General features: G+C 37.5%; 4 protein-coding genes, 1 long non-coding RNA gene and 2 other non-coding genes across 8 annotated transcripts; 6 read left to right on the top strand and 1 right to left on the bottom strand.

The window, feature by feature from the left end:
- Positions 1–53077: 53077 nt before the first annotated feature.
- LOC133788221 (small ribosomal subunit protein eS26x-like) lies at positions 53078–55108 on the top strand. The gene is made up of 5 exons (XM_062225612.1): positions 53078–53215; positions 53322–53414; positions 53560–53644; positions 53762–53892; positions 54790–55108. The coding sequence occupies exons 1-5, from the start codon at positions 53213–53215 to the stop codon at positions 54871–54873; spliced, it is 396 nt and encodes a 131-aa protein (XP_062081596.1). The 5' UTR covers positions 53078–53212; the 3' UTR covers positions 54874–55108.
- Positions 55109–55274: 166 nt separating this feature from the next.
- On the top strand, positions 55275–58910 carry LOC133788220 (uncharacterized). Of its 2 annotated transcripts, none has more exons than XM_062225611.1 (8): positions 55275–55731; positions 55904–56190; positions 56389–56577; positions 57343–57435; positions 57573–57755; positions 57839–58121; positions 58208–58412; positions 58522–58910. In XM_062225611.1, the coding sequence occupies exons 2-8, from the start codon at positions 55921–55923 to the stop codon at positions 58586–58588; spliced, it is 1290 nt and encodes a 429-aa protein (XP_062081595.1). In that variant the 5' UTR covers positions 55275–55731; positions 55904–55920; the 3' UTR covers positions 58589–58910. The 2 variants fall into 2 exon arrangements, with proteins under 2 accessions (XP_062081595.1, XP_062081594.1); XM_062225610.1 differs by having other exon boundaries at positions 55842–56190.
- A 5444-nt stretch (positions 58911–64354) lies between these two features.
- LOC133791797 (uncharacterized) lies at positions 64355–68312 on the bottom strand. Its single transcript, XM_062229714.1, has 6 exons — positions 68167–68312; positions 67598–67607; positions 67031–67388; positions 66285–66918; positions 65037–65403; positions 64355–64936 (listed from the first exon to the last, which is right to left on the bottom strand). Exons 1-6 carry the CDS (start codon positions 68310–68312, stop codon positions 64355–64357), a joined length of 2097 nt encoding a protein of 698 aa, XP_062085698.1.
- TRNAG-GCC (transfer RNA glycine (anticodon GCC)) lies at positions 67800–67870 on the top strand. Its single transcript has one exon. It is a non-coding gene; the product is annotated as a tRNA-Gly (tRNA).
- On the top strand, positions 67874–67961 carry LOC133792923 (small nucleolar RNA snoR114). The gene has a single exon (XR_009874389.1). It is a non-coding gene; the product is annotated as a small nucleolar RNA snoR114 (small nucleolar RNA).
- A 6067-nt stretch (positions 68313–74379) lies between the features above and the next one.
- On the top strand, positions 74380–78649 carry LOC133788219 (probable serine/threonine-protein kinase WNK4). Its single transcript, XM_062225609.1, has 7 exons — positions 74380–75180; positions 75651–75916; positions 76029–76252; positions 76342–76499; positions 76609–76915; positions 77024–77350; positions 77774–78649. Exons 1-7 carry the CDS (start codon positions 75088–75090, stop codon positions 78277–78279), a joined length of 1881 nt encoding a protein of 626 aa, XP_062081593.1. The 5' UTR covers positions 74380–75087; the 3' UTR covers positions 78280–78649.
- A 38401-nt stretch (positions 78650–117050) lies between these two features.
- On the top strand, positions 117051–118829 carry LOC133789685 (uncharacterized). The gene is made up of 3 exons (XR_009873661.1): positions 117051–117227; positions 117309–117396; positions 118059–118829. It is a non-coding gene; the product is annotated as an uncharacterized LOC133789685 (long non-coding RNA).
- Positions 118830–144179: the final 25350 nt, after the last annotated feature.

Genomic DNA, 144179 nt, shown 5'->3' with positions numbered 1-144179 from the left:
GCAGACAAGTAGAACATCTAGCTAATGATGATGTGAGCAACTCGAGTTAGGACTTGGAAATACGACATTCAGGTAATTATTAGGCCGCCTCTTAAGATGACGGTCAAGTTTGAGACATACAGTGGCCAGATCCCATTTAAGGTGCTCTGAAGTTAATCTGAACTAAGGTTTGGATAATAATCGATCACCAGCTCGATGAAGATGTTCAGCCCGTGGAAACCTGGTCATGACGCATACTGAAGGATCCTGAGAGACTTGGAGGCTCTTTATACTCTCATTAATGCCCAGGCTGTATTGCACATTTATCATTTATTATCCGAGACAGCAAGAGTATATTCAGTTATGCAATCATATTCCAATATAAATGGGAATTATTTGTATTAAATGTATACCATATTTATGCACACGGTTACCCAAACCTGTCCAGGAAATTCCACTATAAATATCATGGATAATGGAGAGGAAAAGGGAGGGCCTTTTTGTATTACTGAAATTCTGCAGAAATTGTGAGAGAAAAGCAATAATATTGTCTCATGGACTAGGTGGATTTTAACCACTGAACCACGTAAAATTGTGTGTGTATGAAAGGGTTCTTATAAGTTCATTATGGTTTGCAAATAAGCATTGATACTCTTATTAGATTTCTAAATCTATTGTTGGCAAAAAACCACGTCAACAGTTTGGTGCTTTCATTGGGAGGAAATTAGTGCTTTACAAGTTTCATTCGACGTTCATCATGGTGGTTACTCGATCAATGCATGACAACGAAATGGAACTGCCTGGTGGGCAAGAGGCACATTATACAATCGTTCCCACTGAAAAGGGCCCAGATGTTCAGCATCGTCTTGGGAAGCAACCGGTGGGCCAAGGCGATGCGGAGTTCAACATCACTCCCACCAAATCCTAATCCAGGATATTTAACAGCCATCAAGATGGAGAATGCCCAATTAAGGAGCCATCTCGCTAGGGAAAACAGACAGATCGAGGAGGTCTTGGCTCGATTACCCCCTCTTGCAACTAACGCTAATGTCAGAAAGAGGAAAAATGGGTCCCATAAGTCCCACAAGAATAACCGGTCCAAACCTAGTCGTTCTATCATGACCGCCACTCTGAGCTTTGTACCTTCAAAGAAAAATCACTAAAGTGCTCAGCCCACTAGTCATCACAGGAACCATCATCTGCATGTCAGTCAGTCGGTCAGAACTGCAACCCCCAGCTCCGTGCCTTCCGTACAGATTCCCAGTAATGCCCACATAAACCCACCAGGGCGGGCTGGGACAAGTTTGCGAAGACAAAACACCCCAACGAATCCTCCTACACTGCAATCAGAACCCCAAGCACAGAGAACTCGGGACATTGGGGTAGAACCGAGGCAGGTTAATTTAGTTTGTCCTGATGGAATGAGGATAGCCTCACCAATAAGACATCTGCCATCGTCGGTTAGACATCCTACACCACTATGCCCATAAAAAGACGCTCCAGCTTGTGGAAATAGTAGGAGAAATTGTAACGTCCCAAAAATGCTATTAGGGTTTAGTGCCTTGATTAGCGGGTCGGGAGGGCATAATTGGATATATATGTGTGATTTATTGATTAAATGTATGGTTATGTGGCATGCATGGTTTATATGATAATATGAATATATTTATATGCATGTTTATGAGTATTAAATATGCATGTGGGCCCGTTCTTGTTCATAAGGACATATTTGTAATTTTGGCCCATTGAGGGCATAAATGCGATTATATGTGTTAAATGGTTGAGACCACATTATTATGTGGATATATTTGCAGTATTCGGCTCGAGACAATCCTAGTGAGCGGAATAGTCGCAGCGGGGTTTAATACCCGGCTCGGGCTGAGCCTAGGGGTATTTTGGGAAACATAACATATATTTGGGATTTATCGAGTAACGAGTAAGTATTTGGTAGTTATTTGGGCATGACGGGATTAATTGGGAATTTGTAGGATGACTCGAGGAATTAGCGGGATTTGGGGTTAATGACCATTTTGCCCTTAAGGGAAATTAGGAGATTGGGTTAGTATAAGGGGCATTTTGGACATTTTAATTAAAGAGATATAGTTAGGAAGAATCAAACTTAGGCTAGAACATATCATATTACTCCCCAGCTCTCTATCTCTCTCTTTCTCTCTCTCTCTCTCTCTCTCTCTCTCTCTCTCTCTCTCTCTCTCTCTCTCTCTCTCTTACACGTTCACTCTCTCTCCCTCTCTTGTGCCTTGAAGCTAAAGGGATTTATGAAGGGAAAAGCTGGGAATTGAGCTGGAAATCTGGGGGAAACTAAGCTAGGAACAATCAAGGAATTATTGAGGAGTTAAGCTATCAACTGAGGTAAGACTTTAGATTCTAATTGTTGAATTCTGGTTGGGTTTGGATTTGTTTAGGGGTGTTTGGGATGGTTTTTGAATTTGGGATTTAAGGGAGATTAAACTAGTGTTATAGGTTGTTTGTGTATTGTTTATGAGGTAATATTGGGAGTTTTGGACCTAGTTTGTCTTGAGCACATGTTTGGGGTCGAATTCTAGGGCTATGAGTTGGAGAAATATGCAGAAAACCCAAGGATTTATGGGTTCACGAGGGCGCACCGCGACCCAGTTCATGGGCGCCGCAACTTGCATGCCCCAGAAGGCCCTGGGTGGCTTGCTGACTTGTGGGCGCTTCGTGGCCCTAAAGGGCAAGTCGTGGCCCACCTCCCCCCTGGAGCAAGACGCTGGCACCTCTGACTTGAGGCGTGCCGCAACCATTAGGGCCAGGTTGAGGCCCGCCTAGGCAGCCATAGCCAAGGTTGGTTTTTAGGCTCGGGGATTTAAACCTAAGCGCTCGAGACGAATTCTACTACCCGGTTTATTAGATTTCGAGGTCCTGGAGGCTAGTATTTGTTTCCAAAGAATTTTATTGAATTAGATTTTGATAGTTATCCATTGTCGCTTGTGACTAGGGTTATCGTTAAGGCTCGGGATTGAGGATTGTGCTCGGGACCGCTTCACATCCTCCGCTCAGGACTCAAGGTAAGAAAACTGCACCCAAATTGTGGATGGGATTGAGATTCCCTGTAAATAAACATATGTGTTCTGTAACCTACATATATGTTATGTGTGATGTGAAAGTACGACCTAAGGGAGTCGGGGCTGATGTTAAGTGTATAGAACGCAGCTCGACCTAAGAAGGTCGGAATCAGCTAAATAACCAGAGGGCTCGGCCTAAGGGCGCCGACGCCTAAATATTTGTATTAAAGATTGAATTATATGTTTGGAAGTATATGTTTACTGTTGCCTAACTATTTGCTTGTACTTTGTTGTTGGTTGAACTAATTGGTCTAAAGTTTACCATGCACTTACTATTGTTATCTATGCTTGTTGATTAAAGTTTTCTTGTTGATCCCTGACTCACGGGTGCTACGTGGTGTAGGTAAAGGCAAGGGAAAGCTTGACCAACCATGAGTTGGAGAGCTTTAGGGGTAGAGTGTACATCAACAGCTGCTCGACCACCACGGCCGAGGAGATTACAGGGACTAGAACTTAAACTTGTATTTTGTTGTTTACATTGGCTACTGTTGTATTAACTTTTGAGGGTTGTATCTACCATGTAAACACTATTTTTGGGATCCCATATATCAAAATCTTATTTTAATAAAAGTCAACCATTTTACGATCAAAATCTTTTAACCCTAACCTGTCAGTTGATCCTAGAAACACATTTATGTTTAAACGACTTGATTAGCAAGTCTGGCACTATTTTAAACACATAGTATAACGATCTTGGTTGCTCAGGGTATTACAACTTTGTATCAAAGCGGTCTAGGTTTAAGGGTTCCTGAAGACTAGCTGGGCATGTACATTCGTCGCTAGAGACAAGCTCGACTCAGGGTTTGGTAACCATACATGTGATTATATGTTTGAGTGTTTAAATGAAGTATAAATGTTTTATCTACATGATTATTAGGAAGAATGAGATATACTGATAGGGCCTGGCCCTTGACTGCTATATGAATATCATAAGGCGTGCTTATTAGCATTGCTACTATATATGAATAATTGTTTAAATGCTTGTTTGCACTATGATTGTGTATTGTTGGTTGAGTTTTGGCGTTGCACCATGGGATGAGTATAAACCTGTTATCATTGCCTGACCAGCCGAGTCGTTGATTGCAGATAAACTTGGATAGTTATGCTTCCAAGGTGATGAATTTGACTAGCTGACATCGAGGTCAGGGCTAGAGATGATGAGCAGGGCTAGAACCCTCTACCAGTCCCTGAGAACTGCTAGCAGTTTCTTGCTATGCAAGCTAGAATTCAGAGTCAGGAGGAAGAGATTCGCCTTCTGAGGCAACAGGCTCCGCCAGGGAGTGTTGCACCTAACTTTCCACCTATTGTGGCACCAACTATACAGCCACCTGAGATTGGGAACATGTGGGAGCCACTTTATGAAAGATTTAGGAGACATCATCTTCCAATCTTTGAGGGAGGACCAGATCCACTTAAGGCTGAACAGTGGATGAGTATGATCACCTCCATCTTGGATTTTATGAGGGTGGAAGGTAATGAAAGGGTGGCCTATGCCACCTATATGCTTAGAGAGGATGCTCGCATTTGGTGGGAGGTGGCATCCCAGACTCGAGACGATTCTACTCTAAGTTGGAATGAGTTCAGAGATTTGTTCAACCAGAAATATTATAATGTTGACGTCAGGGCGGCAAAGGTGACGTAGTTCATTGGGTTAGTGCAAGGAAGCATAACAGTTACTGAGTATGCCCTGAAATTTAACAGGCTAGCGAAGTTTGCACCAGATCTAGTGCCTACAAATGTAGCTAGGCAGGACAGGTTTGTTCGAGGGCTTAATTTTATGATAGCCCGAGATGTGAGGATCACATCAATACCTGGGGAAATGACTTATGCCCAGGCGGTTGAGAAGGCCCTCACTGCTGAGGAGGCAAAGAACAAGATCTGGAGGGAGAACGCTGCGAAATGGGATGTTCGTAGGGTAGTGCCTCCATTTACAGGGTCTGGTAGGGGCAAAGGCCCTAATGATTAGAAAAGAAAGACCCCTGAAACCTTAACCACAGCTGATATTGGTAGGAGGGGCCGGGGTGCCTAGGGTGGCCGCCAGGGAGGCGGTGAGTCCTGGAGGAGCTATCCAAAGTATACTAGATGCAGGAAGCGCATCTGGGCGAATGCCAAGCAAAGGCATGTTACTTGTGCGGGGTGGTTGGGCACCTTAAGAAGGATTACTCGACATTGAAGAAAGAGGAACCAGGGAAGGCGGACAGCTTGACTCCAACTCTAGTGTTCCCCTTAACACAGACGGAGGCTGAGGCTAGTCCCTCGGTAGTGACAGATCAGCTTTCTAGTGCTGGCTCTTCATATACTGTATTGATTGACTCTGGTGCTACACATTCATTTTTTTCTAGTAAAGTGATTGATAGATTGTGTAGACCTAGTGAGTATTTTACTGCGAGGTTTGGGACTATACTGCCTACAAGGAAGCTGGTAGTTTCTAAGAGGTGGATTAAAGCACTGCCAGTAATGGTGGATAATAAGGAACTATCAGTAGATTTGATTGAGTTAGGTATGGATGATTTCGACATGATTTTGGGGATGGATTGGCTAGTCAGATATGGGGCCACTATAGATTGCAGGAAGAAGATGGTGACTTTTGAGCCAGAGGGTGAGGACCCATTCGTTTTTGTGGGTACTATGCACGAACCCCGCATTCCTATGATATCAGCGTTGAGGGCTAGGGACCTATTACAAGGAAGTTGTATATGTTTCCTAGCCAGTGTGGTGGATACCACTAGAGTTACGTTGGTGAGGCTAGGGGAGACTAGGCTGGAATGTGAGTTTTTGGATGTGTTTCCTAAGGACTTACCGGGACTCCCGCCACACAAGAACATTCAGTTTGTCATTGAGTTAGCACCAGGTACAGAGCCAGTGCCGAGGGCACCATATAGGATGGCTCTGGCAGAGCTAAAGGAGTTGAAGATACAGTTTCAGGAACTATTAGGCTTAGGATTTATCAGACCTAGCTTCTCACCATGGGGTGCTCCAGTTTTATTTGTGAAGAAGAAGGATGGGACTCTAAGAATTTGTATACACTATAGGGTGTTGAACAAGTTAACTATCAAGAACAAGTACCCATACCAAGGATAGATGACATGTTCAATCAGCTGCAGAGTAAGACGGTATTCTCAAAGATTGATCTTCGATCTGGTTATCACCAGCTAAGGATCAAGGACGAGGATATTCCGAAGATGGCCTTCTGCACGAGGTACGAGCATTATGAGATTTTGGTCATGTGTTTGGATTGACCAATGCCCCAACAACGTTTATGGATCTAATGAATAGGTTGTTCAAGGACTTCTTAGGATCATTTTGTGATTATGTTCATCGACAACATCCTGGTTTACTCTCGTTCAGAAGCAAAGCATGAGAAACATCTCCGACTAGTATTGCAGAGGTTGAGGGAGCATTGATTATATGATAAATTTAAGAAGAGTGAGTTATGGCTACCGGAAGTGACATTCCTTGGACACATTGTTAGCAGAGATGGGATTAAGGTGGATCCGGCAAAGGTAGAAGCAGTTAGGGATTGGCCGAGGCCAAGGAACGCCTCGGAGGTTAGGAGTTTCCTTGGATTAGCGGGATATTACAAACGATTCATGGAAGGGTTTTCAAAGATTGCCACACCATTGATTGAGTTGACACGGAAGAATATGAGGTTCACATGGTCAGACAAGTGTGAGGGTAGTTTCCAAGAGTGGAAGTGATGATTGATCACTGCTCTGATACTGAGTCTTCCTTCAGAGAGAGGGAAGTTTGTAGTGTACTGTGACACATCGAGACTAGATTTGGGATGCGTGTTGATGCAGAATGAGAAGGTTATTGCCTATGTGTCGCAGTAGCTAAAGGAATATGAACATCGGTACCCTACCCATGATTTGGAACTAGCAGCGGTGGTATTCGCACTGAAAGTGTGGCAACATTATTTGTATGGATAGAAGTGTGAGATATAAACTGATCATAGGAGTTTAAAGTATTTCTTCACCCAGGAGGACCTAAACATGAGACAGAGACGTAGGTTAGAATTGGTGAAGGACTATGAGTGTGGCATCATTTACCACCTTGGAAAATCCAATGTAGTGGCGGATGCTTTGAGCCGGAGGGGCCCAAGACAGCTATTTAGCTCGAAGCAGATATTGAAGGAATTAGCAGGGGAAATGTAACGTCCCAAAAATGCTAATAGGGTTTAGTGCCTTGATTAGCGTGCCAGGAGGGCATAATTGGATATATGTGTGATTAATTGATTAGATGTGTGACTATGTGGCATGCATGATCTGTATGATGATATGAATATATTTAGATGCATGTTTAAGAGTATTAAATATGCATGTGGGCCCATTTTTATAATAAGGGCATATTTGTAATATTGGCCTGTTGCAGGCATAAATGTGATTATATGTGAGTAAATGATTGAGACCACATTATTATGTGGATATATTTGCAGTATACAGCTCGAGGCAATTCATGTGGCTCGAGGCAATAGTCACGGTGGGGTTTAATACTCGGCTCCGGGCGAGCCTATGGGTATTTTGGGAAGTTTAATGTATATTTAGGGATTTTTTAGTAACAAATAAGTGTTTGGTGATTAGTTGGGGCATGTCAGGATTAATTGAAAATTATTAGGACTGTTGGAGAATTAGTGGGAAATGGGAAACAAAGACTAGTTTGCCCTTAAGGGGCTTTGATGGGAGATAGTTAAGTAGGGGTATAGTGGTCATTTGGTTAGAAGATAGGCTTAATAACTTAGAAACCTTCAAAAACTAGAACACTTTGTTTTCCTCACCACTCCCAACCAACCATCTCTTCTTCTCTCTTAATTTGGTGGAATTTTGAGGAAGCTAAGGGGAATTGGTGGTTGAAAGCTTTGGGAAGTGAAGACTTGAGGCCTAGAAGTTGGTTAGTTGCAGTTAGGGGAAGAAGTTCACATCCAACGTGAGTTTTGATTGTTGTTTCAATGGTGTTTTGTTTTGGTTTTATAGTTGTTCTTAATTTTAAGGTTTAAGATTGTGAATTTGAATTTGGATGGAAGTTTGAGTGTGTTGAGCTGGGGTTTTGCTGCTGGAATCATATTGGTGTTATGCTAGGGATTGAATTATAGTTTTAGGATTTGTTTTGGAAGTTTTGGTGGACTTTTGGCTGGGAAAAACGCTGGAAAGCCCAGGGGATTCTGGTTCACGGGGGCACGTCGTGACCCAGTTCATGGGAACCGCGGCCCGCGTGCCCCAGATGCCCTGGGAGGGTTTACTGATTTATAGGCACGCCGCAACCCTAGGGGACAAGTCGTGGCCCCCCTCCCCCAGATGCAGAGGCTGCACCTCTGACTTGAGGCGTGCCGTGACCCTCAGGGTCAGGTCGCGACCCGCCTAGACAGTTTTAGCCTAGGTTTGTCTTAAGGCTCAGGGAGGCTCGAGGATCTAAACTTAAGCACTCGGGATAATTTCTACTACTCGGTTTAGTAAAATCGAGGTCCTAGAGGCTAGTATTTTAATCCAAAGCTTTTAAATGGTTTAGAATCTTATGGTTATCCATTATCGCATTGTGACTAGGTTATACCACAAGGGCTCAAGGATTAGGGATCATGCTCAGGGTTGCCATATGCTAGTTGCTCAGGACCTGAGGTAAGAAAACTGCACCCAAGTTATGATTGGGGCTTGAACCCCTTGTATGAATATATTATGAACATGAACATATATGTAGCTTAGAATATTTGATTGGGCATGCTTGTATACGCTACCATTGATTACTTTATATGCATTGTGCATCTGTGATTATATTTGTTTACAGGCTAGCCTAAGGGTGCTGGGGGCCGATAGTGAGCGTGCGGAACACAGCCTGGCCTAAGGGTGTCGGTATCGGCCATAAAGCCAGTGGACTCGGCCTAAGGGCGTCGGGCGTGGACATTATACAATAAACAGAAGCGCGATTCGTTCTTGACTATTTGTATTAGTTGATGAGATTGATTTATACGCTTGATTAAGCTAAGTACTTTTATTGAGATTGTTACATATATTCTATTGTCATTTGAATCTGGTGAATTATATTTATTGCCTTTATACCGTTGCCTAGTTGTGCATGTTGTTTTAAGTTTTCTTGCTGAGCCTTAGCTCATGGGTGCTACGTGGTGCAGGTAAGGGAGTTGACAGCTAGATCAACCATGAGTTGGAGAGCTTCATGGGCGGTGTGTACATATGTAGCCTGCCTGTTCGCCACGGTTGGGATAGCTTGGGAGGAACTAGGGTTAAACCTTGTTTTGCCGCTTAAGACGGCTAAGTTGTATCTCTTTATCTTTTACAAGTCTGTAAACTAATTTTTGGGATCCCGTGTACAAACTTAATATTTTAATGAAAAATAACCATTTTGTTGACCAAATCTTTTATTACTTGACCTCGACTTAGTCTTTAGTTACACATTTAAGTTCAAATGACTTGCTTAGCAGGTTAAGCACTATTTTAAACACACAGTGTAACAGTCTTGGTTATCCAGGGCGTTACAACTTGGTATCAGAGCGATCTAGGTTTAAGGGTTCCTGGAGACTGGCTGGGCGTGTACACTCGCCGCTAAAGATAAGCTCGACTCATGGTTAGGTATTTAATGACATGATTATGTGGTTAATTGTTTAAATCAAACCTATGTATCTTATTTGCATGTTAGTATAGAAAACATGATGTGTATGAGTATATTTTGTAGTAATGGAATTTGATAATTGATGTATGAGCAGTGTAAATTTGTGTTTTGATATGTATATTATGTGTGTAAATATTGTGATTGTTTGGACTTGCCCGTGGGATGATTCTGGATATGAATATCAAGGCTGAGGGGTTAAGTTGGTGATTGGGGACTGATTCAGAATGTCTGTACTTAAGATAATTAATTGGAACTGGTATCGTTAGAATGGGGGTTGCAGATGATAGTTAGGGTCAAAACCCTCCATCTGCCCCTGGAATTCGCAATAGATGTTTGCTGGTATGCGAGTAAGGCTGCTAGATAAGGATGAGGAGATTACATGGCTGAGATAACGGGTTCCGTTGGGGAAATGTTGTTTCGTATGTCTTGACAGTAAGGGCACCAATGTTGGTTTAATTTGAGGATGGAAAAAAATAAAAGTTATCGTATGAAAGGCTTTAGAAGCATTATCCTCTAGTTTTCGAGGGAGGTTTGGATTTGCTCAAGAACTGATCAATAAATGGGTGTGATTAATTCCGTCCTTAATGATATGGGAATGGTAGGCCATGATAAAGTAGTTGCACCATGCGCATGCGGTAGGAGGATGCCCAGACGTGATGGGAAGTAGTACCCCAAACTCAGAATGTTGTCACGATGGGTTGGTTAATCTGCTTTGGATTTGATACAAGCAAATGTAGCCTAGAAAGAACGATTTATTTAAGGACTGGACTCTAGGATGGCCTAGAGCATCAAGGTCGCTCCAGTGCATGAGATTTTCATCTATGTTTGGACAGTAGGGAGGGCCATGTTATAGAAGACGCAAGAAATGTGATATGAAGCAAGAGTGTCGTGGGGCAGGAAAATCAGGCAATAGTACTCCCATTTGCGGGATTGGGTAGGAGCAAATGCCCAACAACTAGAAAAGAAGGACCCCTGATAATTCTACTACTCCTGGTTTTGACAGGAAGGTTTATAGTTTACAAGATAGCCGCCATGACGGCGATGAGGCCTGGTGAAGTTATTTAGTATGCGTCAGATGCGGGAGATGCCATCTGGGAAGACGCCAAGTGAAGGCATGTTTTCTACATGGAATAGTTGAGCACGTTAGGGCAGATTGCCCAAGATTAGAGAAGGGAGGACTGGTCTACCTTGTTACAGTCAGAGCTCGAGGATAGTCCCTTGGAGGCGACCGATTGACTAGCTAATCCTCGTTCTTTGTTATATAATGAGCTGGAAGAATTCAATGCTTCGCATCTCCCAGAAAAGATTCAGATATGAATTACATGCCTCAAGGTTACTATACAATGGGGCTTGAGATATTAGTGCCTGCTGGGGAAGAGTTGGTAGCTTTCAAGAGAAGAATTGGAATACAAGTGGTAAAAGGTTTATAGTAAAAGTGATTGAGCTCGTCATATGAGAGTTTTGATATGAGTTTGAGTAGGAGCTAATTTGTTAAATAAGGGACAACCATGGATTGCAGGAGATGGTAATGATGTCTGGATTTGGAAGGGAAGGACCCGGTTGCATCTACGAGATGCTTAGACATTGGGGTAGATATCAACTGGAATATATGAGTTAGACTGAATGGAAACTGGATTAGCCAGTAAGGTTTCAGATGGGTGCACAAAGAATTTTTGGGTACGCTACGGGCTTGGGATATGGATAGACTCGGTATCAGGGACATCATGAAGAATGATATTAGTTTAGCAGAAAGAATTAATGGTTCAATTGAAGAAGTATTTGATTTAAGGATGGATCAAATGGAACATCGCATCATGGAACACGTCGACATCGCCTGTTAAGGATGAAGGATTCAATTGCCTAGTTGAAAGATAGGACAATGTTCTCAAGAATTGATCTTCGATCTGGTTATTACCAACTGAGGATCAAGGAAGGAGACAATTTAGGAATTACTTCTTGCACCAAGTAGGATATGATGGATTATCAGTGAAGGTTCTTAAATGACCAATGCTTCAATGACACATGTAAGTTTGACAAGTAAGGAGTACAGAAATGACTTGGATGAGCCACATCCATATTGGTTAGGAATGTATTGGTCTACTCCCAGCTAGAAGTAGAATGTGAATGACTACTACTTTGACAATACTAAGACTGATGAAGTAGGGTTTCAGGTAAGGCTCCAAAAAGTGCAAGCTTCGATTTCTCCAAGGGTACTCAAGGTCGCATTATAGGAATTGATGGGATCATGTATGAAGGAATTAAATCATAAGCCACAAAGAAATTATTGAAGAACACCTGAGGGGTGAGAAGTACAGTGAGACCAGTAAGACATGTCAGTTACTACTTGAAGCATTTTCAAAGACAGCTACACCCAAGATTGGGATGACACAAGAACCTAAAGTTGAATCGAATGGATAGTTTTGTATCAGATTTTCAGAAGATAGAATTAGGATTCATTCGCACCCTATGGTATTAGAATCTGTATGCGAGGGATGGATACGGAAGGGAAATATGATGGATATTGTCTTTGCTTGAGACATGAAACTATAAGGCGGTGCATCAAAGACTAAGACCTGCCCAGGTATAGACTAAAAGGATGGTTGTTCGTGCTTCACGATAGATGAAAGAATAAGAACACGGATGTTATAAATGGAGCATTAAGTTGACGATAATGCTAGAAAGCCATGGTTAGGGGAAGTGTTGACACCCACGGAATAGAAGTGAATGCATTAGCACAAATGATTTGAGCGTTTGGTCATCTATAGAGGAATAACCTTAAGACCAAGACCTAGGGGATATTAATGGGTGATTCATATTGGAAACCCTTGATTGCGTAAGGGAAAATTAATATGGAAGTTGACCTCCTAAGTTGGAAAGATCTGTGCCAGTGGGATAAGACGCTATGGATTACAGTATAGTCAGACGAAGTAACGATCAAGATTGATATAGTATATGCAGATGATAGTGGACATATATATCTCTATGGACAATGAAATTCAGAGAGAAGATCTTGTAGGAATAGTTTAGGATCCTACTTTTGTAGTATGAATGGATTAAGATATGAAGGTCAAAAGAGTGATCCAATGGAACCTGGTGTTGAGGTGGAGATCCTAGACGAGTATTGTATTACCTCCTTATGAATATTGTAACCAGAAAGTTTAAATGGATGTTAAGATCTAAAATCCGTATGTTGGAAGGTAAAAAGGTATAGTAATGGACCGTAAGAGTAGACCACATTAGATGGCAAGTAAGAAGTTGGACATGAAAGGTTGTGACTCAACAGATTGAGTTAACACACTTCGGTTTGTGTGAACGGGTAACACATTAAGGCATTTGGGCGACAGGAGACTGTATGTCTCTGTGGAACACCGAAGTTGATGGTGTTGGGCTGAGACCCTTTATTTCCCAAGTTCTGGAAAAGGATATAGAAGACAAAGAATATAAGATTGAGACTTAGAATTATTGGTTACCTTTAGATAAACTGACAATCTGAAGAAGTGACTCATATTTGGAGAATTATACATCAAATGTGTAAGTGTTTGGAGCATCGAGACAAGTACAGTCCTTGATTGATTAGTCGCAGTAGTGAATGCCGGTCAATGGCTACGGTGACTCTGCATGAGATATAGTAAGGTAGAGAGCGAGAAGTACTTGTTCCAAGTGATGAAATAAAAGATAGAGAACATTGTGATTCAGTATTGGTTCGGAGAAACCAATGAAGTTATTAGGATTGTTAGGGTAAAAGTGTTTGCCTATTTGAAAGGACATAAGAGTTCACAATTCAAATATGGGAACACAAAGTTCTAGGACGGGAGACTTTGTTTTTCTCCGAATATTGTAGACAGGAAAGAATAAGATATTTTGGGAAAGAAAGAGGAGTTTTGACTCCCGGTTTAATAAGGTTTTTGAGATCTTACTAAGGACTAGGCCAGGGGCCTACAAATTAGCCTTACCCTAGTATGGGTAGTGGCTTTTAAATGTTGCTAGTGCCAATGTCAAGGAAGGAAATGTACGATAATCACCGCTGATGAGGTGAGGAGACCCTAGGATTTCAGCAGAATTATTGCGCAAGGAAAAGCTAATGGAGTTATAATAAGAGATAAGGTCTTATGGAACAAGACTGTCACTCTAATGAGAGTGTTACTGAAGAATAAAATGGTAAAGGACTAGACTCTGTGGTTACAGTCAGATTTACAGGATTTGTGTCCCGAAGTGTTTGAATAAATTTCGAGGATGAAATTTCAATAAGGAGGGGATAGTTGTAACGTCCCAAAAATGCTAATAGGGTTTAGTGCCTTGATTAGCGTGCCAAGAGGGCATAATTGGATATATGTGTGATTAATTGATTAGATGCGTGACAATGTGGCATGCATGATCTGTATGATGATATGAATATATTTAGATGCATGTTTAAGAGTATTAAATATGCATGTGGGCCCATTTTTTATAATAAGGGCATATTTGTAATATTGGCCCATTACGGGCATAAATGTGATTATATGTGAGTAAATGATTGAGACCATATTATTATGTGGATATATTTGCAGTACACAGCTCGAGGCGATCCTAGTGAGCGGATTAGCGGAATAGTCATGGCGGGTTTAATACCCAGCTCGGGGTGAGCCTATGGGTATTTTGGGAAGTTTAATGCATATTTGGGGATTGTTGAGTAACAAATAAGTGTTTGGTGATTAGTTGGGGCATGTCGGGATTAATTGAGAATTATTAGGATTGTTGGAGAATTAGTGGGAAATGGGAAACAAAGACTGTTTTTCCCTTGAGGGGCTTTGATGGGAGATAGTTAAGCAGGCGTATAGTGGTCATTTGGTTAGAGGATAGGCTTAATAACTTAGAAAGCTTTAGAAACCAGAACACTCTGTTTTCTTCACCACTCCCAACTGACCCATTCTTCTTCTATCTCAATTTGGTGGAACTTTGAGGAAGCTAAGGGGAATTGGTGGTTGAAAGCTTTGGGAAGTGAAGACTTGAGACCTAGAAGTTTGTTAGCTGCAACTAGGGGAAGAAGTTCACAGCCAAGGTGAGTTTTGATTGTTGTTTCAATGGTGTTTTGTTTTGGTTTTATAGTTTTTCTTAGTTTTAAGGTTTAAGATTGTGAATTTGAATTTGGATGGAAGTTTGAGTGTGTTGAGCTAGGGTTTTGCTGTTGGAATCATATTGGTGTTATGCTGAGGATTGAATTACAATTTAGGATTTGTTTTGGTGGAGTTTTGGCTGGGAAAAACGCTGGAAAACCCAGGGGATTCTAGGTTCACGGGGGCGCGCCGCGACTCAATTCATGGGCACCGCGACCCATGTGCCTCAGATGCCCTGGGAGGGTTTGCTAATTTATAAGCGTGTCGCGACCCTAGGGGCAAGTTGCAGCCTGCCTTCCCCCAGATGCAGAGGCTGCACCTCTGACTTGAGGCACGCCGCGACCCTCAAGTCCAGGTCGCAGCCCGCCTAGACAGTTTTAGCCTAGGTTTGTCTTAAGACTCAAGGAGGCTCGGGGAGCTAAACTTAAGCGCTCGGGACATTTCTACTACCCGGTTTAGTAGAAATCGAGGCCCCAGAGGCTAGTATTTTAATCCAAAGCTTTTAAATGGTTTAGAATCTTATGGTTATCCATTATCACATTGTGACTAGGTTATACCGCAAGGGCTCAAGGATTAGGGATCGTGCTTGGGGCTGCCATATGCTTGCTGCTCGGGACCTGAGGTAAGAAAACTGTGTTGGGAAACTTATACAAGATCTTTATTTATTTTCATGTAGATCTAATATTAAACAAGTTAATATGAGACAACCTTGAACATGTTTCTAAAATTGAATTCAAAGAGATATAATGATAAGAATACTTACATTATACACAGTGGAATGAATTTATCCTTCCTTCGGTTTTTCTAACCCTTGAATCCTTTCTATCGCAGAGTATTACCAAGAAACTGAACCGATCTTCAATTTTCTTCACAGTCTTCCAAAGTATCCTTGGAATCACCCAGACTAGAGTGGGCAATTTTCAACACACAAAATAGATTCAAAGAGAAGAAGAGAAAAGAACAATAAGGCTTAGAAAATAACTTATGTTTAGAGAGAATCTAAAACCTATCAGAAAAACAGTGTCTGACTTGTGATTTTAACTCTCACTTAACATTTCTTTTATAGACTCAATTAGGTCAAAAAAATCAATAAAATAATAGTCAATTAACAGCCCTAGGTCGAAATTATCATGGGATTTAGGCCCGTGAAATTTCTCATTTGATTATAAGCCCGTTGGATTTAAAATCAAGGCCTGTATTATTTTCTATTGATTTAATTAATTAAATAATTATTTAAATCCTTTATCAAATTAATTATTTTTAATTTGAACCTTGATTTAAACTTATTTATTAATTTAGATATCAATTTATCTTAATTAATAAATCTGCCTTAATTTCTCTTTTCTTCTCTAAATTATATAACTCTATGAAACTATCCAAAATTGACCTGGTCAACTTTAATAATTCTAATTGATAATTAAATCAATTAATTGAGACTATCTAGATGATTTTATCCAAGGTACAGTGGGGACCACGGGCTTATGAAATCAAGCTCCAATAAGTTATCATAAATCTAACAAATAAATTTACTAACTTATTAATTCCTTGTGACTCCACTAAAGACTCGGAATTACACTTTTGAATTCATAGAACGCTCTATAATAAATATAGATACATTATTAATTATCCATTGTTACAACCATAATTGTCACTCATTCCTCTATAGACGGTCTACAATGAGATGAGACTAAAATACCATTTTACCCCTCATTGTATTTTATCCCTAAAACACTTAGTTCCTTGTAAATGATCTTTCAGCAAACTAATATTAATTACTGAAATGAGATCTCTATCATTTAGCATCGTGAACCAAACTAAAAGGCAACCATCGTTTCACTTCTTCATCAGAAGCTATAGATGTTCATATCTATGATTAACACTCCCACTCAATTATACTACTGAGTTCCCAAGATGTAAGTATGGGCTAGTCCATAGGGTAAGCTGGTAGCAAACAAGTCAAAGAACTCAAATAATACAATCAGTTAGAATACTAACCACTCTGAATTGAGATTGAATTGACCTATGGTCAACTATATGATATGACTAGAATAGATAATAACAGTATGTTTACTTATCTTATCAACTGTCAATATCGGTCTTGTCCGATGTAACGAATACATCCGATCTTATCTACTTTCCTAATGTTATGGAAAGAACATAACACTACAATGTGTAAGTAGATCATATCGTAGATTGGCAAGTCAATGTAAATCCTGTGCACTGACTAATATTAGGACTAACTTATTTTAAACATATAATCATATTTATATTCCACTGTGATTACATCACAATAAATACGATTAGCTATATGCTTGGGATTTAATAGAAGGTTTATATTAAATAAATAATCATGAAAATAAAACATGTGAGCGAAGTGATTGACCAAGTCAAAAAATGATTTCTATTCTTTTATTGATAATAAATGAGATTACAAAGAAATTGGGTTTTAATTAGGGCATAAAACCCTAACAAACTACACTCGAGTTGTGATTGGGGCTTGAACCCCTTGTATGAATATATTATGAACATGAACATATCTGTAACTGAGAATATTTGATTGGGCATGCTTGTATACGCTTCCATTGATTACTTGCTATGCATTGTGCATCTGTGATTATATTTGTTTACAGGCCAGCCGAAGGGTGTCGGGGGCCGATAGTGAACGTGCAGAACGGAGCCCGGCCTAAGGGTGTTGGGGTCGGCCATAAAGCCAGTGGACTCGGCCTAAGGGCGCCGGGCTTGGACATTATACAATAAACAGAAGCGCAGTTCGCGCTTAACTATTTGTATTGGTTGATGAGATTGATTTATACGCTTGCTTAAGTTGAGTACTTTTATTGAGATTGTTGCATATATTCCATTGTCATTTGAATCTGGTGAATTACATTTACTGCCTTTATATCATTGCCTAGTTGTGCATGTTGTTTTAAGTTTTCTTGTTGGGCCTTGGCTCACAGGTGCTACATGGTGCAGGTAAGGGAGTTGACAGTTGGATCAACAATGAGTTGGAGAGCTTCAAGGGAAGTGTGTACATATGCAGCCTGCCCGATCGCCATGGTCGGGATAGCTTGGGAGGAACTAGGGTTAAACCCTATTTTGCCGCTTAGGACGGCTAAGATGTATCTGTTTATCTTTTACAAGTCTGTAAATTAATTTTTGCGATCCCGTGTATAAACTTAATATTTTAATGAAAAATAACCATTTTGTTAACCAAATATTTTATTACTTGACCTTGACTTAGTCTTTAGTTACACATTTAAGTTCAAAAGACTTGCTCAACAGGTTAAGCACTATTTTAAACACACAGTGTAAAGGTCTTGGTTATCCAGATTGTTACAGGAAATGACTAGAGCGCAGATAGAATTGGTTGTAGGCCAGTTGGCCAATATTACTTTACATTCTACCCTTCTGGAAAGGATAAGAGAGGGTCAGGTGGGTGACGCACAATTATAGGAGGTTAGAGGGAATGTCCAAGCTGGAGTGACTAAGGATTATTCCATTTCAGAGACGGGTTTACTGCAGTACAAGGATTAGATCCGTGTTCCGATGGATATGGGTATTAGACGAGAGATCCTTGATGAATCCCATACTACACCATACTCACTTCATCTAGGCACCACAAAGATGTACCAGGATCTATGAACTTTGTATTGGTGGTCTGGGATGAAGAAGGACGTGATTGAGTACGTAGCTTAGTGCTTAACCTATTAGTAGGTAAAGGCTAAATATCATCGACCAGTAGGGTTGTTATAGCCTTTGGGTATTCCCGAGTGGAAGTGGGAAGATATTACCATGGATTTTGTAGGAGGTTTGCCCAAGACGGCGGAGGCAACATGACTCGATGTTGGTGATAGTAGACAGGTACACCAAGTCAGCTCACTTTCTGCCAGTGAGGACGACCTATACTATGGATCAGTACACGGAGTTGTATGTGAGGGAGATTGTACATCTCCATGGAGTTCCTAAATCTATAGTATCGGACCAGGATCCCATATTTACCTCCAAATTTTTGGGTGGTTTACAGAAGGCTATTGGAACTCAGTTGAAGTTCAGCATAGCCTTTCATCCTTAGATAGACGGACAATCTGATAGGACGATTCAGATATTGGAGGGCATGCTTAGAGCATGTGTGTTAGACTTCGAGGGGTCTTGTAGTAAGTACCTCCCGTTGATTGAGTTTTTGTACAAAAAAAAAGTTATCAATCAACGATTGGAGTAGCTCCATACGTGATGTTATATGGAAGGAAATGTAGATCACCTGTTCATTGGGATGAGATGGGGGAGAGGAAGTATTTGGGACTGGAGATGGTTCAGAAGACTGATGAAGCTATTGAGAAGATCCGAGCTCGAATGCTCGCTTCGTAGAGCAGACAGAAAAGCTACGCTGATCCTAAGTGTAGGAGCATGGAGTTCCAGGTGGGGGACCACGTGTTTTTGCGAGTTTCACCATTGCGAGGGGTGAGGAGAGTTGGGAAAAATGGCAAGTTGAGCCCTAGATTCATAGGACCTTTTGAGATCCTGGAAAGGATTGGGCAACTAACCAACAGATTGGCTCTACCATCGTCATTATTAAGGGTTCATAACGTATTCCACATCTCAATGCTTCAGAAGTACGTCTCAGATACGACCCATGTATTAGGGTATGAGGATCTGGAGCTATAGTTAGATTTTTCATATGAGGAGCGACCAATTCAGATCCTAGACAGGAAGGATAAAGTTTTGAGGAACAAGACAATTCCTTAAGTCAAAGTGTTGTGGAGGAATAGCAAGGTCGAGGAAGCGACCTGGGAGCTAGAGTCAGCTATGTGGGATTCGTATCCCGAGTTATTCAAGTAAATTTCGAGGACAAAATTCTTAGTAGGAGGGATAGTTGTAACGTCCCAAAAATGTTATTAGGGTTTAGTTCCTTTATTAGCATGTCGGGATCGCATAATTGGATGTATGTGTGATTTATTGATTAAATACATGGCTATGTGACATGCATGATTTATATGATAATATGAATATATTGATATGCATGTTTATGAGTATTAAATATGCATGTAGGCCCGTTCTTGTTTATAAAGGCATATTTATAATTTTGGCCCGTTGAGGGCATAAATGCGATTATATGTGTTAAATGGTTGAGACCACATTATTATGTGGATATATTTTCAGTATTCGGCTCAAGACGATCCTAGTGAGTGGATTAGTGGAATAGTCACAGCGGGGTTTAATACCCGGCTCGGGGTGAGCCTAGGGGTACTTTGGGAAACTTAACATATATTTGGGATTTATCGTAACGAGTAAGTATTTGGTAGTTAGTTGGGCATGACGGGATTAATTGGGAAATTGTAGGATGACTCGAGGAATTAGCGGGAATTGGGGTTAATGACCATTTTGTCGGCAATTAAGAGGTTGGGTTAGTATAAGGGGCATTTTGGACATTTTAATTAAAAAGATATAGTTAGGAACAATTAGACTTAGGCTAGAACATATCAGAACACTCCCCAACTCTCTCTCTCTCTCTTTTACACGTTCACTCTCTCTCCCTCTCTTGTGCCTTGAAGCTGAAGGGATTTATGAAGGGAAGAGCTGGGAATTGATCTGGAAATCTGGGGGAAACTAAGCTAGGAACAATCAAGGAATTGCTGAGGAGTTAAGCTATCAACTAAGGTAGGACTTTAGATTCTAATTGCTGAATTCTGGTTGGGTTTTGATTTGTTTAGGGGTGCTTGGGTTGGTTTTTGAATTTGGGTTTGAATATGCAGAAAACTCAGGGATTTCTAGGTTCACGGGGGTGTACCACGGCCCAGTTCATGGGCTCTGCAGTCCGCGTGACCCAGAAGGCCCTGGGGGGCTTGCTAACTTGTGGGCACGTTGTGGCCCTAAAGGGCAAGTCGTGGCCACCTCCCCCCTGGAGCAAAAGGTTGGCGCCTTGAGGCGCGCCGCGACCCTTAGTGCCAGGTCGCGACCCGCCTAGGCAGCCATAGCAAAGGTTGGTTTTTAGAGGCTCAGGGAAGCTCGGGGATTTAAACCTACGCGCTCAGGACGAATTCTACTACCAGGTTTAGTAGAATTCGAGGTCTCGGAGGCTAGTATTTGTTTCCAAAGCATTTAATTGAATTAGATTTTGATAGTTATCCATTGTCGCTTGTGACTAGGGTTACCGTTAAGGCTCGGGATTGAGGATTGTGCTCGGGTTCGCTTCACATCCTCCGCTCAGGACTCAAGGTAAGAAAAATGCACCCAAATTGTGGATGGGACTGAGATTCCTTGTAAATAAACATATGTGTTATGTATCCTACATATATGTTATGTGTGCTGTGAAAGTACGGCCTAAGGGAGTCGGGGCTGATGTTAAGCGTACTGAACGCAGCTTGGCCTAAGCGAGCCGGGATCAGCTAAATAACCAAAGGGCTCGGCCTAAAGGCATCGAAACCTAAATAAGATTGAATTATACGTTTGGAAGTATATGTTTACTGTTGCCTAACTTACTGCTTGTACTTTGTTATTGGTTAAACTAATTGGTCTAAAGATTACTATACACTTACTGTTGTTATCTATGCTTGTTGATTAAAGTTTTCTTGTTGAGCCCTGGCTCATGGGTGCTATGTGGTGCAGGTAAAGGCAAAGGAAAGCTAGACCAGCCATGAGTTGGAGAGCTTTGAGGGCGGAGTGTACATCGGTAGCTGCTCGACCGCAATGGCTGAGGAGATTACAGGGACTAGAACTCAAACTTGTATTTTGCCATTTAGATTGGCTACTATTGTATTAACTTTTGAGGGTTGTATCTGCCATGTAAACACTATTTTTGGGATCCCATGTATCAAACTCTTATTTTAATAAAAGTCAACCATTTTACGATCAAAATCTTTTAACCCTAACCTGTCACTTAATCCTAGAAACACATTTATGTTTAAATGACTTGATTAGCAAGTCCAGCACTATTTTAAACACACAATGTAATGATCTTTGTTACCCAGGGCGTTATAGAAATCCTCCCCCATCAGTAGACACTTACATACCACAAGCACGTGCTGATAATCCAAGTCCTCGATCTCAGCCGGAGGCTGTAAGTTTTGCAAATGGAAGTTACTGGATGGGGAGCCAGCATGGAGGCAGATATGAGAGGAACCTGAGGAATCATCTTAGTTCAGCACAAAGTCCTTGTTTCGATGCACATCCCAACCTACGTGATCATCTGAATTCATAAAGGAGGTATCCAACTCGCAATGATAATATGAGTTATACTCAACATGAGGGAGGTTCGTCTATTGTACGTGACAATGGGAATGTCCCACCTAACCAAGCTTAAACTTGGAGGGACAACAACCCATCAAACACATACAATAGGATGGGAGCTGGTGAACAACTCCCAGCTAACCTAGAGACTAAAGACCTAACCCTCGAGCGACTGGCCTTGATGGAGGAGCAGATAAAGAAGCTCTGATCTGGAAAAGGGATTGATGATTGTGACTTTGACGAGGAGCTTGACCCTTTCACCCCAAACATTGTGGCAATTACATATTCTATTGGCTTGAGGATGTTGAACATGCCAACATTTGATGGAAACACAGATCCATCTAACCACCTTGGGCTGATCAATACGTTGATGATGGCCCACAATGTCGGGTTCGACCTAAGATGTATTTTGTTCCCCATGACTTTGATCGGACCTGCTAGAGAGTGGTTCAAGAAGTACAAAAAACATTCGATAAGCTCTTGGAAGAAGTTGTCTTCTGAGTTCAAGAAAGCGTTCCGAGCTTCAAAGGCAACTCACGTAGAGGTCGTCTCATTGGCCAACATAAAACAACAACTTGGTGAGTCTTTGAAAGCATATTTGAGCAGATTCTCCAACATTGCAGCACGAGCTAGAGACATTGATGATAGCTCCAAGATCATGGTGATGAGAACATGAATTTTGGTAGGAGGCGATCTATGGCAGGAGCTCCAATGAAAAGGGGTTAAAAGTGTGGATGAGTTCTTATCCCTAGCTCAGGAGTGGATAAACTTGGAAGAGGCATGATATGTTATCGCAGGAACCATCCAAGCCCCCATTCAACCCATTGGAGTGGTGATAGGTGTTGCAGCTATGGCTCAACCTATTACCCAGAATAACCAAGCGAGAAACAATAAGAGGAAAGGGAATGGTGAGGGCGACCAGAAGGGCACAAATAAAAACAAGTCCGAGGAAAAATTCAAGCCCATTTATGTCACCAACACTGACCTGACAGATACACGGGAACATATCTTCCTGGAAAACTCTAATCGCCATCCGTGGAAGAAACCATAGCCATTAAGGCATCAGAGGGAAAAGAGAGATTCCTCAACATTTTGCCGATACCACAATGACATCAGTCATAATACCGATGATTGTCGATAACTGAAGGATGAGATTGAAACTCTCATTAGGGCTGGACTGTTAGCCCAGTATGCACGAAATTGAGTGGCTCCCAATCAGTCTGTCAGGTAGAATTCTCATCCAGCTCCGGAAACTCCAATAGGTCAATCAAGGACTCAGATGAATCAGAAACAAGTCGACCCTCCCCCAATAGTAGGAGGAGATATAACTACTATTACCAGAGGACCTCATTTGGCAGGCACGAGCAATGGAGTCCAAAAGAGGTATATACAGGAGCTGAAAACTCATAACGATATGGAATTTATCCTAGAGCAATATCAAAACAACAGCGGTTGGAAAAATAACAAATCATTTTCACGGAGGAGGATGCTAGCCACGTTCAATTCCCACATAATGACCTGCTGATGGTAACCGTGCAGCTCGCTAATTGAAGGGTACGGAGGATATTGGTAGATAATGGAAGCTCAGAAAATGTGCTTTTCAGGTCCACCCTAGAGAAAATAGGATTGTCTGTGACCGACCTAAAGGTGACCTCAATGACATTGTATGGATTTTCAGGTGAAGGGACGATGACCATAGGAACAATCAAACTGGTGGTTACGCTAGGGGATGATGCACGAACTGTTACTAAAATACTTGAGTTCGTGGTAATCGATTGTCTAACTGAGTATAATGCAATTTTGGGACGACCCGCACTGATGGTTTTTGAAGCCATCACCTTGATCCGACACCTGGCAAAGAAGTTTCCCTCAGCCTCAGGGATATGCTCGGTACGTGGAGATTAGTTCGCTGCCCAAGAAGGCTACAGTGTAGCCATGAAGGGAAAATCACAACCCGGGCAGTAGACAATGGTCATAGACGAAGAATATGAGGAGTCCTGGGCAATGGAAGTTACCCATGGGACGGAAGAACCTCGAGAAGGAGATAATGAGGTCGCCCAACAGGACGACATTGACCTGCAAATAGGCAAAGATAGATCTAAGCTCAAAGCTATAGAGGAGCTCGAGGAAATCAGTATCGACCCAGAAATACCTTCATGAGTTGTAAAAGTTAGGAAAAATATGGGACTAAAAGGAAGAACGAGCTGGTCAAATTCTTGAGGAAGAACCTGGATGTCTTCGCCTGGTCGCATGAATATATGGTGGGAATTAGTCCGAATATAATAATGCATACTCATAACTTGGACAAGAATGTTCCTGCAAAGTCCCAAAAATGAAGGCTTTTGGGGAAAGTATGGTCGAAAGCATTGGAAGAAGAAGTAGCTCGCCTACTTAAATGCAGATTATCAGAGAAGTAAAATACCCAATCTGGGTTGCTAACCCCATTCTAGTCCCAAAGCCAAATGGGATGTGGAGAACTTGCATTGATTTTTCTGATCTTAACAAAGCTTATTATAAGGACTATTTCCCATTATCGAGGATTGATTAGTTGGTCGACGCTATAGCCGGTCACGAGCTTATGTCTTTCATGGAAGCGTATTCTGGATATAACCAAATCGCGATGAACCCTACAAACCAAGAGCATACCAGCATCATGACTGAGCATAACGTATACTGCTACAAAGTTATGTCATTCGGGTTGAAGAATGTCGGTGCTACGTACCAACAATTAGTCTACAAATGTTCACTAACCAGATTGGGAGAAACATGGAGGTGTATGTCGATGATATGCTCGTTAAGTCAAAGACTTCCAGTAACCATGTATCCGACCTGGAAGAATGTTTTGGCATACTAAGGAAATATGACATGAAGTTGAATCCCCAAAAGTGTACTTTCAAAGTTTTGTTGGGAAAGTTTATGGGTTTTATAGTGAACATACGGGGGATAGAGGCAAATCCAGAGAAAATCACATTGTTGTTGGAAATATCTTTGCCTAGGTTGCGTAAGGAAGTACAAAGTTTAACTGGAAAGGTGGCAACTTTAAACCGCTTCGTTTCAAAATCCACTGAAAAGTGTCTCCCATTTTACAACTTGCTCAAATGAAACAAGAAGTTCGAGTGGACTGAAGAATGCGAACAAGCATTTCGCGACCTGAAAGCGCATCTGGCTAAACCCCCCGTACTATCAAAACCGGCGTCTGGGAATATCTGTTTCTATATCTGGCCGTGACGAAAAATGCGGTCAGTGCTACGTTAGTTCAAGAAGAAAATCGAGTGCAGAAACCAGTGTATTATGTAAGTAAAAGACTTCTCGGAGCTAAGTCCTGGTATCCATTGATAGAAAAGCTCGTGTTCTGTCTTATTTTGGCTTCAAGAAAGCTCAGACCATATTTATAGTCCCATTCTATCCACGTCTTAACTGACCAACCTTTAAGGCAGGTTTTGCAAAAACCTAAAACGTCGGGACGTCTACTAAAATGGGCCATCGAACTCATCCAATTCAAAATATTATATATGCCACGGACAACAATCAAGAGTCAAGCCCTTGCTGATTTTGTGGCTGAGTGCACAAGTTTTCAGGACGAGCCTATAAGGGAACATGTGCAAGAATTGTTGAAAATATTCGTTGATGGATCCTCTAATGAAAACGGATCTGGAGCTGGGATAATTTTAATCTCACCTGAAGGGCATCGATTCCATACAACTCTCAGGTTTGGATTCAAAGTATCCAACAACGAAGCCAAATATGAGGCCTTATTGGCAGGGCTAAGGGTTGCGAAAGAGCTAAAAGCAAAGGCGATCTAATGTTATAGTGATTCTCAGCTCGTAGTCAATCAGATATTGGGAGAATCCCAAGCTTGCGATATCAAGATGACAGCCTACTTAGCCAAGGTTAAGGGCGAGTTGTCTGAATTCGAGTTTAGCTCCGTTGAACAAGTACCCCACGAGCATAATTCCAATGTTGATGCTCTAGCTTGACTTGCTACCACCAAAGAGGCGGATACAATGGATGTAGTTTCGGTGGAATTCTTGGAAAGCTCAAGCATAATAGCAGAAACGGTTGAGGTCGAAATGATTGACATAAAACTGACCTGGATGACCCCCATAGTGGAGTATCTCACAACCAAAAAGTTACCTGACGATTGAAAGGGCACAAGAAAACTGTTGTATCAAGCTCTGCGATATGTTATGGTTGAAGGGATTTTATATCAATGAGGGCATTTGCTACCCCTCCTACGGTGTGTTCTGCTTGAGGAAGCACAGACTATCTTGCAAGAAATACACGAAGGCTTCTACGAAGACCATGTTGGGGGCAAAACTTGGCTCTGAAGGTATTGTGGGAGGGCTATTTTTGGCCCACACTGTCAAAGGACTCGATCTCGTATGTGCAGAAATGTGACAAATGCCAACGCTTCGCCATAGTTGCTCGAGCTTCTCCCATCGAGCTAACCATGATCTCATCCCCTTGGCCGTTTGCAGTATGGGGAATCGATTTGATTGGTTCTTTGCCAATAGGAAAAGGAGTAGTTCATTATGTAGTTGTCGATATTGATTACTTCACGAAGTGGGTAAAGGCCAAACCTTTGGCAACCATCACCTTGAAGAGAGTCTTGGATTTTGTTGTAAAAAATATCATATGTTGATTTGGGCTCCTGAAAAAGATTGTATCTGACAACGGAACTCAGTTCGATAGCGATCTTTTAACAAACTTTTGTGAAAAATATGGCATAACCAAGAGTTTTTCATCAGTAGCGTACCCGCATGCCAATGGGCAGGTCGAGGCTGTAAACAATACCTTGAAGGCAACCTTAAAGAAGCGATTAGATGAAGCCAAGGGATTATGGCCCGAGCAGCTCCCGCAGGTACTCTAGGCCTATGGAACCTCACATCAAACCTCCATGGGACATACCCCTTTTTCTTTAACATTTGGAAGCGAGGCTACGCTCCTGATTAAGGCGCTGGTGATGACCCACAGATAGAAGACCTTTGATCAAGATCAGAACCACGAGCTACTTAGTACATCCCTTGATCTAATCGAGGAAAAATGAGAGGTGTCACAATTACAGCTCGCCCATTATCAGCAGAAAATCACTCATTATTTCAATTCGAAGGTAAAAGGACGCAGACTTGGGCTAGGCGATTTGGTTCTCTAGAGGGTGTTATGGAAAGTAAAGATCTCAAGGACGGTGTGTTAGGGCTGAACTGGGAAGGACAATACCAGATTGTGGAAATCCCGCGCGAAGGGACTTTCAAGCTAGTCCAGTTAAGTGGAGAAATAGTTCCACAAACCTGGAATGCCCTACATCTTAAAAAGTACTATCAATAATTTTGTTGTCTTTAATGTTTTAGGAATTACTGTTTATGTAGGGCTTATCAATAAAATCCATTTCATTTTAATAACAATTGAATTATTACATAATCAATTTTATCATTTTATTATCGCGGGCTCACTTTGTAAAAGCAACCTAGAACATTTATAAGTTCTAGTTGCTTGGGGGGCACATAACCGAAGAGAGCTTTTAAAAGTGTTCAGCCTATTCGGATGAAATCTAAAACTTAGAGTTTGGAAAAATTGATTATCAATGACTTTTTAAAGCTCGAATTTTCAAAATTATGAACACAAACTAAGTTTGAGAAATTTCTAAAACTAAAACCCCTAGACTCGACCAGTTCTGAGGCCTAATCCCTAACAGGTACAATACTATTAAGCCTACTAAAACCCCTAGATTCGACCAGGTCCGAGGCCTGATTCCTAAAAGGTACAATGCTATTAATCCCACTAAAACCCTGGATACGACCAGGTCTGAGGCCTGATTCCTAACAGGTATGACGCAATTAGGTAGGCAAAATACAACTAAGATATCGACTAAAAAATTAGTTAGTCGAGCCATCAAAAATCTATCCCTATCTAAAGACAACCCCTAAGATTTTGAGTGTACAAGAATCCAAGGATTCACAAACATGAGAAAATAATAAACTAATGGGAACACGAATATATCACAAATTAAATATGTATTCAAAAATATATAGTTATCTCGAGGATAAAAAACCTCGACTTGATCCCGAAGACAATTGTTTTGGTCCCTAGGGACTTAGTTACAAAGCATAAAATAAAAGAAAGAAAAAATTGAGGCCCGTCGACTTGTTCGGAGGAGGTCACTTCCTCGCCATCCCTTTGAGCAGCATCAGAAGCCTCAACGATTTTAGGGGGTTCTTGTAGCGTCCCAAATTTGCTAATATGGCTTAGGGCCTTGGTTAGCATACCGGGAGGGCAATAATTGATTGAATAATGTTAATATGTGAATTAAATGATTATGTTATTAGAAATGCATCTTTAGGTGAATTAAGTATGCATGTGGGCCCCATTTGGTTGTTAGGGGCATATTTGTAATTTTGGCCCGTTGAGGGCATAAATGTGATATATGTGTGTATTGTGATTGATACCACGAGGGTGTAGTGACATATTCGTAATGTGTGATCCGAGACGGTCTCGGGGAGCAGATTAGCTAAATAGTCACAACGGGGTCGAATATCTGGCTCGGGAGGAGCCTAGGGGTATTTTGGGAACATGGATGGTGTTTAGGAATTATCGGGTAACAGGTGATGATTTAACGTTATTTAGGTGTATCGGGGATTAAATGGGGATTTATAGGAACACTCGAGTATTTAGCGGGATATGGTAATTGACGGGTTTGCCCTTGGTGACAATAGAGGATTTAAGATAGTCTTTAGGGCATTTTGGACTTTTCAGCTAGGGGATAAACTTAAACCTTAGGCACCTGAGACTCTAGAGTCACTTGGAAGGAAACAGAACTATCTCTAAGCTCTCAGTTTTCTCTCCCTTTCTTTGGTGCTTGGAGGCTTGAAGAATTTTTTAGGACTTTAGGCTAAGGAATTGAAGGACTGGAGGCTTGAGATGTTTAGGAGTTAGCTCATGCCAATATTATCACAGAGGTAAGAATTCTGTACTGAGTTTTCTAAGTTTTTGCTGTAATTTCTGGTATGATGGCTAAGGTTCAAGTTTGGTTGGATTTTTAGTGTTTGATGAGTGTAAAGAAATTGTTTCTGGATTGTTATGATGCCTAGGCTATGTGGATAGGAAATATAGACTCAATTCTGGGTTTAAATGATGTTTTTGGTGTGAATTATGGAGTTAGGTTTGGGGAAAACGTAGAAAAATGCATGGCATTTCTGGGTTTTGAGGCTCGAGTCGCAGTCTTGTTCATCAGGCGTTGTGGTCCGTTAGAACACAGAGGCCTGGGGGCCTCTGAAATTTGCCCAGGCACTGCGGCATAGGGTATAGCACGTCGCGGCCCGTGTCCTTCAATAGAGACGGATTTTCCCTCTGACTTGTAGCGGGTCGCGACCCTAGGGGGCGGGTTATGGCTCAAAATGGGAAAAAAAAAAAGGGAAATGAAGGTTTAAATCTTGGGAACCCAATTGTTAAGGATCGGGAAGGATTCTACTACCCGATTTAGTAGAATTCAAGGCCCCAAAGGCTAGATTAATATTTCGAAGTTATTTTTTGGTTTAGGGCTTGATGGATGGTTATTATGAATGCGTTGTGACTAGGTTTTCGTCAAAGCTTGGATTAGGGGATCGTGCTCGGGATTGCGGTAACCAATCAGCTCAGGACACAGGTAAGAAAACTATTGTACCCGTAGAGCAGGGCATGGCCCTATTGTTTGTGTTACAAGCCGTGGCCCTATTGTCTATGTTTAATATATATGTGTGAATATGTGATTATTATGCTATGTTATGCATGTTTATGACTGAACTGCAAAGGCTGGGTATGGCAAGGGGCCGAGATCGGTGTTGAGCACGTTGAGTTAGGCCGCTAGGGCGAGACCCTCCAAGGGTGTTGTATCATCCTGCTCGATGAAGATTGTGAACCCAGGGCCTGGTAAAGCACCTGGGTCAGCGTAGGTCGCTCTGTGTTTAGTCTATTGACTGTTTTGCTGCATATTATGGATTAATATGTGTGGTTTATTATGCATTGAGTTTTCTTGCTGGGCTTCGGATCACAGGTGCTCTATGGTGCAGGTAAGGGCAAAGGAAAGGTCGACCAACCATGAGTACGAAGAGCGTGGAGCGACAGGTACATGTTCGGCCTACCTGGCTACCACGGCCAGGGTTATTTTGGGAAAATGTACTGTAGTGGTTTGTTTTGTCGCTTAGATTGACCGTATTTATATTTCTAAGTTGTAATACATTTTCTAAATAGTATTTTTGGGATCCCAAATGTATAACTTTTTATGATTTCAATGAATGTCCAAATCTTCATAATTAATGTCGCTAAATGAGTTTTATTTCAATTTAGCCACACTTTTAACCTAAAACCTCAATTAGCGAGCTAATGGCACATTTATAACTCACATGGTCACGACTCTAAGGTAGTAGGGCATTATAGTTCTTGTGAAAATCGAATCTTGAATTTGGCAAGATAAGGTTCCCAGAACCCTAGCTGCATGAAATAGAAGTTCATGTCCTAGTTGAAACCCATCACTGGTAAAGCATCTCCTCCATTTGATTCGATGACTCCGCAATCTCTGACCTTGCCCTCTCAGCCTCCTCCTTGGCTTTGGCCTCGACCTCGTGAAGCTTCTTTTTGAGCCTCTCATTCTCGCCCTGCAGCTGGTCCAGGCAACGGCTCACTTCCACGACCTAATTCTTAGCAATCCGCTCGCCTTCCTTTGAAAATCGCTCTTGGGCGGCGCTCAGGGCGACTTGGAGCTCATCATTCCTAGCTCGAACTCGAGCAATTCCATGGAGTTGAGCCAGGACAGACTGCAAAATAAAAAGGCAAGTCGAGGTTAGTTTAAAAAAAAAAGAAATGTTAGAAGAATGACAGGGGCTCACAATAAGGTTCATCCCCATGGCGAACTCGATAACGTCTTCAGGAGTACGCTCCTCCATAGCCCTCAGATCCTTAACGTTGGCTCTATATTCATGGCCCACCATATGGCTCGCCATATCATATATAGTCCCCCAAAAAGCCTCGGGGATCCTTGCCAAATCAAGTGGCTTTACCAGGATTTGAACGGAGGGAGCTTCGCCTTAGATCACTTGAGGAACCGAAGGAGGTACTTGACGAGGAAGAGGAGGCAGAGCCTGGAGAACTGTGACTGTTGTCACCAGAGATGGGGGTTCAGTCTGTTGTTGTTTTTCTCGAGTGGAGCTGGAACCTTTGTCTTTGACTGGAGATGTAACGCCCCAAATTCCCTAATATGGCTTAGTACCTAGATTAGGGGGTCGAAAGGCAATAATTGAACCAATTGAGTGCTTATTTGTTATGAGCATGCTATTATGTGAATTATATGAAGTATATTATAATATAATTATGCATGCATGTTTAGGTGTATTAAATATGGATGTGGGCCCGCTTCTTAATTAGAAGGGCATTTTCATAATTTGACCCGTTGAGGGTATAATTGTGTAATGACCCAACTAATTCTAAGACTTTGGACCAATAAAAATACTATACATAGACACTATTTTCGAGAAAACATACATAAGAAACATTCACAAACTTTATTAAAAACTCTAAAGTAAATGTTGAAATACATAAATTCGGGGTATGGGATCCCATTGTTTTAAAAAAATAAAACAACAAAACTAAATGCGGAAAATACATAAAAAAAACATAATAAAAAGACTAAAAATAACGTCGTCCTCAAATCATTCACGCAGTCCATCGAATCAATTCTTCATCAATACACAGGCCAAGCTACAATGAATCCTTCCGCCGCCATATCTATTTTCCTGCATACATAGAAATAAAGGAATGAGCCTAATGCCCAGCAAGGAAAATCTACTAATAACATAAAGCATATACATAAACTATATCATAAACATGTAATATAAACATATATCATATTCTACAATGGCCATTATACTACTTGGGGCTTGTTAACTAAACAAGTCATATGCTCAATAGATTGATGGGGCTTGCTAGCCAAGCAAGTCATATGCCCATAATTTACTGGGGCTTGTTAGCTATACAAGTCATATGCCCAAGGTCTATAAAAAAACTATACGTAATGTAAACATAACATAACATAAGCATAACATATCATATCATTTAAACATATAAAATTCTATCCTATTTTCCTTACCAAAACCGGGATATGAGAACAAGGACGGGATTTGGAACACTCCTAAAATCAACAATAAGAATAGTGAGTATTTCTAAAGAAATAGATGACAAAGAAATGAACTAAACCACCAAAAGGAGACTTACCTGTAATGACCCAAATTTGCTAATAAGGCTTAGGGCCTTGATTAGCGTGCCTGGAGGGCAAAAAGTGAATTATTGCTATAATATGTGAATTTATGTGAATATGTGATTAGAGATGCATGTTTAGCTGAATTAAATATGCATGTGGGCCCCGTTTGGATATTAGGAGCATGTTTGTAATTTTAGCCCGCTGAGGGCATAAATGTGATAAATGTGATATACTTGTGTTATATCTGTGTAGCACGATCCGAGACAGTCCTAGGGAGGTGTTAGTCAGAAAGTCACAACGGGGTCGAAAATCTGACTCGGGGCGAGTCGAGGGATATTTTGGGAATTAGACGCTTTATGGGGTTATCAGGTTATGGAAATAAATATTTGGAGATATATTTGAGGTTAGAATGTTTAGGAGGGGATATGGGGGAAATTTACTATTTTGCCATCGAGGACGTTTTTGGCACCTTGAGCCTTGAGGTAACCTTAGAGACTAAGTTAAATAAAACAAAAAACAATAGAAGCCTTTAGAAAAAGAAGAAACCAACCCTCCCTTCTGTCTCTCTCTCTCTTGGATTTTATCCTTTGGAAGGTTGGGGAAACCTTGGTGAATTTAAGCAAGGACTAAAGGATTCCAGCTGGGATTTTGGGAGCTAGAGGCTTAGAGCTTAAAGAATTGGTTTAGGGATTCACTTCTGCTTAAGGTAAGCTTTTAATATGGTTGAGTTGTGTTGATTTGCAGCTGGTTTTCTGCTGAAATATTAGAGTTTTTCATGTGTGTTGGGTGAAGGATCACTCTTGAGATTTGATGAGGTTTTGGGCTAGTTCTTTGTTAGGTTTTGTTACTGAAAACATGGTAGAGATTATGTGATTAATGGTTTGGATTGTTGGGTTGATTTTGGGATAAATTGGCTGGGTTTTTGTGGCATCAATGGAGGATTTTTCTGGGTTTGAAGGGTCGGGCCGCGACATTGTTCTTGCTGAGCCACGGCCCTCTGAAGCACATTGGTGGCCAGGAAGGAGGGCGGGCCGCGGCATGCCCTAGCTAGGGCCGCAGCGCGCCTGCCCTGAATTGGGGTTTCTCTCTGTTTTGGGGGCGGGCCGCGGAATGGCTTTATGGGGCCGCGGCTCTTTGTGCAATTTTGAGCTTTAAAGTGTGTTTAGGCTTGGGAACTCAAAGTTAAGGCTCGGGATGGATTTTATCACCGGATTGATAAAATTCAAGGTCTCGGGGATTAGAATTATGGCTCGAAGTTATTTAATAGATTAGAACTTGATAGATGAATATTGTTAATGCATTGTGACTAGGGTTTCAGTGAGGCTCGGATTAGGGGACTGTGCTCGGGACATCGGTGCTTGGAAAGCTTGGGACACAAGTAAGAAAACTGCTGTTCCCGTAGAGCTTGTGTGCAGGGCAGGGCCCTATATGATTGTGTTGCAGGGCGTAGCCCTTTGATTGAGTTTGTTCATGTTTAGTATTTGCTTTATTATGTTATGTATGCATATGTGTAAATGTTCGGCAAGAGCCAGGAACGGCACAGGCCGAGGTCGGCAAGGCCGGGAACGACGTTAAGCACGTGGAGTGCAAGGCCGAGTGCGGCAAGGGGCCGAGAGCAGCGTTTAGCACGCAAAGTGCGAGTTGCTAAAGCAAGACCCTAAAGGATACCTGGGATATCCTTACGGTGTGGACCGCGAACCCAGGGCCTGGTAAAGCGCCTGGGACGGCATGGTCGTACGTGTATAGCCTATTGATGGCCTGTTTATATGCTAAGTGTTTGATATGCATGTGTTATCTACTTGTGAGGATTTTCTTGCTGGGCTTCTGCTCACGGGTGCTCTGTGGTGCAGGTAAGGGCAAGGGAAAAGTCGACCAACCATGAGTACGGAGAGCGTGAAGCGGCGCGTACATGTTTGGCCAGCCTGGCTACCACGACCAGGGGTATTTTGGGAGATGATTGTACTAAACTTAGATTTTGTCGTCTAGTCGACTCTACTTGTATTTATGTGTTGTAAACATTTCTAAACAGTGTTTTGGGATCCCAAATGTTAAACGCTTTATGATTTTCAGTAAATGGAATTATATTCAAAGTTTATGACCCTGTTTATGGTTTAATTACATGTTTGTGTTAAAACCTCGATTAGCGAGTTAAATGCACGTTTTAAACTCACTTAGTAACGACTCTAAGGAAGTAGGGTGTTACAACTTGGTATCAAAGCGAGCCAAGGTTTATGGTTTCTGGAGATTGACCGAACATGTACGCTCGCTGTCAGTGACAAGCTCGACTCAGGGTTGGTTGGTATGATTGACTGATATGCTTGAATATGTGCTTGAATGCCCTGTTTGCCTGCTTATTCCATATAGAGCATGATGAATGATATAACATGTGCATGATGCCAGGGCAAGGCCCGTTGTGTGTTATATGTTATCTGTATGCTATGTGGATTGTTGTTTATGGGTTGGTTGACGTGAATTGGGAGGTAGTTTTGGATGTTGTTATCATGCCTGATGAGCGGCGTCGTTGATTGCAGGCATATTTGTTGAGATGCCTCGACAATCATCTAGACTCCGCGGCAGTAGGGCTGAGGATGATAACTAGGGTCAGGACCCTCCACCTGCCCCATAGAATTGGCAAGAGATTCTTGCCAAAATGGAAGCAAGACTGCAATGAACAGAGGAAGAGCTTCGACAGTTGAGGCAGCAGGCCCCTCCACAGGTCACTGGGTTGCCAATTCAGCACGTTGTGGCGCCAGTGCCGGTTCTACCTGTTGTGGAAAACAGGTGGGAACCTCTATATGAGAGGTTCAGGAAGCAGCATTCTCCCACCTTTGAGGGTGGATCAGACCCACTACGGGCAAAGCAGTGGATGAATATGATTTCCTCGATTCTGGATTTTATGAGGGTTGAGGGAAATGAGAGGGTAGCTTGTGCTAGCTACATGTTCAGAGAGGATGCCCGCATCTGGTGGGATGTGGTAGTTAAGAGAAGGAATGTGTCTGTTATGACTTGGGATGAGTTCAGAAATATCTTCAATGAGAAATACTACAGTGTAGCAGTTCGAGCTGCGAAGGTTGACGAGTTCATCAACCTGACTTAGAACCGGTTGACCGTGACTGAGTGTGCTTTGAGATTTGATCGATTTGACCACAAGTCATCATGATTTGCTTAGTTTCTTATAGGTGACCTATCTCCCTGTGGAATAAGAGTAATCTTCGAGTGATTCTTTCTAGCACTCCTACGGTGTTTCTTGGCTCTCTAATTCTTTTCAAAGCCTTAATGACTCAGATATCCTCATAAGTTAATGCTCCATTCATTCTTAACTAAAAACATAAGGCTAAAACGTTAGCTATACATATAAACATAATAACTATAACATAAACACTTACTTGGCGGTTAGATTCAGAGCTTGAGCGTGTGTATCAAGGAGAACTTCATGCGAATGAACCGTTGGTTTGATACCAACTGTAATGACCCAACTAATTCTAAGACTTTGGACCATTAAAACTACTATACATAGACACTATTTTCGTGAAAACATACATAAGAAACATTCACAAACTTTATTAAAAACTCTAAAGTAAATGTTGAAATACATAAATTCAGGGTATGGGATCCCATTGTTTTAAAAAAATAAAACATAACTTTAAACTTAAATGAAATTGTTTACAAAACTAAATGCGGAAAATACATAAAAAACATAATAAAAATACTAAAAATAACGTCGTCCTCAAATCGTTCACACAGTCCATCGAATCCATTCTTCCTCAATACACAGGCCAAGCTACCACGAATCCTTCCGCCGCCATATCTATTTTCCTGCATGCATAAAAATAAAGGAATGAGCTCAATGCCCAGCAAGGAAAATCTACTAATAACATAAAATATATACATATACTATATCATAAACATGTACTATAAACATATGTCATATACTACAGTGGCCATTATACTACTTGGGGCTTGTTAACTAAACAAGTCATATGCCCAATAGATTGATGGGGCTTGCTAGCCAAGCAAGTCATATGCCCATAATTTACTGTGGCTTGTTAGCTATACAAGTCATATGCCCAATGTCTATAAACATACTATACATAATGTAAACATAACATAACATAACATAACATAACATAAGCATAACATATCAGATCATATAAAAATATAAAATTCTATCCTATTTTCCTTACCAAAACCGGGATATGAGAACAAGGACGGGATTTGGAACACTCCTAAATCCAACAATAAGAATAGCGAGTATTTCTAAAGAAAGAGATGACAAAGAAATGAACTAAACCACAAAAAGGAGACTTACCGAAAAGAAACCTTAAGTTCAAAGAACTTAAATACCTAACCAAGAATTGAAAATAATGAGTTAGGATCTGAATGAAAACTAAAGAAAAATAAAGGAAACTAAAGAAACATACAGAAATGAACTTAAGATTAGGAATACATTTGGATGTACTAGCATCGAACTATACCTTGATATAGAAAAACACACTATTTATCTTACTTCCCAAGTGTTTATAAAGCTTAAAATGATAAAGCTTATATCCCAACCCAAGTGTTTATCACTCTATAATAACCCTAGCAGCTTGAAGGCTCTGAACAAAGCTTGAAGAATAAAAGAAATGGTTGGGTACTAGGTCCTATTTATAGAGTGAAAAGAGTGAAAAGATCTTCTTTTAGCTTGAATAAAATAATGAATATTAATTGAAAAATATTTGAATATTTGTTCAACAGAGGCTTAAGACTCGGTCAAAACGTTCAGAGGCTGGTCAAGATGTTAAGGAATGAATTGAGCTCGGTTTCAAAAACGTTTGAAAATATGGCCCTAGGGCCGATATATCGCCCATTGTAAGCGATATATCGACTGGGCTTATGACCCGAGTGCTCGTCGTTTCGTTTGTGCGAAGTTCACATGTTTTTTGTATTCCCCGTGTGGCGATACATCGGCTCCTAGGCTGCGATATATCGACATACGTGAATATATTAAACATGTAATTGCACATTTTCAGCATAATTGAATTGATTAATCAGGTTTGACTGAGTAATACGAGATTCCAGCAAGTTCTGGAAGGGTCTAGAGCTTCTAGAAACTTCTATTTTTGAATTATCCACTTAAAAATGCTTAATTCCTCAAATAAACAAGACTGACAAATGTCATACTCTTAATGGTCTTGGAAGGTTCTATAGTTTTCTAGAACTTTATTTTATTTAAACTATAGTTAAATCCTTAAATAAACCTGCACACGACAAGTATCATGTTCTTATTAATCCTATCTAAACCTTATAGTATAATAAATGACATCTGTATAATCAGATATATTAATCAAACCTTATGTTATGATTAATATTCTTAAACTATGGGTTAAACTTATAAAATCTATAAATGTTGCTACGAGTGTTCAACTAAGTCCCGGCTTGAACAAAAATCAACAGTGCTAAACATACTATAACTACTACTAGCTATTAAAACTACTACTGTTACTACTACTACTACTACTACCACTACTACTACTACTACTACTACTACTACTACTACTACTACTACTACTACTACTACTACTACTACTACTACTACTACTACTACTACTACTACTACTACTACTACTACTACTACTACTACTATCTAACTAGCTAAGTAAAATTCTGGGACTCTACAAATTGTAAATATGTTTGTTTTATGATTGAGACCACACTACTACTACTACTACTACTACTACTACTACTACTATCTAACTAGCTAAGTAAAATTCTGGGACTATACAAATTGTAAATATGTTTGTTTTATGATTGAGACCACATTATTATGTGGATATATTTGGGTTATTCAGCACGAGGCGATCCTAGTAAGCAAGTTAGCGGGAAAGTCATAACGGGGTCAAATACTTGGCTTGGGGTGAACCTAGGGGTATTTTGGTAACTTAGTACATTACCGGGATTGAGCAGTTAATGGGAAGTTATTTGGTAAATATTTAAGGATATTAGGAGTAACAGGAATTTGTGAGATGTTAATTATGGTTAACGGGATAAGTGGCAAATGACAAATTTACCCTCAAGGGCTTAAGAAGGCAAGGCTTAGGCTAAGGGGCATAGTGGTCTTTTGGTAGACCTTGGCTTGGCTTAGCCAAAGTGGAAGGCTGTGGAAAATAGAGGAACATTCAGAAAAAGAACAAAGGAAAAATTCTCTTACTCTCTCTCTCTTGTAGCTCTCTCTCTCCCTCCTTAGTGACTTGTGGATTTTATGATTTTTGAGAAAACAAAGCTTGGGGATTGAAGGGTTGGTGTCTAGGATTAAGCTAAAGGCAAATTGGGACCATAATCCAGCCATTGGAGGTAAGAATTCGTTCTGGTTTTAAGTTTAATTTTATGTGGTCTAAGTTTTTCCAAGATTTTCTAGAATTTTAGGCTTTGATGAATTATGAGTTTTAGTTTGGATTTAAGTTGGTTATTGGGGTGTTTGTGATGTATATGGTGTGTGTAAATGTTTTTGGGACCTAATTGGGGCTTTAGGAAAGCCTTGGGGTGATTTTGGAAGGTTTGGATTTGGAGAAAATTTTGGGTTTCCAGGTCGAGCCGTGACCCTATTCTTCGGCACCGCAGCTCAAGTTAGATGAAGGAGAAGGAGCTGGTTGCTGGGCTATTTGACCTGCGACGCTAGTTAAGAGCACTGCGGTGCTAAGTGCAGTCAAAGAAGGTTTTAGGCCCCTGACTTGGGCGGGGCCGCGGCTCAAGAGCTTGGGGTCGCGGCTCAAAATAGAAAATCGGCCAAAATGGGTTTTAAGTGACAGAAACTCGAACCTAAGGGCTCGGGATTAAACCTACTACCCAGTTTAGTAGAATTCAATGTCCCAGAGGCTAGGACTTGGTTCGGAAACCTTTATTTACTCGATATTGATGAATATCATTTATTATGGTTATGACTAGGTTACTGTTAGGGCTCGGGAACGGATCATGCTTGAGGATCGTTCTTAATATACATTGCACTCGGACCTGAGGTAAGAAAACTGCACCCGATGCGTGAAATATATGATTAGGGCTTGGCCCCGTTGCTGAATATAACATGATTAGGGCTTGGCCCCATTGTTGACTGTATTATGATTAGGGCTTGCCCTAGCTATTACATGTAACATGATTAGGGCTTGACCCAACTGTTAAATATATTATGATTGGGACTTGGCCCAACTGTTAAATGTATTATGATTGGGGCTTGGCCCAACTGTTAAATGTATTATGAGTGGGGATTGGGCCAACTGTTAAATGTATTATGAGTAGGGCTTGGCCCAACTGTTAAATGTATTATGATTGGGGCTTGGCCCAATTGTTAAATGTAATATGAATGGGGCTTGGCCCAATTATTAAATGTAGAAATGATTAGGGCTCGGGCCCAGCTAATGAGAATGATTATAATTATGCATGTATACCTATGTTAGTACATTCTAATGTCTTGTATCTATGTATGATGAATGTATGATATGTATGTCTATTCCCGACTGGGAGGCTTGACTTATAAGTCGGGAGTTTGTCTATTGCACCTAACCAAAAGCTGGACCTGTTAGCCGAGGGTACATTCGATTAAAAGAGGCTCGGCTTATAAGTCGAGGGAATACAAGGCTCGACGTATAAGTCAAGAATTTATAAGGCTCAACTTATGAGCAGAGGATTTACAAGGCTCGACTTATAAGTCGAGGGTTCACGGGGATCGACTTATGAGTCGAGGGGTTCACAAAGCTCGACCTACGAGTCGAGGATTTACAAGGCCGGCTTATAAGCCTAGGGAATACAAGGCTTGACTTATGAGTTGAGGGTTTACAAGGCTCGACTTATGAGTCGAGGGTTTTCAAGGCTCGGCTTATCAGTCATGATCGGCATCATGCACGCTAAGTGCAGGCCGTTATGGCTAGGCCACCCTAGGAGTGCATCACGTACTTGACTGGCTCAAAGGCCATATGAATGGAGGGTAGTGCATCATGCACTTAACTGGCTTGGATGCCATATGAAAAAATGGAGTGTATCATGTACTTGACTGGCTCGGATGCCATATGAATGATTGGGAGTACGACATGCACTTGTGTGACCCTATAGTCACTTACTGGTACAATGTGTATGCTTGGTTTCAGTTATTACTGTCAAGCATGCTGTTATATTCTGTTGGCTATCTGAATTTGTAAATATGTTTTCTTACTGAGTCTTTTGGCTCATGGGTGTTGTGTGGTGCAGGTAAGAATAAGGAGAAGCTTGGCCAGCCATGAGTTGGAGAGCATTAAAGGCGAAGTGTACATATGCAGTCTGCTCGACCACCACGGCCGAGGTATCGCGGTGAAACTAGGGTTGGACCATGTTTTTCCGCTTAGGTCAGCTTATTTTGTAACCCTTGAGTTGTAAATAAATTTTTAAACATGTATTTGGGATCCATGTAAAGACTAAAGTCTTCTTTCAATGAAATGTTTACTTTTTGACCAAAATTTTTAATGCCTGAACCCTTAGTGGCTTAATCACATATTTTAGTCCAAATGACCCGTTTAGCGAGTCCAACACTAGTTTTAAACACACGTGGTAACGGACCCTAATTAGCAGGGCATTACAGGAGACTCGGTGGAAGTCCCAGTCTTGGAGGCATGTTTCTTTGGCAATATGGGCCTCTTCACCACAGGACCAGCTCCGGCCCCGCCAGCCTTAAAGGCACCCTTTAAACCCGAGGCATCTAGCAAGTCCATCTCTTCACCTGAAAAAGAATGAGCATAAGATTTAGATACAATGGATAATTAGTCAAAATAATGCAAAAAACAAGAAGAAGAGCAAGTATCCCACCCTCCGAGCTAGGGGATGAATCTACTAGGATCAGCTCGGTGTTATGGACTGGACTTGGTATAACCTCTAACTCCTGGACTACCGTAGGTGGGGGAGAGTATAGAATTATTACATCCTAGGTCCTAAGGGGTTCCGGTTCTTCTTCCGAGCTGGACTCATCTACATATTGCCTAAAGTCGGGGGAGAATACACCTTGACGTAAGGAAGGCCATGTCCTACGATTTGTCCCATATTCCTAAAAAATGGAGGACCTAAAGTGGAGGGTGTTATCAACTACAATGGTGCATCTGGGTAGCTATGGTCATAGCGTATCACCAGATGATCCATATACTGAAGAAGTGTTGTGTTCAGGTCCAGGTCAGTAGGATGGCAACTAACGAGCTGGTGGGGGTTGAAGTGAATTAGCCTAAAATTGGTTGCAGCCCGATCTAGTTCTCTATATGGGTTACCTTGGCCAGAGGGGCCGGATGCATCACTCTGGATCAGGTCCCTAATCATCTTCAGGAGCTCTCCTTTTGCGCACCAGCGGTACCACGTCTTCTTCCTCCTCGGTGTCTTCAATGGCTGGCAAGACTTCTCGAGGAGGGGGGAGCACGAGGAGAATGAGAGGTGGACCTCGGGTCCTGATAGCCAGTGTCTGGTCTTTGCTGATCAGGTTGCTGGCCACCATGGTAGCATCGTTCACTACCTGACAAAAGTCTTTCTCCTTTGAAGGAAGACGAGATAGTGTCTCATATTGACCCCCAAGGGTCTCAAACCGCTTTGTCCTCGCAAATATAACTGCATAAGGAATGAATTCTGTTAGAATAATTAAACAAAAAATGAAAATAATAAGAGAGTTCACGTACAGAATTCATAAAGTTGGAAGACTTATGAGGGCGGTTGAAGTATCGGTGATCGCAGTTCTTGAACCCATTTGACATAAAGAACTGGTCTTTGTAATCATTTGGGTGGCTAGGGAGGTCAATGATGGATGTCGAGTTGGGGAAATGAGGGAGGTAGTAAATGTTGTCACCTCGCCCCTTCTTATCAGGACTGGCCTTGAGGCAGAAGAAGTACATAATATCTGCCAAGGTGGGGACCTCCCACTCGTGCCTCAAAAACATAAATTTTAACCCAGCCAAAAGCCGATACGAGTTCGGGGGGAGCTAAAACGGAACCAGTTCGACGTAGTTTAGAAAATCCACGAAGTACTGTTCTAAGGGGAGGAAGGCACCTGCCTTCAGGTGCTCATCACTCGAAGCCCCAAAGTCATCTTGCAGAGGAGCGTAGCTCCGCTATCCTTCCAATGGAGGTCGGGCGAAGAGGCCATCGATTCCCATCTCGATCCCATGGCTCAGTAGTATTTTGTTTACTTTCCCATGTGACGTTATTTGGGAGACGATGTGCTCAGCCTCGAAAAAAGCGTTGGGGTTGACAATAAGTTCCCTCTACACCATTAGACCAAAACGAGGAATTGAGATTCGGACGCGATCTTCTTGTCTTTGTTCTTGTTCTGAGTAAAGGAGCTCGCGATGTTTTTCTTTGGTGGGGCCATTATCTAGCTCACTTGATGAAAAAGTAGCCTATTAGTGGCAACCTAAGACAATTACTAGCTACAGCGATAAAGGTATGGTGATCCGAAGGTTTAAATGGTTTACTTTGGGTGATTCAAAATTTACACGAGCTAAGATGTGTCCTAGCATCAATGCATTGTTCCATGCATAGTCCTAGGCCACGCGCTATGAATTTGTGAAATTCCCTGATATTTCGGGACTCGTGTGTTAGACTCGTTAGACCCACTAATTTTCTTTTGAAAGCGGCTTAATGCAAAACTGCTTAAGGAATCGTGACCCTTAAGCTACTCAGAGCCAAACCTAAAAACCTCTCAGATTCTACATCCAAACAGGTATCCTAATCGATTTACCAATGACATTTTCTTTACAAAACCCATAAAAGTTGCCTAGTTTTTTAATACCTTATTTCTAAACAAGACTAATGTCGCTCTTTTAGCTTAAAACCAAACCCTATTTAAACTCAGACATGGCGAAAGCACAAAACGATATTGAACAAAGAATGTTTTTTGAAGTAAAAACTCACTAGAAAATAAAGAAATGAAAGATTCAAACCAGATGAGAAAATACTTACAGTTTGTACGGTTGTTCGATGAGAATGTCGATGCGTCCACAGCCAGGAGCTTGAAAGCTACTGAGAAACTGAAGGGCGATGAAGGTTTTTGGAAAAAGTTTGGGAGAAAAAGGGAATTTTTGTTTCTGAAAGGAAATTTTTTGAATGCAAATGTGGTAAGTTTCAGGTCTGATCTCCCTATTTATACGTAAATTTTGGGAATTAATTTGGGCCATCTGATGGGGTTAGCTCGAGATACAATGGGCAAGATTAAATGAGTCGTGCGATGACAAAAAGTTGACAGGACAGTTATCACAGTCCTCGAAACCCAAATAGACGGCACGTGTTCAACACTCGAGTAGTAGGCAGGCATGATTATATATGACAGAGGCCTAAAAGCCCCAACTGTGCGTGTCAGAAGGTAATGACGTCAAGCACGAACAGGAACTTGGGGGGAAAATGTTGTACCCTAAAAATCAGCACGAGTTTAATCACTCAACTAAGGGTACAGTTGACAGATGAATATATGGAAAAGCAGACAAGTAGAACATCTAGCTAATGATGATGTGAGCAGCTCGAGTTAGAACTTGGCAATACGACATTCAAGTAATTATTAGGCCGCCTCTTAAGATGACAGTCTAGTTCGAGACATACAGTGGCCAGATCTCCTTTAAGGTGCTCTGAAGTTAATCTGAACTAAGGTTCAGATAATATTCGATCACCAGCTCAATGAAGATGTTCAGCCTGTGGAAACCTGGTCATGATGCATACTGAAGGATCCCGAGAGACTCGAAGGCTCTTTAATCGCTTATTAATGCCAGGTTGTATTGTACATTTATTATTTATTATCTGAGATAGCAGGAGTATATTCTGTTATGCAATCATATCCCAATGTAAATGGGAATTATCTGTATGAAATGTATATCATATTTATGCACACGGTTACCCAAACCTGTCCAAGAAATTTCATTATAAATATCAGGGATAATGGACAAGAAAATGGAGGGTATTTTTGTATTATTGAAACTCTGCAAAAATTGTGAGAGAAGAGCAATAATATTTTCTCGTGAACTAGGTGGATTTTAACCACTGAACCACATAAAATTGTGTGTGTACGAAAGGGTTCTTATAAGTTCATTACGGTTTGCAAATAAGCACTAATACTCTTATTAGATTTCTAAATCTACTGTTGGCGAAAAACCGCGTCAACAGAAATCACTGCCATTAACACCACCATTGAAGCACCCATAAATATAAAAGAAAAATTTAATAATTCAAAATCTATTTTGAAACTTAAATGGAAGAAAATATTCACCTAAGACACTCATTTATGGATTTTGAACACTTATGTACAAGATTTTTTGGTTTTGTTTGCCATTTTTTTAGATCTAAAATTTAAAAAATTACAGAAAAACGATATCTAACAAAGCGTTAACGATGAGTTAACAATGGTGGCTTGAAAACATAGTTTTTAGTCCAAAACGAAGAAAAATGATGCATTAATGATGGTGGCTTGAAACACATGCATTAACGATGCATTTGTGATGATGGCCTGAAAACATAGTTTTAGGCCAAAAAATGATGCCTTAACAATGCAATAACAATGCTCCGCATCGAAATTCGATGAAAAATTTGATGATGCATAACTTTTCACTTAGATGTCAATTTGAGGTGTTTTTTTTTCAATTTCAGTATTTTTTCGAGATCTACATGTTTGGAATGTTTAACAGTCCAAATTTGGGATGTATAAAATATAAAAGTTTAATTATTTACTTATTTAATTATAAAAGTCTCAAATAATTAAACTTGTGTGCTCTATACATCCCAAATTTGGAATTTTAAACACTCCAACACGTGTAGATCTCGAAAAAAATACTAAATTGAAAAAAAAAACACCTCAAATTGACATCCGAGTGAAAAATATTGTAATTCTCTCACCTTTCCCACAATACTTTATTTCTCTTTTTTCTCCTTCATGACCAATAATGGCAGCTTCACCGTTCAACAACCAATGGTGATACACACACCACAAGTGTGTTTTTATTGCTTACACGAGCCTAACCCCTTGTATCCCATGGGTCGAAACTTTGTAATGGTTGAACGTGGTGCTTTCATTTTCTAACCAAGCTTTTTCATCTAATCGTCGTTGACGATAACGTCTCTTACTAAAACCAAGCACTCAGATGAGTTCTTGCCTTTAATTGAAGCACAATCCATCCTTGGATCAACTTCAAAAACCACCGAAGAGACTCCCCATGACATAAGTTTTGAATCTCAATGTGTCACTTATGTAATCATCGAAGTTGGATGGCAACATTGTTGTGCACCTTCTCTGTAACGCCCTGGTTACCCCAGAATAGTTACGGTGAACGGTGAACTGGAAATTTAACTCGCTACCCGAGTCCTTTGGTTAAAAAAGTGCATCTAAGTGTTATTAACAGGCTAAGGTGGAAAACCAATCAAAAGGAAAGGATATATTTTATTTAGAACATAAAACTGTTCATGGGCCCATAAAAACATTTACAAGTTATTTACAACTCAAAATGGTCATTACTGCTTCAAATTTACAAACCCGCCGACCTAAGCAGCAAAAATAGGGTAAACCCCCTAGTTCCTCTGAGAACTCCTTGGCCGTGGTGGTCAAGCGGCCACATATGTACACAGCATCACCTAAGCTCTCCACTCAAGGCTGGGTGAGCTTTTATTTCCCTTTACCTGCACCACATAGCACCCATGAGCCAAAGCCCAGCAAGAAAACACAATATAGTAAAAATATAATATCAATTGATGGTCATAATAATCATACAGAAATTATAGCTTTGAACAGATGAGTGATTTAACACTTGAGGTTCTGGTAAACCATACTGAGTGACTGACGAGCAAGTCACTAGTTTAAACAAATGAGAGATTGATGGGTAAGTCTCTAGCTTAACAAATGAGAGACTGATGGGTAAGTCTCTAACTTAACAAATGAGAGACTGATGGGTAAGTCTCTAACTTAACAGATGAGTGACTGATGGGTAAGTCACACAAGCGCTTTTAGTTTTCATCGAACTTGAGGTCAGTCCGACATTAACACTCTTCTGAGTCATTTAATGTAGATGTCAATTAGATCTAATCTTTACTGACTTGCGTTGAACACGCTAAGGCCGTTCATGACTTATGAGTCAGCACTGTGTGACCAGTGCTCAGTACCACCGCCGAACTTGACTAATGAGTCACAGCTTCACAGTTGATACTGACACCTTTGCCAATTCTGACTAATGAGTCAATGCCATACACAAATGAGCAAGATTTGCTAAGCATTCAATAATCAACCCATGTCCACATTTACACATTCAACATGCTTCATGAATAACCATGCATGTTACATATGTTTTCTTACCTCTGGTTCGAGCGAGAAATATAATAAGAACAACTCCTGAGAACGATCGACCTTTTGATTCCTTAGCGGTTACCTAATCATAACCAATTATAACCTCCATTAATGAAAATCAACAATGAAAGGATCTTAACCTAAACCCCACTCTCGGGACCTCGAAACGTGCCTACACGGTGAGTAGATTCGATACCGGGCCTTAAGGATTGAAACCCCGAGCCAAAAACCCTTAAAAACACACAAAACGGGATTCTGGAGGAATAGAGGAGCGCTACAGCGCTGCTCAATAGCGCCCCAGCGCTATACTCAGAACCCCAAACCGCCCAACAGAGCACTGGGTAGCGCTATAGCACCCTCTGGTGGGCGCTGTAGCGCTACACCCAGCCAGAAACTCCCCTGAAATCTCTTCCTTCGACTCCTTCAATTCCAACTCGATTCCAATGCTTCCAAACCTCATTTTTGATGCCAAATGAACCCAAAAACCATCCTCACATACCCTAAGCATCACAACCATAAGAACTCTAGCCAAAACTCCCAACAAAACCAATCATCCAACCTAGAAATCTCAACTAAAAACCAAAGCTAAAACAGAGCAAACCAGGGAATTTAATGGCTAGAAACTTACCTCAAGCTCAGATTATGATGCTCTTCAATGGTGGAACACACTCCCAAGCTCTCAAGACTTACTTCCCAAGCTTGAATCCTCAAGTTAGGCTCAAAATCACAAAGAAAAAGGGAAGAAAACAGGTACGGGAGAAGCTCTTGAAGTTGCTCTGTTTTCTTCTTCTTTCTACAGCCTTCAATGGCTTAAATCTATCCTAGGGGTGAAAAGACCAAAGTACCCCTAAGTCAAATAAGGATTTCTAATGGCTCCCAAGGGCAAAATTGACATTTCCCACCTATTTCGTTAATCATAATTAACGCTCTCCAATTCCCGCTATTCTCAAAATACTCAAACACCAATAATTCATATCCCGTTACCCTTTAATTCCCAGCAACGCTCTAATCATTAAAATCACCCCGAGACTCACCTCGAGCCCCAAACTTAAACCTGTCATGACTAAACCGCTAATGAATATTCAAAGATCGTCTCATGCCGAATAGCTCGAACAAACCCACATTATAATGTGGTCTCAACAATATGTCACCGACATGCATACAAATATACAATTACGCCCTCAACGGGCCAAATTACCAAAACACCCCTGTAATGAAATGTGGACCCACATGCATGCATTTAACATCATATTATAATATAATTCACATAAACATGCATATTATCAGTTAATGGCATAATTAAACAGTTATGGCCCTCTCGGCCTACTAATCCAACCATTAAAACACATTAGGGATTTCGGGGCATTACAACTATCCCCTCCTTACAGAAATTTTGTCCTCAAAATTTACCTGAACAACTCGGGATACTGACTCTGCATATCTGACTCCAGCCCCCAGGTTGCTTCCTCAACCTTGTTGTTCCTCCACAATACCTTAACCAAAGGTATCGTCTTATTCCTGAGGACCTTATTCCTTTCTGTCAAGAATCTGGACTGGCTGCTCCTCAAAGGAGAGATCTGCCTCAAGCTCCAAATCTTCATAACTCAAAATATGACTCACATTAGATACATACCTCCGAAGAGCTGAAATATGAAATACATTATGCACGGCTGACAACGCTGGAGGCAAAGCCAATCTATAAGCCACTTGACCAATCCTCTCTAGGATCTCAAATGGACCTACAAATCTAGGGCTCAGCTTGCCGTTCTTCCCAAACCTTCTCACCCCTTTCCATGGCGAGACTCTAAGGAAGACATAGTCTCCCACTTGAAACTCCACGTTCCTACGCTTGGGATTTGCATAACTTTTCTGTCTGCTTTGAGAAGCAAGCATCCGAGCTCTAATCTTCTCAATAGCCTCACTGGTCCTCTGAACTGCCTAAGGACCTAAGTATCTCCTTTCACCTGTCTCATCCCAATGAATGGGAAATCTGCACTTCCTACCATACAACTTCTCATAAGGTGCAACTCCAATGGTAGACTGATAACTGTTGTTGTAGGAAAACTCTATCAAAGGTAGATACTTACTCCAAGATCCACCAAAGTCCAGCACACATGCTCGCAGCATGTCTTCCAATATCTGGATCGTCCTCTCAGATTGCCCATCTGTCTGAGGATGATAAGCAGTACTGAACTTCAATTATGTCCCCATGGCCTTCTGTAAACTCCCCCAGAACTTGGAAGTAAAAGTGGGGTCACGATCTGACACGATTGATCTAGGCGCTCCATAGAGGTGCATGATCTCTCTCACATAGAGATTTGCATACTGATCAACTATATATGTAGTCCTCACTGGCAAGAAGTGAGCTGACTTGGTGTAGCGATCCACTATCACCCAAATAGAATCATGCTGACCAACAGTCCTGGGTAAGCCCACCACGAAATCCATCGTGATGTCTTCCCACTTCCACTCTGGGATATCCAGAGGCTGCAATAACCCTGCCGGCCTCTGATGCTCAACCTTGACCTGCTGACAAGTCAAGCACTTAGCCACATACTCTACTACATCTCTCTTCATCCCTGACCACCAATATGACGATCTCACATCTTGATACATCTTCGTGGTGCCTAGATGCAAATAGTAAGGTGTAGTATGAGATTCATCCAGAATCTCTCGCCTCAAAGCAGTGTCTAATGGAACACATATCCGCCCCTTGTATCTCAACAAGCCTAACTTAGACACTGTATAATCTCTGGATGCTCCAGCCAAAACATCCTCTCTGATCTTGATTAGTTGTGGATCACTCAACTAACCCTCCTTGATTCTCTCCAACAGTGTAGACTGTAGTGTAATATTAGCCAACTAGCCCACCAACAACTCTATACCAGCTCTGGTCATATCATCACCTAACTCCCTGGCTATCAGCCTCATACCATGAATCTGTCCCGGATCCTTCCGGCTTAAAGCATCACCTACCACATTGGCTTTTCCTGGATGATACAAAATCTCACAATCATAATCTTTTACTAACTCCAGCCAACGCCTTTGTCTCATATTAAAATCTTTCTGAGTGAAGAAGTATTTCAGGCTCTTGTGGTCTGTATAAATCTCACACTTCTCTCCATAAAGATAATGCCTCCATATCTTTAAAGCAAAGACCACAGCCGCTAACTCCAAATCATGAGTTGAGCTTGACTTCAGTGATGTGTGGACATGCCCAGCTAGTCTACAGGAACCCTAACCTTGGCACGCTCTGATACCAAGTTGTAACGCCTTGGTTACCCCAGAACAGTTACGGTGAAAGGCGAACTGGAAATTTAACTCGCTACCCGAGTCCTTTGCTTAAAAACGTGCATCTAAGTGTTATTAACAGGCTAAGGTGGAAAACCAATCAAAAGGAAATGATATATTTTATTTAGAACATAAAACTGTTCATGGGCCCACAAAAACATTTACAAGTTATTTACAACTCAAAATGGATATTACTGCTTCAAATTTACAAACCCGTCGACCTAAGCGACAAAAATAAGGTAAACCCCCTAGTTCCTTTGAGAACTCCTTGGCCGTGGTGGTCAAGCGGCCGCATATGTACACATCATCACCTAAGCTCTGCACTCAAGGCTGGGTGAGCTTTTCTTTCCCTTTACCTGCACCACATAGCACCCATGAGCCAAAGCCCAGCAAGAAAACACAATATAGTAAAAATATAATATCAATTGATGGTCATAATAATCATACAGAACTTATAGCTCTGAACAGATGAGTGATTTAACACTTGAGGTTCTGGTAAACCGAGCAAGTCACTAGTTTAAACAAATGAGAGACTGATGGGTAAGTCTCTAGCTTAACAAATGAGAGACTTATGGGTAAGTCTCTAACTTAACAGATGAGTGACTGATGGGTAAGTCACACAAGCGCTTTTAGTTTTCATCGAACTTGAGGTCGGTCCAGCATTAACGCTCTTTTGAGTCATTTAATGCAGATGTCGATTAGATCTAATCTTTACTGACTTGCGTTGAACATGCTAAGGTCGTTCCTGACTTATGAGTCAGCACTGTGTGACCAGTGCCCAGTACCACCGCCGAACTTGACTAATGAGTCACAGCTTCACAGTTGATACTGACACCTTTGCCAATTCTGACTAATGAGTCAGTGCCATACACAAATGAGCAAGATTTGCTAAGCATTCAATAATCAACCCATGTCCACATTTACACATTTACACATTCAACATGCTTCATGAATAACCATGCATGTTACATATGGGGTGCAGTTTTCTTACCTTTGGTTAGAGCGAGAAGTATAATAAGAATAACTCCTGAGAACGATCGACCTTTTGATTCCTTAACGGTTACCTAATCATAACCAATTATAACCTCCATTAATGAAAATCAACAATGAAAGGGTCTTAACCTAAACCCCACTCTCGGGACCTCGAAACGTGCCCACATGGTGAGTAGATTCGATCCCAGGCCTTAAGGATTGAAACCCCGAGCCAAAAACCCTTAAAAACACACAAAACAGGATTATGGAGGAATAGAGGAGCGCTACAGCGCTGCTCAATAGCGCCCCAGCGCTATACTCAGAACCCCAAACCGCCCAACAGAGCACTGGGTAGCGCTATAGCCCCCTCTGGTGGGCGCTGTAGCGCTACACCCAGCCAGAAACTCCCCTGAAATCTCTTCCTTCGACTCCTTCAATTCCAACTCGATTCCAATGCTTCCAAACCTCATTTTTGATGCCAAATGAACCCAAAAACCATCCTCACATACCCTAAGCATCACAACCATAAGAACCCTAGCCAGAACTCCCAACAAAACCAATCATCCAACCTAGAAATCTCAACTAAAAACCAAAGCTAAAAAAGAGCAAACCAGGGAATTTAATGGCTAGAAACTTACCTCAAGCTCAGATTATGATGCTCTTCAATGGTGGAACACACTCCCAAGCTCTCAAGACTTACTTCCCAAGCTTGAATCCTCAAGTTAGGCTAAAAAATCACAAAGAAAAAGGGAAGAAAACAGGTACGGGAGAAGCTCTTGAAGTTGCTATGTTTTCCTCTTCTTTCTACAGCCTAGGGGTGAAAAGACCAAAATACCCCTAGGTCAAATAAGGATTTCTAAAGGCTCCCAAGGGCAAAATTAACATTTCCCACCTATTTCGTTAATCATAATTAACGCTCTCCAATTCCCGCTATTCTCAAAATACTCAAACACCAATAATTCATATCCCGTTACCCTTTAATTCCCGGCAACACTCTAATCATTAAAATCACCCCGAGACTCACCCCGAGCCTCGAACTTAAACCTGTTATGACTAAACCGCTAATGAATATTCAAAGACCGTCTCATGCTGAATAGCTCGAACAAACCCACATTATAATGTGGTCTCAACACTATGTCACCGACATGCATACAAATATACAATTACGCCCTTAACAAGCCAAATTACCAAAACACCCCTGCAATGAAATGTGGACGCACATGCATGCATTTAACATCATATTATAATATAATTCATATAAACATGCATATTATCAGTTAATGACATAATTAAACAGTTATGGCCCTCCCCGCCTACTAATCTAGCCATTAAACCGCATTAGGGATTTCAGGGCATTACATTTTCAAAGCGTCATATTATTACTGTGATAGTTTCACAACCCAATTAAACTAAGGAAAAACAAATTTGGCCCCTGTGCTTTTCCCAAATACGCGATCGACCCATGTGTTTTGTTAAATGACAATTCGGACCCTGTCTTTTACAAAATTGGTCAAAATAGTAGCTTATATCCAATTTTGGTAAAAAAATTCAAATATAATCTTTCATTCTTAACTTCTCGGCCACTTTCTCCATTTCTCTGAACGCATCGCATCACTAACGGCCTGAGAATTGATCTTATAATTAAAAATATTTTGACTAAAATCAGGTCTAGGGTACTATTTTGTAAAACACATGGTCTGAATTGTCATTTAACAAAATACAGGGACTAATCGCATATTCGAAAAAAATATAGGAGCCAAAATAGTATTTTCCCATTAAACTAACATATAATTTTTTTTTAAAAAACTGTCAAATAAATCACATAAAAAAGCAAATGTACACTTTAAGAATTCATTCTCTATTTTTAAACATGAGCGAAAATCTCATATTTTTCAATGAAGAATATGAAAAAAAATTTATACATAACACTATAAATTATAATTTTTTTTAAAATACGAAATTTACAAAAATTATAGAAAAACGAATAACAATATGTATTTGCTTGTTACAATTTTTTATTTAGTGTGTAAATATTATTTACAAAAATATAACATATAGTTATAAATTTATAATCTTTAGTTACAAATTTGTAAGCTTTGTTTACAAAATAAAAAAAGAACTCCATATTTAAGATTACACCATTTCGTAATTTTATAATTTATTATAGATTTCATATTTTTAGTATTTTATTAAAAAAATCTTAGGTAAAATTACCAATGAAAAACCATAATTAGTGAAAAATCTCTAAATATTCTCCAATACCCGACCCATTGCAGGCCCAAGAACGAGCCCAAACACAGTAAAACCCTAGCCAGTGGTCTAAGTATATATTCATATTTATGCTTGTTTCATATCATGTTCTCTCGACCCCAAGGAGATAATCTGAGATCTTGATCAAGTGTAGGGTTCAGGAGCGAACATGGTAAGCTTTCTTCAAACATTCTATCTCACAAGTTCATTTCGCATAACATCTTTGTTCCATCAAATCCTATGATTCACATCTCTGTATTTTTTTGGGTTTTTGGCAGACTTTCAAGCGAAGGAATGGTGGAAGAAACAAACATGGTCGTGGCCATGTGAAATTTATCCGCTGTTCCAATTGTGGTAAATGTTGCCCTAAGGTAATTGCTTTCCCTCTTCTTCTTCTTCTTTTTTTTTTTTTAAATTAATTTTTTTATTATATGTTATATACCCTGGTACGCTTGTTAGGTTTTGTAAGTAAATCAAAAACTTTTGTTTTTGATGATTTTTTTGGGCCTAATGTAGGACAAGGCCATCAAGAGATTTTTGGTGAGGAACATTGTCGAGCAAGCGGCGGTGAGGGATGTTCAGGAAGCCTGTGTCTATGATGGTACTTTTTTTTTCCTGGTCTAGGGCCTTGTTCATTATTATATATATTTCACAATTTTGATTTGTATTGCCGTTAATTTTGCTTAATCGATATTCAACTTGATTTGTGCCATTTTAGGCTACACTCTTCCCAAGCTCTACGCCAAGATGCAGTACTGTGTCTCCTGTGCAATTCACTCTCACGTTGTGAGGGTTCGTTCCAGGGAAAACAGGAGAGTCCGTGAGCCTCCACAGCGTTTCAGACGCCGGGTATGTTGGCTCATTATAAGGGTCTTACATTGTTTTTTTATCTATTTCATTTTGGGTGTTTATTTGCTGCTAATTAGTTTTTAGTTTGGTTGTGATGTATATTCTTAACTAATCATGACATCGTTAATTGTCATTGTAAAATTTTTGTACAAAGTTTGTGATTTCAAACATAAATTAATTGCCTTTATATGAGATCTTTTTTGTTGTGAAAATTTGTTTGGTAGATAATTTCTGTTGTTAGTTGATGAGTTTTGGTGCATGAGTAGTGAAAGTGAGTTCTGTGTTGATTATTAAGCTGTGCTGAGCTACTGAGATGAGTAAAAAATTTGCTTGGAAAGTTCTCTTAGGCCTTGGCCAAAGATTTTATGAGGGTAAATAGAAATAGAAGGAATAAATAGAGGAAAATGTGTTCCACAAAATTGACAAAAGAGTTTTTTTGGTGTTTTTTTTTGTAGATATTTACAATTGTGGTAAATTTTAAAAAATCATATGCTACATTTAAGTTTTAATTTTTCTAAAAAAAGAATTCTTAATTTATTGATTCAATTCATACATTAGAAAATAGCATCTTTGTAATTCATTTTTTTCCTCCTAAAATATAAGTTCCAAGCAAGGCCTTGATATTTGGGAAAGGGAATGGGAACAATGTGCAAAATATAATTTAGTTTTGGACAAAGTTACTGTAGGGGTGGAAGTATACGTTGTTAAGTTCATTGACTAAAACTTAGCTGCAACCTTTCATGCGTTTACTTCTGTAGATTAACATTTTTGGTGGCATTCTGTAAATCAACTTTAAGATGGTTTTGTTTGGTGCGTGCCTATGAAGTTACATGTTAGTTTTGCTTGGTGTTTTTGTGATCACATCCATAATTTATGTCTGTATTTTGTTGTGTATAGGAGGACACTGCTAGGCCCGGTGGTGCACCAGGTCAGGCAGGGCAACGCCCAGCAGGAGGAGCCCCAGCTGCTGCTCGCACTTGAACAAAGTGACATGCAAGGCTCCTTTTCCTCAAGCCTCTTTTCGTTCGAGGCTTTAGTTATTTATTGGATGTTACATTAAAGTCTTTTGGTTTCCTAATTCAGTTCCCTATGAGAGACTTCAATATTAGTGTCTTGTGGATTTTTGTTTCAATTTTGCTAGTGTTCTTGTTATTGGTTAATGAATTGAAATTACAATTTACAAGTTAATTCAAGAAATTCTCCGTGCTCTTGCATATGTTTCCGAGTCATCAAAATTACTATTTTGTATTGTTTCCCGTCATGGTGGTGTATTCTTTTGTAGTTGGCCGAATCTATCGACAAGCAATGGTACTTCTTTTTTGAAGGAAAGGGAATTTAAATTTGTAAAACTTTTTTAAGATCGAGATGGTCTAACAGTTTTTTTGCTCTGATTCCTTGAGTCACATTTATGAGGTTAGACCGAATATTGGCTGGTTCGATTGTTTATTTTACTATTTAAAAAACAAAATAAGGGAAAATAAAAGAGTGTTTTTTCCTATTTATTGTCAACTTCGAATAATGCAAAGAAATAGCAGAATATTTTGTACGTTAACTTTAAAGGTTAAACAAACAAAGGAAGTAGAAGACGTGAAACGACGAGGGTGAGGTGTCGTAACTCTAACGTTAACGTGTTGAAATTACCTTGTCCTAAGTAGTAGTAGTAGCAGTCATCGTCAGTACTACTGTTCCATTTATTATCCTATTCCATACCATCTCTCTCGTATATATCAAGTTTTGGCGTTTGTTCATGTTTCGGATTTCGCCTGCTTTGCGTCGCGTCGCGGCACAAGACAGACGTGTTTGAAGAACACAAAGACAAGACACCGAAAGATAAGAGAGGTTAGTGTTATGATACCAGAAACCATCAAACTCATTTCTTTTTTACACCGCCATAGCATTACTCTTTTCTTCATTTTTCTCTTTGTTGAAGTTATCAGTCTTGAAAACAGTTTCAGGGTATTGGGTCTCAGTCTTTTGTGCTTCCATGTTTGAACCTTGAATTCTTGAATAGTTTTGGCTCGATTGAATATGGTGGGTGATCTTAAAGTTAGCTTTCTACCAAGTCATAATGGCGTGCTTTTTGGCCATGACCGACTTTGCCCATTTCCGTCTTCACCGTCACCATTGCCGCCGGCATCGAATCCGGGATCCGCTTTGATTAGTTCTGACTCCTGGGATAGAGCAGAAATGACTACCCGAGTGATACTTTCCAAGATTCAGCCCACTAAGCGTTCGCACCTGATGAGAATGGACATTGTTAAATATGTTGAGAGACTGCTTGGAAGTCATAATTATCAGGTAACAACATGCACTACTACTTTTCTTAGTCATTTCTTGATCTTTAGTTGAGCGTTTGGTTTTGAATTGTTCATGTATATTTATATATGTATGACATGATGTTCTTAAGGTAGAAAACTGAACCAATCTCTTGGTTTCTTGATGTTCAACTTCTTTATTAAATGGCTTATGTGTTGAAATGTGGTCGCTTTCACACAGGTCTATCCTTATGGATCTGTTCCACTAAATACTTACCTTCCTGACGGAGACATAGACTTGACTGTTCTGTGCCCTGCAATTCCAAATGATCAGTTGGCTATTAATGTTTGTAAAATTCTGAGGGAAGAAAAAAGTAATGAAGCTGCTCAATACAAAGTGAAGGAAATCCATTTCATTGACGCTGCTGAGGTTTTTCCCGGCCTAATCCTTTCTTTGGATCTTGAATCTCACGAGTTAAAAATATTTTCTAATTTACATGTCATGTTTGCGTGCATGTACTTCCCTACAATGTCGGCATCTTCATTTTTCTTTTTGAGAAGTTTTTTTTTTGTGATTTTTTTAGTATTTTCTCTGAGAGTATCTCGATCGAATTGTGTTCATATTAACGCAGAATTTCGTAGTGTTAATTGTAAAAGATTCATACCATATGCAGGATTATGCATATCTTTCCTACAATGGATGAACATTGAACTTTCTTTTCTCCAGCTCTGATCCTTGATATATAGGCTTTGTAAGATAAGAGTTAGCAAGTGAACAACAGATCTTTGATTCTCTGCAACTGTTTCTCTTCAGTCATTGTCTTGAAATTAAAATGTTGGTTTTGAAAACTTTTAAAATTTGTTTTCATTTCCATCTTTGAATAGGAAACATAAATTGTCTTTAATTTGATGCCCTTTAGATATTTCTACCTTAGAGGCTTAGACAAGCTATTCCCCCCTAATATAATTAACACAAAATCTCTAGTTCAATCTTGATAAAGCTTGGAGGTGTATTAGAATCTGATTCTTTACATGAATTGCTGTTAGTCTTTTATTACATTTTTATTTGAGGCTGTCTTTTATTACATATTATTTAATGTACACTCTGATTTTGAAAAAGTTGGTACATGCATGGGAGATGCCAATATCGGGTTACTTGATCTACATCTTAAAGGTCTGGTGGTTTATGTGGCAGGTTAAGCTTGTCAAATGCATTATACAGGATATAGTTGTAGATATATCCTTCAATCAATTAGGAGGACTTACTACATTTCGTTTCCTGGTACAGGTATGATTTCTAAGTTTTTCTTCTTTTCTTTCTGCTACAGACCCTGCTTTATTTACCTGTATTGTTTCTTTCACCTCTTTAAGCTTGGTTTTTGCTACTATCCCATGGCAATGCTACTATTGTAATGCCATATGCAGGTTGATCACCATTTGCGAAAATCTCATCTTTTCAAGCGCAGCCTTATTCTAATTAAAGCCTGGTGCTTTTATGAGAGTCGAATCCTTGGTAGCCAACATGGTTTACTTTCAACATATGCTTTGGAAACAATGATCATCTACGTTTTCCATATGTTCCATACATCCTTGAAAGGCCCTTTATCTGTATGTTCTCTTGCAATTTAAACTCTTACTTCTACAAAATCATATCATTGGTTCAGCATGTAATTGTGTTTCTTTTGCTGTAGGTTTTGTACAAATTTTTGGATTACTTCAGTAAATTTGATTGGGAAAACCATTGTCTGAGTTTAAAAGGACCAATATGCAAACACACTCACACTGTAGTTGAGGTTCCAGTAAATGATACCGGTGCTTTACTACTAAGCAAAGAATTTCTCATAAATTGTCGGAAATTGTTTTGTATTTCATTTGATGGGCTTGAGACAGACTTGGTTTTGTTTCATGTGAAACACCTCGATATAATTGATCCTTTAAAAGAAAACAACAATCTTGGCCGAAGTGTCAGTAGAGGTTTGGCACACGCTCTCTGTTTCGGTTTTTCTTTAAGATTTATGAATTTCCCTGTGGTAAAATTATTGTCACTGTTTATTTTTCAGGCAATTTCTATCGAATATGCAGTGCTTTAAAGTTAGGGGCTCGCAAGCTCGGGTGGATTCTTTCATTATCTGGAGAAAGAATGACGGAGGAGCTCAACAAGTACTTTGCTAACACTTTGAACAGGCAAAGAGTAGATAGAGCTCGTTGTTTTGGTATGCAAAGAGTAAAAGATTCTGAACCCTCGTCATCCAGCCATCGAGCAAGGTAATAGTAGGATAATTCACTTCTCAATTGATGCAATGCAACTTCATTGATGTGTTATTATATTCTCTTTTTTTTGTTCTTTGAAAAGGGTTTTTCTGTTTTGTTTCAGTGTTAAAGGGCAGACATATCATCTGAAAGATGAAGATGATTTTCCTCCTCTCTCCTTTGCCTGGTAGTGTTGAGGCATTTCATCTTATATCTTGTTTTATATATATATTATAGTTGCTAAGGAGCTAGCCACTGATGGTAACTGGTGCACCCCAAAGGTGTCTTGTTGCTGGAGCAGTACACAAATTATATAGAATGTAGAAAATTACTTGCTGTATATTCATTTCTTTCCTCATTTTATTTTCGTAACGAGCTTAATCATGCAAGTAGACTATTAGTTCTAAGCACTAAAATAAAGAAGAAAAGAACTTGTTAAATGACCATTTGATGGTGACAACTCGTTGAATTTCTAGTGTTCTAATGAAAAGATTTTGATGACTTACAATAGTATTTTTGTTTTTGTTTTTTTTTTTATCATTGTTGTTGTTTTGTATGTGTTATTCATGAATCACCCCTATTATTCATCTTTGGTTTTGGTATCTTTGATCTCTCATTTCAAAAACTAAAATAAGATGTGGAGATTGATTCAAAGATAATGTGAGACTTTTGTTGTACGTACAATACTTTAATCATCATTTTGCAAATCTATATCTTATATAAAGGAGAGAGCATGAAAGAGATAATTGTGACATTCTAAAATTTCTTGCAATGTACTCTTTTTATTTTAAAATTTTTTCACATTTTTTAATTCTTTTCTAAAATTGCTCCAAAGCACTTTTTTTTTTTTTTTTTTTTTTTTTATGAAATGGAAATTATATTGAGAAGAAACAAAACAAGTACAACCACACAAGTCCACATCCAATTATACAGCCTAATAACTGAACAACTTTCTCAAAAAAGGCTAATTCATTTTTCTTAATTTTCTTCTTATGAAGTCTAGTCAGCCTACCTCTCACAAAGTACTTGATCAATTGAAAAACAAAGCCAACAGAAAATGAACTAAACTCAAAGATACAATTGTTCCTATTCCTTCATATCATGTAGACAGCTGCTGTTCTGCTTCAGCCCCTTCGGCTTACCAGCCATCCAAGAACACCACTCAACATACAGACTCAGCCAAATACCTCTACCCAGCCAATTCTCCTACTGAGATCTAACCTACCGAAACTTAGATTATCATGCGTGAGCAGATGGCCCAGAGTAGCTTGCCAAAGAATGAATCTGTGCTTAGGCACAGCCAAAGAGTTCTAGACCACATTAGCAAAATCAACTCTGTTCTTGTTAAGCAACCTGTGATACAACACTTTCAAACATAGTTTGGTATGCTTGACTGCCTCATCAAGACTATGCGCAGGGAAAACAGCTCTCAGCTTTACCAATCTCCTCCAATACCAACTCACATCCTGGGGAACTCTATAATTCCAGAAGTCTTGACCCTTCAGATAGATAGAATCCACCCACTTCACCCAAAGAATATCTTGCTTAGTTGAAACAGCCCAAACAAACTTAGCAAGAAGCACTCTATTCCAGATACAACTTTCCTTGAAACCAAGACCACCCATGCATTTAGGCAGGCATACCTGATCCCAGGCAGTAAGATGCAACTTACTACGCTAAATATTGTTGTCCTTAACTCCCTAAAGGAAGTTCCTGCATAACTGATCCACTTCCTTGGTGACACTCTTAGGGAGAAAGAAAATGCTCATCCAAAAAGATCTTATACTCAGAAGCACAGAGTTAATTAATTGCGCCCTCCCAGCAAAAGATAGGTGACGACTCGCCCAAGTATGTAATTTCAGTTGGATCTTTTTTATAATGATAGCACAATCTCCAGCCCTCAATCTTGTTGTTCGAAGAGGAACTCCCAAATATTTTAGAGGAAAGTTTCCTACTGAGAATCGGAGCCTCTCTAGCATTTCGTGAGTTTCTTTTTCAGCCACACCTCCAAAATAGACCTGAGATTTGTCCATATTTGCAGAAAAACCAGAAGCCAAGCAGAACTCATTAAAACTGTCCCTCATTATCTGAACCGAGCTATTGACACCCTTGCAAAATATGACCAAGTCGTCTGCAAAACAGAGATTGACAATCTTAAGATGCTTACACTTAGGATGAAAGCGGAACCCCTTATCCAAGGAAGCTTGACATAACAACCGGGTACAATACTCCATTGCTAGTACAAACAACAAAGGAGAAATCGGGTCCCCTTGCCTAAGACCCTTCCGACCTCTAAAATCCCCTTGAACCCTCCCATTCATTAGTATCAAATAAGTAGGTGTTTAACGCCCAAACGTGACTTCCACTTAGCGATTGTCGTAGTATAGATCGGGCGGTCGATTCCACAAGGAGGCAAAGAAATAAAATTAATCAATAAATAAATGTTAGAGATAAATAATGTGAGGAAAATAGAACAAATGATATTTTTGTTGTTTTTGAAATTTAAAGATTAGAAATAAAGATAGAATAAAGTGTGATGTAACAATAGGTAACAAGTAGGAAGGATCAAGAGTCACCAATATGCATACTTATTTATTTGGATATTTGATTCACAAAAGTTACACAAATGAGAAGTTCACATCCCAACTATTCATTTGGAAGATTTAACATTAAAGCACAAATATATTTTACAAAAATGTATTCAAGTGATTATTATTCTTTACCATGGAAAGATGAGATAAATCTTATGAGAAATCTAAAAATGACATTATACCATTGGCAATAATGCAATAAAAGATTGGACATAAAACCTAACACAAATATTACTTTTACTATTTATAAAATACATAGAAAGAGCATGACTAATTCTATATAGATTTTAGTAAAAGTGAATATATATGAATGAGATGGAGAAAATGATAAAGATATTATCTATATTATTTTCACTAATTTGATAATACATAGAAAGTGCATGACAAAATCTATATACTATTAGTAAACATAAATATAAATAACAAGATAAAGAAGTAAAGATGAAAGAAAATAAATCACTGAAATATATAAACTTTAAGCACATGGTGAATCAAAAATACCAAACAAAGTCATAGTGCATATAGGATCATCCTAACCTTCCCAAGAAGGTCAGCCTATCATGCTAGATATTCTCATGAAATTCTAGAGAGAAAATATGAGAAATGAGACTAAAATTTGGTAGAGTTTTGCTACCTAAGAATTATATAGAAAATGTGAAGAAAGAGTCCCTATTTATAGAGGGAGAAAATGACTAAAAAGAAATTAAACAACAATTTGGGGTTTACAAAATAAATCTGAAATATTAATAATAAAATATGATTTTGAAAAATCAAATCTTATTATAAATATTGACCTAGTTATTTTGGTGTATGGTCAAATGCCCTTTTTCAAAAACACCAAAAAAGATGAGCTTTAAAGCTCAAAATGACAATTTTGCAAGACCCAATACCCACAAAATGTGGGTTGAAAGTGGCTGTGGCAGATGAGGGTTTTGACCCACTCCCAGCCAATCAGAAGAAGACACGTAGTGTAGAGTCCAAGAACTTTACTTAGCTAATTGTTTAGTAGTATTATAGTATGTTTAGTGTTATCATTGTTACTTTGGATTTTTGGTTCAGACCGGGAGTTATTTGGACACTCATAGTAGTACTTATAGATTTTCTAAGTTTAACCTATAGTTTAAGAATATTAAGTATAACCTAAGGTTTGATTAATGTGTCTGATATTAAGGAATATATTATTATATTATAAGGTTTAGACATCAACCAATAGGATTTTAAGCACATGTTTTGAATGGTAATTAAGGATTTAGTATTTTTGAGGATTAAATTAAATAAGGGTAAAAGTTTGAATGTATAGGGTCAGTCAGCAGCTTTGAGCACGTTGAGGGCTTAGTCAAGGTTGTTTACTCCATTCAAACTCAGCTAAAAATGTGTAAATTCGTGTTTAAATATTCAGCGTATGCCGATATATCGCAGCACGTAGATACGGAAAACACGAATCGATGCACGGTCGCCTCGGGAACAAAGGTCCAGGCGATATATCGCCTATAGGGGGCGATATATCGCCTCCACCAGCATGAATTCAAATACATTTGAATTCTTTTCCCTTCAGCCATTCAAACTCCTTCAACAGTCCAGCATCTTCTGAACGAGTCTTCAGCCTCTGCTGAACGATTATTCAAATGATTTTCACCTAAAAAGCCATTATTTTTATTCAAGTAAAATCAAGATATTTTCATTCCCAAACTCTATAAATAGGACCTAGTACCCAGCCATTATTCACCATTTGCTCTAAGTTCAGAGGCTGCTAGTGTTAAGTGAGTGTGAGAGTGTAAACACTTGGTTTGGGGAAAAACTATAAGCTTAAACATCATAAGCTTATCAAACACTTGGGAAGTGAGTTCTATAGTATTTCGGTGGAGGTTAGATTGATCTTGCAATCTTTGAGGTAAACCCAAAACTCTAGTCCTTTCTGTATTCTATGTTATTTCTTTTCTCAAAACCTTCTACTCAGTCCCCTAACCTTATTCTTATTTTTGGTTAGGGAATCCAAGTTCTTAAGCACTTAAGTGGTGGTAAGCATATTTTCGTTTAATGGTTTAGTCTTCCTATTCTCTTTCATTTCATCTCCTTTCTTTAGACTCACCCTTGTTCATTGTGGTTTTAGGAGTGTTCCAAAAGTCCTAACTCAGTCCATTTTATCCCGGTAACTTTGGTAAGGAAAATAGGCTAGAATTAATATGTTATGTGCTTATGTTATCTATATGTTTATGTTATTAAAAGTGTTATGATATGTATATGTGTATGTAGGCTTGGGCATATGACCCATATGACTAACAAGACCCCAAATGGGTTATGGGCATATGACCTACTTAGCTAGTAGGACCCCATTAACCCCATGGGCATATGCTTGTTTAGTCTATGGGACCCCAAGTAATAATGGCCATTATAATAAGTGTATGTTATATGTATTATGTTAAGTCTTTATGTTTTCTTATGAAATTATGTATGTGACTTTGTGTTAGATTTTCCTTACTGGGCATTAGGCTCACTCCTTTCTGTTTATGTGCAGGAAAATAAGTTTAGAGGCGGAAAGATTCGTGACGCTTGGAGAATGTGTATCGATGATGAATGGAGTCAAGGGGCCGAGCGTTATTCGATTCGAGGATATAGTCTCCTTTTATGTTTTTATGGTTTTTATGTGTATTTTCCGCATTATTATGAAATGTCTTTTATTTTAAATCTTGTTTTGTTTTAAAGACAATGGGATCCCAAAATCCTTCTTAGTATTCTGTTTATTTGTAAATAACTCTTATTTTTCAAGTTACCCAATAAATTATGGTATTTTCGTAAAAATGTAAGTTTTATGTATAGTTTCGATAATGGTCCAATTAGTCTAGATTAGTGGGTCATTACACGTAGGCAGCTGAAGCTGGGCTGAGTTGGGCTTTCGTGTGCGTTTGGGCTGCTGGGATGAATGGTCACGTTGTACATAATATGCATATATGCATATATGTGGGTCAATACAGGGCTGATGGTCACGTTGAAATGAAGCAAAGGGACTAACATGGGTCAGTCAAAGGTGGGTCAAAGATGGCTGCTGGGACGCGTGGCAGGCTGTGGCGATGACACGTGGCAGCTAGGCAAAGAGAAGAGAGAGCTTGTTGCTGGGCTTGGGCCGAAAAAATGGACTCCTTCACTTCAAAAATGCCACATTCCCTTTTGTTTTTCATATTTAACTCTTTCTTTATTCTTTCTTTTTCTTTATGCCAAAATACCAATTAATTCCTACAAAATAACAATAAATTAAATCATGATCAAATATTTTCATCCATAAAATATATCATATTAATTAAATGAAAATAATAATCAAAACTTAATTTATTTTGGCATTTAAGATCAATAAAGGTGCACTTTTCACCTCTAATCAGTAGGATCCTTCAAGCAGGCCATTGCCCATTTGATGAATTTATCCGGAAAACAGAATTCAGTGAGAATGTCCTCCAAAAAATTCCAATCAAGCATATCATAGGCTTTGCTCAGGTCAATTTTCATCACACATCTAGGGGAAATGTTTTTCCTCTTATACCCTTTAATAATATCCTGAAGAATAAGAATATTATGCGCCAATAATCTATTTTTAACAAAAGCTCCTTGATTTTGATGAACAAGACTAGGAAGCACCATCGCCAATCTACCACAAAGCATTGTAGATATGCACTTGTAGATAGAATTGCAACACGCAATAGGCCTATAATCCGCTGCCCGAGTAGGAGTATCAATCTTAGGAATCAAGGAAATAGTAGCCTTATTTACTTCCTCTGGCAGATTACCGCTCTCAAAGAACTCAATTATGGCTTCTGAGATTTCAGCTTCTAAATCACTCCACAATACTTTGAAAAAACCCGAGCCGTACCCATCCGGCCCCGGACTTTTAATAGAGTTAATGCTAAACAAAGCGTCTTTAACTTCCTTAGTAGTGAAAGGCCTCACTAAACTGATCTGCTGGTCCAAAGTCAGTTTATGACCAAGATTAAAACAGGACCTCTGAATGGGCCTCGAGGCATTGATTTTTGCTTCCCATAATTTTCTGGAAATGAGTCACAAAGTGTTCTACAACATCATCAAAATTTTCAATTATCTGACCAGATTCTGTCATTACTGAAGTGATACAGTTAATGGCTCTTCTTTGTTTTAAACAAGCATGAAAATATGCCGTGTTGTCATCACCATAACGAAGCCAGTCCACTTTGCTTTTCTGTCTCAGGAAGCTCTCATAAGTTCTAGCACGATACTCAAAATTATCACCTGCTGCAGCTTCTACTCTTTGAAGTTCTACCGAGTGAGGATTACTCTGAAGAGACAATTGGGCAGCCTGAAACTTCTCCTTAGCCAAAACATAATTCTGAACAACATCTCCCATAACATGCTTATTGAATTTGCGAAGAACTATCTGAAGTCTGCTCAACTTTCTACAAATTTGATCCAGCCCAAACCCTTTGATAGGCTTGTGTACGCCCTGGATTTCCCACGGGCTGTTTAGCAGGACGATCCTCGGACTAAACATGATTTAGCCCGAGGCTCCCACAGGCCAGAGGCTTTATCTTCAGGACGGGCCCTTTCTAGCTCGAGGGGATGGAGTTTCCTGCTCCCTCTTGTTGTTCCAGGAGCTGGGAACAACATCCGACGACCACTGACGGATCAGCTCGGGTTATGGATTGCTCCGGTAGCGAGCTTCTCAGGAAGCTCTGACCCTATGGGAAGTCAACACGCAAGATAAACGTGCATAATCCTGCCATCACATGTCCGATATCCCCCTGACTTCTCGGACACGCCGCAGGAACGTGCGTATTCAGACACCCACGGACGGGTTGGGCCGTGCGGCCCATTATCTCCTTCCATACTGATTAGACCACACTTGTGTGTCAGGTTTAGGAAGTAATCATGAATATCACAGACTTGATATGACAAATGGTAAGGTCACGGGATGACCTCCCTACCAATTTCCAGGTGCCTTCTCCTATAAATATGGAGACCCTGGGAATTGATAGGGGTTGGAAAAAATAGTCTTGTAAGAACTATATATTTTGTAAACCAATTACCCAGAAAAGATCAATAATATTGACTAGTGGAGTAGAAGGATTTTAACCTTCGAACCACTTAAAAACGTGTTTAGGGTCACCTAGTTCTTCTCACAAAGATTTCATATCTGCGGCGGTTCTACTTTTAAGTACTAATCTCTTTCTCTTCTTCTCTTAATTACCTGTTGCCGAAGAACCGCGTCAACAGCTTGCACCAGCTTTGCAAGACAATAAGATTAAATTTTTCATGTTCGGTCCACATATTGAAGAACCTAAACAGCTTAATACCACAGTTCACAGAAGCTTCTGGTTTGATAATGCAGTAACAGTGGTCAGATAGCAATTCCCAGTTGAAAACAACCTCAGCTTGAGGATAAAGGTCCAACCAATCTTCATTTTTAAAAACTCTGTCCAATTTCGAGTAAATTCTATCTTCATTGGCATGTTTATTAGTCCAAGTAAAATGAGACCCTCTAGCTCGCAACTCATCAACTAAACCCAAGGCCCTCCAATTTTGAGCATCAGTTAACTCAAGGGAAGAAATAGCACGTCCACCAATTCTGTATGTACCCTCAAAGACTGCATTAAAGTCCCCAGCCAACAGCCAAGGTGTGGCTGGGAACCAAAGACCGGACAGATCACTCCAAAGAGGCACTCTTTCCTCAATCGAATTTCTACCATACACAAATGTAACACAAAACAACTTATTAGTCCTTAGACCTTTAACACAGACATGAAGTAACTGATCAGTCTCCTTTAGAACTTCAACAGACACCAAATTTTGCTGCCAAATAAGAAGCAATCGACCTTCTGAAGCTGCACCAGTGAAATAGTTCCAGCCAATGAAAAAGGAATGCATCATTTTCTCAATTTTATCACCACGAAGTTTAGTCTCCAATAAGGCACCTAAACCAATTTTATTCACAAAACAAAAAGAACTCAGAGATTTCTGTTTCTCTCTTTTATTAATACCTCTAACATTCCAGCTAAGAATGTTGTGACTCTCCATGAAATAAACTTGTTGTTGTTAGTCCCAAGTTTGTAACCTCCAATACCTTATCTTGCAAAGCACTATAGGAATTCGTCAAAGTGTTCTTTGCCCTATGAGTAGCCTTCTTATTTCCTCCAACCCGTTTTGGGGTAACCCAATCCAAAGTACCTCTGTCACTGGAATTCGTATCTGGTGTAACATCATGCTTTACTACAGATGACACAGGCTCTAGATGCTTTGACATCTCCTGGGGCTTAGCCAACTCCTTAGTAACCAATTTCTGAGTACCAGCATCTATACTCCCATTCAAAGCATCTTTATCCTCTGATAATAGCGTCTGATCCACTGGACTTTGTCTAGCCTCTTCCTCTCCACTCCGGCTTTTCTGCCTCCAAAGCACTCTTTCTATTTTTAAACAATTTCACATTTTTTTATTTTTCATTTTTAAAATTTAATTAATTATTAAAGAAAAAAAATGATAATATCTAAACTATCTAAATATCTAAAATTAAGAACTCTTAAACTTTGTTTAAGTTGAAAATGGTGTAAACTTTTATAGAAAATATAAATTTATATAAATTTTCAAAAACTTACATGAGATTTGCTATACAATGAACATCATCATTAAAAAGTTATAATCAAGACATCATCATGTGTCCATGTTAGTATGATAAAAATGGATCTCTACTATACAATTTCCAAAAAAAATATATTTTTTAATTATTATAAAACATTGCGTGCAGAACAGATATATTTTCTAGTATATATATATAACAGAGAATAATGCAATCAACAAGCACCAGTGGTCTAGTGGTAGAATAGTACCCTGCCACGGTACAGACCCGGGTTCGATTCCCGGCTGGTGCACTTGAGCTGTGAGAATGTATTGCGCTCTATAGATGGATGGGTCTATCTCAGCAGTCTGATCTTTGGACGAAATGTCAACGCTTCTGATCTCTTTTTACTTTTTCAAATCTATATTCTTCCAATATTATTAGTACCAATAATAATTTTAATTAGTAATTCCCAATTTAATAGCCAAATAATTTGAATGTAAAATCTAACGATTTTTCTTTTGATCGGCTAAGGTTCCTCTTTTACTATACCGTCGCGTTGGAAACATCAATATATCAACCAAATAAAATACAATTTATGAATAAGACCAATCCAAACAATTGGCCACTTGTGTGGTACCCAACAAAACAAAGTCGTATTTGGAGGCACTAGTACTAGTAGTACTTGACTTGGTGCTGCTTTTTCTAATTTTCTTTCGTATACTTAATATTGGGTTATAATCAGTAACACCCATTTTCTCACACCATCAAAACTTTGTAATTTTATTGGCCATCGGTTTGCCTAAGTTCGTTTCATCTGTCCATTTCAATGTTTCCATCACTAACACGACAAGTATAATTTGTCCCTTTTATGAAAGAGAAGAAGATGATGTGTTAGTTTAATAGAAACTTTCGAGTTATATAGTAAGAAGACAGCATCCGATATTACTTGTTTGCTAGAAAATTTTGATATCTGTCTACGGCAATTCACTGTGAACAAATAGTACGTAGCATATAATTATTTCGATAATGTAATTATTACAACATAAAACATTTTCTATCATGCATGCTATTGGTCGAAATGAAAAAATAATTGTGATAAATAGTGATATGGTATTGGTGGGCATGGTAGGATTGCTGTTTTTTAAAAAGCTGGTGGCTGCATACAAAAGCATACGAGATAATCATTACATTGTCTTCAATAATTTAATTGTGGGTGTGCATGAATCAAATAACTTCTTAATTGTAAATTTATTGTTGAGTTTGGACTTATTTAGTAGTTGTTATTATTTGAATATTTGTAAAACGCATGTGTTACATAAACGTGTGGTTTAGTTTTGTTCCGTTTAAATATTCTACATCTACATCTTGGGATGGGAGGATTAATAATAATAATAATAACCCACTAGTGCTATAGTTATTGTTTAAGTTTTGTGTTTTGCTATAGATTTTTGGGTCAACATGGTAAAAATAAGAAGCATCATGAATTAACTTGTTATCCAAAGTAATTGTGCGATACATCCCAAAAGACCACCAACAATACATATATATTTATTTATACATATATACACGAAGGAATATTCTTCATGTAGCTCCTTTTTTATCCTAAATACATATTTGACTAGTCCATAAGTTATATTGTTACAACGCAACACACGAACAATAGCAACACCTAAAAAGATAGCTAATAATAAGTTTTAAAATTCTCAAGAAGAAATCCCTACCGAAAAAAAATAAAGTGCTTAGACAAATTTGAACTCACTACTACTAGCTAGCTACCTCAACATCACTCTCTACTCTACTCTACTATAATATGGAGATCATAAAAAGGAAGAGCTGTGGCTTCAGCTACTCTTGATGGAAGGAACCTGGAAAGTCCATCAACAACATCTAATCATTTGATATTACTACTGTATTATGAATATTCTTATGTATATTTGTATTTTAAAATTATTAAAAAATCAAATTGCCAAAACTTTTTAAAAGAAGACATCTAATAAAGCCTAGTACAGTTCCCCATAAATAAATAAATAAATAAAATCTTCATGATATTTACGTGTATAGTGGTTTGTGGGGTGATATTGATTTGTGAATAATCGGCTTAATTTTGTTCAAATTAGAGACACGTTAGACAAAGTAATTGAGGTCATTTCAAAGATTTTGTCCACAAAGCAATGGGTTCCATATCATATTATATTTATATATATATATATATATTTATGTAAATTAAAGAAGTTGAAAAGAAATGGATAAGAATAAAATAAGTGGAGGGACCTGTTTTATAATTATGCTTGAAAAAGGTTATTGAGAGGAACTTTGAAAAGAATGAAGGTGGAGATTTTTTGTCAAACCACTACTAAGTAGCTTCGTAGAATTAAAGGGTTTATGCACCTTTGATCCGATGTCGTTTCCTATTGCTTATTCTCTTCCATTCATTAGTTTCAACCCCACGAATGACAACCTCTCTAATTAAATGACAAAACTTACACCATTAGCATATATATATATATATATATATATCTTCTATATAATAAGATAGTAAATATCAGAAATTCTTGATTTTAATGATTTTTTATTTTTTTAATGTTAAATTTAACGGAATATTCTTATATTTAGCAGTAGTTTGTAAACATCACTTAAACTTAAATAAAATAAATAATTAAAAAAATTAAAATATGATATTTTTTAGATATTTTACCATGATAATTATTTAAAAATAATAAATAAGTAAACAAATTAAAATATGATATTTTTGAGATATTTTACAATGATAATTATTTAAAAATAATAAATAATTAAACAAATTAAAATATGATATTTTTTTATATATTTTACAATGATAATTATTTAAAAATAATAAAATCATACATTTTATAACTTAAATAAAATTTAATTAAATTTAAACTCGCTTATTATAATAATATCATATTAAACATATGATATAATATACTGTCAATTAGCAACAAATTACTTTTTTTTATAAAAAAAACTAGCAAGAAACTTAATTTTAAAATCTACGTATTACATTAAACTATAATATATAATCTCTTGTTGTCACTCCCAAATTCAAAAACGAGAACAAACATAAACTCAAAAAAAAATTATTAAAACATGATATTTATTTGAAATTTATATGATATTAATATAAATTTAATAAAAATAATTAATAAATTCTATAAATAAAACTATGGAAATGTGCATTGCACGTTATTTGTATGTAGTATATATATATACATACATATTAGGTACAAACAACGTGTAATATGCATGTTTGTTTAGTTTTATTTATAGAATTTATTAATTATTTTTATTAAATTTATATTAACATATAAATTTTGAAATAAATATCTTATTTTAATTAAATAATTTATTTATTTTTGTTTAAGTTTATGTTTGTTCTAGTTTTTGAATTTGGGAGTGACAAGAAGAGATTATATATTATATATTCAATGTAATATTAAATATTATATGTGGATTTTAAATTTAAGTTTTTTGCTAGTTTAAAAAAAAATAATTTGTTGCTAATTCACAGTAGATTATATTATATGTTTAATATGATATTATTCTAATAAGTGAGTTTAAGTTTAATTAAATTTTATTTAAGTTATAAAACATATGATTTTATTATTTTTAAATAATTATCATTCTAAAATATCTCAAAAATATCATATTTTAATTTGTTTAATTATTTATTATTTTAAAATAATTAACATTGTAAAATATATGAAAAATATCCTATTTTAATTTGTTTAATTATTTATTATTTTTAAATAATTATCACTGTAAAATATCTCAAAAATATCCTATTTCGATTTTTTTAATTATTTATTTTATTTAATTTAATTTTAAGTGTTTACAAACTATCGTTAAATATAAGAATATTCTGTTCTATATAATAAGTGTGTAGATAATAGAAATTATTAGTTTTAACGGTTTTTTATTTTTTTTAATGTTAACTTTAACGGAATATTCTTATATTTAACAGAATATTCTTATATTTAATAGTAGTTTGTAAACACTTAAACTTAAATAAATAATTAAAAAAAATTAAAATATGATATTTTTGAGATATTTTATAATGATAATTATTTAAAAATAATAAATAATTAAACAAATTAAAATATGATATTTTTTAAAATTTTTACAATGATAATTATTTAAAAATAATAAAATCATACGTTTTACAACTTAAATAAAATTTAATTAAACTTAAACTCACTTATTAGAATAATATCATCATATTAAACATATAATATAATCTACTGTCAATTAGAAACAAATTGCTTTTTTTTAAAAAAAAAAAAACTAGCAAGAATCTTAAATTTAAAATCAACGTATAATATTTAATATTACATTAAACATATAATATATAATCTCTTGTCGTCACTCTCAAATTCAAAAACTAGAACAAACATAAACTTAAACAAAATAAATAAATTATTTAATTAAAATAAGATATATATTTGACAATAATATAAATTTAATAAAAATAATTAATAAATTCTATAAATAAAACTAAGCAAACGTGCATATTGCACGTTGCTTGTATCTAGTATATATATATATAGGTCACTCTTAATGATTATTACTTATGGAATATTACTTTAATATTAATTATTGGATTATGATCAATGATCCGTATTTATAATTGTTAGTTAATATTTCTAAAGATAAATTTTGACTTTTCAAACTTTTGAAAGGGTTATCGATGACATGGCCGTCACATATTTATTAATTAAAGAATACAAAAATAATCTTATTTAATATTCATTCTCCATTCTTTCTTCATTCTTTTTATCCATTCCATGAGAAGAAAAAAATCATTTTGGAATTAATGAGAATAATTAATGTGACAATTATCTTTCCAACTAATCTTTATTGATTAATTAATATAAAAAGTTCAAAATTATTGATTTCATGTATTTTATTTATTTATTTTCATCATCATTATAATCATTACTCACCAAAAACTTGTTTAGTGATTTATGTTAACCATTCATATATATATATACTAAATAAAAAATATTATATTTTAATTTGTTTAATTATTTATTATTTAAAAATAATTATCACGGTTAAATATAAGAATATTCTGTTAAATATAAAAATATTTCGTTAAAATTAACATTAAAAAAAATAAAAAATAGTTAAAATCAAGAATTTTTATCTATGTACTTATTATATAGAAGAGATATATAGGATATAATTAACTTAAGAATATCCAAGCTAATTGCCCAAAGTACATTTTATTTATACATTTATGAAGACTTAATTAATTCGTCTTCTTTTTTCCATGTATATTAAATACTTATTTATTGTAATAGATATCCAACACTGAGAATTTTTCATTATATTGTAAGTTACGTGCTTGTTATATGTGTAGAATGTCTTGCGTGTTTCAGTGAAATATGCCACTTTAAACTATAAAATTGATTTGGATTCGAATTCCTTTCCTTGCCATTTAATTAGTATCTATCCCATATGATCTACTTGAGTAAATTGCTTGAAACATAATATTCCTTATAACAAATAAAGTGCTTCACATTTAATTATTTTTGCTCTCCTTTTGGTATGGATTATTTTTTTGCTGAAAAAAATCTGAATTAATTCAAAGATTATTACGTGGTCCATATTGGCGCCACTAGTAACTAGCTCCATATATGAAACATTATTATATATATTTGATTAAAAAATAAAACCAAAACCAAACAAAAATAATTATGTAAGCACAGCCATATCTTTGACAACAACTTTCTTAGATAACTCAAACTCGTATGGAAAACTTTCAATCTCATCTTCTTAGAGCACTCCCATCCGGTGCTCTACTTCATCCTTTAAAATACTTCCTCAAACCACACATTTTTCTATTTTACCTCTAAGTTTTACATTTTACCATACATCAAATTCTCTATTTTTTTCTCTATATCATTTAAATATTATATTTTCAAACATTTTTTATTCATTTAAAATATTTTTTATAACTATCAATAATATCCTAATATATTTTAATATTATAATATTGGGTTAAAGGATGAATAGTGTACATTAAATATAGCTTTGTACTGTAGCTATATCTAAAAATATTTGTAAAATACATCATCTAATGTATCCCATTTTTGTTAGTTTTAGCTATTTTTTACATATTTTGGTAATATAACTCACCCAATATGAGTGATCTTAGCGATATATGTGTATGTATAACTTACCTAAGTTTACTATTATACTGTACAATTTATTTATTTTATTAGAGGGTAAAGTCAAACATAAGTTGGAGGTACGTACTTCTTTAAAGCTAATTAAATGGAGAGTTCTGTTTTTTTTTCTTTTTCAGATTTATTATTATTATTATTATTTTCAACAAATTATTATTAAACATAGACTTGGCTAGCAATAAATTGTTATAAAATATTTAAAATAAAGTTTAAACCTTAGGCTGACAAGCCATTCAATGTGACTCGCGACAGTAGTGGAGAAGCTGTTATTACCAATCTCGAATTATTTAAAAAAACAAAACTCTTTTTTCTTAATTTATACATGTTGTTCTTATTTTTAATGAATAATAAGAATGTTAATTTACAATTAATAATAAAACCAACGAATTTTTCTTTTCTGTTTTCGAAAAATATGATTATTACTTTTAAGAAGCAGTCAAGGTCAAGGCATGGCAAAAGGAATACGTAATTGGAGAACACAGTGACAACGAGCCCAAACACTAAAGAATTTTCATGCCGCCACCTACATATTTATCATGGGCTCAACTCTTTGATACCATTATATCTATTCATATATAAATATTATATGCTATATATGGTACCACCTTCATATGGTTCCGTTCCAATCTTTCTCTTCTTACAATTACATTACATACTAATAATTAAAATAAATTAGAAAGATCAGAATCTGTTTTCTCTGTTTTAAAACTCACAAATGGTTCCCACAAAGCAGCGGTGTCCTAGATTCTTCAAGTTCCGTAACACTAACAACACCCAAATCTCTATTCTCATTAGTTTTTGATAGTTTCTATCTTTTCTTCTTTGGTTGGATTTCCCAAACTGTCCCCACAAGTTCCTCAAAGCACTAGTTTATCTATTTTTTTTGGTCAGAAGTTCCTCAAGTAGTATAGTATAATCAGTTGTCGTTTTCAAGTGTTTGTGTGTAGTTTTTGGTTGTCGTTTGGGATTGAGAAAAGTCATAACAGAACTAGATGGTTGTTGTTGGTATTGGCAGTAAATACTACGACGTCGTACGTTTGGTGGTAGTGGGAATGGGTTGGATTATGCTGAGGATTGATTACTCAAGGCTATTCTGGCTTCTCTTCGGTGTTTACTCTTATGAAAATCACGAGGGAAAGCCTCGGATTTAATTCTTTCTTTCTTCACTCCCTTCCCTACTTAAATTAAATTAATTAATCATTATTATCGCTTTTCCTTAATTAGTTAAACCGTTTTCTTTTTAACTTCAAAAGAAACCCCCCGCAAAAAAAAAAAAAAAAAAAGAAGAAAAAAACATTCGAAGAACAAAAAGAACAACATGTACAAGAAAAAACAACTTCTTGTTGGACATGAAGACGAGGCTAACAGAAGCGCTTATGTCGAAACCGATCCCACTGGTCGGTATGGTCGGGTATGTCGTTTTGTTTACACATATGTATTAGATAATAACGTTGACTACTTGTGTTTTTGTTCTGAATTATAATTCCCTCAGAATATTACAGTTCTGGGAATTTAATTTTTGCCAAGTGTATACTTATGTTTAGACTTTGAGATTGATTAATTATTTTGAAGAGAAAAAGTAGCAAACATGTTGGTAAATTTGGAGTTTTGAGGGGAGTTCTAGTATTGTTCTTAATATTCTTCTTCTTCTTTTTGTTTTTTTTAGTTCTTTGTTTATTGTTTCTTTTTGGTTCAGTGAATCTGTTCCACCCAGATTTTTTTTTCTTTGTTGGATATAAAAAGGTAGATGAAGTAATATATACAATAATAAATTGGTAGTGGTGATGATGAATAACTTTCTAGCCCTTCTCTTGATTATTATGTCATCATTACACTATATATAACTATTTTAATTTAATTTTTATAAACATTCTTCAAAAGATTGAAGAAGTTCTTGGGAAAGGAGCAATGAAAACTGTGTACAAGGCAATAGATGAGAAGCTCGGAATGGAGGTGGCATGGAGCCAAGTCAAACTGAATGAAGTCCTTAGATCACCAGATGATTTACAGCGACTCTATTCTGAAGTTCATCTCCTCAGCACGCTCAATCATGACTCTATCATTAAATTCTACACCTCTTGGATAGATGTTGATAATAGAACTTTCAATTTCATCACCGAAATGTTCACTTCTGGGACCTTAAGAGAGTAATTACCCTCATTACCATACACCCTTTTCATATTATCCTCAGCAGCACCATGTTTTTGACACTTCAAATATCTCTAAGCACTAATATATATGTGCTATATATTATTGCAGATACAGAAGAAAATACAAGAGGCTGGATGTCCGGGCCATTAAGAATTGGTCTCGACAGATTCTAAAGGGTCTTGTTTACCTTCACGGCAATGACCCTCCTGTTATTCATAGAGATCTCAAGTGTGACAACATTTTTGTAAATGGTCATCTTGGACAGGTCAAGATTGGTGATCTGGGTCTTGCTGCAATTCTTCGTGGCTCTCAATCAGCACACAGTGTCATAGGTACCACTACTAGTAGTAGTAAATTTTGAGTGGGGCAGAAACTTGTTCCTCTAATTATAAACCTTCTCTTTTCTACTTAATGTCTTTAGGCACTCCAGAGTTCATGGCACCGGAATTGTATGAGGAAGATTACAATGAGCTCGTTGATGTTTACTCATTTGGGATGTGTGTTTTGGAGATGTTTACTTCTGAATATCCTTACAGTGAATGTTCCAATCCAGCTCAAATTTACAAGAAAGTGACCTCGGTAAGCTGAAGTTCTTATGTGAAACTTGTCTTAAGATATGTATGTTGTTATAAGTGGTGAGAAAGAACCTATAACTTAATTACCAAACATGTTACTTTCTTCTGCCCAGGGGAAGCTGCCAGCAGCATTCTACAAGATTCAAGACTTTGAAGCTCAACGTTTCATTGGGAAATGCTTAGTCAGTGCTTCAAAGAGATTATCAGCAAAAGAACTATTGCTTGATCCGTTTCTGGCCTGCAATGATGATGATATTGAATTGCAAAAAGGAAGAAATCAGAAACCATTTCTGAATGACAAAGAAATGGGAAAATTGAGATTGAGTGATGCTTTGCCCCGGACTGAGATGAAAATCACAGGGAAGCTGAATCCTGAAGATGATACCATATTTCTCAAAGTTCAATTTGCTGATAAAGATGGTACTTTTCAAATAATAACCTGCTTTTGATTTATTACATTTTTGTCTAAGTTGAACAGATTCTTGTTATGGTAAGAGTTTTATGTACTTAGTTTTCTTCTTCTCGCAGGTTCTCTTAGGAACATATTCTTCCCCTTTGACATTGTTAGTGACACTCCACTAGATGTTGCCACAGAGATGGTAAAAGAATTGGAGATCACTGATTGGGAGCCATTTGAAATCGCGAAAATGATACAAGAGGAGATATCTTCTCTACTTCCACATTGGCAAGAAGAAACATATGATACTATTAATTATCATGACAATGATGATAATGATGGTACTCATCATCCGTTCTACTCTTTCTCCTCATGTTCATCATCCCAGGCATCTATATCAGGCTTGATCACCTCTAATGGGATTGACCAAATGGCAAATCGAGGCGATTGGCTTCAAGGTATGGCTCATCGTGTTTTCTTTCTTTGGGGGAACAATAAATTTTTTCTCTTATACTCATTCCTACTCTACATACCCTTCTGGAATTTGAATTCTCACCTAAGTTATCTTAGCTAGCTCATACTGCAACCCCAAATCTTTGCTTCAAGATGAATTATATTACATAATAACATATGACAAGCTTAATAGTAGTATAGTAGTATAATATAGATATAGTGGCTTAGATGTTTGCCTTGCCTCCAAGCTTAATAGTACATAATAAATGGTTGGCCCACTTTTGTGTTCAACTCTAACCACCACAATAAAAAATAAAAAATTCTGCTCTCTAAACATTCTTATATTAAGGAGGGGGTATTGTAATTATCTACTTTTAGAAGTATGGAATAAAAAAAGTCAACTACAAAAAATAAATTGTTCTTTGCAGATGATTTGCTTGATGATACCAGCTCTGTAAGTTCTTCACACTCAGGAACTTATTCCAACTTGAATTATCTCTCTGGAGATGAGAAAGAGACCAATACAATCCCAACAATAGGAGACAAACTTCCCAACAATGTAAAGAGTCATAACTCCACAAGATTTTGTCCTGAAGAAAACCACAAGGCAAGTCAATCTTCAGTTCAGAAGTACAATGAGCAGCTCAAAGCTTTACTATCAGCCCCTACTTCAAAGGAAAAGCATAAAATGGTCGCTATGGATAGCCTTAAACTGATGAGGAACAGATCATTAGTTGACATACGCAGTCAATTGCTACACCGGTCGTTGGTTGAGGAAGTTTACAAGAGACGGCTGTTTAATACCATTGGAGCTGTCGAAAACATCGGGTTTCAGGATCCTTGTGATGTTTCAAGATCAGCAGGTGGTGCTGCTCATAACCATAAAAGAACTTCAAAAAATGTAAAGGGTCAACATCCAAGTAGAAGAGCTTAAGATCCTCATGATTGAAGTCAAGTTAAGTTTGCTTAAAGGAGAAAAGAAGAGATATTTAGTGAAGATGCAAGGAAACTAAATTCTCGAATTTATAGTTGATCTTCGCAACAAAGATGCAGCCTTCACTTTTTATGTAGAGTTTTGGCATGATTTATTGTAAATATGCTACTTAAAGTTGCAATGTGAGAAGAGAACCCAATGAAATAACTTGAGGTTCTTAAAATGTGGCGATGTGTTTCTCTTCTCGTGTTCAATATTGTATAAAACTAAAAAAGTTGTAATATTATCTTTTATCAGCAAGGATGGGATTAATCTCCTTAATCCTTAGCCTCCCTTAAAAAATAAAAAAGATAAAAATGCTTAATTTGCATATTGTGCTATAAAGCTAGGAATCGACTATTCAATAGTTGATCATGATACAAAGTTGTGATTTAAAGCTACATGTTTACTATGGATGAAAGTTTCTGTAACATGCTGCTAGTCACGAAGTCAGCGTGACTACCAATAATTTCTCAAACGACTAAGTTCTCATTAGTAATTTCACATTTATAGATGAAACACATCTTATTAAAAACTACTTTGAGTATTGTGTTTTGTCAACTGTGGATATGAAAATTTTTGTGCTGTTGGAATATTAAACTTGATTTATTTATAGAGTTTTCATATATTTACTAGAGTTTCTAGTCTCTTCATGTATTTACTAGAGTTTCTAGAATGTTCATGTATTTACTAGAGGTTGTTGAGTCTTTAGCATTTTAGAATTCTCATTTCTTAGTTGGTAGATGAGAATTATCTAGAATAATCTACTAGTTAATAATTTAATTGTGTTTCTAGAAAAGTCCATAGAGTCCTATAAATAGAGATGTAGTCCCACCATTTTGGATCAAGCCAAAAACACAAGTTCTCCCCCAAATGCATTTTAATTTTCAACAGAAGTCAGTGTGACTACCAATAATTTCTCAAACCATTAAGTTCTCATTAGTAATTTCACATTTATAGATGAAACACAACTTATTAAAAACTACTTTGAGTATTGTGTTTTGTCAACTATGAATATGAAAATTTTTGTGCTGTTGTTGGTGTATATATCTCTTCTACATAATAAGTGTGTAGATAACTAAAATTCTTGCTTTTAACTAATTTTTATTTTTTTATTTAACTTTAACTTTAACGAAATATTCTTATATATAACAGAATATTCTTATATTTAACACTAGATTGTAAACTACTTAAATAAATAAATAATTAAACAAATTAAAATATGATATTTTTGAGATATTTTACAATAACAATTATTTAAAAATAATAAAACCATAGGTTTTATAACTTAACTAAAATTTAATTAAACTTAGACTTAAACTTCACGTATTAGAATAATATCATATTAAACATATAACATAATATAATCTACTATCAACTAGAGACAGACTTATTTAAAAAAAAAAACTAGCAACAAACTTAAATTTAAAATCCATGTATAATATTAATATTATATTAAACATATAATATACAATCTCTTGTTGTCACTGCCAAATTTAAAAACTAAAACAAACATAAACTTTAACAAAAATAAATAAATTAATTAATTAAAATAGGATATTTTATGATAATTTAAATAATTAAATTATATTTATTTAAAAATAATAAAGTCATACATATCATTTTATTATCTTATAAATTTGTGTGATAGTTTATTTTTTAATCAAGTGATTGTAGCCCTTTTTCTTCATCAAATTCACCAAAGGACATTGCGAGATACATTAAAAATTAAAAATAGTTGATGCATGTATACTACTCTACACTATGACTTTTTCTATTCTTACTTTGTTCTATTATTAATTTTTTTTAAATATTATTGTAATTTATATATATGTCATGTATTCATGTAATATATATCTATGTCAATTGTAACGCCCTAAACTCCAGGGACCGTTACGGTGTGCCTTTTTAAACAGTGCTAAACTCGCTAATCGAGTCATTTGGCCATAATCGTGTAACTAAGTATGATTAGCGGTTTAGGGATTAAAATTTTTGGTTAAGATATAACGTTTCATTAGAACGTTTACTGTATACATTGGGATCCCAAAAATATAATTTAAATGTTTATTACAACAAAATATTTACAACCAGCCGATCTAAGCGGCAAAACAGGGTTTAAACCTAGTTCCTCTTTCAACCCTCGGTCGTGGCGGTCGAGCAGCTGCATATGTACACATCGTCACCTAAGCTCTCCAACTCAAAGACGGTCCAGCTTTCTTTGGTCTTTACCTGCACCACATAGCACCCATGAAGCGAATCCCAACAAGAAAACTCAATATGCTCATGAACAGTAATAACATGTCATCATATCATAAAGTGCATGCCTAACAATAACAACCTTAATCACGCATGCAAATAAGTTCAAGTAATGTTGAGTATAAAACATCAACCGATGACCATAATAATCATCCAGGGCTTTTAGCCCTAAATAGAAGAGTGACAGTTGTAAGAGTCACTAAGGTGGGTTATGTTCCCATTAGCCATGTGACGATAGGGTCACCTGGGTTTTACAAATAAGTGATCCTTTCACTAGCTTAAACAAGGTAGGTGTTTGATGAAATAGTCACCAACATAAACCTATCGAGTGACCATAGAGTCACAACCATGGGATTCCGCTCCCTAGCCATGTGACAAAATAGTCACCTAGGCCTTAGGCCCTGGCTCTGAGTAACTAGTCATAGACTAGTCAAGCGCTTATAATTTTCATCGACCTTAGGGTCGGTCCAGCATTAATGCCCATTGAGTCATTCAATGCCGATATCGATTAGATCTAATCTTTTATCGGCTCTGTGTTCATGACGCTTATGCCATTTCTAGCTCTTAGGTCATGATGGACCCAAAACAGGTATGTTTAAAAATTTATATATCGCAAGCGCACGAATCGTCCATATAGAATAGTGATCGTGTAAGCAAGGATGTCGAACCCAAAGGAGTTGTCTAAAATCGAAAATGAAACTATTTTAAATCAAAAATAATAAATTCTAACCTAGCTCCAAAGATTGATGAGTTTTAATATTATGAACATAAAATAAAAGATTGAAAAATAAAGCTCTTCAAGAGAATAAAAATAAAGCAATAATGAGTTGAAAATAAGTGTTAAAAGAAAAGATTATTAAGATACTAGAATCCACAAAATGTAAGTTTAATAATATTTATTAGTATATTGATTCCCAAATTTTAGTGATAGTTAAAATAATTTAAACTATCATTTTCCAAAAAGATTTATAATTTTAAGCACAAATTTCTTATAAAAAGATAGGATTTTTCTTCACTTTTCAAAATTATAATTTCAAAGCATTTAGTGTAAATCAATCTAATGAAATAACAAATAAATCAATGAACATTATTTATAAGGCAAAACATAATATTTTTGTTCTAAGCATGGATGTGTACAATTTAATGACATATCTTACACAAAGAATATTATGTTTATGCACTAATGAAGAACAAAGTGTAAATATGTTCTAACAATCTAAAATACAAGATATTTAAGATGAAAGAAATATATGAAGAAGAAAAATCCATAAACTTTGTTGTATTACAAGGGAAATCAACATACAACATAAATATTACCTAGTTACAAGTTGCTTCATCATGATCTTAATAATCTTATGAAAAAGATTAGAAGCACATAACTAGAGTAGAAATTACAAAATAAATGACATACATACTTGCAAAATGCTCTTGAAAAACCCAAATGGAAGAGAGAATGGTAGAGAGAAAATGAGAGAAAAAGATGGTAACCAAAAACATTAAGCACCCTAAAATGGTCTTGAAATACCATATTTATAGCCAAAATGAGATTGTTAAAATAATCAATTTAAATTAATTAAATTGATTAAATTAATTAAGTAAAATAAATATAGTATGTAGATGTAAAATATAGGGTGTAATGATGATGTTGTGGTGAAAATGTGTAGACAAAATGGTAAAAAGTTGGCAATTTTGTCATAGGGGACATTGTGGGCTCAAGATAAATGCAGGTGGCTAGACAGGCGGCTGGTCCGTGACTGGGCCGAATGGGCCTGGCAGATGGCCTTTGGGGTGATGCGCTGATGAAGCTGCAGCTGGGCGTGAAGGGAGGCTTGGGCCGAATTGATGAGGTTGACTTGGAATGAAGGCTGGAGCATGTGAAGGCTGAAGGAGTTGGAATGGTCACGTGGGAAGCTGGGGCATTTATGCTTGGCATGAAGGAGAGCTGCTGAAGAGAAACTGTGGGAGAGGAAGAGGCAGCTTGTTGGGCTGTGATTGGAGGTGGCAAGTTGGGCTTGGAAGGCTTGGGCCCTTGCTCAAATGCCAAAATTTCCTTATTTTTTTTACAAAAATGCCACTTTTATTTCCTTTACTCTTCTTTTTCAAGCATAAAAAATTTACAAAGTACATCCTACAAAATAAGTAAATATTAAATTAGAATCAAATATTTTCAATTATAAAATAACTCATATTAATTCCATGAAAATACTAATTGAAATTTAATTTACTTTGGCAATTAAGTTCAATAAAATCACATTTTTTTTACTTTTAAACTAACAACACAAATTTCAAATAATTAAACTACAACATATTATAATAAAATAGCTATAAAAACACACAAAAATATATAAAATCAAAATAAACCAAATAAATTCAAAATTACTTAAAAACTTAATAAATTAATTAAAACTCAAGAACTAAGCAACAATTAGCATATAAAATATGGTAAAATAACTCTATTTTGTAGAGTTATCAGGTCAGTAACACGCGACCCATGCCAATTCGGAATAGTCAGGGCCACGCACAAGTAAGCAATGCTACCAAGCATATATCATATGTCAAATATCCAAATACAGGGCATTCAACATGCTTACTTAACAATTGCTAGCATAATTAGGATCATGCACAAACACAGAGACTCAAGCTCTGATCAATCTCATATTTAACATTAATGGCATACCCTAATCACATGTTTCTCGTGCATCACATGCATCACATTTAAACATCCAACATGCATTGAGGATAACCATGCATGTCACATATGGGGTGTAGATTTTCTTACCTTTGGTCCAAGCACAGGTTACCAATAAACAAGCCACAAGCACGATCCTGATTCCAAGCCCCTAGTGATAACCTAGTCACAACCATAATATAAAACCTCATTAAAATGAGTAAATAAATACTTCCAAACCCAACCCAAGCCTCTGGGACATCAAATCCCACTCAACTAGGTAATAGGATCGATCCCAGACCCTCAGAGTTAAGTTCCCATGAAAAAAACTCAATTTTGGGCAACTTTTGCCTTAAGGTCCGCAACCCTCCATGCACCATGCCGCGGCTCGCCCCCCTGGCAAAGCCTATTCCTCCTTCTTCAAGCTTGGGCCACGGCGCCCTAGAACAGGGCCACGACCCAACCGTGAACCAGCCTAAAAACCCTGTTTTTAACCTTTTAAAACCTTCTAAAAACCTATCCAAACATCTCCAAACTCAAAAATCAAAGTTCCCAAACATCTCCATGATCCAAAACCCACTCTTCAATTCAACCAAAAACTCATCAAAACACAAAGTCCAATTCAAGCTTAAAAACTTTAAAAACTCAGAACTTAAAACTTGAATTACCTCCGATTGAGTTGTTTCCAACTAAATCCTCCAGCTAATAAGCTTTTAATCTTTCCTAGGATCGCTATGCCTCGATCATCGCTTGAATTCGAGTCCTAGAACTTAAGTTTCCTTCGAAAATGCGATTGGGAGACGAAAATGGAAATTAGAGGGAGAGAGAACTTACTGAACGTTCTTTTTATTTCTTAATAGGTTACTTCAAGCTTAAGTAGCCTCAAACAAATCCTAATGCTCGGGGTCCCGAAAATGTTCCCGAGGGAAAAATAGTCAAAACCTCCAGAATTTCCCCTGATCTTACTAACTCCCAATTTATCATTAAATATTTATTCCCATTACCCAATAACCCGACAATGCTCTAAATACCCCTTAACTCACTCCGAGTCAAGTATAAATCCCGTTGTGACTATTCCACTAGCTTACCTCCTAGGATCGTCTCGTGCTAAGTAACCCTAGCATAACCAAATAATAATAAAGCACCACACACATATCACATATATGCCAAATATGCCCGAAATGGCCAAAATATGAAAATCACCCAATTAATCAGAAATAGGTTCACATGCATATTTAATACACCTAAACATGCATATTATCATTTAATAGCATAATAAATCAATTATGGTCCTGCCGACCTCCTAATCAAGGTCCTAAACCTTATTAGGAAATTTGAGGCATTACATCAATATTGTGTTTAGATGTCATATATGTAGAGATTATTTATATAAATATTTATATATACTATAGAACTGTAATTCGTTCTAAAAAAAAGTGAATTGATTTTTTTTTAAATTATAGACAATATTTTGCACTAATTTTTTAATATATTTATGTCAAACATTATATCAAACATATTTTATTTATTTTTATGATATTATTTATTTATTTAAAATTTATATGATAATTAAACTATACGTCCTAAAAGTCAGCACGAGTCTTTAGGCCAACTCGGATACAGCTGGCTAGCCCAGAACTGTAAGAAACGATCCACGAGTCCATATTTCCTCTGTGAAGGCAATACGATTCCCCAGGTCAATATGCACGAGCTGGAAACACTTATGAAATATAGCATCCGAGACATGAGCTGACACTACATTCAGCTCGGGGTACGATAGAGATCTGCCATTTCCCTGAATCCTTATAAACCTGGTTACGTTATATAGACGTGCGTGGACAGACATTACATGTCTGTAAGTCCCTGAAATCCCAGACATGTAATATAATCGTGTATGATCAGACATCACATGTCCGATTATCCCTGATGACCCATGATCAGTTTCACCTAATGATTAGACCATACCTTAATATAAATTGTAATATTTATATTTAGTGTGAGACAGGTCACACGAGAGATTTGGATTCATGTGATGACCCTAATGCCTATCCAAGGATTTTCTCTATAAATACTAAGACCTTGGATAGAAAAAAGGGGTAGGGTTTTTTCTCTGTAATACAAAAACTCTGTCAAAATTGAGAGAGAGATAAACAGTAATAATACAGACTCGTGGACTAGGGGGATTTGAACCTCCGAACCACGTAAAAAGGGAGAGTGTTCTTGATATTTCGTTCCTAGTGTTTTTAAGTATCATTTTCTTATCACGGTTTACCATTAAGCACTAATCCATCCCAGCTATTTTCATAATTCACTGTTGGCGAAAAACTGTGTCAACAGTTTGGTGCTTTCATTGAGAGCTGTAGATTAGTGCTTTTGTGAAAGATTCAGATCAAAGTTCATCATGGTGGTTACTCGCTCGAGACATGGTAATGAGACGGATTAACCTGGTGGGTAGGAGGCTCACCATACTGCTGTTTCCGATGAACAAAACCCTGAGATCCAGCAACGGTCGAGAAAGCAACCGATGGGCCATGACGACACCGGGAGTTTAGCATCATTACTGCCGAATCTGAACCCGGATTACTTAACTACGGTAGAGTTGGAAAACATGCAGCTAAGGAGCCATTTAGCCAAAAAAAATAAAAAAATCGAGGAGGTTTTGGCTCGGCTACCCCCTCTTGCAACCGACGTTAACGTCGGAAAGAGGCAAGGTGGGACTCATAAATCTCGCCGGGATAGTCGACCCAGGCCAAGTCGGTCGGTTAGAACCTCGACCTCGAGTTTTGCACCCATGGCGCAAGATCACCAAGAAATCCCGTTTGATGGCTTTTCCAGGGATCATCAGCAAATCAGCCGGTCGGTTAGAACCTCGACCCCGAGTTCAGTAACACCATCAAATGCACCTGGAAATGCCCACAACAACCCATGAAGAAGGTCTAGGGAAAACCCGCAAAGACAACCTCCCTGTGCCACGATCAAGTCGCCAGACACAGAGAGTCAGAAATGGCGGGGCAAAGCGACCGCGGGCTAATTTGGTACGTCCTGACGGGACAAGAATTGCCTCGCCAATTAGACATCCCCTGTCGCCCAAAAGTCATCCAACACCACCTCGTTCCGTTCAAAACGTTCCTACCTATGGGGACAGCAGGAGGAATCCTCCTCCCGCTGCCCCTACTTATGCCCCACGAGCATGCGAAAATGTCCCAGATCCTCATCCTCAACCGCAAGCTCTAAGTTTCTCTAATGGAAGTTATTGGACGGAGGGTCGTTGAAGTGGTAGGACCGGTGTAGATTTGAGAAATTAGCTGAGTTCGGCTCAGAGCCTTCAAGTCGATCCACAGACCGATCTACGAGATCGCCTGAATTCACAAAGGAGAAATCCAGCTCGCGATGGAGTCAGTGGCACTCACCACGAGGGAAGTCCTTCCGAAGTACATGATAACGGGAATGTCCCACCAGACCAAGCTCAAGCTTGGAGGGACAATAACCCTCCAAACGCGTACGATCGGATATGAGCTGTTGAACATCCCAGGGAACCAAGGACCAAACCCTCGAGAGGTTAGCCCAGATGGAGGAGCTAATGAAAAGACTCCTATCAAAGAAGGAAAAAGATGAATATGACTTAGGGGATGAGCTCAAACTTTTCACCCCTAACATCGCTGCAACAACATACCCGCCGGGTTTCAGGATGCCCCATTTGTCAAAATTCGATGGAGATGGGGATTCGTCTGACCACTTGGGAATGTTCAACACCCTAATGATGGCCCACAATATTGGACCTGATTTGAGGTTCCTGGTATTCCCCTCGACTCTAATCCGACCGACAAGGCAATGGTTCAAGCAATACAAAAAGAATTCCATCAACTCATGGAAGAGCTTATCCGCTGATTTCAAGAGGGCATTCCAGGCTTCTCAGGCGGCTCGCATCAAGGCGGACTCCCTTGCAAATGTAAAGCAATAGCCTGGAGAGCCTCTGAAAGCATACATGAGTAGATTCGCCAATATTACTGCGCGAGCTAGAGACGCGGACGAAAGTTCTAGGCTCATGGCGATGAGAACAAGAATTCTTGTTGGGGGCGACCTATGGAAGGAGATCCAAAGAAAGGGGGTCAACACCATGGATGAGTTCCTGAACAGGGCTCAAAGGTGGATCAACTTGGAAGAGGCACGAGCTTTGGTTGCAGGAACCAGCCAAGTCCCTGCCCAGCCTGTTGGAGCGGTAACGAATATTACAGCTACGGCTCAAACCATTACCCAGAATAACCGAGGGGGAGGTAGCAAGAGGAAGGGAAATGGTGAGGGCGGTCAGAGTGGTTCGAAGAAAAACAAGCTTGTGGAGAAGTTCAAGCCGATCTATACGACTTATGCCGACCTCACGGATACTAGAGAGCACATTTTCTTGGCGAATTCTGCCCGCCTTCCGTGGAAAAATCTGGAGCCTTTAAAAAATCAAAGGGCGAAGAGAGATCCTTCAAAATTTTGTCGATTCCACAATGACACTGGTCACAACACTGATGATTGCAGACACTTGAAGGGTGAGATCGAAAAGCTCATCAGGGTCAGACCTTTGGCTCAGTATGCCTGGAATCGAATAACTCCCAGTCAGCTCGCTGGACAAAACATTCCATCAGCTCTGGAGTCCCTGACAAATCAGACCGGAGCTCAGATGAATCAGGATACCCCTCCTCCGATAATAGGGGGAGAGGTAACAACCATCTCTGGAGGCCCTCATCTGGCAGACATGAGCAGAGGTGCCCATAAGAGGTATATTAATGAGCTAAGGTCTCACAATGGAGTTGAGTTTGTCCCGGAGCAACGTTTATCTAAGCAACATCGATTGGAGAAACAACCAATCAGTTTTACTGAAGAAGATGCTAATCATGTCCAGTTCCCACATAACGATCCTCTAGTCATAACCACCCAGCTCGCCAATCGGAGAGTTAGGAGGACACTAGTGGATAATGGAAGTTCTGTGAACCTGCTATTCAGATCCACACTGGAAAAAATGGGATTGTCTGTAACCGAGCTGAAGGCAACCTCCATGATGCTGTATGGGTTTTCTGGTGAGGGGTTGGCAGCTATCGGAATAATCGAGTTAGTGATAACCTTGGGTGAAGGACCACGAACTATTTCCAAGCTTCTCGAGTTTGTGGTCGTCGATTGCCCGACCGCGTACAATACAATCTTGGGTCAACCTACGTTAATGGCGTTCGAAGCCATAACATCTGTCCGCCACCTTGTGATCAAGTTCCCTTCATCTGCGAGAATATGTACTGTCCGAGGTGATCAGCTTGTTACCAGGGAATGCTACAGCATTTCCATGAAGGGAAAATCACAACTCGGGCAGCAAACGATGGCCATACAGGACGAAGGCGAGGAATCCCAAGAAGTAAGGACTGCTCCTGGAATGGAAGAACCTCTACAAGCCAGTGGTGCAGATACTACCCCGACTGATGATATCGATCCGCGAGTAGGAGGAGATAGATCTGAGCTCCGAGCTATTGAAGAGCTCGAAGAAGTAAACATCGATCCCGAAGATGCTTCAAGAATCGTTAAACTCGGGAAAAATCTGGACAATGAGAGGAAGGCGGAGCTGATAAAATTTTTACAAAAAAAATCTAGATGTATTCGCCTGGTCTCATAAAGACATGGTAGGGATAAGCTCGAGTGTGATCATGCACAACCTGAACTTGGATAAAAGCGTACCTGCGAAATCCCAGAAGCAGAGGCGTCTGGGTACAACCCGAGCTGAGGCCCTGGAAGAAGAAGTAGCTCGGCTGTTAAAATGCGGGTTCATTCGCGAGGCTAAATATCCGATCTGGGTCTCGAATCCTGTCCTGGTCCCAAAGCCAAATGGAAAGTGGCGGACCTGCATTGACTTCTTCGACTTAAACAAAGCTTGTCCCAAGGACTGCTTCCCATTGCCAAGGATTGATCAGTTGGTGGATGCCACTATGGGGCACGAGCTTATGTCCTTCATGGATGCGTATTCTGGATATAACCAGATCGCGATGAACCTCGCGAACTAGGAGCATACTAGCTTTATGACTCCAACAAATGTTTACTGTTATAAAGTTATGCCCTTCGGGCTGAAAAACGCAGGGGCTACCTACCAACGATTAGTCAACAGAATGTTCGCTGATCAGATCGGGAAAAACATGGAAGTGTATGTTGATGATATGCTGGTCAAATCTAAGATTGTCGATAACCATGTTCCCAATCTGAAGAAATGTTTTGAGATCTTAAGAAGATATAACATGAGGATGAATCCCCAAAAGTGTAATTTCAAAGTGGCATCAGGAAAGTTTCTGGGATTCATAGTCAAGACGAGGGGGATAAAGGCAAACCCAGATAAAGTCAAGTCGTTATTAGAAATGCCTTTGCCCAGGTCATGTAAAGATGTCCAGAGTCTGACTGGAAGAGTAGCAGCCCTTAATCGGTTCATTTCTAAATCCATTTACAAGTGCTTGCCATTCTATAACCTGCTCTGAGGAAATAAGAAGTTTGAATGGACCGAGGAGTGCGAATAGGCATTTCTCAATCTAAAAACACATTTGGATGAGCCGCCAGTGTTATCTAAACCAGCGGTGGGGGAGCATCTTTTCCTTTATTTGGTTGTTATGGAAAATGCAACCAGTGCTGTGCTAGTCCAGGAAGAGGACCGGGTTCAAAAACCGGTATATTATATAAGCAAAAGACTTCTTAGAGCTGAATCATGGTATCCCTTAATGGAAAAGGTGGCGTTCTGCCTTATTCTAGCCTCCAGGAAGCTTAGGCCGTACATCCAATCCCATTCAATCCACGTCATGACTGATCAACCTTTAAGGCAGGTATTGCAGAAACCTGAAGCATCGGGGCGTCTCTTAAAATGGGCCATCGAACTCAACCAGTTTGAAATACTATACGTACCACGAACTACGATCAAAAGTCAAGCTCTAGCTGATTTCATGCTGAATGCACTGGGTTTCAGGAGGAGCTTTTGAGAGAACCAGTACAGGCATTGTGGAGAATATTCATGGATGGTTCGTCTAACGAGAACGGGTCCAGAGCTGGGATCATATTGATCTATTCGGAAGGCCATCGGTTCCACTTCGCGCTACGGATCGGGTTCGAGGCGTCCAACAACGAAGCCGAATATGAAGCTTTATTGGCCGAGCTTAGAGTTGCAAAGGAGTTGAAGGCCAGGGTCGTCCAGTGCTATAGCGATTCCCAGCTCGTGGTAAACCAAGTGTCAGGGGAATACCAAGTGCGGGGGGCCAAGATGGCGGCTTACCTAGCCAAAGTGAAGAAGGAGCTATCAGAATTTGAATATGGCCTAGTCGAGTAGATCCCTCGCGAGCAGTTTGTCAACACTGACGCTTTGGCGAGACTCGCTACCTCCAAGGAAGCCGAGACTCTGAGCATAGTACCAGTGGAATTCTTGGAGAGCCCAAGCGTGGCTGGAGGCACGATGGAGGTCGAGATGATCGACATTAGGCCGACCTGGATGACTCCCATAATAGAGTATCTTACAATAGGGAAGTTGCCTGATGAACGAAAAGACGCGAGAAGGATACTCTATCAAGCTCCAAAATATGTGTCGTGGATGGAGCGTTGTACCGACATGGCCATTCCTTGCCTCTTCTACGATGTGTTCTACCAGAGGAGGCCAAAACTATTTTACAGGAGGTGCATGAAGGTTTCTATGGGGATCATGCTGGGCGGGAAAACTTGGCCTTAAAAATATTAAGGCATGGATATTATTGGCTCACTGATAACTCTACAAAATAGAGTTATTTTACCACTTTTTATGTGCTAATTGTTACTTAATTATTGAGTTTTTAATTAATTTATTAAGTTTTTAAGTAATTGTGCATTTATTAGTCTTATTGTAATTTTCTAGATTTTTATATGTTTTTATAGATATTTTATTTTTTTATGTTGTAATTTAATTAGTTGAAATTAGTGTTGTTAGTTGAATGCTAAAAATATGATTTTATTGAAATTAAATGTTATGTAAATTAAATTTTAATTGATATTTTCATGGAAGTTATATGATATATTTTATTAGTGAAAATATTTAATTTTAATTTAGTTTATGATTTATTTTGTAGGGAGTATGTTGTTTGATCGGTGTTAGAAAAGATTTAAAGCTGAAAAAAGAAAGGTAAAATGTGGCATTTTCAAGAAAGAAACAAAGAAAAGTGGCATAAGCCTCATCAGCCCACAGCCCCAGCCTTCTGGGCCCGCCTGCTACAGTACCCGTCTGCCCAGCCAGGCCCAAGGCCCAGTTGCCTCCCAACTCCACCAGCACCCATCCATTTCAGCTTGGTTTCTCCAACTTCCCAGCACATAACACCTCAACCGAAGCACTCTTTCCAGCAGTGACATTCTCCACGCCAGCTGTCAACGCCTGAAGACTTCAGCCAACTAAATCACATGCTACCTTCCTTCCTTCAGCAAAGAAGGCCCAGCGCCCAAGCAGCTGCTTCTTCAGCCTCCTAGCGTGACTCCACCGAAGCTCAAGCCGTGCCTCAACATGCACCAGCCTTCCCACCTCCTTCGGGCCCAAGCCCAGCCCGCCAACATCACCTCCCTGCCACCCTTCAGCAGCCATTCAGCCCAAGACCAGCCCGCCTGGCCCAATTCGACATGATGTCCCATGCCAAGACAACCAAGCTGCCAATAGCCACCAAAAGGCCAAAAACCACATTTTTATTTCCAATATTTTTCACTCAAATATCAATTCACTCTTCCCTATTTTTCTTACCTAAATAAACATTCCTAATTCATTTTTTTACCCTAGCTTTTCACTAATCTTTTACCCAACCAAACATTTCATCTTTCTAATACTCTTACACTTACTCTATTTATCCTACCACTTCCCAACACAATTAAATTAATCAATTTATTTATTTTAATTTGATTAATTTAATCTCCATATTTTGCCTATAAATAGAGTCTTGTAAGACCATTTGGGGAGCTCTTCTTCTTCATCTTTTCAACCTCTTCCATATTTCATATTTTTCTCTCTTCTTTTCACTATTTTCTCTACCATTTTCATCTTTTGAAGAGCATGTTAAGTATGTTATTTTGTAATTTTTATTTCAATCTAGTTATGAGCTTCTAATCTTTTTCAAAGGTTACTAAGATGATAATGAAGCAAAATGTAACTAGATAGTATTTTTTTGTTGTATGTTGATTTCCCATTTGTACAACATTGTTTATGGATTTTTCTATCAAAGATATGCATTTTTCATCTATTATTGAGTGTTAAGGCATATTACACTTAGTTCTTCATTATGCAAAAATATGATATTCTTTGATTAAATGTTTTTCATTAAATTGTTCACATCTAATTCTTAGAGCATAAGTATCATATTTTGCCTAAACATAATCTCTTTGATTTTTTGTAGTTTCATTAGGTTGTAACACAACTAATGCTTAGAAATTATATCTTATATAAGTGAAGAAAAATCCTATATTTTTTAAAGTAACTTGTGCTTGAATAGAAAATGTATTTTGGAAAAAAATATAGTGTGATTTATTTCAACTATATATAAACTTGGGAATCAATATACTTATAAATATTATTGAACTTGCATTTTGTGGATTCTAATATCTTAATAATCTTATTTTACATATCTCATTTGAAAACCATTTTTCTATTTAATCTTAAATCTTTTTATTACTTGTCTTTTATTTTTCTAAAACAAAATCTCATCAAATATTTGGAACTAGGTTAGAATATTCTTGCTTTGTTTGAAATAGTTTCTTTTGATGTTAGTCAACTCCCATGGGTTCGACCTCGTACTTACATGAACATTATATTCCGAAACGATTCGTGCACTTGCGAGTTTAAATATTAAAACATACCCGTTTTGGGTCCAACAAGTTTTTGGCGCCGTTGCCGGGGAGTTGCAAGAAAGAAACGATCTTTCTACAAGGTAAGTAACATTCTTCTACTAGTTATTTTATTTTTATTTGCACTATCATCTTAAAAAAAAAAGTAAAAAATATATATATCTATAAAAAAAATCGAAAAAAAGAGTAAAAATCGAAAAGAAAAAAAGAAAGTTATACATATATTTATTTCTATTGTTATATATTATATTATACATATTTCTTGGTAGTTGATGGCATTTAGTGCCCCCTACTTTCTTATTAGTTGAGTGCATTAGTGCCTCCTAACCCTTTTCCTTTTTCTTTTTTACTTTTTATGTTTTTTTAGTTGAGTGCATTTGTGCCTCCTAATCCTTGATAGTTGAGTGCATTTTTTGCCTCCTACATACTTGAACAATCTATCTCCTCTAGTGATGGCATTAGTGTCTCCTAGCTTTCATTTTTGTTTATTATCTTAGTTGATGGCATTAGTGTCTCCTAAGTTTTATTATTATTATCATTATCATTATTAGTGTTGGTTGATGGCATTAGTGCCTCCTTGCTTTTATTTATTTTTTTTTTTTTTGTTGATCATTTAGTTGATGGAACTTGTGCCTCCTAATTTTTACCTTAATTTTGTTATGGTTGATGGCATGCTATGCCTCCCTACTCTTGCCTAATTTTTTTTTTTATAATCTTACTTAATTTTATCTTATTTTTCTTTGTCTTTTATCATATTATCATGTAATTGTTTAATATCTTAACATTGTTCTCTTAATTTTATTTTATTTTTCTTTTTACCTTAATTGCCATCTTAAAAAAAAAATTAGTTTGTCATTTAGTTTTTTCCATATGAATCATTTTAATTATAGTTGGAATTCTGAGTACAACTATTATGTGCAATCAAATTTAAATTATGGAGAAACTAATGACATGCATGATTATGGTGAATCCTTAGATATCTCATTTGCCCCCACCTATAATCCAATTTTTTTATGGAGTCATACCCAGTCTCCAATAGGGCATGAATTCAACATGCATAATCAAAGTCATGCCCAGCCCATCTTTAGAGGATACCCTACAACAGTTTATGCAATCAACCTACCAAATCTTACTAGCCCAGTCTCAGTCAATCTCAAAAATTGAAACAATAGTAGGACAACTTGCAACTATTATAGAGTCGGAAAAACAAGTTTATCCCAACCAACCCATTCCCAATCCAAATAGTCAAATTGAAAATGAAAAGGAGAATGAAGTTGTTGAAGAACTTGTAATATGCATCCAACACCCTAATAAAACCAAAGAGTTGGATGAAATAATTTTCGAGGCTCATAAGGAAAATGAAAAAGATATAATTATATTTCAAGAGCCCATAATTGAACAAATTTGTATATTTACTCAAAATGAAAAGGAGCCTAATATAGATATGCAATTTTCGTATTTTATTGATATTCCATTAAAATTGCATATTTCTAACTTTCTTGTAGGTGTGATGTTATCAATTCTTATTCATGGCATTTGCATCAAAGTCATAACTCACCCTATTAATGAAATTTTACACTATCGATTGGGTGTAGGTTAAAAGAAATTTTTTTTTAGTCGAGCTAAAGACTATAAACTAAAGCGCTTTGTGGGAGGCAACCCACATTTTTATGTTTCATTTTATATTTCACTTTTGTTGTGTGTTTTAGGTTAACTTCTTGTTTTGATTTTTGTTTCTTTTTTGTTGCACTCTTGACAATGCTCCATGATGAGGTACGACCATTCTAAACTCTAAACTCTTTCACGCTTCAATTTATATTTGTATTTTGATACATTGAGGACAATGCATAAATTAAGTTTGGGGGTAGTGGGTTTATATGGTTACTTCTTTCATGTGTTTGAAAATGGTAGAATTTCTTTAAAAAAAAACAAAAAAACAAAAAAAATTGGATGATAGAGTATCTATTTTATATATTAATTATAACAAAAAAATATATATTTATATATGTTTAATATTATCTTTCTAGTAATTTATATTTATATAGTTTTGTGCTTTTATACTTTATTTTCTATAAAAAAAAAAAGAAAAAAAAAACCCTTGATAGCCGTTTTTCCTTTGATAATACCCTTGATTGAGTTTGATTTTAGTTTTAAAAAAATATATATGAATCTTTCTTTAGCTTTGTGTTTAATTCTTGGGTCAATTTTGCTTAAAAAAAATGAAATTTTGAAAAAAATCATTCATCATAATATGTGAAATAAATAGTTTATTACAACAATTTTTCCAAAATTCACATAATAACTTGATAAATAGTTTTGGACTTCTAATTTAAAATATATATTTTCAAAGCAAGATTAACTATGGAATTAATTACATAAGGTTAATTTTGATTCATATTTTTTATAAATTATTTTCAATGTACAATCTTTGAGGACATTGTTGACATCACTAATTAAAAAAAAATGTATGTGTTTTTAATTTTTCTTTTGCTCGAGGACTAGCAAAATATTAAGTTTAGGGGTGTGATAACTCTACAAAATAGAGTTATTTTACCACTTTTTAGCAAAAAACTTGTTGGACCCAAAACGGGTATGTTTTAATATTTAAACTCGCAAGTGCACGAATCGTTTCGGAATATAATGTTCATGTAAGTACGAGGTCGAACCCATGGGAGTTGACTAACATCAAAAGAAACTATTTCAAACAAAGCAAGAATATTCTAACCTAGTTCCAAATATTTGATGAGATTTTGTTTTAGAAAAATAAAAGACAAGTAATAAAAAGATTTAAGATTAAATAGAAAAATAGTTTTCAAATGAGATATGTAAAATAAGATTATTAAGATATTAGAATCCACAAAATGCAAGTTCAATAATATTTATAAGTATATTGATTCCCAAGTTTATATATAGTTGAAATAAATCACACTATATTTTTTTCCAAAATACATTTTCTATTCAGGCACAAGTTACTTTAAAAAATGTAGGATTTTTCTTCACTTATATAAGATATAATTTCTAAGCATTAGTTGTGTTACAACCTAATGAAACTACAAAAAATCAAAGAGATTATGTTTAGGAAAAATATGATACTTATGCTCTAAGAATTAGATGTGAACAATTTAATGAAAAACATTTAATCAAAGAATATCATATTTTTGCATAATGAAGAACTAAGTGTAACATGCCTTAACACTCAATAATAGATGAAAAATGCATATCTTTGATAGAAAAATCCATAAACAATGTTGTACAAATGGGAAATCAACATACAACAAAAAAATACTATCTAGTTACATTTTGCTTCATCATCATCTTAATAACCTTTGAAAAAGATTAGAAGCTCATAACTAGATTGAAATAAAATTACAAAATAACATACTTAACATGCTCTTCAAAAGATGAAAATGGTAGAGAAAATAGTGAAAAGAAGAGAGAAAAATATGAAATGTGGAAGAGGTTGAAAAGATGAAGAAGAAGAGCTCCCCAAATGGTCTTACAAGACTATATTTATAGGAAAAATATGGAGATTAAATTAATCACTCACTTTATCAAAGGATTCCATCTCCTACGTCCGAAAGTGCGGCAAATGCCAGCAGTTCGCCACAATCGCCCGAGCTCCACTAGTCGAGCTGAAAATGATCTCATCCCCATGGCCATTCGCGGTATGGGGAATCGATTTAATGGGAGCCCTGCCCACGGGAAAATGAGGAGTTCGCTATGCGGTGGTAGCCATTGATTATTTCACGAAGTGGGTAGAAGCCGAGCCCCTAGCAACAATCACCTCAAAAAGAGTCCTCGACTTTGTAGTCAAGAGTATTGTGTGCCGATTCAGACTGCCCAAGAAGATTGTATCAGATAATGGAACTCAGTTCGATAGCGATCTCTTCACCGAGTTCTGTGAAAGGCACGACATAATTAAAAGTTTATCTTCGGTTGCCTACCCGCCACTAGGCAGATCGAGGCCGTGAATAAGACCCTCAAAGCAAGCCTTAAGAAGCGGTTATATGAGGCCAAGGGAGTCTAGCTTGAGCAGCTCCCACAGGTACTATGGGCGTACCAGACCTCCCACCGAACTTCTACGGGGCACACCCCTTTCTCCCTGACTTTCGGAAGTGAGGCTGTCCTTCCCGTCAAAACGAAGATAACCATGCACAGACTCCAGACCTTCAAACATGAGCAGAATGATGAGTTGCTCAGCACGTCTCTCGACCTAATTGATGAAAAATAAGAGGATTCATAGCTACAGCTTGCGCATTACCAGCAAAAAATCGCTCGTTATTTTAATTCAAAGGTCAGAAGGCACATCTTTGGTTTGGGCGACCTGGTACTCGAAAGGATTGAAACTCAAAAGCTAGCAGAATTGATTAACCGATGTTTTCTTTTTAAGGAAACGTGAGGTATCGATAAATCCAACACGAACTGAGTTCTAAATCATTAAAAATTATGGACATAACCAGGTACAAAAAAAAAATCCTGGATACAACCAGGTCTAAAACTTGGAAGTTAGTAAATTTGATTAACCAATATTTTTTCTAAAAAAACACTAGGTGTCAATAAACCTAGCACGAACTAAGTTTTAATTAAATATCCTGGATACAACCAGGTCCGAAATTTAGAAGTTAGCAAAATTGATTAACCAGTGTTTTTTCTAAAAAACATGAGGTGTCAATAAACCTAGCGCGAAATAAGTTTTAATTAAATATCCTGGATACAACCAGGTCGAAAACTTAGAAGTTAGCAAAATTGAAGATCCAATGGCTTCCTTAGAAGCTCGGGATAGCAATAAAACCTAACAAGAACTAAGTTTGGAATATTCAAAATCCCGAATATAACCGGGTCCAAGGCCTGATACTTAACAGGTAGGATATAAATCAACATTAATTTTGGTTGTAACCAAATTTAAAATATCTATTTCGATCTAAAAGTCATTTCCTAAGATTTTTAATGTACAAGTCATAAACATAAGAAAAAATCAAGGAAAAGACATGGATAAAAAAGTAGATATTGGAATCATAAATAAATTGTCTTGAGGAAAAATGACCTCGCACCGGGCCAACATGGCAAATGTTTACAATATATATATAAGGTAAACAAAGATAAAAGAAAATTAAGACCCTCCAAGGCGCTCTAAGGACGTCACCTCCTCGATCTCCTACTCGACAGCGGTGGAGGCCTCCCCAGTCTCGGACTGCTCTTGTTGAATTCGAGCCTTGAACTTCTTGAGGTAGGGATCCCACACTTCAGAGGCCAGGAAGGAGAAGTTGCCATCTTGGTTGAAGGCCCAGCAGTGGTACAACGTGCTCTCCATGGAGGTTAGCGAGGCTGCCTTCTCCTCCATGGCAGCAGTCCTGGCCTCCAACTGCTTGGCTTTGGCCTCTGCGAGCTCAGCTTGAATAGCAACCAAAGCAGCCTGCTCGCCCTCTTGAGATGTTGCAAGAGCAGCCTTGGCGTCCAGCTCGCCTTGTTGAGCAGTTATAAGGGCAGTTTGAGCGGCATTCAAGGCTGTCTGAGCAACCTGGAGCTCGGCCCGAAGCTCTTCATTCCTGGCCCTAGCCCGAGCTATGCTTTGGTGCTGAGCCAAGACCGCCTGCAAAAAGTAAAGAAGCAAGTTAGACACGCGCTGAGATAAAATCAAAAGAGTATGTTCGGATAAGGAAAGTTGGCTTACCGTAAGGTTCATCCCCAGCGCGGACTCCATGACGTTCTCTTGGCTCTTCTCCTCGATCACCCTCAGGTCCTTCGGATTGGCCTTGCAAAAATGCTCCACCATATGGTTAACCATCTCGTAAAGAGTCCCCCTAAAGGTATCCGGGATCTTCTCCAGGTCCTGGGCATTGACCGGAATACGTACGGAGGCGGTGGGGACTATAGGTGCTGGGGGACCAGCTTGTGCCGCCTGATCCCGAGCAGAGGAGGACGGAAATTGAGGAGGAGGAGAAGGTGGAGGTGGACCTTTTTTCTCCTGAGCAGCAGCGGATGTAGCTGTCTTCCCCTTAGCCTGGGATTTGGAGGTCGTTCTGTCACAGGTGGCACCTTCTTAGCTGTAAACCAGGGCTTTTTTACTACTGGCCTGAGCCGGAGTTTCCCTCTTGGAAAATAGTGCAGATATCGGGAACCCATTGTTGTGCCATCTCCTCTCCTGAAAAAGAGTGGAAAGGACATTAATACACATACAAAATCATTAGTTTACATAAAAAGTATATACGATATAACAAAAAGTCGTACCCTCCGAGCTAGAGGAGGAGTCTATTGCCACGACCTCTGACCTCGGAATTGCTATAGGAGAGGGAGAGCCTAAGTCAAGAACTTCTTGGATTAGGGGAGGTTCTGGATCAGGTTCTATCTCAGGGCTGGACTCCTTTACATATTGCCTAAGTCCAGGAGCAAGGATACCCTGGAGCAGGGAGGGCCACGACCTAAGGTTGGTTCCATACTCTTCAAAGAATATCGACCTAAAGGATAAGGTGTTGTCTACTACTACGGTGCCTCTAGGATGGCCCATGTCATGACGTAACACTACATGATCCATGCACTGAAGCAGGGTTATGTTACAATCAGGGTCATGAGGGTGACGATGTACGAGCTAGTTGGGGTTAAACCTAACTAGCCTAAGGTTGGAGACAACCCTATCTAAATCCCTAAAGGGGTATGGGTTACCTTGGCCGGAGGGGCCGGCTGCTACCCCCGATGAAGCTCGCTCTACATCAGGGTCCCGGACAGCCTCGGGAGCTTGCCTCTTCCGCACGAGGGGTACCTCATTTTCTTCTTGCTCCTCACCTACATCGGCCTCAGGACCCCCTTCGGGGATAGGCGGGAGCTCGCGGGCTACTGGGAAGTTAGCCTGTGTTCTTCTCAAGGCCAGAGTCTGGCCTTCAGTGATCAACTTACATGCCAACATTGTGTCTTCAGACACGAGCTGGCGGTAATCCTTCTCGCTAGGCGGAAGCCTCGATAGAGTATCATACTGACCCCCGAGGGTCACGGATTTGGCCGTCCTCGCAAAAATGGCTGCATGAGAATACTACTCAATTAGTATACAGACGAGAAATAACTCCAGATACAAAGGGAATAATCTCACGAGCTAAGAAAGAATAGAAAACTTACGAGGATGATTGAAGCAGCGATGTTCACAGTTGTGGAACCCATTCGACATAAAGAATTGATCTTTATAATCGTTGGGATGGCTGGGGAGCTCGATGACCAAGGGCGAGTTTGGGAATCGGGTCAAATAATAAAACTCGTCACCTCGCCCTCGTTGATCCGGGCTGGCCTTGAGGCAAAAAAAGTAGAGAATATCTGCCGGGGTGGGGACCTCCCACTCGTGCCTCAGGAAAAGATACTTCAACCCCGCCAGCAATCAATACGAGTTCGGGGGGAGCTGAAACGGTGCCAACTGCACGTAATTGAGGAAGTCCGCGAAGTATTGGTCGAGGGGAAGAAAGGCCCCCTGCCTTTAGGTGCTCATCGCTCCAAGCTGCAAAGTCGTCCTGGAGTGGCGCGCAGCTCCGCTCTCCTTCATAGGGGGGTCGGGCAATGAAAATGCCAAACCTGACCTCAATGTTATGGGACAACATAATCTTGTTGACCCTTCCTTGGGTCGGATCTTGGAGACTATTCTCTCAGCCTCAAAGAAGGCATCAGGTCCAACCACGACCTCCTCCTCCACCACGGGGCCGAACTGAGGGATAGGGGATTCGGAGGCGACCTCTTTTCCCTTATTGGCTCGTTGAGACAATGAGCCGACTGTGTTCTTCTTGGATGCGCCTTTCTTGGGTGCCATTAGATCGCCTATCAAACAAGAACGATGGAACTCTTAGTATGCGACCTAGAATTTTTATAAAGGCAAGAAATAACAAAGGAAGGCTGAGGGTTTAACGCACGAACTGAGGTAATCTCAGCTCGCGGTGTGATGCCACTCGCTACCTATGCTACATGCCTAGGTTTCCTAATAGACCCCTGATGTTTAGGGATCAGTGGGTCAGAAAATCAGGCCATTAATCTCCTTGGGGAGTGATTTAGAGAAAAACCACCCAAGAAGTGTAACCCCTAAGCAACCTGGTTTCAAACCCTAAAAACCTCTCATCTTCTATATCCTGAATGGGTATTTCCTAAAATTCACCATAAATCGCCCAAGTTTACCCATAAATTACCCAGTTTTATGAATATCACAGTTCTAGGGATATTTTAAGACCTACTCAGTAAACCTAAGTCAAAGCCTATGTGCCAAAAATATTTGGAGAACAACCTAATATTGACTACGGTGAAGTGCGAATGAGCATGATAAGAAAAAAAAACAACACAAAAACCAGTAAAAGAAAAGTTTCTCCAAAACCAAAAGACTTACAATATGTTCTTTAATAAAAGAAGTAGACTTTGTAGGGGAGAGTTCTTGGAAGACTCCCGAGTAGCTAAGTAATTGGATTTCTGAGGGTTCTTGCAACAGATGGTTTTTGAATTTTTCTGAGAAGGAAGAAGGGTTTGAAAAAGCAGAAGAGAGAAGATGTAGGAAGATTTCGAATGAAAGGTGGTGAACCCTGGAAATTTCCAACCTTATTTATACGTAAAAGGCATAAAACGATGTGGACCGTCCGATCAAACTATTGCAAGATCCGAGGATGGTGTTTCAAAAGACAAAACGGCAGCAAAAAGTTGTCTAGGCCATTAATGCAATCCTCGAAACCCGAACAGATGCCAATCGCGGCGTTCCACGTGTACAGTACTCAATTAATGGGAAAACCTAGATAATTGCGATGGAAGTTCAAAATTCCCCGCCGTGTAAGTCAGGACATGACGTCGTAGAACACGAGCAGGGACTTGAGGGGCAAATGTATGTCCTAAAATTCAGCACGAGTCTTTAGGCCAGCTCAGATACAGCTGGCTAGCCTAGAACTGTAAGAAACGATCCACGAGTCCATATTTCCTCTGTGAAGGCAATACGATTCCCCAGATCAATATGCACAAGCTAGAAACACTTATGAAGCATAGCATCCGAGACATGAGCTGCGCTACATTCAGCTCGGGGTACGATAGAGATCTGCCATTTCCCTGAATCTTTATAAACCTGGATACGTTATATAGACGTGCGTGGACAGACATTACATGTCTGTAAGTCCCTGAAATCCCAGACATGTAATATAATCATGCATGATCAGACATCACATGTCCGATTATCCCTGATGACCCATGATCAGTTTCACCTAATGATTAGACCATACCTTAATAGAAATTGTAATATTTATATTTAGTGTGAGACAGGTCGCACAAGGGATTTGGATTCACGTGATGACCCCAATGCCTATCCAAGGATTTTCTCTATAAATACTAAGACCTTGGATAGAAAAAGGGGTAGGGTTTTTTCTCTGTAATACAAAAACTCTGTCAAAATTGAGAGAGAGATAAACAATAATAATACAGACTCGTGGACTAGGGGATTTTAACCTTCGAACCATGTAAAAAGGGACGAGTGTTCTTGATATTTCGTTCCTAGTGTTTTTAAGTATCATTTTCTTATCACAATTTACCATTAATCATTAATCCATCCCAGCTATTTTCATAATTCACTGTTGGCGAAAAACCGCATCAACATAAACACAATAAAAATAAATACATGTTTGAATAAGCATGTTTATAACCTTGAAACTAAGCAAACGTGCATTGCAAATTATTTTTACCTAGTTTATATATATACATAACGAAATCTGTGCAAGTGTACTCACCTTCCAAAACATTTTGCCAAAAATAGATGTAAACCAAGACCATTGATCATTTGATCAGATGTGAAAGATTTTAAGTGGTTCAGATTATGTTATTTAGCCCATAATATTTGGAGTTAGCAATGGTAGATTGTAAAGTGATTGGGTTAGAATAACGTAAGGCCCACATGACAAATCAACACCAAAAATAAACTGATCAAAAAATAAAAACACATCAAGAATGTTGTTTTTATTAGAATTATTTTGAATGGGAGATGAATAGTATGCACGAACAATTAAGAAGAATTTATAAAATTTATACTAGGATACAATTTTTTAAAATACTAATAAAAATAACATATTTTTTCTTTTTCAAAACTATAATCCTTTAAAATTAATTTTTGTTTAGATTTTCAGCCCGAGATATACTTTGATGCATATGTAATTAATAGACAATTACTTCTAATTATTTTTTAACCTACCATTTGATATAATTTCTGTATAAATTAAATTTAATTTGAATATGCTATGTTATATGGATTCTTTCTAGTTGTTATTTAAGATAATATTTGGTATATTTTTATTTGATTTTTGTTATTAAGATTAATGTGATGTGAGATAATAGATGTTATATAATATTTTTTCTAAGAAATAAGGTATGTGTTCTCTGTTGTGCCCATAAATATCATTGAAATAGATCCAAAATATCATCGCATTAAGATCACCACTAATTTTTCAGTGCTGTATCTATTGTGACCACATCATGGGTGACAATTTTATCTATAAACTCGTTTACTTATAGGTACTCTATCCTAAATGGTAAGGTATTACCTGATAAATTAGGGATTAGGGTAAAGTAAGGCTACGAAACATAAGGTACGAGTATTGATGTACTTAACCCTATTACCATATCCTATCCTACCTAAGTATGTTATATTCTAATTAAATTTACAAATATAAATAATATATCATATTAGCATTTACAATCTCAAATACATTTTTATTATATTCTTATTAATTTTTATAAATATAAATAATGTATAATTTATTATTGATGTTTATACTATCCTTAATATTTAATACATATACTATATTTTATTTTATAAGTATAATATATTGATTTTTGTTTTTCAAATATATTTTTATTTTAAATTTTATTAGGGTAGAGTTACTCATGAGTACCAAATATCTGTTAGGGGAATACTCGTATCCTACCCACACAAAATTATAGGGTAATAGGGTAGGGTATGGGCATAATTTTTTTTTTTTTTTTTTATAGGACAAGGTTGTGGAATAGGTATACCAAATATAGTCACAATAGGTTTCAACTAATGCAACAACAAATTCGTTGCAATATATATTTTTGTTGATCCAAAAAAATGACTTATTTTGTCTTAAACAAAAAAAATTGAATATGGTGTTTTTATAATATCATTACCTGTAGTACAAAACAAGATAATGATCTTCAATTCTATTTACAACTCCCAACCCGACACAGCCCACCAAGAACATCCATGAAGTGAAGGACCTCATCACGAGGGGGAGCAGAAACCACAATAGCAACACCACCTTAGGGAACCAATACCACCATCTTCAAGGACAAATACTTGTGTATATACATAATATACATTAATTGAGCTTTGGAGGTTTGAACCCCAACCTTGGCTTTGATGACCAAGGCCCCACCCCTCCTAAGGGTGATGGGCAAATTGAATATGTTGTTACATCTACAAATGCATCATCATAATAGTTTTTTTTTTTAAATATAATAATTTATTGTGACAATAAGTATACTAATAATAAAAAAATAGTTTTGCAAATTAAAATTTTAATGATATTAAATGTAATTAAAATTATTAAATTGTTCAAATAAAATACTGAATAAAAGAAAATAATATTATATGAATACAAAAATCATAATCGTCTATATTAGTTGCATTATTTATAAGTACTTTCTTGACGTTCTGGCTATGGCTATTAAGATATTTTAATCTTTAAAGAAAAATAAAATGTAATTACATGATATAGGAATCAATCATATAACTAAGCATAATAATAATAAAAATAGGATTTATATCAATTTGCCTTAATATTTTGTCTAAATACTCACATGCACTCCTGTGTTTAAAAAATACTATAATACACTCATTGTTTCACAAAAATGTACAAAATGAACCTTTCAACTAATTTTTTGTCAAAAGTTATTTGAAAAATGATAGAAATGCCCTAGAATCATTTGAAATGTTATTTTATGTGTTATTAGATATAAAAAAAATTAAAATAAATAAATTAAAATTTAATTTAAAAATGAATTAGAAATTAAAAATAATCCCACCTGCATGGAAAGGTGGGATTGCTTTTTTTTTTTTTATCTTTCTTTTTAATTTTTTATTATACAAATATATTTTAATTTTTTTAAAAAGTTTAAATGGAAGAATTGAAAATTTATTTATCAAAATTAGTGAAAATTTACAATTTTAAATTATTTTACCATACACAAGTTATTAAATGATATAAATTAAACAAGAGATTGTAAGTTGGTTCTAAGACAAAAAAATATGGTATTAAAATTGTATATTCCCTTTAAATTATTAAAAAAAATTATTTCAAAATTTTATTAAAATAATATTTTTATTAAATTAAATAATTAAAAAAAAAGGGCATGCGACTCTGCTTCTCTCTCATTCATGGCGAGGAAGAAGGAGTTGAATTAGAAGTCTGTCTCAAGTACTCTAGTGAGAGAGCTCCCTTCAAACCAGGTCTACGATGCTTTGAAACAAACTGAGATTAGCAAGGATTCGACCCTAGGGGATTTAGGGTTTGTGGTTGGCCTGATAGAACAGGTGCTCACGAGTCTTGATGGGAAGACGTTGTTAGAATCTGGAGATATTTCGTAGTAGTCGATTGCTTGCGTTGCAGCAGATGGGGTGCATGAGGAGAAATCTGGGGAGTGGGCAGATGAGGTTGGTCAATCGACTGATTTTTAGGAGAATGCAAAGATGATTTAGGCAAACTTCAAGGAAGTTCATGACAAGAGCCAAGGAACCCAACTACACTATGAGAAGCCGATTTCTAAGGAAGGTAAATTGATTGCGAAAATTTATATACAAGAGGTTGAATCTGAGGCTCAATATTGGAATACTGCCATTGTTTGTGTTGTTTTAGGAGCTATCTTTCTCCATGGTTGAAGGGTTTGTAAATAGAGTATGGGGTATGTTAGGGGTAGAAAAGGTGGTTAGGATGAATTCTTGATTTACTATTGTGAAGTTCAGGGATGAGGTGACTAGGGATTTGGTTTTGGAAGCAAGGGTTGTGCATTTTGATAGGAAACTGGTTATACTTCGACCTTGGACTACTGATTTGGACTCATTACGGCTTGTTCATTCTGTTCCTGTGTGGATTAGGCTCTATGATCTAGGCTTGCAATATTGGGGTATCAATTGCCTTAGTGCCTTAGTAAGTACTGTTGGCAAACCTATCATGGTTGGCAAGGTTACAAGGGATCAGTCAATGGTTAAGTTTGTTAGAGTTTTGGTGGATGTGGTTATCTTAGATAAGCTCCTGAGAGTGATCAATTTCATTAATGAAATGGGTCAGGTGGTGGATCAACATGTAGAGTCTGAATGGATGCCAACAAAGTGTGCTAGTTGTGGAAATTATGGTCATGGGGCTACTAGTTGCAAAAGGGTTACAGAGTAGGTTTGGGAAAAGAAAGATAAAGTTGTTGATGACATAACTCTCAAGGATGATGGAGGAAAAGTTCCAAAGCTTGATACTAAAGTTGCTGATGACACAAATCATAAGGATGATGGAGGTAAAGCTCCAAAGCTTGATACCACTGGCAACACTACTGTAAGTGGGAGTGATGAGAAGAATTTTGGTTCTTGTTCTGTGGCTAGGAATGGGGTTTGGATTACATCGAAGAATAAATGTGGAGGGAATAAGGTGAGTGTTACTACTTTAAGCCAATCCAAGAATTCTATTAGTGAATTACAAGCTGCTAAGGAGAATTTGAATGATATGGATGCTATGGAATCTCACTCGTGTAATGGAATTTTGCAATCTACTGTGTTGGAATGATAGGGGTTTAAATAAAAGGAATAAACATAGATCTATCTTAGATCTCTATAGGCTGAATACGATTGAAATAGGGGCTTTGCTTGAAACTAAAGTGAGAGGAGACAGAATAAAAGATATGATGATGATTTCTTTTTCAGTTTGGGATTATTATAGTAGTCTGAATGTTGAGGGGTGTATTTTGCTTATTTGGAAGAAAACCTTTGTGAAGGTTGAGATTATGGAGGAGAGTTCTCAGTATGTTCATTGCAGGATTAAAGTGTTTGGTCAGACTCAGGAGTTCGGTTTGACTGTTGTTTGTAGTTTAAATACCATTGAGGAGAGAAAAGCATTATGGGCTAGTCTTGCTAATCTTGTTTTCCTTCTGCAACCTTGGATTATGTTGGGTGATTTTAATACTATTTTTGACCCCGAGGATAAAGTGGGAGGCCAGAGCATTAGTGATAAGGAATTAGAAGACTCTCGTCGGTGGTTGCTCTCAGAATGGCGGATGAATTGAAAAGCTTGGGCTCTCGTTATACTTGGTCCAATAAACAGGATGGTGGGGCTAGAATTTTCTTGAAACTTGACAGAGTGTTTAACAATGAGGCTTGGCTTAATGTGCATCCCAATGTGGAAGCAAACTTTCAATGGGAAGTTATTTTTGACCATTGCTATTGTGTTGTGAAGTCCATGAATGTGGGTAAGCTTGGCTCTAAACCGTTTAGATTTTATAATATATGGGCTGGGAATTCTTTTTTTAAGGAGGTTGTTTTGAAGGATAGGTGTAATCCCATGAAGAGGGCAGGTTTATTACGGATAGTGTTGAAGAAGTTGAACAAGGAAGTAGTAGGGGACGTTCAAGTGGAATATGAGGAAGTCAAAGTTCATTATCAGCAAGCTCAATTAAAATCTCAGCTCTATCCTGATAATTCTAATGTGCAGCAGGCTGAGAGAGAAGCTCAATTAAGATATAAGCATCATGCCAAGGTTTATGAAAGCTTTCTTAGGCAGAACAGTAAGGTTACTTGGCTGAGGTTTGGCGATGAAAATACAGCATACTTTCATGCAAGTCTGAAGAAGCATCATGAAGAAAATAGAATAGCTTCTTTTATGGATGCTCAGGGATTCATTGTTGATGATTATGAGGCAGTTGTAGTTCACTTCTTAAACCACTTTAAGGGTTTCATGGGTAGTTCTAGTACAACCTCTACTCTGATGCATCAACAAGTGGTGGATATTGATCCTAAGTTGTATGTGGATATGCAGCTTAGTCTAATTAAGTCGTTTAGCCCCAAGGATGTGAAACAAGCGTTATTTAGTATCCACTATATAAAGAGTCCTGGTCCGGATGGTTATGGTTCATATTTCTTTAAAGTTCTTTGGTAAGACATTAGGGAAGAAATTTCTACAACAGTTTTGCATTTCTTTGAGATAGGGCGCATCCCATCGCTTCTTCATATGACGTTAATTTTGCTGATTCCTAAGGTTGATAAGCCATCTAAAGTGGTGTATTATCATCCTATTGCATGCTGCAATACTCTATATAAATGCATCTCTAAAATACTTTGCGCTAGACTCTCCGAAGTCTCGCCTTTTTTTTTAAATAATAATCAAGGTGCATTTCTCAAGAGAAGATCTATTGCGTATAATATTCTTGTATTCGAGGATCTTTTGAGAGGGTATAACAGGAAGAGTATCTGGGCTAGATGTGTAATGAAGATAGATTTGAGCAAGCCTTATGATACTATTGATTGGAATTTTGTAGAATCTTTGATGGCTGCCTATTATTTTCCTTCAAAGTTTATCTCATGGGTGATGATTTGTTTGAGAGGAACTTCTTATTCTCTTCTGATGAATGACAAAATCCAAGGGAGATCTAAAGGAGAAAAATGGCTTAGGCAAAGAGACCCAATTTCTCCTTTTCTTTTTGTCTTTGTTATGGAATACTTAATGAGGCTCTTGATACAAGCTCCTCATAAGTCTGATTTTTGATTTCATCCTCTGTGTAAGAGTTTGAATTTAGTGAGCTTGTGTTTTGCTAATGATCTTACTCTTTTCTGTAAAAAAGCTCTGAAGGTGATTAAGATAGTTAATAATGCTTTTATAGAGTTTTGTTATGCTTCAAGTTTTGCAACGAATAAGTCTAAATCACACATTTATTTGAGAGGTGTGTTTGAAGCTACAAAAAAAGACATTTTGGAGGTTGTTCAATTTAAGGAGGGTACGTTCCCTTTAAAGTATCTTGGGGTCACTATGAGGCCAACTAAATGGCGTGCTGCGAATTGTGAGCAATTAATAAAGAAAATTTATTTGAAGCTTAATGCTTGGGTGAGTAGACATTTGTCTTTTGCGGGGAGAGCCCAGCTTGTTCATGCTGTTCTTTTGGGCATTCGTTGTTATTGGATGAGCATCTTCTTGCTGCCTCAAAGTGTAGTTAAAGAGATTGATAAACTTTGCATGAAATTTTGTGGGGGGAGTGCAAGAATTCTAGCAAGATGCATTTAACCTCTTGGGAGCAAGTTTGCCTTCCTAAGAAGTTTGGTGGGATTGGGTTTAGAGAAGGTTCCAAGTGGAACAAAGCTTCATTGGCTAAGTATGTTTAGGCAATTGCTTTAAAAAAAGATGTGTTGTGGGTGAAATTGGTTACTGCTATTTATCTTAAGGGCGAAGATCTTTGAACTTATGAGCTGAAGCTTGATGTAAGCTGGTATTGGAGGAAATTAATGAAAATTAGATCTTTATTTTCTAATTCAGATTTAAAGGAGGCAGGGATTAATGGCAGGTTTAAGGTCAGTAAAGCCTATAACACGTTACTTCATTCTCATGAGAAAGTGAGCTATTACAAATCAGTTTGGTATAGATTGTCCACTTCCAAGCACGTATTTATTTTATGGTAGGCGATTAATATGCATTTGATGACTAGGGACAATTTGATGCATTGTAAAGTGAATATTCTGTCTGCTTCGTGTCCTGTCTGTGAGTTATGCTTAGAGAATCATTAGCATCTTTTCTTTGAGTGTATTTTTTCGCAGAAGGTTGTTCAAATGGTTCAAAGCTGGCTAGGTGCAACTTCGTGGCCTTTAAAGTTTCAAAGATGGATTAGTTGGTTGGGTTCTAAGAGGCAAACATGTCTGGTGAACACTGTTATCACAGCTGCTATGGTAGCTACTATTTACTGTATTTGGATTAACAGGAATTTATGTATTTTTTAGGGTCAGTCTATCACTGCAAACTGTGCTGATAGGTTGATTAGGCAGTCTTTTAAGGCTAGAATTTCTCGGAAAATGGTTGGGAGGGATAATTTCATTTTGAAATTTGTTAGTAATATGTAATGACTGGGTTTGTTTTGTTCTTTTGAGCAGTTTGGTTGTATGGTGCTTGTTTTGATTAATGAGATATTTTCTTCTTGATAAAAAAAAATAATTAAATAATTAATTTGAAATCTTATTTAATCTAAATATTTTTTATTTTATTGTTTTTAATTATTTATTAGATAAAAGTGTGAAAAATTATTTTATGGTTTATACTTTGCTGGACCCCGTGTTTTGTCTCATTACCTGTTTGGACTTTATGTTTTGAGAAATCATTTTTTGAATCCTATGTTTTATAAAATGATTCAAATAGACAATAAACTGAATTTTGATGAAGAAAAAAAATGAATATGACTATACTTCTATTAGGCAGAATGATTGTGTTATTATTTTGAATTATTAATTTGGTGAATTATTTGTGATTTTAGTTCAAAAAACTTTGACCAAAATTGGGTTTAGGGGTCTATTTGAATAATTTTACAAAACACAGAGTCCAAAAAGTAATTTGTCAAAATATGAGATCCAAATAAATAATTAGATAAAATACAAGTCCAAAAAGTATAAACTCATTATTTTATGAGAAATTTACATCCTTCATGACTTTTTATTTATTAATTTTTTATAAGGGAATCTTGAATTCCTACTGTTTGTATGACTTTTTTTTTTTTTTTAATTTTCAAATATATGGCATTCACATTACTATAGAAATAATTAACTCTTGAATTAAGGCATATTCTTTTTCCACCATTAGGTTGTGTTATTTTTTAATGGAAATTTAGTCATTCTTTTTATTTTATTATTATTATATATAGGGCACCTTTTCGGTGCAGCTATTTGGCTATTTTAGAACTTAAATAATTTTTTCTATTTTTTTTTATGAAGGTGTAGAATGTAGTCATTTAAGACATCTTGTAAATTTTCAATAAACTTCAAATAGTTTACAGTGCCGAAAAACTGTTCAAATAGTTAAATTTTATACTTGCATACAAAAAAATAGACATGTATGCAACAACCTTATTTTCGGCACTGTAAACTATTCGGAATTTCTTGAAAATTTGTAAGATGTCTTAAATTACTATAATGTACACCGTCATAAAAAAATAGAAAAAAAATTAATTAGGTACCGAAATACCCTGCTGACTCTACTGGTGCAGCCAAAAAAGTGGTTGCACCAAAGTACTCCTCTCTCTCTCTCTCTCAATATATAAATATATATATTGTTAGAGAATATATTTTATTGCTCAATGGAAAAGTGGAAAAACAAAAAATACAACTCTATGCAAAGAATACAATGGACTAGATGATAGATAAATAGGTTTACAACTCAATGACCAACAATACAAGTGAGATACCAATAAATATGTAAATCGAAATAGAAGAAGAGGATTGCAAACTCAATACAATAATAATACAAGAAGAACAACTGAATGAAAAATAAATGGAAAACACAAACTCACACTCAACCAAAGTGTAGAGTAGTGGGGATCACCAACTTGAACAAGGTTTAAAACCTTTGCCCAAAAGCTTATTTCCCCCTATTCTCTAAGCACTAAGGGATCTCTCAAGGAAATAGCTTTCTGGAATAATCAAGCCTCAAGGTGAATTTTTCAGCTAAGTGCTTTGTGGATGAAAAATGGTGTGTCTTACAAGTGAGCATTAGGCTCCTATTTATAGAGTTTGAGATACCCTTTGGATTTCAAATTCCACCAACCCCCATGGCTGTTACCAATGTTTAATTGGATTAATATGGAATTAAAATTGAGATTTGGGAGTTATTTGGGTTTTTAGAACCGTTCAACACATTTGGAAAAAACTGAAAATTTGGCCTGAAATGCACCTGTGGCCGCAGCCACTGCTCTCTGTCCCCCAGGCCGCGGTCACCATCATTCAGTGGCCGCGGCCACAACCCATTTTCAGCACTTGGAAATGTGCTGTTTTTCCAAACGGTTTCAAACCCTCCCAAATGATTTTGTAACTCTCAAAACACATTATTGAGGTTAAAATCATATCTCCAACAGACATATTTCATAATGGCTTTATGAAATCCAATCTCAATGTGTAACATATAATATACACATTATTGGGTAATATTTGAGAGTTACAAATTTGTAACTGATTTTGTAACTCCAAAATATGTCACATTTAGGCACACACATGTGTCCAATTTTGTGACTCTCAATAATATGTTACAAGGTGTGACAAATCACATTTGTGTGACAAATCACATTTTGTCACATTATTTAATCTAATATTATATTATATGAAATAATATAACATTCCCTCACTAGATTAAATAATCACTTTTGTAACACTTATTTAATCAATCAAACATTATATTAAATATAATATTCCCCCACTTGATTAAATAATCACTCTCTATAGAAACCTTTGCATTGGTGCATAAAGTAAAATGTCTTTCGACTTGAATTTTACCTTAGTGTAATTATCACAAAGTTTGTTGAAATTTTGGTTGCCGAAGCATTGAACCACTATCCCTTGATAACAAACCGGTGATAACACACACACTTTTGCTATGTTCACTTGAGACCTCAATGTCTCACTTTTGCACCGTTAATGGCCATGTGCATATTTTATTCATAGACTTTTCTTGAGAATGACTCCCAATTCTCATGAGGAGCGGCACCACCCCTAGGTCTATATAGGTAGAACTCTTACAGTATTTTGTTACCCTAAAATACTTGTCTTTTCAAGACTGAGTTCTATTAAAAAACCTTTCGGTTTTAACCCTCATTTTGATAACATACTAGTACTCATATCTCAGATAGGACAAATTTGAGTACTACTATCTATTCATTTGATTGACTTGTTATTACCTATTGAACCTAATACTAGTTTGGTTACTAGTATTAAGATAGGTTACCATCAATCGTGAATCTCTTTAGGGAGTTTAAGTCCCACCCCTTGAAATGTGGAAATGATTCCATTTGAATCATTTCTTTTCTCATGTATGCATACTTAGACACTCTCATTATTTTATTCAAACTTTGTTGCTAGCCATAGTTTGATTAAAATAGTTACCCCTTTAAAATAGTGATTTTGACCATAATCAACGCCCCCACTATTTTATAGTTTAATATCCAAGATAAACATTTGAATATTAATTCTAGAAACCTCTTTGTTTCTAAAATTATCCTTTATGTTTTAAGTTGATTCCTTCTTGAATCAAAATATTACAAACAGTAAATTTAGACACCAAGCATGTCTAAATTGATCCATTCTATATATAGCGAATGTGATTTAGAATGTGGAATTCCAAATCATCTATTTGATAGGATGATCAAATTAATCAATTGATTAACAACAAAATAAATTGATTAACTTTGGAGCATCACCCCTACATTTCTCACATAGTGATAATAAAATACCACTTTAAAATAGAAATCTCTTTATTTTTAATAAGTCATTTATCCTCCAAGATAAATCTAGATCTATGATTCTCAAAGTTCACCATGAGTCCTTAAGCTTCATGATAAACACTCAATAGATCAAGATAAAAAACCTCAATGTTTATCTTGATTCATTTACTTGCTAAAGCAAGGCACACTTATTTGAAAGTAACTTTCACTTGGTTGCTTTCTTTTATATATTTCACAAAATAAAATGTGAACACAAGTGTAATGTGAGAATTTCTCAAACAAATAATCACATTATGAAATAATAGGTCTACACACTTACCTATTATTTTAACAAGTTCATTTTGAAACTTTGTTAATGTCTCACACAAATGTCTCATAGCAAAATAAAGAATCATCATAGAATGATACTTTAATTTTATTGATAGCTTTCAAGAGTACAAGCTTTATTGCAAAATAACAATTTTCCCAATAAGGCACATAAACATGGTAATCATGCTAGGATCTCTTATTCCTTTTCTATAGCATTTACCTCATTCTCATGTGGGTCATTTCGGTACCTACACACTCTAGCATAGTGCCCGGGTTTTCCACAAACAAAACAATGACCTCTCACGTCTTTGAATTATCCATGATCTTTCTTTGGACCTAAAGGGTTCCCACTACCCCTTTTGTTGTTGTTGTTGCCCTTTGGATGCTTGTGTGAAACTGCATTGGCCTTGGAAGTCTCATCTTTAGACTCATTCACACCCTTGTCTCTTATTCTCGATTCCTCTTCAATTCTAATGTGTTTTTGGATTTCTTCCAAAGTGTAATCCTCATTCTTATGGATGATTCTTTTCCTATAGCTCCTCTAAGTTTGTGGTAATTTTTCCACTATTGCACCAACTTGGAAGGCCTCGGGAAGCTCAATCTTGAGAACTGTCAACTTGTTCACAATCACTTGTAACTCATGAATTTGAGGTAAAAGAGTTTTCCCATCAATGAAAGAAAATTCAAAATATTGAGAAATTAAGAATTTTCTTGTACTTTCTTCCTCAGCCTTGTACTTACTCTCCAAGGCATCCCAAATCTCCTTCGCGGATTTGGTATTGGTATAGAGATCATATAGCCTATCGGATAGGGCATTAAGGATATGACCCCTACAAAGAAGGTTGTCCTCTTCTCTCTTCCTTCTTTTCTCCACCTCTTCGGGAGTGTCTTTGTCGGATGGCTCGACTAGAGGTGTCAAGGATGACTCAAGGATGTAGGCTATCTTGAGTGTTGTCAAAAGGAATTTCACCTTGTCTTGCCACCTAGTGAAATTGGATCCATCAAACCTATCAAACCTCACTAAGTCTTGGTTCATGATCTTTATGGTCTCTCATTCCATTGAAACAAAAAGGAATAAGCTTTTGATTGTTAGAGAATATATTTTATTGCTTAATGGAAAAGTGGAAAAACTAAAAATACAACTCTATGCAAAGAATACAATGGACTAGATGATAGATAAATAGGTTTACAACTCAATGACCAACAATACAAGTGAGATACCAATAAATATGTAAATAGAAATAGAAGAAGAGGATTACAAACTCAATACAATAATAATACAAGAAGAACAACTGAATGAAAAATCAATGGAAAACACAAACTCACACTCAACCAAAGTGTAAAGTAGTGGGGATCACCAACTTGAACAAGGTTCAAAACCTTTGTCCAAAAGCTTATTTCCCCCTATTCTCTAAGCACTAAGGGATCTCTGAAGGGAATAACTCTCTGGAATAATCAAGCCTCAAGGTGAATTTTTCAGCCAAGTGCTTTGTGGATGAAAAATGGTGTGTCTTACAAGTGAGCATTAGGCTCCTATTTATAGAGTTTGAGATACCCTATGGATTTCAAATTCCACCAACCCCCATGGCAGTTACCAATGTTTAATTGGATTAATATGAAATTAAAATTGAGATTTGAGAGTTATTTGAGTTTTTAGAACCGTTCAACACATTTGGAAAAAACTGAAAATTTGGCCTGAAATGCATCTGTGACCACGGCCAGGGACATTAGTGGCCGCGGCCACTCCTCTCTGTCCCCCAGGCCGCGGCCACCATCATTTAGTGGCTGCGGCCACGACCCATTTTCAGCACTTGAAAATGTGCTGTTTTTCCAAACAGTTCCAAACCCTCCCAAATGATTTTGTAACTCCCAAAACACATTATTGGGGTTAAAATCATATCTCCAACAACCATATTTCATAATGGCTTTATGAAATCCAATCTCAAATGTGTAACATATAATATACACATTATTGAGTAATATTTGGGAGTTACAAATTTGTAACTGATTTTGTAACTCCAAAATATGTCACATTTAGGCACACACATGTGTCTAATTTTGTGACTCTCAATAATATGTTACAAGGTGTGACAAATCACATTTGTGTGACAAATCACATTTTGTCACATTATTTAATCTAATATTATATTATATGAAATAATATAACATTCCCCCACTATATTAAATAATCACTTTTGTAACACTCATTTAATCAATCAAACATTATATTAAAATATAATATATATGGGAATTCTCCTATAGGTGCTTCACTTTAAGCCCTACCGGTAGAGCTCTCAGTGTTTACAACCTGTGAATAGTTTTCGGCGAGATTTTTTTATGAACGTGTATATTGTAGCTATTTAGAGCATCCTGCAAATTTTCAGAAAATTCCGAATAGTTTACAGTACCGAAAACTAGGTTCAAACATATTGTTGCACGTGTGACTAATTTTTTTTATGCGCGTGGAAAACAACATGTTTGAACATAGTTTTCGGTACTGTAAACTATTCGAAATTTTCTGAAAATTTGCAGGATGCTCTAAATAGCTACAATATACACGGTCATGAAAAAAGTCGCGCCAAAAACTGTTCACGGGTCGAGAAACACTGAGAGCCTTACCGGTAGGGCTTAAAGTGAAGAATTGATTCTCCTATAGGGGCTTCACTTTAAGCCCTACCGGTAGGACTCTCAGTGTTTTTCGACCCGTGAATAGTTTTTAGCGCGACTTTTTTTATGACCGTGTATATTGTAGCTATTTAGAACATCCTGCAAATTTTTATAAAATTTCGAATAGTTTACAGTACTGAAAACTAGGTTCAAACATGTTGTTGCACATGTGACTAATTTTTTTTATGCGCATGGAAAACATGTTTGAACCTAGTTTTCGGTACTGTAAATTATTCGGAATTTTCTGAAAATTTGCTGGATGCTCTAAATAACTACAATATACACGGTCATAAAAAAAAATTGCGCCAAAAATTGTTCACGGGTTGTAAACATTGAGAGCCCTACCGGTAAAACTTAAAGTGAAGCCCTGTAAGAGAATTCTCATGTATATATATATATATATATATATATAAACTAAAAATTGTTTGTTTAAGCTAATACCATTAATTCCACGTTTCCCATTTAAAAAAAATTAATTCTTAAAATACAACCAATGTATAAACTCTTTTAGTCTTTTCAGCTCACCATTTTCTTCATCGCACTCTTTCCTTCTCAAACACAGTTCCGATTGCTTTGTCTTCTTCATTTTCCATTTTCATTTCTCCAAGCTTCTCCATTCCGATCTTAGCTGACTGTCTCCGTCCGTCTCTTGTGATTTTCGATTTCGGAGTGCCTCATTTACTTCACTTTGACAATTGTTGTTCCTAGTTATATGTTCATATGGGTAAATTATTTATTTACTTTAAGTTCCCTTGCATTTATTACATATTGAGACCAACTATGCCTTCTAATTTCATTTTCACAGTCTCACTTAGCCATCATTGGTGATTACTCTCACCCTCCGAGTTATATAATTAGCTTCATTTACATGAGTTGAGGGGAGGCTGAGTGAGGTAGGTGAACTAGCATTGCCATCATGCTCTTAAAGTGCTTGATATAATTACTAAATGACCTTTTAGTGTAGTTATTGCAAATATATTTGGATATCATTATGGTTGAGGAATTGGTTGCATTGGCAGCAAGAAAAACAAATATATATATGTATAAATTATCTTTAATATAAATGATGCACATTTTATCATAGAAATGTTTTACATTCATTTTGATTGCCTCGGGTACCTTTCATTTTGAGGATAATAGCTCCTTGAGACCTTTTGTTTTGATTTGAATAAATATAAACCATTAATGTGCTTCTTTAGCCTTTAGATATCTTCATGTAGTTAATTCTCTATGTTTTTCTTCATTTTTAGGTCATTTAAGCTAGGGTGATTCCATCCCATGCATTCTTTGATTTTTTTTCTTTTGCCCTTTTAATCTAGTTAAATTGTTAGCAAACCATGCCTATATCCACATTACTTGTCATTTTGTTTGTAGACCTAGACTACAATCACATCAAGTTTTTTATTTGAATTTTGTAATGTCAAAAACATCTTATTTCTTGTCACCTTTCTCATTTTTTTATGCATTATTGTTTTTTATTTTTATTTTGAAGCATCAACTTAACTTTTTTTGTTATTTTCTGTTTTGTTTTTTTTGTAAATTTTCATAATGGCAGTTACAAGGGGTGCCCCTTGCTCCTCGGATGTTTCACATTCATCTGTGAAACGTAAACTTGAAGTAGCTACTTCTTCATCATCTAATCTTAAGAGGGCCAAGAAAAAAATCAAAGTCTGATCTCCTCAATTATTGCTTTCTTTTTTCAATTTTTATTATGATTTTTTTTCCTTTTAATGAAAGCCAGTCCAAGGGTGAAATAATGCCCCAAATTTTGAAGTTTCTAAACAAAGGGAAGTTGATTTGAATGAGAAGCTTGCTGAAGATGTTAGCAAGCCAGGTGATGATGTTAGAGTGGCAGCGGAAGATGAGGCAACCAAGAAAATTCACTATGGTTATGCTTATGATAATGAAGATCCAGGGAGGCCTACAAAGAAGAACTATAGGAAGAACAAGGACAATGAGAAGATTGCTAATTAGTTTTACTTTTGAAGCTGGTTTTTTTTTGGACAAATTAATCATAGTTGTATAATTTCTTTCAATTGGTTGTTTGAATTGATTATCATTTTTAAGTAATATTTTTTTCTATCATTTTAGGACGTTTTAGTTTTTTTTAATGTTCAACAGTGTAATTGGTTATAGTTAATGATATATTATTTCCATACACTTAGTAACTTGTTCCAAATTTCATATAAAGTTTTTACTTCCTTATTCTATTTTGTAACGTCCATTTGTCTATGTAATTTTGTTTTCATATTGTGTTACTGGTTTCATTGTAACTAGTTACATATAATTGATTGCGAATCCATTGTAACTGGTTTCATTTGAATTATTTGAGTTAATTGGGTTCATTGTAACTAGTTACATATGCTTAATTACAATCCAATGTAATTGGATTCGGTGTTATTGATTTTTGTATGAGTAGTTACATATCTTTCAGAATTTTTCATAACAATCTGTTTGAACCAGCTTTAGTGTAACTGGCATTAGTGTAACCAATTACATATGTTTCATTTTGAATCTATTGTAATTCGTTTCATTGGAACTGTTTGAGTTAACTTGTTTTAGTGTAATCAGTTGCATATATTTTATTACAATCAGTTGTAACTGGTTTTAGTGAAATTAGTTACATATGCTTAATTACAATCCATTGTAACTGGATTCAGTGTTACTGTTTTTATGTAACCAGATCCAGATCTTTTAAAAAAATTCATTACAATCAGTTTTAACTAGCTTCAGTGTTACTGCCTTTAGTGTAACAGGTTACATACATTTAATTAAATCCATAATAATTGGATCCAATGTTTGATTAAAATATAATCATGAAAATATACAATCATAATATCTTCCATTATCCTGTTCTTCATAGGTGTTAAATAAACTTTTCATTTTCTTGTTCTATTTTCTATTTCTTATTTTCATTTATAATAGATTGTAACTAGTTTTATTTATTTTTTCCTATTTTGGTCTTTCAAATTAAAAAAAAAAACGATAGCCGGTTTCAGTGGCTTATTACACACCAAAACTATAATTGGTTACCTCATTCAGAAGATGATTTTAAGGGTTAGGATGTTACTCCTTCTTATGAAAATTTCTGGCTTTATGATGGACAAGATGAGTTGAACTTTTTGTTGGGGTTTTATGTTCTAATTAAAACATAATTTCTTTGTAATCTTATTTTATTATCAATAAAAGAAGGGTTTATACCTTTTTGGACCCTGTGTTTTGTCTCATTACCTGTTTGGACCCTGTGTTTTGACAAATTATTTTTTGGACCCTATGTTTTGTAAAATGGTTAAAATAGAACCCTAAACTCAATTTTGATGAAGAAAAAATTGAATATAACAACGCAATTTTTAAGCAGAATGGTTTTATTTTTGTTATGAATTGTTAGCTTGGTAAATTATTTGTAATTTTAGTTGAGAAAACATTGACCAAAACCAGGTTTAGGGTTCTATTTTAATAATTTTACAAAACATAGGGTCCAAAAAGTAATTTTTCAAAACACAGGGTCCAAACAGGTAATGGGAAAAAACACAGGGTCCAAAAAAGTATAAACCCATAAAAGAATAGAAATCATTTTTGAATTGGTGAATAACTTTGCTCACAACTTTTATTTTCATTATTATTTGTTTAATATAAACTTTCATTAAATCCCGAGCATATAGCTAATCATATTTATAGTGACGTAATCACAGTGGAATATAAATATGAATATATGTTCAAACATAAGTTAGTCCTAAGATTAGTCAGTGCACAAGATTTACAACGACTTTCCAATCTACGATATGATCTACTTACACATTGTAGTGTTATGTTATTTCTATTAGGAACAAGTTTCCTAATATGCAGCGGAATAGTGATGGGTTGGCCTAGTGTACAACAAATTTTTTTTGTAACATATTTAAACTACTTTAAATATGCGGATCCATTAATATACATACATTAATCATAAACAAGAAAAGAATAAAGAACATACCTCTTGATGCCTATCAAGTGTCATTGCTATCTTTTCGTAATATAAACGATTTTCCTATCCAAGCTGCTCCCAAGTACTCACACTAAGATCTTCCACAACGTTCCCTACATCTCAAGAAGTGTGTGGGCACTTAGAGAATAAAGGATGAAACATTTCTGATTCAACTTGATGTACTCAACACATGAGATCAAGAGAATAGGCCTGAGATTGGTTTTGTATCTTTTTCAGGGAGAGATAGAAAAATATGGTTCTTTTCCTTAGAGCGAATAATTTCAGTATCTTATTTATTTTCTGATAAGTCTAACTTATATGGAAAATATTTAAATTTAAAAAATAAATATGTAACTAATTTACAATTTATCTTTTAATTAATTAATTATCTTATTAATGAAAATATCAAAAACTAACTTTTGAATTTTTCATTAATTAATTAATTAAATAAATAAAAGTGAAAAATCTATCCCTGATTTTTATATAGCTGCACGCCACACATATTCCAGGGACTATGTGTGTCGTGCAACACCCTATAAATTAAAGATATTTGATTTTTTCACAATTATTTAATTATTTATTCAAACTACCTTATCAAATAAAATCCAACAACTTGATAATTAATTTAAATTTGAATATATTATCTTTTTAACTAATTATCACACATAATTAATTATTTGAATAAATATTAATCTTTTAAATTCAAATCCAATTTAAACTTATCAAATTATTATCTCCCACTCAAATAAAGATATTTAATTAATTTTACTAATTAATTAAAACCAATTTTAATTAACTACTAATTTCAAAAATTAAATATTTATTTTATTATAATTTTGAAAATTATAATAAATTAATTTATGTAATTTTGAAAATTATATAATAATTAATTTTGATAATTACAACTAATTTGTAATTAATTAATTAATCACTATTATCACATAATTGCATATTTGGCTCGAAGAACAAATTTCTTCTTAAATATGTCTTTTTACCATTTATATCAACTCTTGCCTTGAATAGTGTTGACAGAGCCACTCTTGTAATTATAGACATTTCATTTACTGAGTACTTTATAATAACAAAGCGTCCATTGATATAATCATTACATACAAATTAACCCTCTAATAATGGCTCATAATTAACCGGGGAAAAAATTACTGTTTTACCCTTTTAATTATATATTGTTTCCTTAAGTGCCATTGACTTTACTAGTGAAGGTTAATTCATAACTAAATTATGAATTTGAGCTCAATAACCTTTTAGTCACAAAAGTCAACCCATAAGAGAACCATTATTAATCTCTTACGAGAATGTATAGATTCCATATCTGTATACTATGTCCCCAGCCATTTACATTAATGAGTTCCCAAAACAAAAGTTTCTAGCCTGATCATTCTGACAAACCTTAACGAGTGAATCAAAGAACTCGTATAACATAAACAGGAGTTCATAGTAACTTCAAGATTAAGATCTATTTGTACATGAACATCAGTTGATATATTTAATTAATACTTTGAAATGGTATTTAACTAAGTATTAATAAACATATCTGGTCCAATTTTATATATTCTCTAATATATAAAGTACCTCCACTAAAGTGTCCTACTACACTAGTAATCCGGATCTAGATCACATGTATTCATAATGCTAGTGGACCGTACTTGCAGTAATTAATCTAAATATTCCATAACTTTATTTTGCTGCGAACTATTCAAGTTCATTTATCTCAAACACAATCCTCCCGTACCAATATGTGGTTGAGATCACATATATGAACTTAGGAATGTTTTTGATATTTACTTAATATTATCACAGAATAATATATTCCATAAAATATATGCATAACAAATTCAATTTATTTAGTTATTTCTTAAAACAATGGCTACTACATATGCTTTCAGGGTACAATTCCCAACAATCTCTCACTTGCCTTAAAGCAAATGAGGCATCTCTCTCATTCCTATGTTTCTTACATGCTCCTTAAAAGATTTCATAGATAAAGTCTTTGTGAAAGGATCTGCAAGATTATGTTTTGAAGCTATCTTCATAACTGTAACATCTCCTCGATGAACTATCTCTCTGAGCAAGTGATATTTCCTCTCGATGTGCTTTCCCCTCTTGTGACTCCGTCGTTCCTTTGAGTTAGCTACTGACCCACTATTGTCACAGTATAGGACTAGTGGCTTATCCACGTTTGACACTACTTCCAGATCAGAATAGAACTTCTTGAGCCACACAGTCTCCTTAGCTGCTTCACAAGATGCTATATACTGTTATTAGGCCTACTTTTGAATTTGGGCTCAAACAATTAATTCAAAACAAAACAATTTTAATTATGGGCTTAAAATAAATTAGGCCCACAATTTAAATAGATAACAAAGATGCAAGCCTTAGGGTTTAGAAACCCTAGGGTCGACGACACAAGGTGGCTCGGCATGGGGAGGTGCGGCTAGAAGGCGCGTTGATGCAGGCACAGGGGCGCACGGCAGCAGGCGTAGGGGCTCGGGCTTCGGGGCACGGAACCCGATGCTCGGGCCTTACGAAATTTTTTCAAATAATTTAAAGCAGAAAATTAAATTACAAAAAAATTCCTATGCCCTAAATGGCTTACATTTTTCATCTAGAAATTTAAGAACAATTCCTAAACCCAAAACACCATATAATTAACGACCCTTAAGAATAAACTTTAAACATACATACATCCATCCATTACCACATATTACAATAACATAAGAATGCATATTATGCCTACACAATAATTAATGTATGCAGAGATTAATGACCGCTCTGGTACCAATTGTTAGGAACAAGTTTCCTAATACGCAACGGAATAGTGATGGGTTGGCCCAGTGTACAACAAAAAAAATTTGTAACAGATTTAAACTACCTTTAAATATGCGGATCCATTAATATACATACATTAATCATTAACAAGAAAAAAATAAAGAACATACCTTTTGATGCCTATCAAGTGTCCTTGCTATCTTTTCGTAAAATAAACGATATTCCTATCCAAGCTGCTCCCAAGTACTCACACTAAGATCTTCCACAACGCTCTCTACCCCTCAAGAAGTGTGTGAGCACTTAGAGAATAAATGGTGAAATATTTCTGATTCAACTTGATGTACTAAACACACGAGATCAAAAGAATAGACCTGAGATTGGTTCTGTATCTTTTTCAGGGAGAGATAGAAAAGTATTGTTATTTTCCTTAGAGCGAATAATTTTAGTATCTTATTTATTTTCTGATAAGTTTAACTCTTATGGAAAATATTTAAATTTAAAAAATAAATATGTAACTAATTTACAATTTATCTTTTAATTAATTAATTATCTTATTAATGAAAATATCAAAAACTAACTTTTGAATTTTCCATTAATTAATTAATTAATTAAATAAATAAAAGTGAAAAATATACCCCTGATTTTTATATAGCTGCACACCACACATAGTCCAGAAACTGTGTATGTCGTGCAACACCCTATAAATTAGGGATATTTGATTTTTCCATAATTATTTAATTATTTATTCAAACTACCTTATCAGATGAAATCCAACAACCTGATAATTAATTCAAATTTGAATCTATTATCTTTTTAACTAATTATCACATATAATTAATTATTTGAATAAATATCAATTTTTTAAATTCAAATCCAATTTGAACTTATCAGATTATTATCTCCCACTCAAATAAAGATATTTAATTAATTATACTAATTAATTAAAACCAATTTTAATTAAATACTAATTTTGGAAAATTAAATATTTATTTATTATAATTTCAAAAATTATAATTGTTATACCCAAAAATTGGAGAATGCATCCTAGGAGGCTAAGGAGAATGCATTCTAGGAGAGCTAAGGGGAGTGGTCCTAGGAGACCCCAAGGAGGATGTGGTCCTAGGAGACCCCAAGGGAGTGGTCTTAGGAGACCCCAAGGAGAAAGTGGTCTTAGGAGACCCCAAGGAGGATGTGGTCCTAAGAGACCCCAAGGGTGTGTAGGAGGCAAGCCTCCCAAGGTTTCCTAAGTGTTGGCTCGAACGTGTCCAAGGTAAGTAGCTAAGGAGGAGGAGTCTCATGCAAGAGGATGGAGACTTAGATTTTGATAAGGAGAGCCTATACAATGTTCGATCGGACATGTTTGGGAGATGCTAAAGGAGGATGCCTTGAACTTGTCCAAGGTGAGATGTCATGGAGGAGGTTGCCTCAATGTTGTCCAAGGTGAGGTGCCAAGGAGGTTGCCTCGGACCACCTTGGTCCGAGGAGAAGCCAAGGAGATTGGTTCAAGGAGGAACATGGCATGCTAGAGGAGAGTGCCATGTTAGAGGAGAGAAGTGCATGTCCTACCACCATGCACGTTCAACCCACGAAAACATGTCCTACCACCATGCATGTCCTACCACCATGCACGTCCGACCAACACTTGCATGGGTGGTCAGTAAGAGGTGGATCAACTAGCTAGAGGAGACTAAGTCAAGATTCCCAGAGACAACTTCAACAACATACGCGGGAATCTCTCATTCTTCTCACAAATGGGGGGTTTGTTACATTTCGAATTTTGAATGTTTAAATGTAATAAATGTAATAAATATAATAAAATATCCCTATCATAAGGGGATATCAGTTGAGGATCCCAGGCCTATAAATAGAGAGCTTATGGGATGAGAGAGGGCTTCTTCTTTCTAGAGAGAGAAAATTGGGACTGTGTATTCTAGAGAGAGAAAGTTGGGTCTGAGTATTCTAGAGAGAGAATTCTTGTATTTTTGCCATCTGTACTGAAGAAACTTAGTTGGCTCAGTCCATCTAATCTTGAGTACAGATCTATAAATCACAACTCTAAGTGGATTAGGCTATTACCGACAATCGGGGCTGAACCACTATAAAAATCTCCTGTGTTATTTACTTTTCCTGTTTATACCGTCTATTGTCGTTTTTATTTCTCTTGAAGGCTTGTCGTTATTGACGTTCTCACGTCGTTGGCTAAAAACGCAGTCAACAATAATAAATTAATTGTTTATATAATTTTGAAAATTATATAATAATTAATTTTGATAATTACAACTAATTTGTAATTAATTAATTAATCACTATTATCATATAATTACATATTTGGCCCGAAGAACAAATTTCTTATTAAATATGTCTTTTTACCATTTTACCATTTATATCAACTCTTGTCTTGAATAGTGTTGATAGAGCCACTGTGGGGACCTATGGACCTATAATTCCAAGCTTCAATAATTTTTTGATTATTAATTAAACTCTTTAATTAAATAATCTTAATTTATTAATCTCATGATTACTTCACTATAAATATGAGACTGCACTCTTATAATTATAGACATTTCATTTACTGGGCACTTTATAACAATAAAGCGTCCATTGATATAATCATTACATACAAATTAACCCTCTAATAATGACTCATAATTAACCGAGAATAAAATTACCGTTTTACCCTTTTAATTATATCTTGTTTCCTAAAGTACCATTGACTTTACTAGTGAAGGTTAATTCATAACTAAATTATGAATTTGAGCTCAATAACCTTTCAGTCCCAAAAGTCAAACTTTAAGAGAACCATTATTCAATCTCTTACGGGAAGGTATAGATTCCATATCTGTATACTATGCCCCCAACCATTTACATTAATGAGTTCCCAAAACAAAAGTTTCTAGCCTGATCATTCTGACAAACCCTAACAAGTAAATCAAAGAACGCATATAACATAAACAGGAGTTCATAGTAGCTTCAGGATTAAGATCTATTTGTACATGATCATCAGTTGATATATTTAATTAATACTTCCAAACGGTATTTAACTAAGCATTAATAAACATATCTGGTCCAGTTCTAAATATTCTCTAAAATATAAAGTACCTCCACTAAAGTGTCCTACTACACTAGTAATCCGTATCTAGATCACATGTATTCATAATACTAATGGACCGCACTTGCAGTAATTAATATAAAGATTCCATAATTTTATTTTACTGCGAACTATTCAAGTTCATTTATCTCAAACATAATCCTCTCGTACCAATACATGGTTGAGATCACATATATGAACTTAGGAATTTTTCTGATATTTACTTAATATTATCACATAATAATATAGTCCATAAAATATATGCATAACAAATTCAATTTATTTATTTATTTCTTAAAACAATGTCTACTACATATGCTTTCAGGGCACAATTCCCAACACTTTCCATAACATTAGCAAAGTAGATAAGATCAGAAGTATTTGTTACATCGAACTGGACCAATATTGACAGAAAATAGGATAAGTAAACTTACCGTTATTATCTGTCCTAGTCATATTATATAGTTAACCATAGGTCAATTCAATCTCAATTATGAGTGGTTAGTATTCTAACTAATTGTATTATTTGAGTTCTTTGACTTGTTCGTTACCAGCTTACCCTACGAACTAGCCCATACTTACATCTTGGGAACTCGATAGTATAATGGAGTGGGAGTGTTAATCATAGATATGAATATCTATAGCTTCTGATGAAGAAGTAAAACGATGGTTTCCTTTTAGTTTGGTTCGATGTGCTAAATGATAGAGATCTCATTTTAATAATTAATATTATTTTACTGAAATATCATTTACAAGGAACTAAGTGTTTTAAGGATAAAATACAATGAGGGGTAAAACAGTATTTTAGTCCCATCTAATTGTAGACCGTCTATAAAGGATTAAGTGATAATTATGGTTGTAACAATGGATAAATAATAATGTATCTATATTGGTTATAGAGCGTTCTATGAATTCAAGAGTGCAATTCTCAGTCTTTAGTGGAGTCACGATGAATTAATAAGTTAGTAAATTTATTTGTTAAGTTTATGATTGTTATCCAAAAAGCAGGTATGGATGACGTGGCAAATATTTTCAACACGTGGATGACACCTGGCAGAGGTTCTGTTCGACCATCGATCAGGGGTGTCCCCCTGACACAGCATTTGAGTTTTATATACGACCAGACTGCTCGTATACTCCGTATATTTTTTAATAATCTTGTACAGTTGTAATCATATCCGAGATTATTTCCCTTTATACCAGATTATCCGATTAATTAGGTAAAAAGATCTTTGATTGATTCATGTAACCGACCTTGAGCCTATAAATAAAGAAGAGGTAGCTCAAGGGGGAGACTTTTTGGCTAATTTTTGTTTGTGCTTTAGAAGAGAGAGCAAGGGAATTTTGGCTATTATCTTTCGGTTGTATTAATCATCCCTCTAAGGCTTGTGAAACTCAAAGAACCCTAGTTCTTTGATCACCCCTTTGAAAATCAAGATCAATAATAGCCTAAGTGGATGTAGGTCATTACCAATTCTTGGGGCCGAACCACTATAAATTGTTGTGCTGTCTATTTTTCTTTCCATTAGATCTTATTCAATACTTTCGATCACATCAAGCATTTGACTCCGTGTCAGTTGGCCAAAACGAGGGTCAACATTCTGGTGCTTTCATTGAGAGCTTGAGAAGAAGTTGTTGAAGGTACTAATGGCAAAGACATCCAGGAAGACTTGGCAGGCTGCTGACGTTGCACCGTCTCAACCTCCTCCCCCAAACATGGTTGAGAATGAACCACACTTGGAGTTTGATGAGGAGGAACTGGACTTCGAAACGCTGAGAATTACTTTGGGAGTATTGCAAGAGGAATTGGCCAATCTGAGGGCCAGTCAAGAGAGTGCTGCGGAAACCATGGCTCGACAATAGCAAGAAATAGAGCGTCAACGTTAGGAGTTGAGTGAGCGGCAAGCCGAGATGGACCGTCGGCAGAGGGACGCGATGGCCGCCCTTGAAGCAGCCGTCCAACTGGCAAGGAATCAGGCTGCACCGGCTTCTCAGCCGGATTTGCCACCTCAAAGGGCAGAGCAGCCACCCGTGTCTCAAAATGAGGCCCCACCAAGAGATCTTGGACCACAACCTCCATTCCCAGCTGGTTGAGGCAATCCTCCGCACTCAAGGTAGAATAGGGCAGGGCATTAGCCCCATAGCCCTAGACGCCCACTGGAAGAGGAGCCAAACCTACCGAGCAGGGGGCCACACCCTTCTGCTAATAGGAGGAATCCAGAGTCAGGCTCTGCGGTCAGGGGCGCCCCATGGCACAAAGTGCACGGGGACACCACGACCAACGCAGGCCACCCCCCGACGCTCGTGGAAGACCAGCCCACGGGAATAGTGCGAACAGTCGTTCGCACCGAAGTCAGCCACAGTTCAGAGATGGCCATGATTACAATGAGGCTGATTCAGGCAGGAGAAATGCTGGTCGAAGGCAAGAGGAGAAAGGTGGAGGCAAGACTACACCTCCCAGAGAAAACAGGCCAGTTAGCCATAACGCTGGGGGGCAACCTAAGCAGAATAATGTGTTCAGCCGATTGGGAGCCAGCGAGGAGCGGCCTCGCGATGATGATTTGAGGGATGTACTTAATGATCGACGTGAGAAGCATGGTGAGTACGCCCCCCCCGGCGCCAGCTGCACCGGCAATCCCAGAGGTCGTCCAGGCCCAAATAGATGCCCTGAACCAAGCAGTGCAACAGCTGGTCGGAGGAACAACATCTCATATCGAGTATGACAGGAGAAGGGGCACCCCTTTCATACAAAGGATTGCCATGGCTGAAACCCCCAGTAAGTTTAAAATGCCCACATTTCCAAACTTCGATGGGTATGGTGACCCGGTATCTCATGTCAACAAGTTTGAGATACAAATGGACATTCAGAAGGTGTCTGAAGACGCTCGATGCAGGATCTTCCCTGCAACACTTTCTGATGCTGCACAGGAGTGGTTCTTTAAGTTCCCTTCTGCAAGTATAGTATCCTGGGAGATGTTCGTAAATGAGTTTTACGGACAATTCTACGCGGGTCGTGTGCACCCCACTAAGGCAAACCATCTAGTCGAGATACGCCAACAAGAAGGAGAACCACTGAAAGATTATGTCCAGCGTTTCATGCGAGCAGCAGCTGGGGCCAAAATAGTGGGGGACGAAGGCAAAATGATGGCCCTAACTGCAGGAGTTAGGCACCGTACGCCCCTTTGGAGTAGCCTCAGGAAGCATGGGGTTAAAACTACCCAAGAATTTTTGGATCGAGCTGATCGATACATCAAGCTCGAGGATGCAATTGCCAGCGAGGGAAAGCCCCCAAATAAGGACAAAGGGACTGAAGACCCCGCCAAAGCTGTCAATGGGTCAAAGCCCAATGGCAACGGCAAAAGCAACGGGAATGGCAATGGCAAGAATGGGGGAAAACAGCCCCATAACGAACCCTCTACCTCCGAGAGTAAGCGCCTTAAGGGCAACTGTTATGAGCCAAGGTTCACCAACTATACCGCCCTTGTTGAGTCTCGATCAGAGGTGTATCAGGCCACAAGTTCCAATGTACCCTACAAAAGACCCGCTCCCATTCGAAAGGATATTTCAAAAAGAGATACAACCAAGTTTTGTCGCTTTCACAATGACTACGGACATGATACGAATGAGTGTAACCAGCTGAAGGATGAAATCGAGTTCCTTATTAGACAAGGACACTTGAGGAGATACGTGCGAGCTGCGGGAGCTTCCCAACGAGAGGCTCTGGGTGGCAACGAGCAGGCACCTGCACGCCAACGCTCGCCACCTTTACAACCTGATCCCGTGGCAGGCACCTTACTCACCATCTGCGGAGGCCCGCATCTCGCGGGAAATAGAGAAAAGGCAAGGGAACGATACGCTCGGACCCTACGCCATGACCAGGACATCGAGATGATGACTGTGGAGGATCAGGCAACCAAAAAGGCTCGAACAGAGGACGATGTAATAACTTTCTCTGATAATGATGCCCAACATGTCCGGTTCCCACATTCCGATCCGCTGGTCGTGGATGTTCAGATTGCCAATATGGTGGTGAAAAGAGTACTGGTCGATACAGGAAGTTCAGTTAACATCCTGTATAAATCTTCACTGGAACGGATGAAGTTGTCCATAAAGGACTTGGAGCCTTGCAACCAAACAATTTATGGTTTCTCTGGTGAGGGACTTGCTCTAAGGGGGTCAATCAGTCTTCCAGTGATAGCAGGTACTGCACCCGCCAACAGGACATTACTCACTACTTTTATAGTAGTTGATTGTCCTTCGGCCTACAATGCAGTGATTGGAAGGCCAATACTGGTCAACCTTCGGGCCGTCACCTCTATATGCCACTTAGCCATTAAATTCCCAACAGACGCATGGGTAGGATGCGTATTGGGAAACCAGAGGGAAACAAGGGAGTGTTACAATGCCTCAATCACTAAGGCCAAGAAGGGTATGTCAAGGAGTGCTCCCCCAAAAGAGTTGCAAATGGCCATTGATGCACAAGCCCAATCAGGTGATGAAGTCACCAAATAGGGTGTTGCCCAAAGTGAGGATAGAGACTTAGATCCTCGCTTTGGGGATTTTGAAGAGGATATAAGACCTGTCGAGGACCTTGAAGAGGTCCAACTCGATGAAGAGCATCCGACCAGAGTTGTGAAGGTCGGCAAAAACTTAGAGACAACAACCAAATACGCATTGGTGGAATTTTTGAGGAAGAACCAGGAAGTTTACGCCTGGTCGCATAAAGACATGGTTGGGATAGATCCTGCAGTCATCAGCCATGTCCTGAACGTTGACAAAAGCTTTCCACCCGTGCAACAGAAAAGAAGGCTGCTCGATAAAGACAGATCAAAAGCCTTAAAGGAAGAAGTTGAAAAACTGAAGGAGAATGGGTTCATCAGGGTGGCATTTTATCCATCGTGGGTCTCTAATCCAGTGCTGGTTCCTAAGTCAAATGGCAAATGGCGGACCTGCGTGGATTTCACAGACCTTAACAAAGCCTGCCCTAAAGATTGCTTCCCACTCCCAAGGATCGACCAGCTGGTCGATGCAATTGCAAGCCATGAGATCCTCTCCTTCATGGATGCATACTCAGGGGACAATCAGATTAGTATGCATCCCTCTGATGAGGATTACACTAGCTTTCAAACCGATACAGGGCTATACTGTTACAAAGTAATGCCCTTCGGATTGAAAAATGCTGGTGCGACTTACCAGCGACTAGTTAACCACATGTTTAAGGAGTTGATTGGGATAAACATGGAGGTGTCGTTGATGACATGCTGGTGAAGTCAAAAAAGGCAGAAGGACATGTGAAGGATTAACAAGAGTGTTTCAATGTTCTGAACAAATACCAGATGAAGCTAAATCCTCTCAAATGTTCCTTCGGAGTAGGATCAGGGAAGTTCTTGGGGTTCATTATCAATTCAAGAGGAATCGAAGCTAATCCCGAGAAGATCAAGGCCCTGATTGATATGAAATTGCCAATGAAGATCAAAGATGTGCAAAGTTTGACTGGAAGGATTGCCGCACTCAGTAGATTTATTTCAAAATCAACAGATAAGTGTGTTCCTTTCTTTAATCTACTTAGAGGCAAAAAGAAGTTCGAGTTGACTGAAAACTGCGAACAGGATTTCCAAGCCTTAAAAGCCCACATGGCGCAGCCTCCCGTCTTATTAAAGCCTGTAGATGGGGAAACTTTGTTCATATACCTGGCGATCACCGAATATGCTGCTAGTGCGGTGTTGGTAAGAGAAGAAGAAGGCGTACAAAAGGCGGTATACTATGTGAGCAAGAGGTTGATCGGAGCCGAATTGAGGTATCCTCCCATTGAAAGGTTAGCCTATTGTATAATTTTGGCCTCAAGGAAGTTACTTCCTTACTTCCAAGCCCATCCAATCACAGTCTTGACTGACCAGCCCCTTCAGAAAGTTTTGCAAAAGCCAGAGGCTGCAGGTCGTTTGTTGAAATGGGCAGTCGAACTCGAGCAGTTCGATATAGCATACTCACCGCGAGCAGCAATAAAAGGACAAGTCTTGGTTGACTTCATTGCTGAATTCATTGAACTTCTAGATAATGAGCGAGGTGAAGAGCCTAATGCACCTGAGCCTCAAGTTGAAGCTCCTTCGTGGAAACTATTCACAGACAGATCATCCAACGAATCCCACGCAGGAGCAGGAGTGATATTGATAACGCCAGAAGGGCATCGATTTCACTGCGCAGTTAGGTTTGATTTCACGGCTTCGAACAACGAGGCTGAATATGAAGCCCTACTCGATGGATTAAGATTAGCCAAATACATGAACGTAAAAGTGCTGGATATCTACAGTGATTCACAGCTGGTAGTGAATCAGGTCTTAGGGGAGTACCAGGCACGAGGCCTAAAAATGGTGGCTTATCTGAATAAAACAAAGGATCTGCTGGCACAATTTGAAATATATACCCTCCAGCAAATACCTCGAGATCAGAATTCAAATGCGGATGCCTTAGCCAAACTCGCGAGTGCAAAAGATGCTAACACTTTAAATATAGTGCCAGTTGAGCGGCTATGCGCACCAAGCATACGAGCAGACGAAACCAGTATGATGATCTAGTTAACAGATACGTGGAGGGCACCATACTTAGAGTATCTCACAAACCGCACACTGCCAGCGGATAGAAACAAAGCCAGGACCCTTCAGAGACAGTCTGCAAGGTATATCCTGGTCGATGGTATTTTATACCGAAGAGGATACTCAATGCCATTGTTCAGATGTGTTACACCAGAAAAGGCTAGAGAGCTGATGAAGGAGGTACATGAAGGCTTCTACGGAGACTACGCTGGGGGGCAAAGCCTATTGAAAAAGATTATAAGGCAGGGATATTTCTGGCCAACGATGAATGAGGACTCGATGGAGTTCGTGCGAAAGTGCGATAAGTGTCAGCGGTTTTCGAAGATCCCACGAGCAGCTCCCAATGAGTTAAAGCAAATGCAAAGTCCATGGCCCTTCGCAGTATGGGATATAGATTTGATCAGGTCCTTGCCTACAGGGAAAGGTGGTGTGAAATATGCAGTGGTAGCTGTCGACTACTTCAAAAAATGGGTCGAGGCTGAACCGCTCGCAACCATAACGACAAAGAAAGTACTTGATTTTGTTATCAAAAACATTGTTTGTCGATATGGATTGCCAAGAAAGATTGTCTCGGACAATGGCACCTAGTTTGATAGTGACTTATTCATAGACTTCTGCGAGAAGCATGGCATCATCAAGAGCTTTTCTTCAGTTGCTCACCCCTAAGCGAATGGGCAGGTCAAAGCAGTTAATAAAACATTGAAAGATACCCTGAAGAAAAGGCTCAAGGAAGCTAAAGGATCATGGCCAGAACAGTTGCCTGAAGTCCTCTGGTCGTATAGAACATCCCACTGAACAGCAACAGGTCATACCCCATTTTCCTTAGCATACGGGTACGAGGCCATGTTGCCTGTCGAGTTAAACCCGCCCTCGCATCGCAGAATAACATACGACCAAGACCGAAATAGCCAATTGTTGATGGAGTCCCTAGACCTAGTCGAAGAGAAAAGAGAAAAAGCCCAGCTCCGAGTAGCTACATATCAGCAAAAACTCTAAAGTGAAAGAAAGAAAGTTCAGCATCGGGGACTTGGTACTTCGAAGAGTTTTCTTAAACATCCGCGACCAAGCTGCCGGAGTACTCGGACCAAACTGGGAAGGACCTTACCAGATTGAAGAAGTCCTTTATCCAGGCACTTACAAATTTGCACGCTTGAATGGAGACCTCGTTCCACATTATTGGAATGGAGAACACCTGCGCAAGTATTATCAGTAAACAGTCTTTCTTAAAGGACTGGCTTATATTAATTTTTACTTTTTACAAGTTTTTGAAAAAGGGTTGGTCATGAGATATGGCTAATCGCTTATAAGTGTAAGATCTTTTTTAAGATCACTCGTAAAGACATGTTTAGTCCATTTAATACAAGAATTATAAGGGACTGTGCACAACCAGTCATTCTTGCCAAACTTTGTAATTTTTTACAAGTATTAGCTCATTACGTGTGTTGTTTTGCTGTATTACAATTTTCATGTTTTATACCAAGCAGCAATGTTTGTACAGGTTTTGGTCAAGGCAAGTGACCAAGGACCTAAAGCTCCTCGATCACTTGGGGGGCATATAAGGTACAGAGGAAGCAAAGCATACCAAAAGGTATGTAAACACATGAGCAAAATAAGTGAAAGCATGCTACGGTACTTAGAGTATTTTTCAAAATTTTATATTTTGTTAAGTCAAACCAAAGTACTATGCTAAGTTCGGTCATGCGAACAGATGATATAATAAAGCAAAAATATTATAATATCAAAAGAATTCTTTTACACCGCGAGTAGTACTGCTCGGATGTAAATGTTAAGTTTAAAAGATAAAGCTGCTCGTGCAGCAATAAAAATATATATATATATATATTGTCTTTGCATCACGACCCGTGGGTCGTGTAAGAAAAAGAAAACAAGAAAAAAAAAACTAAGGGGCAGCAAGAGGATCTTGGGGAACATCTTGGTTGACTACTTCTTCTATAGCTTCCCCTCCATCCATCCCCATGGCCAGCAAAATTTCAGGGGAAGCAGGAACTCTGGCCCTTTCTTCAGCAGCCAGGCGAGCAGTGTAGCGAGCCAACTCAGCTTTCCTAGCATCCTCTGGAAGGTAGTCGAAGTTGGCACTTTGGTTATGCTTCCAAAAATCATAGAAGCATCGAAGTGTCACGTTCTTGTACCTTTCCAGGTCTTTGGCGTTCGTGAGCTTGAGTTGCTCCAGTTGGCTCTTTAAGCTGGCAATGCTCTTGTCTTTCACGAGCTGTTCTCCCTCGAGCCTTTTGACTTCGTGCCAGTGGATTCGGTTGGCCTCCTGGTACTCCTCTCTCTGTTTTCTAGCACTTTCTAGAGAGGCCTGTTTCTCCACCAGATCCGCGGCCAATGAGTCCTTTGGGTCACCACTTCCAGCTCCCTCGCATGCCTTGCCTTCGTGGCTTGAAGCTCCTCCATCAACTTCAACTCCCGAGCACGAGACTGCTCGATGCTAGCACCCGAACGTAGACGGGCAACCGTTAAAGTCAGCATGGCCTACGCAAAAAACAAATATTAGAAAAACTTCAAAAAAATCAGATTATAAGTAAAGAAAAGTAAGATGCTTACACTGGCTATCTCGTTCAGGGCCCTGTTGATGATCTGATCGACCCCCATTTCCTGTCCCTGCCATGGTCTCTTTGCAGTGGTCATGTTTGAGGATTTTGGCCAGGCAGTCCTTGGCAGACCTCAGGGTGCGGTGTGACAGTTCCGTCCTGGGAGAAGCCCCCCCAGCCTGTTGTGTTTGTTCGGTAGGGGCTGAGGGAGATGGAGCTTTGGCAGCTGGAACATTTGGAGGTGGAACCTCCTGCTCGAGAGGATGCTGTTCAGTGTCTTGGGCAGAAGGCCCGTCTGCCGAAGGGCCCGAGGCTCGGTTCCTCTTAACCGAGGGCATTTGGCTGGACTCCCCAGCATGTCGCATGGACGACTTCTTCCTGCGAACCAGGGGGACTTCTTCTTCCTCCTGAGTGCTGTAGATGTCGAAGACGTTGGTAGAGGCCATTTCTGCAAAAGAAGTAAACATGCGAACAGTGAGCCAAAATGGATGACAAATTATGTTGCATCAGAAAAGAAATAAAGAAAAATTGTAAAGTCCAATACCCGAGCTATTACTACTGGTCGCTATACTATTGACTCTACTAGTCATACACTCACTCTCTGGCATGAAGAAGTTTGGCCCTAGGTTTGGAGCATATGTAAAATTGCCGTCCCCGTAAAATAAGTGACAGGGAATTGGCAAGCTATATAGGAATGAAATAACTATACCATTTTTGTCAGAGGACTCGTCTAAGTCTATGACAGGCTCGGTCGCCTTTTGTTTTCCCTTTCCTTGGGGGGCAGAAGACCTTTCTGCTGGGGGGGTGCCAACGGGTTCCCTGATTGTAACCCCAGTTGGTCTCCGTCGAGGAGGAGACACTGGCGGTTGCTGCTCGGGTTCTTCCTCGGCAGTGGCACTACCTGCCGCGGATTCCCTCACATCCTGGTGAGGAGCCCGGAGGCCAACTAGCCTCAAGTTGGCCTCGGTGACTAGAGATTTGACGCTCTTCTCAATGTCCGTCATGCTGGCCAACATGGTAGACCTCAACACCATGTCTGGTGTTGGGTCTGGTCGCAACCATGGGTCTGAAAATGACAAGAAGTTTAAGAAAAAATGCAAGGAAAAATGCTAAATAAAAACAGCGACCAATGGAAAAAGACTTTTACCTCCTCGAGTGAAGGCCAGGTTATTCGCAACCATGTCGGTCGTGAGGAAATACTCCTGACTGTATTTCCCCACGTTTGAAATATGGGTTGTGTCACTCAGGAAGGTTTGGCTAGACTCCTGGTGACAAAAGTGAAAGAACCCCGTACCAGACTATTGGGGGTTGGACTTAAGGTCAAAAAGGTAATTGATCTCGTGAGGGGTAGGCTCGGGCCATTTTTTGTGGTTATAAAGGATATAGAGTGCAGCAAGCATTCTATATCCATTTGGTGTGATTTGAAATGGGGCGACTCCAAAATAGTTCGCCACCCCCTGGAAAAATGGATGAAGAGGAAGGGTAGCCCCAGCCTCTATGTGATATCTCGACCAGGCGCTAGAAACACCACCAGGAAAATTCGCCCGCTCATCCGCAGTAGGGAGTTTGAGGGTTACCCCAGAAAGGCCGTATTTTCTGAAGTAGTTGGCCAGCATCCTAGGGGTTACATGACTGAGTGGGGCAAGATACCAGTCGACGTCAGGAAGAACCGAATGCCGAGGATGGGCTTTGACTTGGATGCGAGGGTCAGGAGCATTATTATCTCGACCACTGATCGAGGGAACCCCAGTCTGCGAGCTAGGCTGAGTTGAAGGATTTGAAGGATTTTTCTTCTTTTTGGCGGTAGACTTGGCACGACCCATGCTGACGAGAGTCGGTTGAGGTATTGGAGGAGAAACTCGCGAAAAGGGAATCTCTTGAATTCACTGAGTTGGCTGCTCTTCACCCTCGAGCAGTTGTACAAGCAAGTCATCGTCTATCGGCCTCTCACCTCCCCACAAGTCTGGCACTAAAAGCTGCGAACAGAAAAAGGGGGAGGTGAGGAGGAAGAGCCTAAGAAGTTGGTTAGAATAACGATGTTCGTGTATAAAAGTCTAACTTTTATACGACCAGCAACATTCTAACGAAAAATTGAAATTTTTAGGTAATATGCGATTACAGGTATGAGACTAGAAACTTGCTTAAAATACTCACGCTTGAAAGCATATTGATACTAGCTGGTTTGAACTGGTAAACAACTTAACTGCCTTCTTGCTTTTCCGCCCTAGCTATTACTATTCCATTTTAAGGGAAAGATGGATCTTTCTTCTCTAGAGCTCTCTACGGTGAATATGACTATGTAAGAATGTAAGAGAAAGCTGAAGAAAAGCAACTAAAACTGGCCTAGAATAGTTTTGATCGGAGGTTACCATGGCCTTGAGAGCAGCCAAGACCTCCTTCTCAGGGGTATTTGCTTTGCGCCTCATTCCATACACCGGAAGCGAACTGGATCACTTCCTCTTTCTTTTCTCACCATTTTTATGTTTAAGAACTGCACCCCACCCCTATTTTTTTGACTAAGGCTAGTTTGAAAAACAGATCAAAAAGTGAAAGTAAATTTTTTTTTCTGAAAAAGCTTTTTCAACTCCAGTAAGGGCGGGAAAAACCCAATTTTTCAACTAGCCTAAAAATCTAATTTTTACTTCGATTTTACGTCCTAAACCTATGATCTCGACTATCAAACTGATTCATAACCCCTACAAAGCAAGTATGCTCTACCATATCTAACATCAGTCGGCAAACGTCCAATTTTCCTATATCTTTACCCAAGAACACGACACTGTTTCAGAGCCTAAAAAACTAGCATAAGCAGACATGCACCGCACAATAAAGGGTACGAAAGTTCTAAAATTTACCTATGCGAAGATTGAGAAGTCCTGGAGAAACTTTGATTCTAGGCGTGCGAGCAGCATATTCCTGGAACAACGAAGGATGATCTTCGGATAAATTTCTGGGTTTTGTCTTGGGAGTTCTTGGAGTGTTCTTGACAAAGAGATAGCTCGTAAAAGGTGAAAAAGTAATTTTGAAGGTTGTATATATATTGTCTGAGATATGTTAAAAAGAGGCAATCATAAGTTACCCTTTTTTGAAGCATGGGAAAGCGTGATAGCTGTCAAAAGATTACTTGGGAACCGAAAATGCATGATTGGACGGGATTAGGTCACTTTTTTCAAGGAGGCACGAACTACTCTAACAGAGTTGGTGGAGTAATCGAAGGGTCATTTTCCTAAAGTTTATTTATTGCTGGTCGTAATAAATAAACTTGGGGGGAAAATGTTATCCAAAAAGTAGGTATGGATGACGTGGCAAATATTTTCAACATGTGGATGACACCTGCAAGAGGTTCTGTTCGACCATCGATCAGGGATGTTCCCCTGACACAGCATTTGAGTTTTATATACGACCAGACTGCTCGTATACTCCGTATATTTTTTAATAATCTTGTACAGTTTTAATCATATCCGAGATTATTTCCCTTTATACCTGATTATCTGATTAATTAGGTAAAAATATCTTTGATTGATTCATGTAACTGACCTTAAGCCTATAAATAGAGAAGAGGTAGCTCAAGGGGGGGGGGGGGGGGGACTTTTTGGCTAATTTTTGTTTGTGCTTTAGAAGAGAGAGCAAGGGAATTTTGGCTATTATCTTTCGGTTGTATTAATCATCCCTCTAAGGCTTGTAAAACTCAAAGAACCCCAGTTCTTTGATCACCCCTTTGAGAATCAAGATCAATAATAGCCTAAGTGGACGTAGGTCATTACCAATTCTTGGGGCCGAACCACTACAAATTGTTGTGCTGTCTATTTTTCTTTCCATTAGATCTTATTCAATACTTTCGATCACATCAAGCATTTGACTCCATGTCAGTTGGCCAAAACGAGGGTCAACAATGATAACTTATTGGAGCTTGATTTCATAGACCCGTGGTCCCCAATGTACCTTGGATAAAATCATCTAGATAGTCTCAATTAATTGATTTAATTATCAAAGTTGACTAGGTCATTTTGGATAGTTTCATAGAGTTATGCAATTTAGAAAAGAAAAGAGATTTTAGGGAAAATTTATTAATTAAGAAAAATTGGTGTCTAAATTAATAAATAAGTTTAAATCAAGGTTCAAATTATAAATAATTAATTTGATAAAGGATATAAATAATTAATCATTAGAAAATAATGTAGGCCTTGATTTTAACTCCAACGGGCTTATAATTAAATGAGAAATTTCATGGGCCTATATCCCATGCGAATTTTGACCTAAGGGCTGATATTGCCTATTATTTTATTTATATTTTTAATTAAATAAGTGACCTAATTGAGCCTATAAAAGGAATGCTAAGTGAGAGTTGAAAAAGATGATTAGATGATCTAGTTTTGATGCTTTAGGGTTTTAGACTCTCTCTACGGCAAAAATCCTTTTCTAAGCCTCAATATTCTCTTCTCTTCTTCTTTATGTATCTATCTCATGTGTTGAGAATTTCCCACTCTAGTCTAGATGATTCTAAGGATACTTTGGAAGACTGTGAAGAAATTTGAAGATCGGTTCAGTTTCTTGGTGATACCCTGCGACAGAAGGATACAAGAATTAGAGAAACTGAAGGAATGACTTATTCATTCCGCTGCACATAATATAAGTGTTCTTATCATTATCTCTGTTTAAATTCAATTATAGAAACATGCTCTAGGTTTTCTTATATTAATTTGTTTAATGTATGATTTACATGAAAATAAATAAGATCATGTATAAGTATTCCGAACAACTGGCCTCAGTGCCTTTGGTAATCTTATTTTCATGCATGAACATGGTAAAAATTGAATTATTCTATGTGTTGAGTAATTGAATTGATTTTATGTTTTTTTATGAAGCATATTAATTTTTATGTGATTATTAGCAAATTTGGGTTATTTTGTTGTGTTTTCTATGCAATTAATTTTTATAAAAGCTTTGTTTGGAGTAAAACATTGTAAAAATTATTTAGAAAGCGTTTTAGGTTGAAAAATTACACAATTAAAATTTTTTTTTTTTTGGGCTGCAAGTCCTCCTGTGCGCGCATCTGAGCGCGCTAGCCCCCTCCCCGCACATACATCACCCTTTCGTGCGCGCAGCTCCCGGATGCACGGCGCACCTCCGTGCGCATCAGTAGCAACCCGCACGCGTGACCCTTGGTAGCCAGTGCCAATGCGCGCGCGCGTCTCCCCAGCACACGGGGCCACGGTGAACATTGGGTACCGTTCATCCATAATTATTTTTAAAAAAAATTAAAGATAATAAAAAATATGAAATTGATTTTTTTATAACAAACCCAAAAATATCAAATTTATTTTATCATTTAAAAATGCTTTTAAAATAAGATATTTTTGTTGTTTGATATTTAAAAATTAGATATTTTCTACAAAGATTCAAATTCAAATTTAAAAATAGGTTAACTAATTAATTTTAAATCTTTTAATATATTAAAATATTATAATTAAATTATCAGATATTAAAGATATTTTTTTAAATACTTATTTTTTTAATATATTTTATTTGAAAATATTAATATCTGATTATTCTATGAATTTTAATATTTAAATTATTTGAAATTTAAAATTTATTAACTAGATATTTATGGATATTTGAATTTGTTTGACTGTTTTAAGATATTTTAGGATTGTTATAACTATTAATATTTTTATTTTTTAGTAAATGGTTAAAATATTTACCATAGTTGTAACAACACAATATATTTTTTGAAAAACAATTAAAGATATTTGTTTTAAAATTTAAAGTTGGTTAAATTTTGAAAAATATCACTTTTTTCAAACCAATTAATAATTTTTTTTTATAAATGGGATTTACATTAAATTTTGTTAATTGTTGATAAATCATATTTAAATTAAATTAATATTTTTTAAAATGACCTAAATTAAGTTGATTGTTGATAAATGAAATTTAAATTAACTTTTGTTAATTGTTGATAAATTTCATTTAAATTGACTTAATTTTTGTAATTAATTAATTTAATTTTGGATAAATTCTAGAAAATTAATTGCTGTATTTTCGTAAATGAAATAAATTGTGGTATTTTTGCATAAATTCATGGACTTGCTCATATGGTAACATGATTAGGCCCATCCAATTATAACATGTCTGTTTGCACTATATGTGATATTTTTGCAATTGAGCTTAGATGCATATAATGACCCATATGTTTGCTTAATATATGGATTTTGCTAAATAAAACATTCATAAAATGATAGGTTTTATTTGAGCCAATTAGAAAATATAAAGTTTAAATTCCTCTCTTGTGGGTGATTCCACTTGTGAAGACCCATTTGTTTTGCATGACTATAGTGGACCTAATCAATTAATAACAATTAATAAAATGAAGGTTTAAATTCCTGTCTTTTGGACCTTGTATGGAAGTTTGAGAGCCCTAGTAGTGAGAACGACATACTGGACCCAACCCTCCTCCAAACAAGCCCAATTGATAAGACCCATTTGCCTAAGTTGGACTTAATTGTATGGTTCATTATAATAGTCAAACCTAAACATTGATTAGTAACAAATTAATTCTAATTTAATTGAATTTGTTTCAATGTGACACTTTAGAATTAATAGAAAATTATAGAACTTTGGTTTTTAAAAATTTAATTTTAAATTTTTTTGGAGAACCACAGTCATTAATTTTAAAAAATTAATAATAAAAATACCATTTTTAATTAAAAAATGAGCTTATTTTAAGAATTATATTCGATCTCCACCGTTAGTTTAACAAAGTCAATAGATTAATATGGCCTCGAGACGCTTCGATTCGCCCGCCTATGGAAGGTATTCATTAGTTATTTTGACAATGTTAGATTTCGAAAGATAGATAATTATAGGTCAAATTCTAATAGACTCACCCCTACAGTGACTATTAGGACTAAATCTAGGATTATCGAAACAGTGGGTCTAGCTCGTAAAATAATAAATTTTGTTTTCTTATTTTGATAGAATAGAAGGTTGTTAATAATGGTGTCCATTATTAAATGAGTTTACAACTCTATTTAACTAATGATATTTTTTTTACTCTCGCCAACCGAGACAACGATTTCATAGAATAGTTAAAAACCTATAGAAATAGAGATATGCTTATTTCAGTATTTTTTCCATATCTTACATATTTATGGTATATGTTGTGCTATTTCTTAAAATTAGAGTGAATAGAAGTTTTATTGAGCAAATGTGATTGATTTCTATTTTATCGATAATATGTAGTATTATTATGATTGTGTCTACTTCCATCCTTTCTCAACTTTCTATGGAGAAACCCACTGGAGAAAACTTCCTTAAGTGGAAGCAGAATATCAACATAGTGTTGATTGGTGACAACGCCAAGTTCATCATGAGTGAGGAATCCCCAGAAGTTTCAGCTAAAGGAGCTACCAAGACTATTAGAGATAAATACAAGCATTAATTGACAAACGGCTAATAACATGGCATAGTACTACATGTTGACAAGTATGACCGACACTCTCAAGACAAAAATGGAGAATGTCGAGACGACCTAAGAAATCATGGATCAACTCCAAGACATGTTTGGGGCAAAGTCTGTGCAGACTCGTTTTGAGGCCACCAAGAAATATGTCAATGCTAGGATGGCACCATCTCAACACGTTCGTGATCACCTGATCAAGATGACCAACTACTTTCAGGAAGCTGAACTGCACGGAGCAATAATAGACGAGGAGACTCAAGTTGGCTTAATCCTTAACAGTCCCTCTCAAACTTTCCTAGCGTTCACCACCAACTATGTGATGAATAAACTCAACTATGGTCTTACGCAACTCATCAATGAGCTTCAGACTCAATCATGGGTGGACAAAGTAAGGGAGGAGAAAAGAAGACTACTGCTGCTGCTAATCCAGGTAAGGCTGAAGCTAATCTAGCTTTATCTTCGAAAGCTGGAAACAAAAGGAAAGGTGGACAAAACACCAACCCCAGGCCTGCAAAGGCTGCAAAGACGAGTGCACAACCTAGTGCACAGACGCCTAAAGGGAAGAAAAAGAAAAACAAGAAAGGTAAAAGTAAGTGCTTTCACTGCAATGAGAATGGGCATTGGAAACATGATTGCCCCAAGTTTCTAGCAGAGAAAAACAAAGGTAATGATTATAGTTCATTTATCTTAGAAACATGTGTTTTAGAGAATGATAAATCTGTTTGGATTATTGATTCTAGATCTACTAACCATGTTTGTAACTCTTTACAGCTTCTTAAATCATGGGAGGAAGTGGAGGAAGGCGGCTTAAAACTTAGAGTTGGGAATAGAGTGTTCGTTGCAGTCCAAGCTAAAGGAAGAGTTTGCCTAAAGTTCGAAAATAAATATTTAATTTTGAAAGACGTATTTTTATTTCGGATTTTAGTAGAAATTTAATTACAGTTTCCATGTTGCAATCATAACAATTTGTTATGACTTTCACATGTTCCAATATATCTATTTATTTTAATGGATCACAATTATGTATTGCATGTTTGGAAACGGGCTTTATATTCTGCGACCTAACGAACCCCTGGCGCTTAATAATGATTTATTCAAAGTAGTTAATCCTTGGACTAATAAACGTCAAAATACCAATAATAATAACATGACGTATTTATGGCACTTGAGACTAGGTCACATTGGCTATGATAGAATTCAAAGACTTACAACAGACGAGACTTTGAGGGAAAT

The sequence above is a fragment of the Humulus lupulus genome, chromosome 7, assembly GCF_963169125.1.
Source record: "Humulus lupulus chromosome 7, drHumLupu1.1, whole genome shotgun sequence".
In the NCBI taxonomy this organism is placed as follows: Eukaryota; Viridiplantae; Streptophyta; class Magnoliopsida; order Rosales; family Cannabaceae; genus Humulus; species Humulus lupulus.
This window is presented reverse-complemented; position numbering and strand designations above follow the sequence as displayed.

Bases quoted from the DNA above. Each gene is read 5' to 3' on its own strand.
- LOC133788221 (XM_062225612.1), top strand. The intron at 53,415-53,559 runs GTAATTGCTTTC...GGCCTAATGTAG, and splicing joins GTGGTAAATGTTGCCCTAAG to GACAAGGCCATCAAGAGATT. The intron at 53,893-54,789 runs GTATGTTGGCTC...TGTTGTGTATAG, and splicing joins CACAGCGTTTCAGACGCCGG to GAGGACACTGCTAGGCCCGG.
- LOC133788220 (XM_062225611.1), top strand. From the start codon at position 55,921: ATGGTGGGTGATCTTAAAGTTAGCTTTCTACCAAGTCATAATGGCGTG. The intron at 56,578-57,342 runs GTTTTTCCCGGC...TTTATGTGGCAG, and splicing joins ATTTCATTGACGCTGCTGAG to GTTAAGCTTGTCAAATGCAT. The intron at 58,413-58,521 runs GTAATAGTAGGA...GTTTTGTTTCAG, and splicing joins TCATCCAGCCATCGAGCAAG to TGTTAAAGGGCAGACATATC.
- LOC133791797 (XM_062229714.1), bottom strand. From the start codon at position 68,312: ATGGGTGTTACTGATTATAACCCAATATTAAGTATACGAAAGAAAATT. The intron at 66,919-67,030 runs GTTTATTTCATG...AAATTGGTTTAG, and splicing joins CTTGGGACTAACAACAACAA to GTGCCTTATTGGAGACTAAA. The intron at 65,404-66,284 runs GTTCTTCAATAT...TCAAATTTGTAG, and splicing joins TGTGGTATTAAGCTGTTTAG to AAAGTTGAGCAGACTTCAGA.
- LOC133788219 (XM_062225609.1), top strand. From the start codon at position 75,088: ATGTACAAGAAAAAACAACTTCTTGTTGGACATGAAGACGAGGCTAAC. The intron at 75,181-75,650 runs GTATGTCGTTTT...ATTCTTCAAAAG, and splicing joins CCACTGGTCGGTATGGTCGG to ATTGAAGAAGTTCTTGGGAA. The intron at 76,916-77,023 runs GTACTTTTCAAA...TTCTTCTCGCAG, and splicing joins TCAATTTGCTGATAAAGATG to GTTCTCTTAGGAACATATTC.